Source organism: Miniopterus natalensis, chromosome 9, assembly GCF_054644295.1.
Source record: "Miniopterus natalensis isolate mMinNat1 chromosome 9, mMinNat1.hap1, whole genome shotgun sequence".
Taxonomy (NCBI): Eukaryota; Metazoa; Chordata; class Mammalia; order Chiroptera; family Miniopteridae; genus Miniopterus; species Miniopterus natalensis.
Genome location: NC_142089.1, coordinates 68,796,954 through 68,930,079, shown reverse-complemented (window position 1 = coordinate 68,930,079; position 133,126 = coordinate 68,796,954). Strand labels below are relative to the sequence as shown.

The 133,126-nt window shown below is 46.7% G+C and overlaps 1 protein-coding gene and 1 non-coding gene across 3 annotated transcripts; one reads left to right on the top strand and one right to left on the bottom strand.

Annotated features, from left to right (window-relative positions):
* Positions 1-17,800: 17,800 nt before the first annotated feature.
* Positions 17,801-120,741, bottom strand: GFOD1 (Gfo/Idh/MocA-like oxidoreductase domain containing 1). Of its 2 annotated transcripts, XM_016217117.2 has the most exons (3): positions 99,087-99,209; positions 98,646-98,690; positions 17,801-19,138 (listed from the first exon to the last, which is right to left on the bottom strand). In XM_016217117.2, exon 3 carries the CDS (start codon positions 19,080-19,082, stop codon positions 18,219-18,221), a length of 864 nt encoding a protein of 287 aa, XP_016072603.2. In that variant the 5' UTR covers positions 19,083-19,138; positions 98,646-98,690; positions 99,087-99,209; the 3' UTR covers positions 17,801-18,218. The 2 variants fall into 2 exon arrangements, with proteins under 2 accessions (XP_016072603.2, XP_016072601.2); XM_016217115.2 differs by lacking the exons at positions 98,646-98,690; positions 99,087-99,209 and adding an exon at positions 120,202-120,741.
* Positions 64,846-64,908, top strand: LOC148092502 (U7 small nuclear RNA). The gene has a single exon (XR_015715080.1). It is a non-coding gene; the product is annotated as a U7 small nuclear RNA (small nuclear RNA).
* Positions 120,742-133,126: the final 12,385 nt, after the last annotated feature.

The following is a 133,126-nucleotide window of genomic DNA, read 5'->3' as shown; positions in this document are numbered from 1 at the left end:
TTTTCTGTCATTATTTCTTCAAATAGGTTTTCAATTTCTTGCGCTCTTTCTTCTCCTTTGGCATCCCAATAATACGAATGTTGGGCCTCTTGAAGTTGTCCCAGAGGCTCTTTATACTATCTTTATATTTCTGAATTCTTTTTGCTCTTCTGGTTGGGTGTTTTTTGTTTCCTCATGTTCCAAATTGCTGATTTGATTCTCAGCGTCCTCTACTCTACTGTTGATTCCCTGTAAATTATTCTTCATATCAGTTCATATAGTCTTCAATTCTGATTGGTACTTTATTATGTCATTGATGATCTCAGTAGTTTCCTTAATAGTCTTACTAAGATCCTTGAGCATCCTTATAACCATTGTTCTGAACTCTGTATCTAGTAGCTTAGTTGGTTGTATTTCATTTAGTTCCTTTTCTGGAGATTTCTTTTGTTCTTTCCTTTGTGACATGTTTCTTTGCCTCCACATTTTGGCTGCTTCCAGGTGTTTATTTCTATGTATTAGGTAGAGCTGCTATGTCTTCTGGAATTTGTAGAGTGGCTTTGTGTAGTAGGTGTCCTGTAGTGTCCAGTGGCCCAGCCTCCCCAGTCACCTGAGCTGGGCCTTCTAGGTGCTCCCCTGTGTGGACTGTGTGCTCTGTCCTGTTGTAGTTGAGCCTTGGTTGCTGTTGGCGTCCCTGGGAGGAATTGACCCCCAGGCCAATCGGCTGTGAGGACCAGCTGCAAATGTAGCCAAAGAGCTGCTGTGCTGGAGAAACCCCTATGGAGCGTGATTTACTTCAGTGGAGCTTTGATGTTCACCGAGTGTGTCCCTTGAGTGTCACTCGTGGATGTGGTAGGGTTGTAATTCAGCACTATCTCTGGCGCCTCCCGGGAGGTACAAAGTCAGCCTCTGCCTGTGCCTTGCCCAGGGCCACGCAGCATGAGCTACACAGCAAACCGTAGTTGGCTGCTACCTGTGCTGGGCTTGGAGGTGTCCAGGAGAGGCCAAGCTATGAGCCAATGTAGGCTGCCACTAGTGCCAGGCCTGGGGCACTTATCAAGCTGTATGGGTCCCGCTGCTGTTTGTTTGAGAGATTTTAGGAAAGTCCTAAGCATGAGGCTCGAGAGGCCACTTGCATAGAAAAGCCCCTGGCAATGGCCTGGATGAGCCTGCAGGTGGGGAGGGGCGGGGCCAAAGGTGTGAGTCAGGTGCTGGCGATTCAAATATGGCGCCTCCATGCCTGCTGTGTGCTGCTCGCCGAAGGAGCAGTGGCCTCTGCCAGCTCTTCTGCCTGGAAGGAAGCTGCCCCTCCACCTCTCACCCTGAGTCCAGGCAAGTTAGTTCCTCCCCCAATGTCCCAGGTTCCTTTCAAGCTGCTGCCGGGCACTGGGCTCAGAGGGAGCGTGTCAGAGTCCATGCGCGGGCCTTTTAAGAGGAAAGCCTGGGGTTCCCGCAGCCTCTGCGTCCCTCGGCGACAGTCCACACTGGTTTTCACAGTCCAAAGTTGTGGGGACTTCTCTTCCTGGCCCTGGAACCTTGGGGTGGGGGCCTACTGTTGGGCTGGGACCCCTCACTCCTCCGGGAAATCTCTGCGCCGAGACAACCCTCCAGATCTTAAACCGCAGCACCTGGGTGTGCGACCACAGCAGCCTCCAGGATTCAGCCCCAATCCGCCCTCATCTCCGCCCCTCCTACCGGTCTCCATGCTTTTTCAGTTCCCTGGTTGTAGGACTTCTGTTTGGCTAGATTTCAGGAGGTTCTGAGTGATGGTGGTTCTGTATTTTAGTTGTGATTTTGATGTAGTTGTGGGAGGCAGTGGGTTCCACATTTACCTATGCCGTCATTTTGTTGTCTTCCCTGAGCTCTGTTTTAATTCAGGAGTTACCTGCTCAGCACGATGTCTACCCGCACGATATGATTTGGCAGGAAGTTTTCCCCAGTTCCCCCAAATCTTTCCTCCTCTGCCCTGCTCTGCCTTGTAAAGCCATTTCTTTGGCTTAAGATTCTACTATTAGAAAGCAGGAGCCCTGGAAAAATAATACATTCAGCCAAATTGGTCATTTGTGTCCTGATTTGTGTGAGTTTATCAAATCCTCCCCAGAAAGCGTGATTTGATAGAATTTGATAGAAGTGGCCGCAGGGGGCTGAAAGCATTCATTCTTCTTCAGCATTCTTCTTTATCCTCACCGAGGGTATTGATTTTAGAGAGAGAAAGGGAATGAGAGAGAGAGACATCGATGTGAGAGAAACATCAATTGGTTGCCTCCTGTGTGCACCCGGACCAGGATCAAACCTGCAACCTAGGTATGTGACCTGACCAGGCACCGAACCTGAAAAGTTTTGTTGTATAGGATGACGCTCCAACCAACTGAGCCACCAGTCAGGGCTTCAACAAACATTTTGAGTCCTCGTCATGTGCCAAGTACTGGGAATACTTCTCCCTGCCTTCAAGGGTCTTACAGTCTACTGAAAGAAGCACACATGAATCCAGAAAGCCACGCAGATATCTGATGCTTTAATGTGTATACTAGGTGGTATGTAGGGGTCAGAGGAGAATTCATTCACACTGGGAGGGATCATAAAAAGCGAAGAGATGGGGATTTGTTGTAAGAGCAGTGGGAAGGCATTGAAGGGTAACGCCTAGAGGTGGCACAGTTGGTATAGAAATGGGAGCCTTAGCTGATATTCATCAGTCTTGGGGTAGCGCAGGAGGATGTCAAGTTGTTTTGGTTCCATTGGAGCTTATTAAGACTGATTAAGGGTGGTTTACTTTGGAAAAACTACATTTGACTTCGATCTCTCTATAATTCAGCTCAGAAACAATTTTTAATTCAAGTTCAAGTCAAGTTTAGCCCCCTCCAAATCAGTAATTGTCATTTTCATTGACACAAAGCCTCTGGCAAGAGGACACAGATACATTTTGGCTTCTTGATTTGCTGGTTAGGCAAATAACTTTTCAATGCCTCATTTGTCTCTTCTGTAAAATGGGGATAACGGAACTACTTACTTCATAGGGCTATCATGAGGATTAAAATTAATATGTAAAGTGCTATGATTACTGTAATTACTTATGTGTGACATCACACTCAATAGTTTGGCCAACTGAGTGTCTCTGGAGAGGGACCTCTTCTCTTACTGTGTGTATACGATAGTCCCTGGGTTTGGGAAGGAGGGGGTTGGGAGTAAGGAGTAGTGCGTGGACACCTGAATGAATTCTCAGAGAGGTTGGAACCATTGACAGGGCCAAAGATGTTCCCCAGATTAGAAGCAGGCACTTAAGAAGATACTTTGATACAAGCACAGCTTTTAACAGGAAAAGAAAGTGACTTTCTGCTGGCCATGTGATGAGCTGAAGTGTGGCCACAGGACACAATTTTTGTTGAAGACACACCAGATTTTCAATTTTCTAGTGTTACTGAGTCCCTGCTATGTTCCAGGCACTTTTCTAAGTGCTTAGGATATGTCCTTATACATAAATAGATAAATAATATGTTTTTTTAAAATCCCTACCCTTATAGAGCATACGTTCTAGTGGGGGTAAATGTACAATAAACAATATGTATAATAAGTAAATTTACTTTTTGAATGGAAAGAAACTTAGAGGAGAGTAATGCTGGTTGGGTATTTGGGGTGAGACTGCGTGTCTCTGATTACTTGAAGAATGATAAGTGTGTTTGGAGTGGAGTGACAGTGGGGCAGAGCGGTGGTGGCAAAGATCAGAAAGGTTAGTGGGGAGATGGTGGGATCACGTTGATGACTGTGAGAACTTTGGTCTTTTCTCTAAGTGGAAGGGGGAGTTTTGAGCAGAAGAATGACACCCTCTGACGTGTTGCTCTGTTGACAAGACTTCAGAGGGGCTTGGGTAGAAATCGGGATACCTGTTAAGAGCAATGGCTCTTAACAAGCAGGGGATTGATTGTATTAACCATGTTTCTGGCTTCTGTGAATTTGATGTTTTAACATCTGACCTGCATGTATATGCCAGACACTCCTCATTCTGGACAACCTCAGTATGCCTGAGTCACCATGTGTGTCTCCTGTCTCCCTCATTGCCCCCTCCTCAGAAGGACTCCTCCTTCCAGGGGAGTGCTTTTCAAATACAAACCAACCAATCCAGAGCCCACACCTCCACCACCTCCCTTACTGTGTTCTCACACTCTGGGCCACTGTTGCCTGCCCTTAGTATCCCAGCGCCTGGCACCAGACAACTAGGGATGGCCCCTATGCCCAGATCCCACTGGAACTATTAACACTAGTCAGTCCTATGCCTGCTTACTCTTCCTTGCCTGCTCCTTCCCACAGAAGCACAATAAAGGTGCTTGCCAACAGTCGCCCTCCTCTCCTGCTGCCTCCTGACCCACCTTGGTGCTTCCCCAGGTGGCCTCCTGTAGGGCTAAGTGTGGCTTAACTCCCCCTCTGGAACTATGATTCTAACAAACTGTCTTTTCAGCGGCAGTCATCTCCTGATCCTGTTGGTCTTACTGTACCTCAACTTTTCTATTAATACAATGTATTTTAGAACGGGATGATGATGACTGGGCCATGGAAAGTAACAGTGGATGGGGGACAAGTGGTCAGATTACAGAGATATCTTGAAGGCAGAGCTAAGAATTTTTCCTCACCAACTGTATATGGGGAGTGAGAGAAAATAAGGTAGTGGTGACTTGGAGTGTTGTGCCTGAGCAGCTGGACGAGTGGGCAGAGTGCAGGGAGGGCAGCTTTGGGACATGAGTTCAGTTTGGGACATAGTAAGTTCAAGACGTCTATCAGACATCCTAGTGGAAAGGTCAGATAGGTGGCTGACCACAAGTCTGGAGTTTACCAGTTATCAGTTAATTGCTTTTCAGCTCTAAGTCCACCTTTCGTTACCTGCTCTGTGGAGCAGACCCTATAAACAATCTTACTTTGCCCTGTGGTGTAGTACTAAGTTCCTCAGCACAGTGCACTGGGGCAGCACTGCAGGAGGAGGGGGTCCTTTTCCTGGTTCCAGTGAACCCTTCTTGTCAGGCACCTGCAGTGGGCACAGCCAGTGCCTGGCAGCCAGCAGCATGAGATACCTCCTCATGGATTGCTTCCCTGGTTCCCTCTCATGAACCTTTGCAGCAAGTTCCAAGGTGCAGCCCCAACCAGCAGGCAGCTTCCCCAGAGCCCAAGAGGGCCAGTCCTCAGTGAGTCCTACTGATGCAGCAGCTCAGCATACTTCTGCACCATTCCATGATCCAGAGCTGTACCCTCTCCAACTAGCCTGCATCTCAGCCCTAAGGTGCACATGGGGGTCCCCTCCTCCACATTTATTTCCTCCTTGGGCTCTCTGTCTCAGCCCTAGGGGTGGTGGCTGTTCCCTATAGCTTAGAGTTTTCTTTACTAATTGCTAGCCAATCCTTCATACTCCAGTCCCCTGTTACAATTATATTAAGCTATCTATGATCAAATTACTATGTGGTGTCTGTCTCCTGACTGGGCCCTGATTGATAGATTCGGTTCAGCAGAGAAGTCAAGCAGGAGACAGAAACTTCGGAGTTGTCAGTATATAAAGGCCACTTAGAGTGGGCAGACAGGAGAGGAAAAAAACAGATGACACTCCCATGTTAAAAGGACAAGAGAAAGGGAGGAATTTGCATAAAAGACCAGGAAGGAACAACCACTGAGGTAGAAAGAAAATCAAAGAGATTTTCCTGGAAACCAAGTTTAAAAAGTATAACAAGGAGGAGTGATGAGCTGTGTTAAATATTGCTGATCAAGTTAAAATAAGATCAGGAACCGAGAGGGAAAAGGGGGTATCATTGACGACATCAACAGTATCGGTGAGGGCAAAAACCTGATTGAAGTGGCTCTAGGAGAGAACAGGAGGAAAACGAGAGAGAGCAGCACATCAGCAGCTCTTCTGAGAAGTTTTCTTGCAAAGAGAAGTATAGAGATGGGTGATTTCTGGGGGTGGGGCATAAGGAAGTAACACCAAGATGAAACAGCTTGTTTGAATGGTTTCAGAAATGCTATGGTAGCACAGAAATAATTGCTGGCTTGGCGAGAAGGGGGAGAATTATCCTTGGCAAGCTTCTTAACCCCTCTGAGTTTTGGATATGTAAAAGAGGGTTAACAATAGCTAGGGTGGTTGTAAGGATTAAATGAAGGCACCTTCACACTTCCCTGGTTGAACAGGGCCCTGTCTCATGCCAACTTTCCATGGACAAAGGTCTTGCCCACCTCTCCCCACTCCCTAAAACTACTCTCAAAAGGATGTCATATTGAAAAGGACCCGATAAATCAAATATCATTCAGGTAGAATAAACACTGCTTTCTCCTGGGGTATTTGTACTTCAGGGTATGGAAGTCACTGACCAGTAGGGGAAGTTTCAGGTATAAATAGGATGGAAGAGAAATTTGGGGCCTCAGGCAGTTCCAGAACCCTCACATCATGCAAGCCGGACTGGTTCATTTCACCATATAAACTGGCAGGTTCTATTCATTGTAGAATTGTACAGTGAGCTTGTCGCCTAAGTAACCTTAAAAAGATTATTGTGACACACTTATAAAACCCAAAGGATGGAGAAGTGCTAGAGGTGACTGTCTCATCAGGGTTTAACAACAGAAGTTAAAACATCCCCTCAATTAGAAAAAAATTAATCAAGGACCCAACCAAAAAACTAAATAGTACACAAAAATCCCATTAGTCATAAAGGCTGTAGGGACTCCAAGAATTCATGTGTGGAATCTACATAACACTCACCTACCTCCCTGAGAAACTTCTGGGAGGCATGGTGGGACTGCAGACCTGGGGTCCAGAATACAAGTCTCAGCAGCAAGGGGAACATGCAAAAGAGAATAAGAGGCACTAATCTTGATCAGAACACCCAGTAAAAAGCGTGATGATTACTCTTGGCCAGCTGCACTTGAGTTCCCCAAACCCAAGCTGAGAAGGCGCTAAAGGCTTTAGACCCTGTACAGCTCACTGGCTGTGAAGGGCTTTTCCTGCAGATTTCTGGGAAGGGGAGTTCTCTGGTTAAAAAGGGGGGTACAGAGTGGGCATAAGCATCAAAGGTGGAACACCAGGGTATAGAACACTATACCACTGTCCCCATGGTGACCTGAGCCATAGCTGGGAAGTCCTGGCCGTGTTCTCTGGCCAACTTCCTGGGTTCCTTTTCTAGTTTTTCTTTCTGAAGGATTGCTAGACATTACAGGTTTACTTGGCTATTGACACAGCATGGCAGATACAGTATCATCTAGAACTGGATTACCACCTCCCTGCAGCCTCCTAATCCCATTACTTACTGTTGGGCGATGGAAGGGAGAGGAATGCAGAACTATCAGTGAACCTATTCACTTCCTCCTTCCTGGCCCACCCCACATGTTTCTCATGGGAGTCTGTAGTCAGTATCAGTAGGGTGGGGTGGGTGAGCTCCATGAAGACTCGTCATAGGCTTATTATTATACAGTTTTTTCAGGGCCAGAAAGAAAAGCAAAAGAGTTAGGAGGAAAGGTGGGTAGCTGGGTGGAAGTGGAAGGTGGTGGATGTCCTTGAACGTGGAGGAGTCAGGTTGAACATGGAAGTGGGCTGCTCTCTTGAGGGAGGCTGCTGAGGGCAACATTTTAGGGCGGAGTAAGAGTACAAACCATTGTAAGGGCTTCCTTTCCGGCATTTGTTTGCCTGAGTTCCAATTTCCTTTAGACTCAGCTCATATTTGTAAATAACTGACCAGCTAACAATATTTTTTGCCCACCTTTGAGGGAGTAAAATCAATATTAGCAATTCTGTGCCAAAGACAAGTTCCGACTTTTTAAAAGCTCTGAGAATCTTAAGATTTTATTTTTTGCTAGAAAAGACTTCAAGAGACTACCAACTGTCTCTCTGAGTTGAAGAAAAGAATCATTAATATAATTTCTGTTTTCAAGATGAGGCAACTGAGGCCTAGAAAGATAAGAGAATTTAATTTTTTCCAAATCCTGCAGCCAGTAAGGGGGTGGGGAGATAGAAACCCAGGTCCCCCCCTCTGGCAACTCTCTGTCCTGCTTCCTGTCGTCTCCCTGGCTGATTGATGAGTGGTCATGATGAATTACAAGGAATAAATTACTTCTGTGCTGGGAGGAGGCAGTGGGAACAAACAGGTGGTTACTTATAAGGCTGCCAAAATCTGCAGATGAGAGCCTGAGTGGTTTTGAACCCTGGCAGTCCATCAGAGTCTCCTGAACAGCTGTGATTGGGCCCATGGGCGATGAGTGAAATCGGAACCTCTAGGGGTGGAGCCAGGGTGTCTGTAGTTTGTGAACTCTCCCCAGGTAATTCTAAGATGCTGCCAGGGCTGAGAGCCACTGTTCCAGAACAGTGGTCCTTAAAGGGTGATGGATGGAGGGCAGAGACTCAGCCTAGAACAAGCAACAGTAAGCATGCGGCATCCTCATCTGGATGGCATCCTGGGCGGCCCCCAGAATTTCTGACTTGTTTGGTCTGGGCTGCGAATGAGGATGTGATTTCTAACAAGCTTCCCAGTTGATGCTGACGCTGCGTAGCCTGGACCACACTTTGAGAACTGATCTAGAGGCAACTTTTCAAACACACTATACTTGCCTTGGTCCCCAGCCTGAGTCCATTGACCCTAGAGTGGACTTGGGGTACAAAAGTGGGGAAGAGGGTAGATATGATTAAGAATCCAAACAAAAATGATTGCAGAGCAGGTTACTCCCCTTGTAGTTTGTGTCATCTCTCAGGTGTCCTGGAGCAGGAAAAAGTTGCCAACTAGCAGCTCAGAATATAAAAGCCAGAATTGAAAGTTGATTGTACTTCTTTTATTATCTGAAAGTAAAATCTCTTGAGACATGTACTAGAACTTGTTAATATTTGGAAAACAGCTCTAAAAAGATTATACATGGTCTATTAGGCACATGGCAAGCCAGCAACTGAGAGCAAGAGCTTAATCTCAAGACCAGCTTGCCAGGGATTTGGGGCCTGTCTTGGCCTCCGCAGGGCTTGTCCTGACTGGTCTACTTTACCATATAGGGTAATTGCCAGGATGTCAGTCACAGAACAAGGTCTGAGAACAACCTGATCTCAGAGGAAAGGCAGCAATGAATTCAAAATACAATTGAGCTCAGCCAGCGTGGCTCAGCATTTGAGCATCAACCTATGATCCAGGTGTTTGAGGTTCGATTTCTGGTCAGGGCACATCCCCAGTGGGGGTCATGCAGGAGGCAACCTATCAATGATTCATCATTGATGTTTATATCTATCTACCTCTCCCTTTCTCTGAAATCAATAAAGATATATTTTTTTAAAAAAAGGTCTTTGAAAATACAGTTGGTGTGGCAGCCCCACAGTTCTCTATGTGACACAGATGAATGAAGCATCTGGGGTTGAAGGTTTGACGATGCTGTATTCTCGGCCAGCTTTTGTTCCTTCAGATCTGAACCCCTGCAGAGTCTGTGGATCAATGGAGTACATCAGACCTTACAGACGTACCACATGGCACTGACTTCCATGGCACTTACCTGAGCATGTCCCTGTGAAAAGGCGTTCTCCAAGCCTTCTAGCTGGGTCAAGGACACCAAAACACCAGTTAAAGTACAAGGAACCTTTAGTGTAGATGTTCAGGTTGTTTGTGGCCAGGCTTGAACTGTTTCACAAGCCCTGGCCTAATTTCCACAAAGCTTTCAACACTGGGGATGAAAGGCATTCCTGAGCTGAAAAGGATTCCGTCCCCACCGGTGCTAGGACTGTCAGTGGTAATGCTAGCTGTCTGTTGCCTGCTGACAGGCTGAGGAGAGAACCCTTTTATGCCACTACCACTCTGTTAACAGCCACCCATGGAAAGGAGATCAGTTGTTTCCACAAAGAAATACAAATCGTGATTTTGCTTTCAGATTCCCCAGAATGAGAGGGCTCTGAATGGTGGCAAAGAGGCAAATGAGAGTAGGTGTCCCCTAAATGTCAGGCTGGCTGACCTGAGCAGAAGACAGGGGCTGGGGGTGGGGAACTGCAGCTCAGTTACCTGGGGAGCTTTACAGAAAGAGAAGATCCAGAACCGATCTGACGACTGAGCCAGGAAGTGTAAGGCAGCGAATGCCAGGCTAGATGTAGCTGATGAGCATCCAGTCCTGCTGGGTCGGGCCTGTTCATCGTGGGATTTTTTTTAGAAATGCTCAGGTGAAAGGGGGAGAGGAGACTGCAGTGATGGCCCGGAGAACAGGGTCTCTGGAAGCCAACAAGGTGGTAAGAGATGCTGTGTGTGCAAGAAAAGGCTAAATGGCAGGTTGCTAAGAAGAGTTTGCACAGCGGGCCCCGGGAACAGGCTAATGGACAGGATGAAATAGATGTCGAATCAGTGAGGACTTCGGGTTTGGGGGAATGGCAAATAAGAGAAGCAGCAAAAAAGAAAGATTGGGTCCAGGTGCCCTTGGGGTCCGGTGCTCACTTAACACAGTGGTTGGTATTGAAATTTTCTAGCAAATGCCAACAGTTTGATAGCTTTGAACAGCTTTAGAAGTGAATCAGCCAGACTTTCTGAAGTTCCTGTAAGAATCCCTCCCTCATTCCTTCTCATATGTTCTCCTCCTCCTCACACAACCTGTTCTCAGAGCACAGACTAGGCCTGCCAGCCGCAGCGGAACCATGTTTCAGATATCTTATGTAACATTCACTTATCTTCAGAACCTTCCATATCTTAAATGCATAGTTCTGGCCTTTCATCTATTCCCCCCTCATCTATATTTACCCTTGGCATAAACTGCCACCCTTGCTCCTGCCCTCTATCCCCTTACTGCTCTCCTCCCTTACCCCCAGCTCCTTTTTCTCTTTTCTGTCCCCATCCTTTCCTTTCCTCTTGCTTTCTTGGTGTTGCATATAGTTTTAGCACTTTACAGCCCATGATACACAGCTGTTCTGCTCAGGCAAGCTCCCTTTGGCTCGTGGCGGGAAACAATGTCAAGTCCAGCTCCCTTAGCCTGTCACACTGAAGAGTGATTGGCTTCTCCAGGCTCACCTGTTAGCCCCCACATCTCAACAAGCAGCCTCAGAGGGCCTAAAAAGATGGTGAGGGCTGTGGTCTTGCTCCCTCCCTTTAGTCACACTGGGTATATGGCTCTTGTCTTTGATTTTGAGGAGTCTGGAGTGACTCGTCACTCCAGATCAGCCTCAAGCAGCCCTGGTCTGACTTCGGCCTGATTTAGACCCCTGGGAGTTAGTGACCTGGGGGAGTTCAAGACTAAGTGCTGCCTGAAACCTGTGGGCTTTGTGGACATGGTCTTTACATCCTTTGCAGCCACTCAAGGCCCTCCTAGGGTTCCTTCTTCCTAGGGTGGTGTTCTTCCAAGGCACTAGTGGCCAGTGACAAATGGGGCTTACATACATATGTATTCCAGACTCTAATTCTGGGATTGAGCCCCATCAGTGTACAAATCATTGACCAAGAAATGAATTCATCTATAATTGCCCAAAAAGTGCACCTAAAAAGCATTTGGTCTTTCATTTTCACTCATGGCTAAAGGGAAAGAGTTTGTTTTTATCCAAGGCAATCAGAATCTGTGTAAAATTAGGAGAGAAAGGTGTTTTATAATTAGGATATTTTAGAAGAATTCCAAGAACCAACTTAGATATGATGAGTTCATCTTGCAGAGCTGTGGTTCGACTCCAGCAACGTTACAAAGGCCGTCATAGCTCAAGTCCTCGCAGGAATTTACCCAGCAGATACAGACTCAGAGATAGGATTCAAGAGAAAGTCTCAACTTGAATGAACAAAGCAAAAGAGTTTGAATGTTTTGCATCTGGTTTTTTTGTAGAGGTTTTGGCTCAAGTAAGCTGTAATGCCATTTATCTGGTTGTGACTTGGCCACACTCCATGAACAAGTGTCTTTTTCATTTCTGTTATGTACACTTCTTGGACAGCCTTCCAGTAGGGGGCACTGCTACTGCTGAGTGCATATAGGGGCTGCCTAGGAATACTGGGCACAGGATTCTTTCTGCTTAGGCAAACTGAAGGTGTGGGTTAATAAAGTGGGAGCCTACTACTTTGAGGTGAAATTATATTTTTTTCATGTTTATACAAAATTCTGCATACTCTGTATATGTGTAATTTGTTCTCATAACAATTGAAGCATTTAATTTTGAGATTGAACCACCCTGATGTGTCACAACAGGAGCTACAAATGCACAAGATGACAGAAGCAGGAGATTATCTGTGGTGGGAGTAGGGGGAAGAGGTAGTGGGCATAAGAGAACACACAGATTTTTCTTTGACTTGTAAACAGCAACCTGAATGATTTAATTGCATCTGTTCTTTTTAAGCAACACTTCAGAGACTTATAAAGCAGTGCTCATCAAATCCTGTGATTTAGTAGGAGGCAGTATAATCCCTGGTTTACAAAACAAGAAATGAATTTAACATGAGAGAAACCAGCATCAAAAAGAAATCCCAAATCTGTGCAGGAACAACTAGCTCCTGGATTAAAAATGTACATAAATGCTTAGGAGAGTAGAGTCTCCCATCAGGGGCTGGTTCCCAGGTCACTCTTCTGGGAGAAACTCAAAGGGCTGGGCCCCATTGCAGCTCTATGCCTTGTATTAACACAGATGGCACTTTGGGCTTTGGCAAAGCGCTCTCTCTCTCTCTTCCTTCCTTCTTCAGAACTACTATTAGATTTATGACAGTATCATAAGGTGTTTACACAGTATCATAAGGTGTGAGAATGTTACGTGTGCACTATGATAACTCATGTGAATGCAGGGGCTGGCTGCTGTTTACTGTCTTAATGGATGGGCTGTGCTCTGAATGCATTAACCTCAGAACCTGCTCTTGGAGGAATGAGGAACCAGATCTCAGCTTCTGTGGTATTCTTTCTGATTCTTACCTGTTTTAAATGAGAGAAGGCATGACCAGAACTATTATTTGTGTGCATTCTCAGACAGCAGGGTGGCAAGGAAGGGCCAGCCCATCCGTGAGAGACCTCACGTTATGCAGATTAGAAAATAGGCTGAGCTCAGTTCAAGATGTTTGCCTTTGAACAGTGCTAAGAACAAAGCAAGCAAAGATGCTCTCGTAAATAGTCCACTGAGCCTGTTAGAAAGTGTCTTTCAGGGCTTGGTGTGAGGTATTAGGTTAAGATAGTAAATAGGGAATTCTAAAATTTGCTCCCCAATCTAAAAATCTACATGTCCTCTTCTTGTCTATCTTGACTAGTCTTACACACACACACACTCCCCATGGATGCACCACCATAGCTCCCACCCCCTTTCTTCAGATTCCACAAACTGGCCAGGTACCAAACTCATGAGCCAGAGCACCTGGGTCTAATAAACAAAAACAGCTGGAGTTGTTCTTCTCTTCAATCTTTATTTGCTCCTTTCATTCCTTTATCCCACCAATGCAAGTTGTGGAGGACAGCAGCAGGCCACGTGCGAAGTGGCACGGGCCAGCTGGCTGGGTGATGCTAACCACAGCCTGGGCATCGCAGAGGTAATAGTGGGCATCAGTCCCTGGGCCCAGAGAGCAGGCTGCGTGCCGAGAGCCCCAAGGGGAAGGCCTCCTCCCACCTAGCTGGGTCTTTAAAACATGAAGAACAGTTGCATTCTTTGTCCTTTATTTTCTTTAATAACAAAAGAAAACCAAAACCTATAATTTATAAGCTATTTTTTGCTATCTACATTATATAGAAAATATAGACTCTGTTTACTTTATAACACACATCTTTTTCCCTTGATAAATAACTCTTTAAAATATCTAGTATACATGCCTTGACTTTTTATACATAAGTTTGGTTTTGTACATATACATACATATATACTCAGCTCTTAAAATCAGCTTTCAAAGTTGATTTTCATTGTAGGTGATACAGCAAACCAGAGTTGGGATTTTCAAAATGTCGTTGGCTGATTATTATATATCGCCTTGGAGTTTGCTCTCTGTGGTCTGAGTATAATATAGGAAAACGGCTGCTCAGGGAGTGGGCTTTTTAAGTTCATTTGTTTATGACTCAACATTTCGTGGTGCACTCATTTGTACCTTTGCACCCTCTTAACTCTCTTCATCTTGTCTCATAGCCACAGCTGTTGAATTTGACCTTTGGTTGTAAATTAGGTTTCTGATTCCGTCGCCTTTATTCTGGTGGTGGTGGGGCAGGGGTTGACTCAGCATTGCTAATGACATCCTGCATCCACTTGCATCTGAAGGGACTTCAGAGCCCAGAGAAGTTAAGTGATGACCAAGGTCACACCGATTTTTTGTGGTAGACCCAGGACTAGAAGTCATTTTCTGTCTCTACGTCACATCCTACTCTACACAGCACCTTCATAGCTCTCAGATAGGGAGAGGGAGGCTCAGAGAGGGGAGATGACTTATCTGAGGTCCCATGGCTAGTTAATGGAAGAGTTGCAGTTAGAACTCAGACCTGCAGATGGACTGTATTCCCTGAGTTGTTGCAGCTGAATCCATTTTCTAGAAACTCATTTATGTCTTGAATGTACTCATAAAAGCTAGCTGTTTAAAACTTCCCATTGTGATTGTAATGTGAGCAGTTATCTCTAATTTGTATGGTACTTGGCAAGGATGGGGGCATAAATTCAGATGTGGGCCTTGGGGATTTCCTGAGGCCAGTTCTACCACCCCATGCTGCTTTAAGAGATGATGGACTGAAGTGCTCTCATTGGAGTGTGGAGGTGCAGCCAGTACCATATCTGAGTGACCACATCAGTTAATAGTGGAAAGTGGTAGCCTACAAACCTTTTCTTCCCATCACAGTCCCTAATTTCTGGAGCCCTCAGGAGGACCACTGAAGTGACTGGCTCTCAGGCTACTGAATCTTGAATCTGCACCCTTTTCTGTCTCCATTAGCAGTGAGAAGAGGAAAAGACCATGTCCTGTGCAGTGGCTCTGTGCCTCGTGCAGTAGTCACAGGCTTGCCTGGGCAGTGGGCAGGCCTGACAGAAAATCCTCGGGGTCACGCTGTCTCTGTTTAATAGTTGTGTGACTCTGGGCAAGTTACTCTTCCTTTCAGAGCCTTGACTACCTCAAGTGTAAAATGGGAATAACAATACTGAATACTAAAGGGTTGTTTTTATGGGTTAAATGAGGTAATGTACTTAAAATTTCTGCATGCAATGGATATCAAGAACCATTGGAGCATAGGGAGTACTCCAATGGCTCTGCAGAGGGAGAAAGGCCCTGGGAGAAGTTCATCTTGAGTTGGAGTTGGCCAGGACTGCTGCTGTGGTCCAGATACACCTGACACAAAGGCATTCGCTGCCAGGTAGGCTGAGGAGTTCTTGTGGTTCCTGTGACACCTCTCCCACTTAAGGGAGAAGTTGTGGAGAAGCTGATAGTGGTCATGGGCTCTGTCTCCAGAGGAAAACACAGAATCCAAACAAGCCCAGAGCATGCCACACACTGCAGGCAAGAACGCCTTGCCTGCCCCCTCAGGATTTGGAATTTGGGGCATCTACAGAGGCAACCAATGGCATGAGCCATATTTCCAGTAGCAGAGGCATCCACACAAGTACAGGAACAAAGCAGGCTAAATGTGAAGACCCTAAAGTGGCGCCTTCATTCCACCAGCTCCTTGAAACACACTAAACAGAGCAGAAAGAGCTGGATCATCGCTGGGACTTGCCAGCTGATGGCACCCAGATCCCTGAGGGCACTATAAGTGCTGGACTTTGTTCGGGCAAGCTCTGTTGAAAGCTTGAGATTTGAGCTTCATATTGCAATTAAATCTTTGCAAGTGGTAGGACAGGAGCACTAAATAAGCATCTTAAACCCATTTACTATAAATCTGTATTAAGAAAATGAACTATCTGTCCTTTCTTCCTTTCATTCCTGCATTTACCTACTACATGCATGTCAGTAGATAACATTTGAATACACTAAAACATTTTCATGCTTTTTAAAAGAATATATATTCTTTCTATATACCCTAGCCTCAAAGAAGAATTTTTGTTTTAGACACTGGAAATTTATCACAGCTCAGAAGCCTTTAGGGGAGAAAACTCCCAAGTATTTTGGTTAAGTACAGAAACCCCAGGAAAATCCCTACTTAGATTGTAAACGACTTAGAAAAATGAGACCCATAGAGTCTAGTCATCTTGTTTCCTTTGCTTTCATCCTTAATCACAGCCTTTTAGACTAGCTAGGGAAAAAAAAATTTTCTACTCAATATCCACAAAAGCTATCGAGAGGGCAATTTAGGAGAACCTGAACCAAAACAGTCCATTGCTCAAAAGATTACTGGGACACTTCCATTCGACCCAGTCTCTAGTTTTTGAACTGACAGCTACAAAAGCTTGGCATGTCATTGTGAAGTCTGAAAACGGATCAGGGACTCTGATGTACCACGGAGCATTTCATCCAACTAACCTGACTGTGTTGTAAGATCCCCAAGTTGGGTGATGTTTCCAGGAAGGCAGTCCTTACTCCTCTGTGCTAGAAAACGACCACCATTCCCATGAGGTTTGCACACCCACGGGCAGCCTGGGCGTCACAGCACATTGACCCAGGAGGAGAATGGAAGATGTAATTGACAGTACTGTTTCAGATTCTGCCCACTCAGCCTGGGGATGAACTCAGCCCCTTAAATTCCCTTCTGGTTCTTCAGCCAGTCATGTGAAATGGAGTGTAAGCCTCAGCTGTGTGAGCTGTGAACAAGTTACGTAGATTTACAAGCCCCAGTTTCTACATCCAACCTTGACAAATGTCTTCTGTGGGATGAAGGACTAAGAAAAGATTAAGGGATATTTCCCTGTCTTCAAAATGTATTTGACTTGGCCTTTCTTTCAAGACCAGTCCTGAATTTTTAAGAGCGATTTTAGTGACATTCGGTGGCAGTGAGCATTTACAAACCCGTGTGTGTGTGTGTCAGGTGGTTCCCTTTCGGCTGCCTGCTCTGCGCCTGCAGTTTGCCATCGCCAATAAAAGCAAGCAGAGGGTGACAAGAGAGACAAGAGACCAAGGAGTAGAATAATACGTTTTTTTCAACATCAGCTTCTCAACCCCTCATGAAGATAGACCTGAGAGGGCTGTAAAACCCCATTTTAGAAGCACTGAAACTTATGTTCCTTGTTGTCCTTCTGTTTAACACCTAATAAATTTTTTCAGGTATCAGAATCATGAAAGCAAAGGTCAAAGAGCCTTGCCTTTTTTTTTTTAAGGGCAGAAGATTATGTCTGTGTGGAGCTGAAGACTTCCCTTTTATGTCCATCCACAAAGCTGCATGAAGCTCCTAAAAGCCCTTCCCTAGCTTGGTAGGGGAGAAGGGTGCTGGAGCACAGAGCAAGTCCAGGCCTGGCTCACTTTCCCTTCTGCTGGGAACTCCCACAGCAACACTGGGGCACACAGCTGCCCCCAGCTCCTGAGGGCATTGAAGAACTGCTGTCTCCTTGGCCCCACCTGGGGAGCCAGGTGAAAGGACAGCCTCCACACTGCAGCACCTTACACTCAATTCTACTCCACCAGAAGCAGGGTTATAAGATGGCTTCTTGCAGTTTAATTGCTGACAAATTCAAAGGGCTATGTTATTCGCTGCCTCGCCTGTTTCCATGCAGGGTGTGTTCTCCTTGTCTTTTTGGCTTAAAGGACCCATCCCTCTGCTGGCCATTCCTGGCATTCCCTTACCCCCTTACCCCCCTCACCCCCCTCACCCCCCTCAGGCCCGGTGAAGGGCAGTGGACCAATTAGGAAGACACTCCCTCCTGCTTCCTTTGAGGAAGACCAATCAATCAAGAAAGCTGCACACTTCTCTGCCAAGTACTTTCTCCTTCAGACACTTAAAGTTGCTTCCTGGAATTTTCTCAGCAGCTCATTGGACTCTGACCTTTCCCCTGCCAGTGTTTTTTTTTTGGGGGGGGGGGGGGGCGGTGGGATAGGGAGCTGGGGCCAGCTGAGTTTCACCTCGCAGGAGCATTTGGCTTGCAAAGGAGGCCAAAGTGTGGGGAGTGGATGAGATGAGGCGGAAAGCCACCCCTCCTTGCTCCTCAGTAAAGTGCAGCAGAGGCAGCCAGACCTCCTTTCTCTCATGCAAATACCCAGCAGAGATGATCACAGGAAAGGGAGGCCCTCTGAACACTCCCACGCTATTTACTCAGCATCCTAAAAGACTTATTTGAGGTCCCTCACCTGGGCTGGGGTTCACCTTCCCAGATGCTATTTATTCCCATTGTTCCTCCACCTCCCCGCCCCCACACTCCTGGAAGCCACCTCTCCCCAATGCCTTTCACCACTCTGGGCCCCACGCAGAAGGCCCAAGTCTCCCTAGGTCCCCAGTCTGTGCTAACAGTACAGGGACATCCTGCTTCGGCGCATGGCCTCGCTGATCAGGTAGGCGGGGCTCACGTCCGGCTCCTCCGTCATAATGGCAATGTTCTGCCACTCGCCCGTCTGGCTGGACCTCTTGATGGTGTCTACCACGCACAGGGCGTACAGGCAGTCGTCGAAGGTGGCGGCCATGGTGAGCGGCCGACCGTCCCAAGTACGCCTGTCGTCCTGGTCCTGGAAGGCTTGGCGCACGGCCTGCATCATCTTGATGGTGCCACGCAGGTAGGGCGAGGGGATGTCACTGAAGGCCTTCTCGGGCAGCAGGGAGTTGCTGACGGGCGTGGAGTCCTGCAGAAGCAGCTCCTGCTCCGGGGCGCTATTGCGCTGCCCATACAGGTCCGTGCCCGCCGCCAGCAGGCGCCCGGCGGAGCCCACCACGGTCACGTCCTGCTTGAACTCGCCGGGCACGTTGAAGTTGAGGGTGACCGTGCAGCACACCCCGCCCTCCAGCACCATCTGGAAGGTGCAGAAGTCGTCGCTGGTGATCTGGCGGATGCCCTTGATGTGGTCGGTCTGCTTCACGAAGGTCTTGAGCAGCCCGTGGACCTTGATGGCCTTCTGGCCAGTGAGGAAGGTGAGCAGGTCGATGATGTAGGTGCCCACCGAGTGCAGGCCGCCCCCGCCCATCAGGTCGTCGCAGCTCCAGTTGTACTTCTTGCCCAGCAGGCTGCCGCTGTGCACTTGCACCTCGCACACCAGCAGCTCGCCAACGTAGCCCTCCTCGATGAGCTGCTTCATGCGCACGAAGGCCGGCAGGAAGCGCAGCACGTTGCCCATGATGCTCATGAGCTTGGGGTAGTAGTGGGCGGCGGACATCATGCGGAAGGCGTCCAGGGGCGTGGCTGTGCGGTCGCAGATGACGTTCTTGCCGATGCCTGCGGGTGGGAGGAAAACAGCTGATCAGGGCGCTGGGAGCGGTAGGGGGCGCTGTGGCCCCCAGACGTTAATTCTTGGCATGGGACCCAGACTGGATCGGATATCCTTATTACAATTAAATATTTTATAACACCTTTTATTTATGCAAAAATAATATATTATGTGTACTTCAATATTTTATATATATTCAATTATTAAATAGCTAAGCTGAATTACTTAATTTTAGTACAAACCATTGGCATTGATTTAAATATTGACTTATTTTAATATTTTAAATTGCCTATATTTTAGAAATATTTAAAATGTTTAAGATATAAAATACCTCATTTAATATTTTATGTATGTCTATATTTTATATACAACTATGTTCCTTGTAAAATATATTTAAAATATTAAAATATAAAACATGAGTTCTATTAAATTATGCAATATAATCTTTTTACAAATATGAAATGTTTTACATAAGAAATGCTTTAAGTTTTATTTTATATGTAAAATAAAATTGTTTAAAATGTATTATTAAAAATATCACATGGAGAGAAAAGAATAGTGTCTCTATCTAGACAAAACTAGACTACATAAGCTTAAATCAAGGCCAAGGTCAGTCTGATTAAGTATGAGGAAGAATTTCTTAATGATATCCTTCAAAAGCCTAAGCTTCTAGCTGTCTCCCTCACAACCACCAACAAAGGATTATATTTTGAGTGTTATCTTGCTTGTTTACTTTGCATTATGGATTAAGGCTGGCAGCGTGACAGATGTGTTAGTTTAATGTTTTCTGCCTCCTTACGGGAACAGCAGATATTATCTGAGGGGTGGGCAGTGGCCAGTTGCTCCCCAACTGCCATCTATCTCACTGTGAGGTTTAGTGCTTTTGGCCAATGGAGCTGAAGCCAAATAAGAATTAGGCTTATGTGATAACTGGAATGAGTGCATAAATTACAGGTAGATGCAAGCCCTTGAGGAGACTGTGTGGTTCTGCATGTGGAGAAAACAAAGGGCCAGCGGAAAGGAGAGTGGCAAGGAAGAAGGATTTATGCTGCAGAAGCCAAGAGCCAAGGAAGAAAAACAACTCTGCTGAACCGGGAGAAACAGCCAACCGGAACTCAAAATAACACAACAGTAATAAGAGAATTATACGAATTTCGTTAGCAAGCCAGACTAAAGGATGCTAGGTAAAAGACCTGGGGGCTCCTGGGTCAAGATATGTGGCTGCCTGTAGCAGGGCGCTGTTGTCCAGCCATGCTCTGCGCACAGACCCTAATGGGGACCTGGACACTCCAGCCACAGACACGGAGATACTGCAGGGCAGTGGAGTGATAAGACACATACAACCATCCTGGCTGTCCCAACTGTGAGCACCTGACTTGACAAAATCCATGAAATTTCACCACAAGCTGAGCTGAGATAGGGTTCTTTGGACACCTGGACAGGGCCATGGCCTGGCACATGGCTCTCTCATTTTCCCATTGGAAGAACTAGTCAAACAACAGACTTGGTCAGAACTGAGTGTAGAAAATAAGTACAATTGGCGGCTATCAATTCCCATGTGCACATCTCATGCTGGCCCTGAGTGAAAGGCCTGGAGCCTGCAGAGTGACCAAGCTGATGGCTTTCCTGATGGCCATGAATGAGCAATAAGCATCTTTAACTTTCGGCACCCAGGCTCCAGCAGAGGGATGAGGGAACGCTGGTTTAGATTACCAGAAGTGCCATGCACCTGTATAACCTAATGTTCTGATAACACGATCCTGTAGGCATTAGGCTGGTGTAACACCAGCTTATGCGGGCAGGAGCAGATTTACCTGTAAACGAACTGGTAGGTCACTGCAGGGACAGGTGACAAATGCTGCCAAAATCTGCCTCATACCTGTTGGGTACAGCCTGTGGCCTCTCCTCTACCCTATCTCAAGGTCCCCAAAACCAGGACCCCTGACTGCCATCTTCTTGTTATACTCTATTGGTCATATTAATGGCACATAAAAGTTTATCTTATTTCTGTTATAAAAACTATTAAAAAAAATAGTAAAAGAAAAAACTAAACTGGGAAATTTAATTCATGCTCCCCCAGTACAATCACTGAATGGGGAATTCTTAGCAGTTTTGTAGATGAAGAGTCTGATGAAAGCTAGACTCTCTCTCCAGAAAGTGCAATATAAACAAACACTGAAAAGTCGGCCCCATTCTGAACTCACGCATGGTTCCCCCAAGGTTCCAAGATACAGGCATCTCTTCCTCAGGTTATTTATGCAAGTTGTGGCTTCACACTACACAATAAATTGCTCAAGGATAAAGTCTGGGTCATTCACGGTGCCCACAGCTCCTAGAGGCCCGGCATGCGTTTTGCAGGAATCCAGTGAGCATTGATGCCCGGCCCTACCTTTCTGCCACAGGCTTTTGTGATGTCCACACTTTATAGATAGGTCTCAGCAACATTTTAACTTACGGTATCTTCAAAAGTCAAAAGAGACTTCTAGGAATCTATCATAAATAATATAAAATGTAAGCACAGCATCTTGCCCTGAGATGCTTCTCATGCATTATTTATTAAAGCAAAAAGGGACAAATGCAAATGCCCAGCGCTAGAAGAATGGGTACAGCTGTACATGGAATACTGTGCAGCCATTGAAAATGATGCTTATAAAGACTTTTTAATGGCAGGCAAGATGATTATGATGTAACATTAAGTGAAAAGGGCTCCATTCACAGACATACTATGATCTCAACTCTCTCTTAAAAACACAAAAGAAAAGGGGAAAACCTGGATGGGAAGACCTCGAAATGTTTACAGTGGCTAATTCATTAGTAAGATTATGACCGATTTTCATTTTCTTTACTACATTTTCCTACATTGTCTAAGTTTCTACTTTTATGGTTAGAAAATAAATTTTTTCTTTTGTAAGCCCCAAAGAGACATGGAGACCTTTGAAGGACAGTGTTCATGGAATGGTAGGAGGGCCCTCCAGAGCCTTGGATGGGCAGGCACGTCCCAGAGGTAATGGACCTGTTCCGGCACCTGTGTCTAGCGAGCTGGTGACAGTGATATGGACCCTGAACTTGGGCTGTTTCAGAGGCTCAGATGACGTGGCCAGGACTTCTTGCTCCAATTCCTCAGGACCTCTCTATGATCCCAGTGAAAGCTATGGTCTCTCTCCAGAAGATACAACTCAAACACATACAAAACTTGACCCACATCCTAACCCCATGCACATTTCCCCCCCACCCCCCATGTTCTGAGGAACAGGAATCTCCATCGAAAAGTATGGGTCACTTCTTGAAACCTGATGACATATTGTTAAAAATAAGATAATGCTTCCAGTTTTCAAAGGACTCCAAAAAGCAGAGCTAGGAGACCCTTCTCAGGTGTGTAAAGAAAGGTAGTTTCCTCTCTGTTCTGGACAGTCTTCCTCAACCCTACCTCTTGGTGAGACTTCTGCAAAGCCTACTCTGGAACCCTGAGATCCTTCTATTCTCTTTCCCAGCTTTCACCTCCCAAATGTGCCCTACGCAAATCCCAGGGTTCTCAGCAGCTTCACAAGAATCAAGGGCTAAGGCTAAAGAAACGCAATTCTATTGTCATCATTGTTGTTTCCCCTTTTTTGTTTTATTTTAGATTTATTGAGGTATAACTGGCATAAAATTGTAAGATATATAAAGTGTACACCATGGTGACTTGATATCCACATACATTGTGAAAGGATTCCCACCATCTACTTGATTAACACGTCCATCAGCCTTCATATTTATCTTTTGTGTGCACCTGAGAACATTTAAGTTCTACCCTCTGAGCCAATTTCAATTATATGGTACAGTGTTATCAACTACAATTACCATGTTTTACCACCTCCGACTTTATTCATCTGATAGCTGAAAGTTTATAGTTAAAGGGATACAATCCTACTTGTAGACTTCCAGTCATCAGACACTGTGTGTGTATGCAGGTTGCGTGTGTGCGTGCAGGTGTGTGTGCAAGTGCATTAGTGTGGTACAGAGCATTTCCCTTACCCCTAAAATCACGTGCAATGTAAAGGGAACTCACAGTGTCCAAGCAAAGGGTTGACATACCCCCCAATCCTGGGTGTGTCGGATGCCATTGAATATATGCTGAATTTCTCCCAAAGAAAGCAAATAGATGAAACCTGCCTTCAAATTGCCTTTGTCGGCCTGGGCTTTGGGTTTAGTGCTCCAGGAAGTACTACAAGTCTTTGGTGTCTTCATGATTTTCATGTGTCTTACCACATCGCCTTTCTTGCCACCCCCAGAGAAAGTGCTGGAATGAGCTCCAGCTGGAAAGTGCTAAAGCACTCCCTCTCCATTTTCCACTGGAAAGGAAATAATACATAAGGGCAAAATCTTGCACCCCTCCCCAAGCACGTGGGTCTGACATCCTGGGATGTGAAGGTCAATGCTTTCCCCCACGGAGACAGAAAGGGAGAGAAACTCAGGGAGAGGCAGAAAGCCTTGAGGAGCCTGCCTCTAACCCAGCCACGGCCGGCTCCTCATGGGAAACCACGAGGGAAAGATGCAGCCCCGGTCTCCGCTCTGCACACCCGAGGACGGCCTGTGCTTTCTCACAGCAGGGCCAGCTCTGCCGCCCTGCATTCACGCGTCTTTCAGGGTATCACGCAAAACACACTCCCTGAGGTTTTGGCTTCAGATTCTCTGTGGTAAGATGCCGTGTCCTCCTAAGGCAGAAGATCCAAAACACTGGGACCTCGGACAATCTTAAAGGAAATCATGCCGTGGAGAATCAGGCCAAGGGACGTGAGCCATATGGACTCAATTTTACTCCCAATAAACAGGCAGTTTATGGAAAGCAGGGGGAACATACTGAATGCTTGAGAAAAAGCGTTTTGTGTTCTGCCAAGCCCCAAACATTCCCTGAGCAGCTGGAGAACCTCTTCAAAGCCCACTGGTGCCCACGGTGATGTAAGAGACAGCGGGCACTCTGGGCACTCGGGCTCTGGCGGGTGGCAGCAACCTGCTGCTTCCCCCGCAGACCGTGAGCCAAGGCACCGTCACGCCACATACAGCCCACTCCGCTGAGGGGGCTGTCCCTGTCCCCAGAAACGGATGTCTTAGACTCTCGCCACGTTGGTCAAGGTTGCGCAGTGGGACTGCGGTGGGTGGCAGAGAACATCAGCACCGGCCTGGCATTCTGGGGGAGTCTTCATGACCCACCTCCACAGAGACTTTGCCCCTGTGCATGCGGATAGGACGCTGGGTCTTTTGGGGGGGTCTTTGGGCTGGAACCAACTGTATTTTTCAAAACAAGAACTCCACGTCATCAAATAAGGCAAGAGCCCTCTGCCTATAAAATGGTGGGACTCGAAACCACTTCACCTATGTCATGGGAAGAAAAAGAGATGGATGGGAAATTCTGGGGGTAAAAGTTCAGTGTGTAAGGCAGTCTGCCTGCTCTTTGTCAGAAGCTTTCAGATTAATTTCGGATGGAGCTTTACTGCCCTCCCGAGGGAGGTCCCTCGAGGGGAAATGCAAATGTGGCTTCCTGCAAGGCCTGCCCAGTGTGTTCTCTGTAACTGAGCCAAAGTTCCCACGGCCCTCATGGGGAGATAGTGCTGTAGGAAGGACTTTCCAACCAACAGGCTCCAAAGCCCCCTCATGAGCTGCTCCCCTTACACCCTCCAGACTCTGGGTCTCCAAGCTGTAGCTGAGCACCCATATATTTTTCCAAAGACTAGAGCATTGCTCCATTCGAAGAGGTCCTCCCCCAGGAGCCGGGACAAGGGGCTTCCCATTGACACCTCTAGGGAAAGACTCATGCTCTCTGCTGTCCCACAGAGCAGCTGCCCTTCCCTGTCCTTGACCAGGTAGGTTATCCCTGGGTACCTCAGTGTGGCTGCTACTGGCCACCTAGAGATCAGAGCCGTTCCCTAGCATAACCAGCCTGGAATTTCAGAGCATCCCCCTGCCAGCACATTGCCGATGACACATTCCCTTATCTAATCAATGGTGGAAATCTAGGAGGCCAATGCTACTTCCCACCAGTTCTCCTAGATTATTCCACTTGTGTTGACAGTCCCTTATCTTCTGAAAGCCTAAGTGCATGCCGGTCCTGCAGGCAGGCTTGCAGCTGTCCTGCAGTTTGGCAGAGCCCCGCCAGAAGTGCCATCAGATATGGCTTCCTCCTTTTTCCGCCCATTCACAGAAGGGGGAGAGAGCTTTCTCTGCAATCCAAGAAGGGATCTCCTTATCTTCATTTCTACTCCATTCCTTCAACATTTCTGTGCTCGCCACTGGGGCAAAAACTGAGCAAGAAAGATGACTAGGAGCTCACAGTCTAGTAGAGGAAATGAGCGGTTATGGGAGTTAGTAAGTGATGGGAACTAATAGATTGTGGGATCTAATGGAGGGATGAGCAATGAGAGCGCAAAGGAAGGGCTGCCACACTGACTTGCGCATGGTAGAAAGCTTTGCTGGAGAGGTGACATTTGAGCAGGGTTCTGAAGCATGTGTAAGAGTTTACCTATTCATTCAGAAGCTTCAGGTCCCACTTAAAAAATGGTGTTTAACCCGGGGCCTGAGAAACTGCTGAACTTGGACTATTTACAAAAATTGCATGTATATATCCTGATACGCAGTTTTCTGAGGGAGAGGTTCATTCAAGCCTTAAAAGAGTCTATGATTCAGAACAGATCAAGCAGAGTTAGAGTTGAGAGTGAAGGAGCTCAGTATCTGGACAGGGCTATTTATAACCCTCCTTCCCTGAAATTGGGATGCGGCGCATTTGGTCAGTTTCACTCACTGCAACACTCCACTTAGGCCCGGTCTCTCTCTCTCTCTCTCTTTATCCCTCCCACACCCCTTTTCTATCTCCTCCCTTCCCCCCAGCACACACGTTTTCCTTCAGCTTAGAAAGTGCAAGAGGAGTGACAGCATCAGTAGAGGTGACGTGTCTGAGCCCAACTCTGTACCCCTGGGTCTTTGAACATATAAGCCGGGAGAAAAGACCCTTTGGAGAAACCCCTCGTCCTCAATCCCCTGAGATTTCCTGATGAACAACTTCCCAACTCAAACCATGCATCTGATCTCTTCACAATAACAAGGACATCATTTAAAACAGCCACAACCATATTTTGAACACTCTACTTTGCACAAGAAGAGGCTGCGTATTTTATATACGCTTCCATTTCTTAGTATACACAACCCCATGAGGCAGGTAGAAATATTGTCCCCAACTCACAGATGTGGAAACTGAGCCTCTGAGAAGGTAAGCAACTTGCCCACACTTGAACAACTCAATGAGTGACAGAGCTGGGACTTGAACTGTGGCTCCAGAGCAAGCCTGGTCTTAACTTCTGCACTCCTACTGCCTCTGGCCACCCTTGTCCCGAGGCTGGCTAGGTCATTCTTTGTACCCTTGTCTAAACTGTCTACACCACCCAGAGAAGACACGCACCTCCCTGATTCTGCTATCGTTCTTGCCAGCCACATATCCCTGTGCACACGCACAATGCCTGCCACACATGGCACACGGGGCCTCTGAGGAGAACTGTGCAAGGAACCATGGGGAGCATCAGAAACCGGGGCACTGGGGGCGGGGGTGCCTAATGCTCAGCTGCTGACAGCAGAGTCTCAGAGCAGCCCGGTTAAGGACCATTCTCCTTTCACACCTGAGATGGAAATGGGTCACGGTGACCCATATTCGGCTCCTTTCATCAATGCCCCTGATGCCGGCTCTGAACAAGGGGAACAACCAAAGAAAGGATGTCAGCTCGGCTGATCCAGACTGGACTTGATATTGAACTGAATTAGACTTTCAGTGCTTTTCTATAGCCAACCGCCCTTAAGGCCAGCCCCTATCCAACCAAGCCTTAGGGGCTTTCCCCTGCTACCCAATCAAGCCTGTTGTCTAAGCCCTCGTTTGCACAGAAATCCCTTTCAGGGGTTAAATGTCCTCAGGTGGTTTCATGCGCCTGAGTACATCTAGTCATTGAACTCATAACATCTGTAACAGGGACAGCAGTCTAGAACACTTTTCATTTTCGATTTCCTCATTGGTGTACCCCACACGTCTCCATCACTACGGCTTCCACTTACTGAGAATGAGAATATGACGTTGGAAAGTCACTAGCCAGCTCCTCCCAGCTGGGGCATTCCCAGGAGAGAAAAGAAAGGCCTGCCACTCCTAGCCCAGGGGAGACCAAGAATAGACATTTAGAAACAGCACGTAGGCATGCGGGAGCCAGAGACCTTCCAGACTAATGGCCAGCTTCCCAGGTGGGTGGGCTAAGACAGCCTTACCCTGCCTGTAGGTGGCATATAAATCTAAGTGTGAGGGGCAGGGAGGTGGTGAGCGAGCCCATGGGAGAAGAGAGGCCTGGGGTTGTATGCAGTCACTACAGGGGTCAGGGACTTGGGGACAGAAAAAAATGGCCAGGGCTGTGGGCCTCACCACTTGAGTCCTGCTACAGTGGCTCCAAATAGCCAAATGGCACCTAGTGGTCATTATTCTGGGGAGTAGCCTGAAATAATCCCTCTCAAGCCTGTACCACCATTCCATACTGGACAAGCCAGGATTCAAAGGACACCATCTGGATCCAGGGGACAAAGCCAGTCACATAAGCCACACTTCTCCCATAGAAGCAGCCATATTCTGCAGTGGGAGGGGTGCAAAGGGCAAAATACTGAACAGTTGGACCACCAGAGTCATCTAAAAGAGACTGAGCTACTTAACAGAAAATGTAAATGATTGGCTTGGGTAAAATTACCAGGTTGGACTGTAATTCCATTCCCTACCTGCCCACCTAAAGATGGGGGCCTAGAATGTGATCAGATTGGCTGGAGAGAAAAAAATCTGTACTTTCTCTTTTTAAGTGGAGCGTGAATTCTCATCACACATCTAAAAGGGTGGGAGCCTTGTATTTCTCCCAAAGCCTTCATGTAGTCCCCCCAAAAAACCTCAGCACCTAATTGTTGATTGCAAATCAACACTTTTGGGATAAATACTATCCCCACTCTGCATATAGTATGAAAAAGAATATAATTTAAACTAGGAAACTTCTCAAAAAAAAAAGATAGGAAACTCTCCATTCAAGAGGGGTTATGCTTTGGTGAAGGGAATCACAGGTATATCTACCTGGAAGATGTGTTTTTGTTTGTTTGTTTTAAATATATCTTTATTGATTTCAGAGAGAGAAATGGAGAGGGAGAGAGAGAGGTAGAAACATCAATGATGAGAGAGTCATTGATCGAACCCGCAACCCGGGCATGTGCCCTGACCAGGAATCAAACCCCGATCTGGATCCTAGGTTGACGCTCAACCGCCGAGCCACGCCCGGCCGGGCGGAAGATGTGTTTTTTATGTCAGGATATTTCACACAGTCTAAGTTTTGGCCTCTCTTTTAAAAATGGGGAGATTTAGAAACATTGGGTTTCTTCCCCCAGAGCCTCCACATGACAACTATGGGCTGGAGTTGAATAGTGGCTTCCACAGTTAGGTGGGACGTCCATCTCCAGTGTACCGCAGTCCCCACCAGTCCCTACTGCCTGGCTGTATCAGTTTTCTATTGCTGCCACAACTACCACAAACGTAACAGCATAACACACCTCTCTCTGAGTTCTCTAGGTCAGAGTCCAGGCTCTCCTGGGTCTCTGCTTAGTTTCACGAAGCCACTCTGGGACAGAATGTGCTTCTAAGTTCACAAGGTTGGCGGCTGAATCCAGGTCCTAGGGCTAAGGTCCCCTCTGGCTGTTTAGCTTCCAGGTGCCATTAGATCTTCAGGCCAGGAGCAGCTGTGGAAGTCAGTCCTTCTTGGGCTTGGGATCTCTCTCACTTCCTCTTTTGCTAGAGAAAACTCTATCTTTAAAGGGCTCCTGTGATTAGATTGGGGTCTACCCAGATCATCTCCCCTTTCCCATATAACTAATCAATGGAGTGACATGGGGGGAGAGGGGCATAGGTCATACTAAAATTACTCCAGCCCAGTCCACTCATTTGGGCAAGAGCTCTAGAGAGTCTGCCAGGAGGAAAACCCTTAAGTATTCTTCTAACATAAAGTGCCTCAGACATGTGTAGACATTCCTTTCAAACCTCCCTTTGTTTCTATGTCCTTTCAGTAGTTTTTATTCCATCAAAAAGAAAGAATCAGTGAGGCACTCTAGGCTTTTAAAAACCTATTAAGAGTCTCCTTGTCACCATGGAGATTGTGTCCCCAATTCAGGGCTCCCTGTAGGCCTGGTAATGGAAACAGGGTAGCAGGGTAGGACAGGGCAGGAGCCTTGGTCTCCGGGGGCAGAAACAAGCACAAGGAAAGGCTGAAACATATATCCACAAAGTGCCACCCAGGCTCCCGTCTGTTAGTATCACAGCGGCACCATTATCCCCATTTGTCCAGAATAGGGCACTGAGGCTAAGAGAGATTATGATTGCCCAAGATCATAGCTATGTGGCAGGTCCCGGCTGCCAATTCAGGTCTGTGATCCCAAAGCCCTTTGTTTTCCATTTTCCATCTCGAGAATTGCTACAAGGGGAAGGGTGGGAGCAGGATTCAATGACTGAGCCTCAGCGCTATCAGGCACGTTATTTAAAAGGAGCCGCAAACCGCTTGGGCCCCACTGGCCCCCAGCCCTGAGTTGAGAAGTGATTTGGGGAGGCAGAGGAGGGAGGGCAAGGCCAGTTAGTGCTCGCAAGGGGGGACAGCTGGAGAGCAAGAAGGGCAGAGGGAGTCTCAAGTGGGAGAACCGGAGTAGCAGTTGTCCCTGACAGGCAGGTGTCCAGTCGGCTATGGCAGCAAACCGGCCAGAGCAACTGAAAGAATCTTATCAGGAAAGAGGGTGGCTGGGGAAACGGGCCATTGTGATGGCTGGGCTCCCACAGGTGGACAAAGGAAGCCCTGCACGGCCCGACAGGCTCCAGCCTTCTGCTCGTGGGCACCTGCAGTCTTGGCAAAAGGAGCTGGGTGACCTTGCCACACTTCACCTCTAGGAAGCAGTGTGCCAGCAGCTGAACCACAGCAGGGCCACCGCCCCACCCGCCCACCCTCCTGCAGCCCAGGAAAGCAGATTCGTGGAAGAATAAACACCTCTGTGCAGCCAAAACCTGCCCAGGGAAGGCAAGCAGCCCAATGCTCCATGCTTCCTCACAAAGAAACTATGAAGCCGCCCCTGGTCAGAAGCAGAGGGGAAAGGGCTGTGAGACGGTCTTCAATCCAAAAGCGCAGTGTTCTCGCTGCTGGGGCCAGACAGCAGCAATAAACCACGGCAGCAGGCAGCCAGATCCAGAGTCCTGGCCGAGGAGGGTAATTATTAACCAGCACTTCCCAGAGCACTTTCACCTATACCATCCCCACAGTTCAGACCACGTCAGTGATAAGGCGTGGGGAGTGGTGGGAAGGTGGCGATGGTGAGAAACAGGTAACCTAGAATTGGGTGTCTGTGTGTGTTTGGGGGCGTGTAATGGAGAATGGTAATTTTCAGGGGCTACGCAACACCTGAATCTCCTGGTTCCATCTGGGAAACTCCCCACCGTGTGAGCTTTAGTGACAGGGAGAGCTTGTTCCCACTGTGGGAGCCAAGCCAGGGGCTTGCTTTCCCAGCAGCCTTTGCAAAAACATCTGGTTTTGGCCAACCAGGGATACCACCTGGGCCTGGTACACAAGGAAGGAGGAAGGTGGAGAACCCAGGCTGGCAGTGGGGACAGCAACACCTGGTTTCCCAGGGCTATGGTGCAGCGATGCCAACAATGGCACCTAAAGTCCAGCGTCAGCACCACTGCAAGCAACAGGGTCTGTTTACGTCAGCTAGGTTCCCGGGCGAGGCCTGGGCTGTGTGATTCCAGCTGCTAAACCTTCCTTTGTTCCTCTTTTTTCCAAGTCTATTTCCCCAGCCTGCCTAACATTTCATGATGAACTAATGTCCTTTCAAAAAATTCCAGCCCTGGCTGGTGTGGCTCAGTTGGTTGGGTGTCATCCCTTGCACCGAAAGGTTGCCAGTTCGATTCCCGGTCAGGGCACATGCCCGGGGTTGCTGGCTCAGCCCCCAGTAGGGGGCACACAGGAGGCAGCTAATCAATGTTATGCTCTCACACTGATGTTGCTCTCTCTCTCTCTAAAACTCAATAAACTACTCTTTTAAAAAAAATGCCATTCTGCTAAAATCAGGCAGGCAGTTTCTGTTGTTGGCAATTCAAATGCTTTTCTAGGACAAGAGGTTTACAAGCTCTGGACCCTTTCTGGAAAGACTGACTTGGGCACTGAGGAACAGCTGGGCGCCTATTTATAAAGCAGCCTAAGGTCCGTCAGGACTTGTGGGGAAGGGAAGTGGAAGGAGGCTGGGGGATGTGGACTGAAGTTCTGATTCCGGCACTTGGAACTGTGTGACCCAGGCCATCTGACGTGGAGGAAGTTTAGCTCACGTATCTATAAAATTGGAATAACACCTTCAAAGGCTGCTCTGAGGATGAAATGACATATAGCCACTGTCCTGGCCCATGAAACGTGCTCAGGAGTGTCTGCAGAAGTCAGTAACGGTCAAAATAAAACCTGCTCACGTCAGCCCTCAGAGCTACAGAATTCAAAACAAGTGGGGCGCCAGGGAGGGGGAAGGCAGCATGGCCAGTGGCAAGGTACCAAGACTTGGAGTGGAGACGGGGTCTAAGTCTGCTCTGCCACTGACTCAATGCGCAAAATCCAACGGCGAAACAGGGCTGATCTCTGGCCCTACCCGCTTTATAAGACTGCTGAGGGGATGAAACGAGTAATATATAGAAAGTCTGCTGGGAGGCATAAGCCTATTACAAGAACAAAGGTATTGTGAGATGCAATAAGAAAATAGCAAAAAGAAATAAAGAAATAAACAAACCTAAAAAACCAAAACTACTGCGGTGCTGTCTCCTGAATAAAAACAAAATGCAGAGCCTGCAGAGAGACTGCTCGGGGTGCTGGTTCACAGCACACACACCCCACCCCAGGCAGGGACTGCCACTGGCATTACTGGTTGGATAGAGTGACAACAGGGAGGCCAGGCTGGGCATATGTGAGGCAAAGGCGGCCTGAGAGGTTAGCTGAGAATGTTATCAGCTCTCCTAGTAAATAAATGAAGCTCAGCTAGTGATGGAGGCTGCAAATTAGAACCTCTCCTGAGAGCCAAACCTCACCCTTGGTTGCTGCCAATATTTTGACAGATCTGTGCCACCATCATCACTAGAATGAGGGTCCTGTCACAGAGCTCAGAACCTCAGGAATGGGCGAGACGTGGGGGGCAGGGGAAGGGGGAGCTGTGTGAGCTGGAGGGGGAGCTTACAAAGCACCTAACTGAACACAGAGATCTGCCCTGAACACAGACATCCATGCTTCCCTGAGCAGCCCAGAAGACAGGGATTTCTTCCCTCCTCCAGCCTTTTCTCTTAAAAGGACAGTGCTCAGTTTTCATCTTGGGACCAGGTGACAAAAGCCTGTCCTGAGCTAGGTGAAGGCTTCAGCAAACCCAGCCATCCAGACCAAAAGGCTAGAGAACTGCTCACTGTGGTGCAGACCAGTCATACTGCCCCAGGTTGCCTCAGGCTCTGCCAAGGATGAACCTTGGAGCTTTTTATGTTTGTTTGTTTGTTTGGATGGTTGGTTGGTTGTTGTTTTGGGGGGGCAACAATTGCAAACAATGCACTCTTTTTAAAGGAAGAAACCTAGTTGGCAGGAACTCCCAGAAAACTGGGCACATGGGTCTGTGGCTGCCCCAGCAACACCAGTTGAAAGCCAGTGGCCTGCTTGGTGAGGTCAGGCGCCTGCAGCCCCGGTCGATCCTGAGGGTGCTCCTGCAGGGAAGGGACTCTCCCAGACTCCCAGGAGAGGGCTCTGCGCAGCGCAGCGCTGGAACAAGTCTGGCATGGGCTCCTGAACACCCGGTCACTCAGCAGACTTGCTCAGGACTCGGTAGGGCCTGGGGAGATACCCAATGTCTCAGACTCAGCGGATGCCCTAAAGGTGTACCTGATACGGGCAGACAAGGAGGAGAGCCAGGCGTGGTTTGCTCTCCCACAGTGGGGAGGGCTGTTGGGGCACCTGGGGCAGTGACTGGTCTCCACCCTCAGCGAGCAGTTTTCAGCCTTTCAGGCGCTCAGAGCAGAGAGGCCGGCCCCTGCCAAGGGGCGTCACTGTAGCTTGGCCCTTGCCCTTTGGCAGGGAGCCATCCTCCGCGTTAGCCCTCACCCACCCTTCTGGAATTAATACCCCTCCCTGAGAAAAGCCTGTCGTGCTCCACGACACTGAAGTCTAATGCCCGCCCAGGAGTAAGAGTAACAGCACTGGCACTTACTGACTGAAGCACCTGACAAAGTGCAGTCCTGCTTTTGAACCCTCCCAATACCCTGGGAGGTCACTGTCATTCTCATTTCACAAACCATGAAGCCAGACCCTCAAGAGTCCGTGCCCTATTCAAACTCACATATTCTGGCTCCTTCTATCTGTGCCTCATCTTGAACAATATGTTGCAATTCTAAATGCCATTTGACAGGTAGTAAAACATGGTTGCAGAGGAATCAAGTTGTGATCACAGATGTTCATGTAACCTCTGATCTGTTCCACAAACACTCATCAAGGGACTACTTGAGAAGAAATGGGACGGGGTTCCCCGCCTCCTCCTGATCTTGTATTTTCCACTACTAGTTTCTGTGCATTAGGACCTTGGTCCCAGCCCTGAAGGCTTGGGCACCCAAGGCGTCCAGGGGTCCCACGGCGAACTCAGGGCGCTGCAGTGTTGTGTAGACCCAGTGCTGCTGAGCATCTATCGGGCACTGCAGGAGCTACTAGCTGGAGGAAGTTCAGTTTCTCTATTGGACTGCACTACGTTCCTTTCAATAATTCCCTTTCTCTGTGAAGCTCAGTTTTTGGCAGTTGCTTGTGATCAAAACAAAACCAACAAAAAAGTACCAGACAAAAATCAAGGTGGGATAGGAAATGAGGCTGGCTGTGTTCCATCTGATTCCAAGGTTTGAGAAGCTGTCCAGTGCCCAACAGGCGCACATATCCCATTATAACTCACCCTGATTATTGAAGAAAGAAATATTTATATTCTTTCAATTTATGTGTTATTTTTCTCAAGTATCTGCTGTGTTGTTAGGAGCTAAATACTTACTACTTACTAAATGGAATCGCTAGTTCTTTCTTCTGGCCTAGGAGCACCAGGAAAAAATTACTGAGACTAAGGGACCATAAATAGAGAATACTTGGGAAGCTCTGTTCTAGAACATTCTGTGTACTCTCTTCCATAATTGCAAGTTCTTTAAAGGCAGGAGTCACCTTATATTGGTACTTTGGTTTCCCCTCAGCATGGTACTTGGTTTGCTGTAGATACCTTTTTAGTACTTATTCATAGTTTATAATAAAAGACAGAACCTGTCCACGAGGAGCCCTTGCAGATCCACAGAGGTCCAGTGAGGTGAGTGATTATGGAAACTACCAACTCTGGCTCACAGGTCCCACCAGCTGGGGGTCAGAGGTGAGTATGGCACCTTCTCAACACTAAAGAATGAATACACTTTCTGAGCTCTCTGATGCAAAGTGATATAATTAACTGTTTAAGAGTTTTGTAGGGGAACTCACTAAGATGCAATTTGGCTCCAGCAGCAAAGGCATCTGGGAAATGTTAGACTCTCAACTCTCTACAGCCTCAGGGTTGGCTGACTACCCAGAAAGCCGGAATGCCACCCAAAGATGAACGTCAGGCCCCCAGGAAGGAGGTTAATGAATGTATGGAGTGTGATAACTGCCTGATGGTATCTGCTAACCTAGGAATTGCATTGTTCTTTCTATCCACCACATGTTTTTACTATGAACCCCCCATAAAATAGAAAACCTGTCCTGGGAGGGTGCAGCTTTTTTCCCTGGCCGTCCACCACTGGGAGCAGCTGCCTTGCCCATGTATGTAAGTTTCTCCTATGAAAGTCTTATGAATTTGAATAAGGCTACGTCTCAGTTCTTCAGAATTGATCCTGAATTTAGACTTTTGGGGCTTTCCCCCAGCAGGTTCTGAATTCAAACAAGGATATACAGTTTAGGTATAAATCACTTCAAACTCCTCTGGAATTAGACTTCTTTGACCTATGAGATTGGGATTCTGTTTTATTTAAGATGAATCTACTATTATATCATTGATCTCCATCATTTTTTCCAGTCTCAAAAGGCTGACCCATACCTCCAGGGCTCTCAGCATGCAGGGGGGTCAGAGCTGTGGGCAGCAGCAGAGTTCAAGTTCTAGGTCCTGGGTACCTCCAGCTGGACATCTCCAGGAGGAGTTACAGGCCCGCTTCTGCATCTGCTGACCAGAAGAGCGTTTGATGAACTAGTTGCTTAGTAACAGCTGTCCCCCACTGCCAGGGGAGAGCAGAGGAGGTGTGTGTCAGTGTGAGGTCGACATTCTAATCTCAGGCATGTGACAGTCCTCTGTGTGAGTATCTCAAGACAGGACTGGCAGGAGAGGATCCACCCAGCCACCTGCTCCCACATGGCTCCGGTCCTAATAAACTGTGAATGATATCAGCAATCCCCAAATGCCATTGGAAACCATGTTCATGGAATTGTTTTTTTAAAAAACTGGCCAGTGGTAATGGTGGGAACGTTCTGTAAAGACTAAGAGATCTACAATAAGGAATGGCTGTGCTCCTGCCTGGGGCTGGGGAAAAGGATAGAGATCTGGGGTCCAGAGAAAACTCATATCCTGCATTTCTGCTAGGCCAGGAAAGGAAATGAGAGAATCATGTTTCTCTTCTTTCAGTGCATTAAGATTAAGCAGTCATCATGAGTAGAACTGGTCAAACTGTTCTAATTAGCTCACTGAACAACTGTGCCTTTTGCACACAGGTTAATTTCTGTTGGGGAGGGGAAAGAGAGGTAAGAGTTACATTGAGTAGCTGGGGTAAGGCATAACCCCTAACACCCTCTTCAAGGGCTTAAAGCCTAAAGAATGGACTCAGTAAAAGTTAAAGCACCCACAGAGTAGAAAAACAGTAAATAACAAATTATAACAATAATAAGAATGCATAAGTAAAGTCACTAACTGTTCCCTCAGTCATCTCTCTGCTCCGCAGAAAGACTGAGGTCTGGGCAGCTCGCCCCTCCCTTCTATTTCTTTTCCTACCCATTTCCCCTCAAACACCAGTTTATAGGCTTCTAACCCTCATCTTATCAGTTACCTTCAGCCAGTGAGCCTGAGCGATTACCCTTTCTCAAACAACAGCTCTGGTGTTCACATCCTCTGTTCTCTTGTTCCCAGGCCCTAAACAATCATTACATTGGAGGTCCGGCCCAGGCAATCTCTAGTCTGCCCCGAACCCCCTTCTAAAACCCAGGCAAACACACCTCCCCTGCATTTGTGCTGAACACATGGCAGTGAGTCAGCAGTTGGAGAGCCACTGCCTGCAAAGCTGACTCCTGGTGGTGCCCCTGGCCTAACTGCAGAGGAAGCTTGGTCTCCCCGACATCCAAAGTCGGCAGAAGTGTCATTTCCCTGGCAGAACCTGCTCTCAGCGGCCACCACCCGCTGCTCCACCTGTGAGCATCAGCCCCCACAAAGCACTTCTCTCCAGATGCCCCCCCATTCTGCTGTTCTCTGTGGTGGTTCCCCATGGGCAGCAGTCACCCCCCACACACCCCTCCACTAGCAGAGGTCGGGTAATCAGTATATATGGGCATGAGGAAGGTGGCAAGGATCAAGCCTCTACGTGACTCCTCTTCCCACACCCTAGTCCCAACCCTGCCACTACCCACTTTCTCATCTGGGAAGGGAGGGGACCGGGCGCCTCCCAACGTGCTTCTGAGGAGCACCAGTCCTGCGGAGTATTCGCCGCTGTGCCGGACACCAGGAAAGGATTCCAGCCGGGCCAAGACTTTTGGAAAGTGCTTGTTAAAAACATGAACAAGTTTCAATCCCATGTTCCAACCCATTCCCAACCTAGAGCTCACTCCTCACAGTCCCAGGAGAGACCAGATGTGCCAATGCCCACCCTCATCTCATAGGAGTCTGTGTGTTTCTGTTTTGATGGTTTTTAAAGCTATTTTAAGCACCCAGTTACGTAGGCACACACACACTAAGTTGAATTTGCAAGCGCCCTCTCCATAAGGAAATGGTTTGTCTGATATGGTACCTCCTTGAGCCATTAATGTTTACATGACTCTCCAAGGAATCACGGACGTGGAAAGATCCCCGAATTATTTGACCGTCCCCTTTTAGAGTAAAGCATGTTGAAGGAGAGGGAAAGCCTGTGTTTGGACCTCATGCTCTAGAGGCTGCCTCCAAGTATAACGTCCCGTGATTTATGTTCTTTATATGGTGCCTTGCTAACAAAACAGCAAATAAGCATTTATTTGGGGGATGTAGGAGCAGGGAGGAGATGAGAGGCTCAGAGGGACTCTGATGCTAAGTCAGGGCTCTCTATGGTGCCACCAGTTGGCCCTCCACATGGCCTCAAGAGAGGAGAGCACACTAGCAGTTCTAGAAGCTGCAATTCACGGAAGGTGGGGATGTGAAAGCACTTAGGAACAGGCAGGGGACACATGCCACTTACTCTCCAACGCATGCACATCATCAAGTTGATGAGTAGAAAGAAAGAGGTATGGTGCACTGCTCAGGAAATATCTCAGCAACTAGACAGCTCATTGTGAAATTCAAATAGACGCGCTTTTGCCAACTGATATGTACAGTGGTACCTCGGTTTTCAAACATCTTGGTTGACAAACATTTCGGTTTACGAACGCCGTAAACTTGGAAGGAAATGCTTTGGTTTTCGAACACGCCTCGGAAGTGGAACATGCCACACGGCTTCCGCTGAGTGTAAGATCCTGAGGCCTCGCTGTCGGCTGTGGATCCCTTGGTTTTCGACCGTCTCAGAACTCGGTCTTCCGGAATGGATCACATTTGAAAACCGAGGGACCACTGTAATCAATATTCTAAAGGTCCATACTGTGTCAATACTGAGTCTTTAAAAAATATTGAACACCCCTTTCCAGTTTATCTATTAAACTTTTCCAAGCATGCACACACACGCGCCCCTCCTTTTTGGATACCTAGGGCATTTGAGACTCTCATCCCTTGGCCATGATTTACCTCTCCAAAGGGATTCTCTACTTTCCTTCTGCTAAGTCCTCAAGTTCAAACGGGTTCCGCCTCACTGGGCACTTTCGCACCCTCATACCTTTGCTCCTTCCTCCCCAGTCCTCACTGTGTCAACACCATCTCCAAGGTCCACCTTAGGTCTTCTCTCCTCTGAGACATCTTTCCTGAGAACCCCAAGCCTCAGGCACCTCTCCTTCTCTAATACTTGCTGCCTGAGTCAGTTATAACTTCCTGAGACTTTATTATGTAACATTTGGAATTCTTAGTCATATTTTCATGTGTAATATTGAATCTCCCAACCAACCGTGAGCTCTATAACTATGAACAAGTTCCCCCAAACCTTCTGGGCTTCAGTTTAATTTTGGTTTATATAAAATAGAAATAACAATAGTATCTATGTCAAAAAGTTATGAGAACTAAATGAGGTAATGCACATAAGCTGCTTAGCACAATGCGAGGCATAGTAAGTATAGTAAGTGCTACCTATTATTAACCAGATGGTGAAACGCTTTAGAACAATCAGGAACTATATCTATTTCTCTGATGGCCTAGCACAGTGACCATCTTCAATAAATCTTTGTTGCTTGAAGTTTATCCAAAAAGGGAAAGGGAAAAGAATCAGAGGAGGGAAAGTTGAAAGGATACGTAATTACGGTTTTCAAGGATATAAAGGGTTAATTTTACAAAGGACATAAACATTAGGGTTTTATTTTTTTGTTTCTTTAAAGGCAGAAGACTAGAAATGGACTTAAATTTCAATAATCTTAGCTAGAACTTTCTGATGGTGCCAACGAAGCTGCAGTAGAAACTGTTGACACAGGTAGGGGAGCCAGACCAAGGACAGAGTCGGATCTCAAAGCTCTACCTCTTATTTGGATAAGTAACTTTACCTCTTTAAGCCTCAGTTTCTTTATCTGTAAAATGGGATCATAATCAAATCAACTTCATTGGAGAGCTGTGGGCACCATGTTAGCACAGGGTCTGGAACATAGTGAGCACTCGATATATACTAATGATGGTTGTGATGCTTTTGTACCAGTGGATGGCGTGGAGTTTGTTTAAAATGGTTAATAAACTGTTACCTTTAGTAGATAGTTGGTGAACAGGTCTGCCCCTGGGATGTGGGGGAGTTACTCGAGGTCCTAAAATGTGTTAGACCAGGTACCACTCTGATGACCACGTACGCTGCCACATCGCCTTGCTTCATTAAGAATTGCTTCTTCTGGTTAGTGTGTTTTGCCCGAGGCTTCTTAGATCATTGACTCTTGTCATCTCATACTGGAGAAAGGGGGTGAGCAGATGAGGTGCTCGATAACAACACTGGAATCAGAGCTTTCCAGGGAAGAAAAGAAGTGAGAAGTGACAGAGGCTTTTGTGGTGGCCCTCCCCGGCTCACTATTCTAGCGGAAACGCGCCCGTGGGCCAGTCCAGCGTATGCTGCAGGAGCACAGCTTCCCCGGGGCTCTCCGTCCCAGGTGTCCCAGCGGGGTCCCATAAAAATAGCCTCCTCTCTCTCTCTCATGTATCTGGAATATGGTGACACCAAAGCGCTGTGAACCCAAGAAGGAATATATGTGCCAAGAAAGACTCCTTGTGGTTAACTGGGCTCAAATTCATAATCAGAGTCTAGCAGCCATCGCCGCAGAGGCCTCTCACGCACACTGCATTTTAGGGAAAAGTCATATTAACCTGCCAAGGCTCTTCCGCTGTGTTCCTGCGGCTGAGCCAACCCTATAAAGGTGTTCCTGGAATCATATTTCAACCAATGGGCTGAGACCTGCCCTGTCCAATTGGAGCTGAGCAACTATATTCTCATTTGCATCTTTACCAATTAAAGTGGCTCCATAATAACCAATCAAAAATGTGTGATTCCAACCAATCAGGACAGTGCTATTTGGACCAATCCAACAGTGTAAATTTGGATTCCTCGTTTCCATAAAAATGGACCAATCAGGGACCAGCACCAGTACTTTCTTTACATAAGTGGACCTCCCCTTTGTCTCAGGGTTGCACACTTTCAGTTTCCAAGGGAGAGGTGTTTCCCTGGTTTCCAAACTGTTCACCTAAATAAAGTTTCTCTGTTTACTGCACCTGTTTGGGATCTCCTACTGGCATTGGATTTCTGGCAGCAAACTTACGTTGACAACTTGCTGAAGTAGTTCTTTTTAATAATGCCAATCAGTGCTTGGATTTCAAAATATATTTTTAAAAAATTGATTCAAAATAACTTGTGGTGGGGAGTAACTGCTTTTAATATGGACTCTACAAAATAATACATTTTTTTCCCTTGGTCAATTTCTTTTTTTTTTTTCTTGGATGATTTCTTAAAGAAATAATTTACAGGTATTTTGCTAGCTAGCTAGCTAACTGCTAAATATGTAGCCTGTTTTTAAAAGATTTACTTTGTCATTAAACATGATTTTTTTCATGATTTTATATAAATTTTATATTTCATATAAAAAATGAGAATGTTCTTCACACACAATGGAAAATTAAACAGAAGGGGCAAGATGCAGAATAACATGTATGGTATAGAAAGGAAAGCATAAATGTTCATCTGCTTGTATTTACGTAAAACGTCTCTGGAAGGGAACACTGACAGCCAGTGACATTGGTTGTCTCCGGGAAGGAAAGTGGGTGGATGAAGGTGAGGGACAGGGGAGAGGATTTTCAGTGTATCTGCTTTCCTACTCTTTGAATTGAGAATTGGGCAACTGCATTAACAATTCAAAATGTAGTTTTGATTAAATGCAGAATAGATAAAATGACCATTTTTATTCAAAAAGGACAAAATAACCCTTACAATGTCTTTGGGTGCCTAAGTGTCAGGGGGGAGGGGAGCTTGAACAAGGAATGGGCACATGCAGCAGCAGGACAGCTCTGGCCCTCTGCCCGGAGACACTGGGGAAGTGATAAAGAGCCTATAAATCACTGATAAAACACATATATCATGGCTTTCCTCTGATAGCAGAATCTTGTTTTTCCTTTCTTGTAATATAATAGATTGATGAATTGTCCAGAAATTCAGATATTGCAATCTCACGGGCTGGTTGGCTTAGAAGCTGGACAGATGCCAGAGCTGCCCCTTAGTAGCTGTGCAAACTCAGATAAGAGAGTTAACCTCTCAGGGCTTTAGCTTCCTCATCATGAAAATGTGGACAGTAATATCCTGAAGTGAACAAAGATAACTTATGTAAAGTAACTGTCTGCTAGTACTCACCTCAGCCCTTTCCACTTGAGATAAAGGCCCTAGGAGCCTCCACAGGGGGAGGCTTCATGAGCCCCCTGGTCTTTGCTCCCAGCAAGAGAGAAACTTCCTTGGCATAAACATTGACCGCTCCCAACCCTACCTGAATTAGTTCCCAGCCATGAGCAAAGAAAGCTAGGGACATTCCTGGGGGAGGTCCTACTCAGGCATGTGTTGTCTCCCTGGTCCAGGGGCCTTAGGCAATTCCAAGTCCAGTTTGGGGTTCGTTCATTCCCAGGAGATCTGACCTTGGGACTGAACATACCAGCCACTGAGCCTGGGGTGAGTAAGGGGCATGCAGGACTGTAATCCTAGTATGTCACTATTGACTGCCCTTTCCAAATTTGCAGCCATGAGTTTTAGAATTTGGGAGCTTAGGGAACAGTATTTATATGTTTAATTTGTTTTTCATAACCATAGAAGTGCCCATGAAGTCACCCAACATATAAACCAAGCTAAAGAACAGTCTCAGTCCTTCTTCTGTACAGCTCACTAGAAATTCCCCAAATAATTATAGGCATCATTTATTGAGCACCTACTCTTTGCTGGCCACATGCTAGATGCTTCGATCTTCTCTGCAAAGTTAGAGTACTACCTCCATTTTACAGATGAGGAAACTGAGGCTCAGAAACAATACATTTAACCTGCGAGAGGTCAGAGAGCAAGCAACTGAGTCAGAATTTGAATTCAAGTCTGAGTCCCATGTGCTTTCAAATGCAGCTCTCAAAGTCAGTGCTACATTGAGCATCTGACAGCTACACCAGCACACTGTCACCTACAGGACAGGTAGCTTTCTCAGCAGTTGGTGTGGGAGATTCTGTGTCCCCTGGTGTGATAGGCTTAATGTCAGCATCCTAATTCCCAGAACTGGTGAACGTTCCCTTATATGAAGGCAAAGGGACTTTGCAGATGTGATTAAGTTAAGGATGGGGAGATGATCCTGGATTATCCAGGTAGACCTGATGTAATCACAGGGTCCTTATAAAAAGGAGGCAGGAGATCAGCATGGGTGTCAGGAGATGTGTCTTATAAGCAAGAGGCTGGAGTGATGTAAGAAAATCACCAAGAAATGCAGTCAAGGTGGCCTCTACAAGCTGGAAAGGTAAGGAAATGGATTCTCCCCTATAGCTTCTAGAAGGATAATTCCCTCGTACTAGTTTTGATGAAAAGGCTTCCTTGTACTCAGAAAGGAAGTCACTCAGGATCCCAGGGCCTGTAGGCAGAACATGACTCTGTTGAGCAGTGAGCCCCTCTCAGCTGTCAGCGGCCTGTCCAGCCTCCTCAAGGGGCATTTGGAGGTTCTGAGTCATTTCTGGAAGCCTCTCGATTTTTAAATTCTTTTTTCAATTACAGTTGACATTCAGTATTATTTTATATTAGTTCCAGATGTATACCATAGTGATTAGACAATTATATAATTTATGAAGTGATTTCCCCAATAATTCAAGTACCCACCTAGAAACATACATAGTTATTACAATATTATTGGCTATCATTCCTATGCTATACTTTACATCCCCCTGACTTTTTTTTTAAATCCTCACCCAAGGATATTTTTTCCATTGCTTTTTTCAGAGAGAGTGGAAGGGGGAGAGTGAGAAACATCAATGTGACAGAGACACATCGATTGCTTGCGTCCCACGCTCACTCCGACCCCAACCAGGACCAGAGATAGAGTCTGCAACTGAGGTATGTGCCCTTGACTGGAATCAAACCCAGAAATGCAAGGCATCCAGAACAGCAAAAACAATACTGAAAGATAACAAAGTTGGAAGACTTACACTTTTTTATTTCAAACTTACTACAAACTCCTCTAGTCAAGATGATGTGGTACTGAAACAAGAATAGACAAATAGATGAATGAAACAGAATTGAGAATTCAGAAATAAGTCCTCACACTAATGGTTAATTGATTTTCAACAAGGGTGCCAAGACCATTCAATGGGGAAAGAATAGTTTATTTCAACAAGTGATGATGCTGGGACAACTGGATATCCATATGCAAAAGAATGAAGTTGTAACTTTACCTCATGCCATATGTAAAAACTAACTCAAAAGGGATCAAGGACCTAAATGTAAGAGTTACAACTATAAAACTTCTAGAAGAAAACGGAGTAAAGCTTTGAGACCTTTTGTTGGTAGGATATGACAGTGGCATCCAAAATACATGGGCTTGAACCTTAGTTCTGCACTACCCTTCTTTCTTTTTTTGAAATAAAACATATCCTCAAGATTTTATTGCCGCAGAATAAAACAAAATATGAAGCTTAGAACTGGATCACTTGGCCCTTTCTCCTCTTATCCCCCCCAGTTCAAAATGCCTGCATCTCTTAATGGCCAGCATCTCCTAGACCTGCAGTAGGGCTCAACTCATTTAAGCCTCAGCACAGTCTTCTTTGTAGCTTTCGCCTTTTGGGGAAAATCAGCTTAGTCTGCTCACCATAGCCACGCTGCTTCCTGTCCTAACGCCACTGTCCCTGCGCATCCAGAGGACCCTTGCCCGTCTTGTGCTGGGTTACCTCATGGGGTTGACGCTCGCGACACTTCTTACAGGACAGGAAGTCCGACGGGCCCTAAGAACGTTCACCATGTTGGCCAGAGCACTATCTGCACAGACAGTTCTGCCACTTTCTTGCTATGGTCCAGCGGGTGGCTTACTTGCCCTAATCCCTAAGCCTCAATGGAAAGGAAGATACGTTCAAACTCAGAGGGTTGTTACCAGAGCTACATAAGACAATATTATCTTGGCATCATCTCCCAGAATATGAACTTGTGCGACATGAGTTCGTTGTTAGCCATGTTCTTAGCAAAAGAACATGTAGGCTACAGAGTAGAGCCTATGTGTAAACTTGGGTGCAAAATTTAAAATAATGTCATTTCAAGATTTAAAAAAGAAATTCCAACTTACAAAGCTTGGTTTCAATAGTCTGCAAAGGGTAATTTTCATGGAATCTGTAGTGTAGTTGTTTTAAAGATCTGAAGGTCCCAAAAGTAGCATGCTGGGCCAAATTCCATTGGAAGACACTGCTTATGGAGCAGCCAGCATTTTAAAATTTTAAATTTGGATGCCTTTATATAGGGTACCTCATCCCAGAAAACCACAAGCCCCACCATTCCCTATTGATAACCTCAGGCATATCATATTTGTTTACATCATCGTCTGGTTCCTTAAGGTGATTAAGTTTCTGGACTCTACTGCAAATTCTATGAAATCTCTTTGTTGGCTATCCAACTTTCTTCTTACAAAGGTTTGGAAAGCCTTTTCTCTTAAAGACTTTCCAAGTTGTAGGAGGTTTTTAAAAATCTTTTTAAATATTTCCAATAACTTAAAAAATGCAGCTCTAAAGGACTTTAAGAGATAACACAGACCAGCACTATCTCAACAGAACTAAGCTACAAATGCAAGCCACATGAGCAATTTTAAATTTTCTAATAACCACATGAAAAAAGTAAAAAGAATCAGGTAGAATTACTTTTAATGAGGCATTTTATTTAACTCAATATATCCAAAATATTATCAACATATAGTTAGAATAAGAAATTGAGATATTGCCTGGCCGGCATGGCTCAGAGATTGAGCGTCAACCTAGGATCCAGGAGATCGGGGTTGGATTCCAGGTCAGGACACATGCCCAGGTTGCGGGCTCGATCCCCAGTAGGGGGAATGCAGGAGGCAACCAATCAATGACTCATCATTGATGTTTCTCTCTCTCCCTCTTAAAAAAAAAAAAAAAAGATTATAAGGGGAGATTGAAGTTATATAGGAAAAGAACATCTACACTGAAAAGTACTGAAGTGGCAGGTTCTGAAGCTTTGTTGGCCATGGTGTTGACAATGGTCATTGTGAAGCTGGAGATTAGGTAGAACTGAGATCACATCATACTAGTATATGTGGGGGAGAGCGGATATTCAGGACTTTTATTTCTGCTGTTGTTTCTGCTTCTGTCTTTCCTACGCCACATGTGTTAGGGGTGGAATGGGACAGGGTTGAAGGAAAAGTGAACAAAGAAGAGCAGAAGGTGGGCTGAGAGACTGCCATTCCTAATAATCTCTCTGCTTCAAGCCCTGGCCCCAACGGATCAGTGGCCTGAAGGGTCCCGGGGCCAGGAGGATGCCGGGGATTCTTCCTGCTGCTCCCACCTTCTGAGGCAGCCTTCTCTATCCCCAAAGAACAGGCCTTCTGCCTGTTATTCAGTGAATATTATGTTCTCCTCACTGGCATATTTTGGGTCTTTTTGGCAGGAGGTGGGATGGGCACGGGTGGAATAACTCACAAATGTTCTTTGAACAAGGAACCAGTAAAGTACAGACATCTGGCCCCGAGATTTTGCTGGCTCCAGGGACGTCACTGTAAACCCACTAACACTAATTGCTTTCACGTCTGCTCCCATTTCTAGTGGAAATAAAATGCCTCTCTGGCTAATGGAAAATGAAACGTCCATTTGCTGTCTGTTTACCACATTACATGAGAACTCTCTGTACACCACTCCTCCCCCAACCCCCACCCTGAAACCCTTAAAGGACATTTGCACAAAGCCTGCAGGGGTTCCACACCTTCGGGGTAACAAGGCTCAGCAAGGATGCCTGTGTTCCTACGAGGACTGCAGAACTCCTCAATCCTAGACTAAAAGGTGGGAGAAGGCAGAAAGGAGGGGGGGAGAGAGAGAGAGAAAGAGAAAGAGAGAGATGGAAAAGGTAAGGGATCCTACTTGTTTTCAGTAAATGCTTCCAGGATATTTTGGATCTCTCTACTTGACATTAAGTACAAAGATCTGAACCTCAATTTCTGAATTCAGTTTGACTGCCAAAGAAGGGAAAATACAGTTCCAGCTGAAACTGGGGTTTCAGAAAATGGACTTTCAACCCATTGGGCCTAATATGGTTGTTCTTTAAAATGATTTAGGGTAGCTCACTGGGAAGGCTTCTTCAACAGTGCTGTTCTGGCTTGGCTGCCTGTGTTTACCCCAGTATTAGGACTTACTGCACAATGTGGGGAGTAAGTACCCTAGCTCCCCATTGACCACTGGCAGGAGTACATCTGACAAATCATGCTATCTCCAGTGACCAGATGGGTCTCAGCAAATCATAAGTATAGCAAAGAACCCCTGGCTGTCCCTTTCCTCACCCCAGTGGTTCTAGTCACAGAACCATTCATTTTTAGCTGAAACCATGGTTGCTAAGAGTAAAAACTACATTTCCCAGTATCCCTTGCAGTTAAATTTGGCCATGTGGCTAAGTTCTGGACCATAGGATATGATGGAAGTGAGATATAAACTTTCCATGGTGCAGTTTTCCATTTTTCCCCTTCTTGTGTGAATTCTGATGGGGTGAGGCCATGTAGGCAAGGGTAACACCCTAGGGATGGTAGAGCAACAAGACAGGGGTTCCTGGATCCTAGACACTGGAGCTGCCAGACTGCTTTCAGAGCGACTATTATGTGAGAAAGAAATTCTTATTTTGGATCTGGGTTATAGTAGCTAAAATTATGTGCTTAGGATTTATTTGTTGAAGAGAAGACAGGAGGACACCCTTAAAATAGATAACCCCACTGTGATGGTTATTTTATGTGTCAACTTGACTGGGCCACAGGGTACCCAGAAATTAGGTCAAACATTATTCTGGGTGTATCTGGAGGGTGTTCCTGGAAGAGAGTAACATTAGGTAGACCGAGTAAATCAGATTGATCTCCCTAAAATGCGTGAGCCTCACCCAATCAATTGAAGACCTAAAGAACCACCAAAAAAGCTGAGTAAGAGGGAACTCCTCCTGTCTGACTGTTGAGCTGGGAAATCAGTCTTTCCTTGCCTTTGGACTCAAACTAAAATATCAGCACTTCTTGAGTCTCAAGTCTGCTGGCTTTCAGACTAAACTATACCGTTGGCTCTCCTGGGCTTCCAACTTGCCAACTGAAAATCTTGGGACTTCTCAGCTTCCATAATTATGTGACCCAATTCCTTATAATAACTCTCCTCCTTTATTCTTGGCAACTATAGGTCCAGCTAAAAGTTAATGGTTCTCTTACTAGCAAAGAAGGGGAGAGCTCATTAGGGGGAGAAACAGCTAGGAATCTGTACTCCACCTATGATTTGCCAAAACCTGTGCTAGGCACTGGAGACAGATGGTATGCAAGATGCAGCCCCTGCCAACAGTCAGTGAGGAGACAGGCAAGGCATTGTGTAATTACACCATATATATGTGGTATTTTAGATAGATAGATAGATAGATAGATAGATAGATAGATAGATAGATAGATAGATAGATAGAGATAGATGATAGATGATTAGATAGATAGATAGATAGATAGATAGATAGATAGATAGATAGATAGATAGATAGATGATAGATAGATAGATAGATAGATAGATAGATAGATAGATAGATAGATAGATAGATGATGGATGGATAGATAGATATTGATAGGTAGATGATAGATGATAGGTAGATGATAGATTGATAGATGATAGATGATAGATAGATAGATGATAGATAGATAGATAGATAGATAGATAGATAGATAGATAGATAGATAGATAGATAGATAGATAGATGATAGATAATTGGTTCTGTTTCTCTGGAGAACCCTAACACAATTCTGGAGAGCCAGACTCCGACTCTTCCTGCCTCTCTTACTGAAAAAGAACTTACATCCCTAACTAGACACATGCTCCTAGGCTGCAGAGGTTCATGTCCTTCATCATCTTTCATCTCCACCTCCCTCTACATGCCGCCTACTCCAAGGCTGGACACAGAGCATCACTCCTTGACCAGACTGACTTAGACACTTGAATAAAGGATCATATTAAAAACAAAGCCTTTTGTCCTGTCTCTTTAGAGCGCCTTTGAAACACCTTGTTATAATGGCTGAGAAAACTGTCCAAGATGGCCAAGTTTAAAGGGCCCATCTTAGAATCAAAACCTTCTTCAAAGCAGACATTGGTCTTTGTGTAAATACCTTCTGCGTGGCCATGAGGTTCTAGGTAGCAAACTTTGTGGCAAGTTAAGATCCAATGGGGCTCCGAGGATCAGCTATTACAACAGGATTTAGTCAGATGGTTTTTCCTGAGTCACTCAATTTCACCAGGAGAGAATTGTAAATGCATACCCTCTGTCTAACATAGATGGGGGTGAAATAAATAGGGTGACAACAATTCCACCACCTCCCTACGCATACCCGCCCAACCAACTCTCCAAGATTGCCCAACCAAAGAGCAGAAGTTCTCAGAATCTCTCTCTTCTTGGGTCAGCTCCCAAAGGTTGGGAGCATTTGGCTGTGCTCCCAGAAAAACTGTGATCTGGCAAAGGTATGTGAGCAATGTGCCCTTCCCTACAAACACTGCGGAAGAGAGCAGCCAAGAGCACTTGTCCTCCACGCAGAAGTGTTTATGAACTGACACATGCTCTACCCAGTTCAGGAAACAGCAGCCTGATCAGAACACAATTGAACATGAACTTGGGCCCCGGCTGTGGCAGGCAGAGGTTAATTTCCTTTCCTCCTTAGGGCAGGACCCAGTTCCAATTGTCTCATTTTGCCTAATTACATTTTCTGCACAATATAGCAAGGCCTTATCTTGAGCAGTGAGGCAAAAGCTTCCCCCTTGTTTCTCCCTGTGGTCTGAAGTGGAAGTTTGATAAGGGGCACATTTTGCTTTAAAAAACAGCATTAATTGGGAACAGAAAGTACTTTTTCTACTGATGGCTGCTATTCCAGTAAAAATTTGTATTTGCCTGTGAGGACCTCCCCAAGTGACCTGGCAGGGGGAAAAAGATAAAGCAGGCATGTAAAGGAGCTCAGGCGAACAACTGAGGACTTAAAGGAAAGTAGGCCAGTGGGTCGAAATAAAACCCAGCCACAAGGGAACAAAGGTTTAATAAATAGGAGATAATCTGATGTTGCACAGTCCCTGGGCCCTCTGCCCTCAGTGTTTCCGTGGCCAGTGGTGCTCAAGTCTCACGTAGTTAGCAGCTCTGTTAAGGAAATAGTTGGGCGGATATATTTGTTTACTTATATAGTCATTATTTTTGAATGACTTTATTGCTTTTTGGAGAAATTACATGCATTAGTTTTTTTAAAATTAAGCAACTCAGAAAAATCTGAAGAGGAAATGAAACTAAATCCTACCGCCCATCAAGCATCATCAAGTTAGGTGACTGTAACCCAGTTAAGTTTTTATGCATAGATATAGCTGGGACAATGGATAGATTTATAGGTAGAAATAATTTCAAAGAAAGTTTGCCACATACTATTTTTAATAAAGAGGATTCCATTATTTGAAATTAACAGAGAAGAAACTGAAATGAAATGAACCTGCTGAATTTCTGAAAAGACACAGAGTTTTCGTCTGGCAGGATTCTGAAGGCAGGATGACAGTTAATGACACTGCAAAGCAGGTAACATAGGGAAATAAAACCCCAAACCCTAAGTGACCTGAAACTGTTTTCCTTGGCTCTCTGGAGAGATGCCGTAGTCTAGATAAGGGTAGCAAGCTACTCTGGACTCGGTGTCCTGGGAGCCCCGGGCCCTGCCTCTGACAATGGGCCGGCTGGCCCTGTGTTTGAACAGATTATCCACCGTCTTAAAAAGGGAACATCCAGTGACGGGCAAATCTGATGACAACAACGAGGGTGGAAAGGGTGTTAATCACCTAATTAATATGGTGGGAGGAGGAAAGTGGGGAATACTTTGAAAGCTCGGATTTAGTATCAGGGATGCCCCGGAAAAACCAATGGAGGTCTGACCAGTTTGGATCAAAGAAGAAAAAGAGAAGAGAAAGGAAGGGGAAGAAGGAGGAAAGTAGGAGAAAAACATAGGCCTCCCAAGTCTCGACACTGAGAATTCAAACCTTTACCTAGCCCCAAAACCACCCCGCACCCTCCGCCAGGCAACTACAGCCACATAGTTATTTACACAACAAAGCAGTTTAACTGCAAGAAGTCAGTGGGAAACGCTTTCAAAGGAGCCAGGACCTCCTACATAATTGTAGGGTTAAGCCTTGAGCTCTCATTAGGAATGGGCGCAGGGCCCTACAGCCAGTGAAGCATATAGGCAGTCCTATAAACAGGCGGTCACTGCGCCACAGCAGGGTCAGGAGGGAGGGAGGGCAGCAGGAGAGAGGCTCCAGGCAAAGGGACACCTCGGATCAGGGAAGCCAGTTGTGAAAACAGCGACTCCAAGCACTGACAGAATGAGGCCCGTGGCTACTGGGCCTGTAGGACATCAGCTGTCCACTTCCATCTAGTTTTCACTTGTGGCCTGTTTTCTCAGATGCAGTAAAGAATGTCACCTGGAGCACCTCCTTCCCACACAGAAGGGTGGCCACGCGGGTGGAGGCCCGTCATCCTAGTATGTAATAGGAACTGTCGTGAATGTGAAAGAGCACCTCAGTATTTCCTTTTCAATGAATTGAAACTGGACCCTTCCCCAAGCTGCTCAGTGACATGATTTCCAAAGAAAAACTTGGAGAAAGCCGTTGCTCCAGTGGCTGCAGAAGCTCAACACATGGGCTCAGACTGCCCAGTGTAAGTTCTAACCCCGCCGCTTCCTGGCTGCTGGAGTCAAAGTCCTCAAGTCCTCTGTGCCTCTGTTTCCTCTCCTGTATAGCGAGGGAAATACAGTAACTCTCTTAGAGGCAGCACACAGATCAGAGGAGAGGGTCCGCACACAGGGCCGAGAGCAGTTCCAGTACACAGTAAGGGCCACGGTGACCATCACCACCAAGCACACAGGAAGTGTTTGGGCTAAACTGTGTCCCTGAAAATTCATGTGTCAAAGCCCTAACCTCCAGTACCTCAGAACGTGACTAGGTTTGGAGACAGGGTCTTTAAACAGGTAATTAAGCCGAAAGGAGTCATGAGACTGGACCTGAATCCACTATAACTGGTGACCTTGTAAGAAGAGATTAGTACACAGACATGCACAGAGGCAAGATCATGTGATGACACAGGGAGAAGACAGTCATCTATAAGCCAAGGAGAGAGGCCTTGGAAGAGACCAATCCTGCTGAAGCCTTGACCTCAGACCACCAGCGTCTAGAACTGTGATGAAATAAATTCTGTTATTTAAGCCCTTGGAGTCTGTGGCACTTTGTTATGGCAGCAATAACCATATAGCAGTATGAACCAGTGTGAAAACAGAGCCTGTGTCACATCTGATTAGTAATATCAGTTATAAATTATTTCAAATATTTTCAATATCTGTCCCCTCCCTATACTTACTAGTCTTGTCCCAGTGGTGCTAACCCTTGGGTCAGAGAATCAGCCTTTGGCTACAGAAATCAGCGAGAATATGTCTGCTCTCTGCCCCTCTCATCTTGCTTTCCCTTCTGGGCTCACAAAGGCCAGTCCTCTGTGTGCTCTGAGCACCTCTTCCTCTTCCCTTTGAAGCATGAAACTGCGGCAACCAAATACAGTGAAGGGGGGAAGGGGCTCCTCTGAGCAAAGCCATCCCCATCCTCATCTGAGAAGCCCTTTGGGACCCCGTCTGCTTGGAGAGTGTGCGTCTAAGGAAGGAATATGACAGGCTGCTCTGACAAGGAGCGTGCTTACTCTTGGCCCGGCACATCTCAGTCTTTCACGTGCTCTCAGCAGCATCCACTGTACACATCAGAGGCTCAGAGAAATCTGAACTGAGAAAGAAGTTGTACCAGAACCTCGAGGAGACCCAGGCCAATGGCCCACCCCTTTGCCCTGCCACTGAGTTAGCCTTTGCCAGCATGCTCCCCTGGAATGTCTGAACCCGAAACTACGTGCCACTTTTACCCGACATTCTTTCTCTTTTGCAAGTTTGTTAGCCACACAATTTGGTGCAGCGTGTGCCCACGGTGCCCTGACAGTTTTACACTCTCTTGGGTAGCAGGAAAAAGGATCCGAGGTGACCTGTCAGTCTTAAAAATCTGCTGGGGGACCATGGCACCATGGGGATTAGGTCATTGCTTGCTAAGGGTTGTTTACCTGCCACTGGCTTCCATTCTCTCTCCTGCCAAACGGTACCTTAGCACAGCCAGCGTCGGCATGTAATAAGCATGCATTCCTTGTCCAAAGGGGTCAGATCCAAGAAAAACCCATAAAACCCTTTCTAATGGAAGGGATCCACAGTGGCATTCAGCTCCAGAAAGGCAGGGAGCTCTCAGATGGCTGTAATTTAGCTCTTTACTCTCCTCACCCAAGGTAAGCCAAGGGTGAGGTAAGCTGAAAAGAATGTCTGCGCATTCTTTGGCCAAAATGGGAAAGGAAATTAAAAAAAAACCCTCTGAAGCATGCACTGCCCCCCTTCTGTCCAAGGCTGCACCAGGCCAGCAACCACCTCTGACCTGTCACACAGCCTATGCTCCTTCTCAAACAAGCACGTGTGCAAATCAACTCACAGCAAAACCAAACAAAATAACCTGGCAGATCAGCCCCCAAAGCTCTGCCGAGCAAAACAGGTCCAATCTCAGAGCTCAGTATGGTTCTGCATTTGAAAGGATTACTGAAAACAGCAGTCACCTCAGGAATGATAGAGCACAAAGAGCCCAGTATGGAATGCACAAGGTGGCCGGCCAGGCATGGCTCAGCGGTTGAGCATGGACCTAGGATCCAGGAGACTGAGGTTTGCTTTCTGATCAGGGCACATGCCTGGGTTCCGGGCTCGAACCCCAGTCAGGAGAATGCAGGAGGCAGCCGATCACTGACTCTCATCACTGATGTTTCTGTCTATCTCCCCTCTCCCTTCCTCTCTCTGAAATCAATACAGTTAAAAAAAAAAAAAAAAAATTGCACAAAGTGGCCAAGCCCCAGAAACATGACCAGAAAGCAGGTTCTGGAGTCTACAGGTGATGTTTTCCTCTGCTTGACAGTTGCCAAAGCAAACCACAGTTGTTCTAAAGATAAGATCTTATTAATACCAGGCCACTGCAAGTTTTATCCACCTGTAGGAGGCTGCCACTTAAGAGGAGGCTACTCTGTCCCTTAGTCATGCTAAGTGGCATTAAACCACTTATTTCTAAGCACCTACTAACATGTCAGGTGCTCTGAGGGAAACTGGAAAAAAACAAAGCATAAGCCCTATTCATAAACATCTTACAATCCCGGTGGGGAGAAAAGATGTGTATATTTGGAAGTGACTCGAGATGGCAGTAGGGTCACACTGGATGGAGTGCCAGATGTGTGACACAGGCATCTCCGGTAAGAATTCGAAGAGTGCCAATCAGCCAGACCCACTGTGAATCCCATCCACTGAGCAAAACTAGCCAACAAAAATGGAAGAGGCCAAGAGCTGAGCTTCTTGTCCTAAGTAGGGAGGATGGTGCATTTGGGAGCCCGGGCTCTCACAGCTGACTCTGGCAGCACCCACTGTCTAGCACAGAGTTGAAGACAGCAAGTCCAAGAACTGCTCTTCTTGGTTTCAATTCCTGGCACCACCACTTGCTAGGTGTGTGACCTTGGGCCCCTCACATGATCTCTCTGGGCCCCACAGCCCCAACTATAAAACAGAGATCAATAAACAGTACTGACATCATTGGGTTGTTGTGGAAAGAGCTTCGGCACAGTGCCTGGCAGATAGTAAGGAGTGATGAATGTTAGCTGTTATTATCACAGGCCTGACCTTCTAAAGGGGTGCCCCTCAGTTACCAGCAGGAATCAAGAAGCTCAGTCTAAGTCCAAAGACAGAGTAGGTAGCAGAAAGTAATTTTAATTTTAAGCAAGATTTCCTTGTGTGAAGGCAGGGAAGACGCTAGATTCCCGTGAGTATGGTGTTAGTCAGGAGAGGCTGTAACTCAAAGCAAATGCCATGGTAACCCCAGCTACTGCAGCGGCCAGACACAGACAAGGCCAGCTGCTCCTGCTGGTGATCGGCGGCTGCAGCGTCCAAGCAGGGAGCAGTTGGCACTGAAGAGAAAGCCCATCGGTGATGCCGTCCCAGAGCACCCAGCACAGGGAATGAGCCCAAATACCTGCTGCAGGGACTCCCTCTTCACCCTTCACTGTGTAGGTTCAGATCACTCCTCCACGGTTGCCCAGACACCCAACTTCTCTCACATCCTCTCTCTTTTTTAAAAAATATTTTTTATTGATTTCAGAGAGAGGAAGGGAGAGGGAGAGAGAGATAGAAACATCAATGATGAGTTACTGAATGGTAGCCTCATGCACGCCCCCTACTGGGGATCAAGCCCTCAACCCAGACATGTTCCCTGACCAGGAATCGAACCATGACCTTCTGGTTCACAGGTCAATGCTCAAACACTGAGCCACGCCGGCCGGGCTCTCACATCCTTTTATCAAGTTGGTCCCCTCCCTCTTCCACCCTTTCCAGGACTTGAACATACAGGTCTTCTAATGAGACATTTCTAGAAGATGCTTGACTATGGGAAGCATGACCTTTCTTTGCCAGCCAGTTTGCCCTGCCCTTCCCCCTCTGAGTCACTTCCACACTGACATCCCTTTGAGGAAGGGCATTATCTTTATTTTAATGAACTCAGTATTGCAGTATGGTTGAGTCACCCCTTGTTCTCTACCCACCCTGACTTGGCCACTCAAACTCAGAGCACAAAACCAAGTTCTCAGGAAGTGGAGGGTACTGGGCACGGTACAGGCCCGAGGGCAGCTGTGCACGCTGGATGCCTTCCACCCCTCATCTTTCCACGGGGGGGGGGGGGGGGCACCTGTCCATGTCCTGGATCTGAGGGGGATTTTACTTAATCTCCACAGGGCATCAAGCACCAGCCCAGCCCTCTGTGGGCTTGGGTGCAATCGCCAGTCGGCCTATTTGATGGCTCATTTCCTGATCAGAGGAGTATCTGTCTGGACTGTGGAGATGGCTAAATGAGATAATGAACACAAAGTACAAATTTAGATTCTGGCACAGGATGGCCATTCTCCTAACCAGTCATTAGCATTATTATTTATATGGCTACTATGATTAGCACGCAGTTTTCTATTCATTCATTCAACAAACACTGACCATGTTTTTCCAGCATCAACCATGTGCCAAGCACACAGTGGGAAAAGATGGCCATGGTCCCAGGCCTCACGAAATCTCGGGTCCAGTGGGAGGACAGACAATAAAAAGTAAGCGAAGAGACATCATTTCAGGTCATGGAGGCTATGAAGGAATCAAGAGGAGTTAGTGACAGAATAACAAGAGGGGAGTTACTAGAGTGGCCAGGGACTGCCTCACTGAAGTGGCATTTAAGCTAACAAGCCAGCCAGGTGGAGACAAGGAGCTGGAAACTCTGAGCAGAGAGAGGAGCATGTGTGAAGGCCCTGGGGCTTGGGGAGAAGCTTCTTGGGTCCAGAAATGAGAGAAAGTCAGCATGGCTGGTGTGCCATTGCAAACGGCAAAATGTCATTGGGTGAGCTGGGAGAGTTGCACAGGGGCCAGAGCTGCAGGTCTGGGAAGGAAGTTGGTTTTTATCCTAAAGGCGATAGGGGGATCTCAGGAATGTTTCAATCAAGAAATACTATTTCATAGAAATGTCACACTTTCTTCAACTCATGATAAACACCTTACCTCTACCCTTCACTGAGCCCTCACTATGTGCCAGGCTCTGTGCTGAGAATTTTCCACGCAATGTTCCGGCGCGGGTGCAGCAGCGATGGGCGAGGGTGACGGCGGTGGGTCAGAGAAAAGCGGGCAGACTCAAGAAGTATATACGAGATAAGAGGGTGATCAGGCTTTGCTGACAGAATGAATGGGGCCAAGGGAAGAACCCAGCTCAGACACTGCCACTGGCTTCTCAAACTATTCCATCATCATCATCATCATCACTCCCAAGTTAAAAATGATCACCTCACCAAAGAGGAAGATTAAACCAAGTAGTCAACTTCTTTATAGGGCGCCTACTGTACACATGTACTTTGAAAGACACTGTGCTCTCCCTGGCCGGAGTGGCGCAGTGGCTAAACACTGGCCCATGCACTGAAGGATTGCAGGTTCGGTTCCTGGTCAAGGGCATGTACCTGGGTTGCGGGTTCGATCCCCGGCCCCAGTGGCCCTGGTCTGGGCGTATGTGGGAGGCAACCAATCAATGTGTCTCTCACATGGGTGTTTCTCTCTCTTTCTCACCCCGCCTCCTTCCCTTCCTCCTGCTCTCTAAAAATCAATGGAAAAAATACCCTCAGGTGAGGGTTAACAAAAAAAAGACATCGTACCCAACAAGAAACACATAGTAGGTTGCTCTGTACCCTAGAGCATCCTAGTACTCCATACTTGGGTACTCTGTCATTACCTACTTCCAATGGCTGACTCTAGAAATAGTTCCCAAAAGAACCTGAAAATTGCTGACTGGCCCAGTTGATTTAGGTCAGCTCCAAGAACAAAGCCAGAGAACTAACCCGAAAACACAAAGTACTAGTTCTGTTCACCAGCGCAGCAGTGCTGCCAGCGCGGACGGTGCAGACCGCGTCACCTAGCACCGAAGGGCTCCCATTGCATCACGCAGCCCGTCACACAAAGACCCAGAACAATGTCAGGCTCAAAACAGCAACAAAGCCCCGAGCCCAGGGACGGCTTCTCATAAACGCAGCAGGAAAAGAATTGCTGGGACATGGGTTCTTTCAACCACAGCATGAATAATGCTATCAGTCACCACATAGTGACTGAAACAATAATGCATGTCTGGATTGGAAACCTGCTGGGAAATGATTAAGTTGAAATAGTATAATCCCCTCAGTGTAGAGCACACCCTCGAGTTCTAGTAAGAATGCATTCTGGAAAACTTGGGCCACTTTCATCAACATACAAATGAATTTCACAACAATATGCAACGGGAGCACTTCGGACAGGAAAACAAAGCAAGAGCAGGAAGGGACTTTCTAGAGGTGAATCCCTGGCTCTCCCTCCTCCTATGCCTGGGAGAACATGTTAACTTGTAGGTAAGAAGAGAGAAAGGTATCGGGCTTACCTGACCTGGCTTCAGCCTGGACTCAGACTGTCTTGTCACCTTTGGAAGCCAGCCACTCGCTTACTCAGTAAAACCTTACACCAAGGCCACTGCAGGGACAGGCAAGACGATAAATCATAACAACACAGGGAATGGAGAAAGGAAAAAAGAAGGCTGGAACTGGAGAAAACAGCCATCTCGTGGGTGGGTAATTGTCCTTTTCTCATTAATTTCTCTTCTGAGTTTCAAAAATCCAAGCCAGGCACACAGTCTGGTTGACACACGGCTGATCAAATTAGACCCTGTGTAGAATACGCAGCCATCAGAGATGAGTCTCCTTGCATGGAAGATTTATGTGCTTGTCACTGCCTACAGCTTGCTCCCCTTTACAGAATGAGACAAGTCATACAGCTTCTGATATCTTGCAAATAATGAATGTGGAAGCCATGAAGGGTGGCACCCAGGAGCTGGCCCTAAATTCAGACGTGGGCCACCATTTGAAAGAATCTCTCCCCAAAGCCCAGAGTATTGGTTTCATCAGCACCTCTGCTCCTTATTTCTCATTCATACCCTTACTTAGAATCGGAAGATGTTAGAACTGAGAGGCATCTTAGGATCAAGCTGTCTAGGGCTCGTGTTAAAGCTTAAGAAGCAGTTCCAGCAAGGATGAATGTTCGGAGGCACACATCTGGCAGGTGGAACAAAAACTATGGTCCCTGAGCACTGGCCAGTTTCCTGTTACTCTGGGAAATGTTTCCAGCCCTTTTTTCTAATATTATCAATAATGCAAAGCCCTAGAAGGAAGTCAAACAGGTGCTGAAACTGAGGGACACTGAAAGGCATTCTGACGATTGTCTCTTTAGTGTTTCCTGGTTGGACAGCGTAGTTGGGGAACTCCAGCAGGTGGTTCCTGGTTTTGTGTTTTTTACTTAAGTTCCCACCCAGCAGCAGGATTGGCATGGAGGAAAAGAAACTGACGGTTGTCACGTTGGACTACCACCGCACTTTCTGCTAAAGAAAGAACTTGAAAGGAAAGATTCGTGCCCATGTGAGAGGTGGTCATCTTTCCAAAAGGAGATGGATGCAGGGATCATTAAAAACTGTGATTGATACCTGGAGGTCAGGATTCCAAAGAGCAACAGGCTACTTTAGAAGTTCCCACTCTTCCCTGGGGAACGGAAGGATGCCAAAGAGCTGTCTGGGCCTCTATTGGCCAGAGCTCTGCTCCCAAGGGACAGATTGAAGGTAAATGGCATCTGACCTCCATACAGTGTGAACTCCCAAATCGGCCACTCCTCACTCCCACAGCTACCACCATCCTCTCCCAACTGGTCTCCAGGCTTCCACCCCTGCCAACTGCTAAACCAGAGCCAGAGCCAGCCTCTGAAACAGGACATCAGATCACACCGCCCCCTGCTGTCAGTCCTCCAAGGGCTCTGCAGTACATCTGGCACAGAATCCTGGTCCTTACTGTGACATATGGGGCCATCCCTGTGCCTCCTGCTCCACAGCCCCAAGTCACCCTCCTGTAACTACTCCCCCTTACTCATGCCTTCCTGCCCACAACCTCCTTGCTGTCGCAGAACATGCCAAACACACTCCCACTCCTCTGGGCTTGCTGTGGCCTCCACCTGGAACATTCATCCGGGACTGCCCCAAACATTCCCATATCACTCCCTCGCTTCCTTCAAATCTCTACTGAAATGACCAGAGCCCTTCTCTGACCACACCAGGGAAGCCAGCACCTCCCTCACCCCACCACCCATCCCTGCTCCATTCCCGGACACAGCACCTATGGCCAGCTGAGGGGCTGCAGTCATTCCCTTAGTGTTTCTTTCCTGGCTGGAAGGTGTGTGAGCTCCATGTGGCAGGACTTGGTGTGTCTGCTGTCCTCTCTCCAGTGACTGGGACAATGGCTGGCAGAGAAGGCACTCAATATATACCTGTAGGCTAGCATGGAACTGAGCCCATGCATTTAAACTAGGTCTGGATGGAGAAAACACGATTTCCACTAGGAAAACCAAAGGCCAGTTGGGCCTCCGGTTTCTTCGTATACACAGATTTGTTTCCAAGTATATATCTTCCCATCTATCCATACAGCCCATCTAAAAGGTGACAACAAGCTTAAGGGCATGCCACAGGGAGGCCTGGCAGGGAGACCGAGGGAGAGGGAACCACAGTCAACCTGTCGAGGGAGAGGGCCTCCTACTGCTCAGATCCCAAGCATGGCCCAGGCTCTCAGGCATCTCTCAGGGGAAGACCCCACCCTACCTCCTTCCAGATCACAACCAGCTTGAGTGGATTGCCAAGGAAGCCCCGAAGTTGAGAAGAGTGGAGGAAAGAAGAGCTGTTGTGAACCGAGACAGGCCCCAGAGCCCTCCTGAAAACATCCCAGCTCCATAAGAAGAAAGACATGGTCTCCCTTTCTAATACAATGCCTCCAACTTACAACAGATGGAAACCCAGTAAAAGAGCTGCTGTTCTTTCTCCTAAGTCTCTGGAATAAACTTTGTCAGGTGTTTATCTTAACTTCTGGGACTTCTGTTGATGCAGCTGTCTGGTGCCTCTACTTCAACAAAGGACTGATTTTTTGGAGTCTTTAGGAGGAAGTAGGCATAGGCAGGCATGCGTCTCCTTTGTGTGGGAGTCTAATGTGGCACAAAAGCAATGCTGCAATGTGTTTCAAGACTGTTTGTTTTAATTCCATGCCCAGTAATTGTGCTTAGAGGAATCCACTCTAAACAGGATGTCATAAATCAGACTAAAGTTATGTGCAAAGATATTCATCTAAGCACTATTTAGAATAAAGAAAAAGCTGGATACAACCTAAATATCTAAAAATAAGAATGACAGTCCTGGCTGGAGTGGCTCAGTTGGTGAGAGCATCGTCCCATGCACCAAAGGGTCATGGGTTCGATTCTCAGTCAGGACACATACTCAGGTTGTGGGTTCGATCCCCAGTCGGGGCACATATGGGAGGCAACCAATCAATGTTTCTCTCACATCGATGTTTCTCTCTCTCCCTTCCTCTCTCTCTTTCCCTCTCTCTAGAATCAATGAAAAAACATCCTCACGAGCATTTTAAAAAGAGAATGATAATGCATGTAACATTCTTAGCCCAGTGCCTGACACACAGTGAATGTTCAATAAGGGTAGAGAGAAAATTTTTATTTTGAATAATTAGAGAAAGTGTGGTACATCTATACAATGGATCGTTTTTGAAGCTTTTTTCTCCTATTGGTGTTGTCACATGCATATAAAATCTGAATAAAAGAAACACTTAGATGATTACCTTTCAGCAGGAGGCTGTGTATCCACCCGTATTTTCAGAAAAGCCCCATCAATCTTTTTCTGACACCCCAACCCTATATTTGCCAATTGCACAAAAGGTGTATGTCACCCATGAGATGAGTTCTCTCCACCCAAACTATTGCTTTATTAGTCTTCTCTTTGAGAGGCAAGTAAAAAGAAAACAATCATTCTGTGACTCGATCAGCATGTTTTAGTGTCTGTCATGATCCGAGCCCTGGCTAGGAGGAATGCCACAGGAGGGACTGCTCAGACATGGGCTGGAAGCCTCTGCCTAAGGAGAATCTCTAGTGAGAGTCCAAAAGGGTTTGCTGGGCAGGTGTGGCCTTACTCCAGGGCTGTCAATCACAGAGACACAGTAACCTGTGATGGACGGATCACTAACTGGTCTCTTCCTCTGGGAATCACCAAGTGGCAAAAATCTGAAATTATGACCTATAATTCCTTTGAGGAGAAATATATCCAAGAAAGGAGCAAAATAAATAAACAGGCTTTCAGAATACTAGGGATTGGCTGGGATCCCTCCCCCTTTTCACCTCTATACACACATGTTCAGACACATACACTCACACACAGACCTACTGACATACATACAAAACACATGCATGTGCAAACACACAAGACACGTGTAAATGCATAAGGCACAAACACGCATGCACATACAAACACATGCACAAATATAATGCACAGACAGGTACAAACACACATAAACACATGTCCACAAACACTTGCAAACATACAGGATCTGCCTTTCCTCCAGTCATCCCCTGCTCCAATCAGGGTTGCAATTCAATCCTGAATTCGGGCAACAACAGAAATAACAAGCTCACTTTTATGGTCTGTGATGCTGTGAAAACCCCAAGTGGAAGCAGAGGCCCGTGGAGCACAGGCTGCCCAGCTAGGTTCTCAGGGGGAAAAAAGGACTTTATGTGACCTGCATGGCTGTAAGGGACTTGCGAGAGCACCCAGCCCGCAGAGGGGGACTCTGAGGTTTACCGGGTGATGCTTAGTGTCCCGAGGGTGCTAACAGTGAGTCTCCATTCCCTCCATAGCTCCCCAATACATCCCCCTTTCAACCTCCCACTTCCCCACTTACTCTGCATTTATTTTAAATAATGCCTCCCCAAGACAGAAGTAGACACCTCCCCAAGAGCAGAGATGCCCACATGTCTACACTTTGACCCATTGCAAGTAAGTCACTAGCTGTTTCTTGTGCAGAGAAGTAAAAAAAGAGAAAGGAAAAAGAAACCCACTGTCCCTTTGATTGGGATCATTTCCATCTCCGAAGGAAGCCTGTGTTCGCCCAGATACCAGTGGGCTGGTTCCTTTGTTTAAACAAAAAAGGCTTTCCTGGAAGCCACAGAGAACCAGAGGGCAGGGATTCCCAGCATGAATTTTCTCCCAGGGAGAGCAGGAGGCGCTCCAGCGGGATGCCTTACCATGGTTGGATAATTCCAGAAACTCAGCCAACAGGGTAGGCTATGTGAATGTGTGTGACTAGGGATTTCACACCAGAAACTGTTTTAAACCCAGAGTGCTTTAATTGGCTGTTTCTTCTGCGTCCCATGCCGTTTTAAATACACAGCCTCTAGGAGGAAGAGTGTGCATGAGAATGAACTTGGCAGGGTGCCACGATACCCCTTTACAGCTGATTTACAAATAACTATCTTGAACACCAACCAAGTGACTGCCTTGAAAAGGCTGTTTCACTTCCAATAGGAAATAATGGAATGACACTGCAGACAGCATTACCCTTGAGAATAAAGCTAAGGTGCCCAGCAGAGTTCCTGGCAGACAGAAACCAACATAAATACCAGACCCCTCACCCCAGCTTCCAGTTGAGACCAGACTCCCAATGACAGCCGAAGTTAATACACAGCTACAGAGACGTGGACACTCCTGAGACAGGATAGGTCGGCTTACTGAGCACCTGCTATGTGGAAAGCACCAGGCTAGCCGCTCTCATAATGTCACGGTCAGACCCACTGTACCACACACAGGAGGGTGCTGAGGGTGCCCAGGGTAATGAGCGGAGGTCATTCAGCGAGTAAGGAGCAGAGTTGGAACTGAACCACTCTGATCAAGAATGAAGGCCCTTCCCACTACATTACACCGTATCACATGAAGGAGCTTATCTAAGTATCTCAGAGATGGGTCCTTCCTAGAGATCCTTTCAACCTGCTGCCCACCCAAAGCAGGGCTGTCCCCAGCAGACGGTCATTCACCCTTTGTTTAAATAAGTATAGTGATGATGGGCTCAGAGAGTTGCCACTCAAAGGTTGAGCTGTGATCCAATGGTCAAAAGTTCTGTCTCTACACTGGCCTGACAGCTGCCCTTGAATAATTTTGAACTGTTGGTCTTTGGTGTGCTCAATTCCATAACAGACTTGCAAACATAAAGAAGGTGATGTTGACAACGATGACAACAATGGCGACATCAGTGTTCACCTTAAATCCTCTTTACCCAGAGAAGCCAGATGTCAAGGGATTCCCTTCAAACCTAACACCCCACCAAGTATATATCGAATATATTTGGATGTGAACAAAAGAGAACACTTACAACATTATGTCATCCGAATGATGGGACATCATGAAACTATTAAAATTAGGTTTCGAAGGCTACTCCGTACCATAAGAAAATGCCCACTACATACTGTTCACGAGAACATTGTAAAAGCAGTAAAATAAAAAGGTGTATAGAAGGAAATACAATAATAATAACAATAACAATAATAAAAATTACCTGTGATTGACACAGAGGGTTTTAAAAAATGTCCTCCTGCCCGGCCGGGCGTGGCTCAGCGGTTGAGTGTTGACCTAGGATCCAGGCGATCGGGGTTCGATTCCCAGTCAGGGCACATGCCCGGGTTGTGGGCTCGATCAATGACTCTCTCATCATTGATGTTTCTATCTCTCCCTCTCCCTCTCCTTTCCTCAATCTGAAATCAATAAAGATATATTTAAAAAAAAAAAAAAAAGAATGTTTTAAAAAATGTCCTCCTTTTACATTTCTGCATCATTAAAAAAATATATCTTTATTGATTTCAGAGAGAGGAAGGGAGAGGGAGAGAGAAATAGAAACATCAACGATGAGAGAGTCATTGATCGGCTGCCTTCTGCATGCCCCCCACCAGGGATCGAGCCCACAACCCGGGCATGTGCCCTGACTGGGAATCAAACCAAGATCTCCTGGATCCTAGGTCGATGCGTAACTGCTGAGCCACGCTGGTAGGGCCATTTCTGCATCATTTTAAAATTTTACAAAGATTCTTTTTAAAAAATTTTTTTGAACTTATCTGTTCAATCTAGAGAACTGTCTGAGTACATCTCATCTAAAGATTATTATGCCAATAATAATAATCATAATAGTAACTGTAGCAGCTCTGAACCTCATGCTGCACGCACCATACCCCATGCAGTGTTCGTAGGGCTTTATATAGAACACACTCCTCACCACAATCCTCTGAGGCAGGTACTATCGTTGTCCCCATTTTACAGATGAGAAAACTGAGGTCAGAAAAATTAAGTCACTGGTCTAAGGTCCTAGAACTTGTAAGAGCGACCGCTAGGACTTAAATCAGGCAGTCGCTCTAGGCGCCATGCTCTTGGCCGCTACTTCAGACCTGACTAAGATAGTCAGGATTTGGAAAAGCAGAAAATGGTTTAAAACACAACTGATCCCCCTCTGAGTATTTACCCAAAAGAACTGGAAGCAGGATCTTGAGAAGATATTTGCACACCCATGTTCATTGCAGGATTATTCACCACAGCCAAGAGACGGAAACAACCTAAATACCCATCAACAGATAAATAGATAAAACAAAGTAAGAGATACATAAAACATTATTCAGCCTTAAAAAGAAATGAAATTCTGATACATGCTACAACAGGGGTTGTCCTCATGGACGAACCTTGGGGATCTTTTGTGAAATAAGGCAGTCACGAGAGGACAAATATGTTATTCCATTTATATGAGGTACATAGAGTAGTCAAGATTATAGAGAAAGTAGAATGGTGGCCACCGGGTGCTGGAGGGAGGGGGAAATGGGGACTTACTGTTTCTGGTTAGAGTTCCAGTTTTATCAGATGAAAAGAGTTCCAGAGGTGGACGGTGGTGATGGTTGCACATTAAGGAGGTATTTAGTACCATTGAACTGTACAATTTTAAAAGTTAGATGATAACTTTTATATTATGTGCATTTCACTGCAATTAAAATTTGGGGGTAAGAAGTGCTTATGGCTCTTTTTGAATTTGTCTAGTAGGTCTTCTCGTTCTCACTGGAAGACACTCTGCCACTTAAAAAGAAATTTTGGAAAAAAAATTTTAAATGAAAAAAAAAAAAAAATAGGAAGATTGTGAGCTTGTTTAAAGTCCCTTGTGGGGTTGCACAGAAAGGTAAACCAAAGTCACAGTCCTTGTTCAGGTCTAAAAGCTTCAAGGTCTCTACTCCATGCATCTTTTTTTTTTTCATATATTAAATATAGACCTTTATTTTTTTACTTAAGTCATAAATAAGCTTCCTGACTTTTACAGAAATATGCACGGCACAGTGAGAAGCATTTTTATTCAGGAAAAAATATAGGAGCTGAATATTCTTGAGCCATGACTAAAAATATTAGATCAAATAAATGTTGAAATCTGCATCTGAATAGTAAAATGGTTTGTATTTAAAGGGTTAATACCACCTAAAACTGTTGAAGCTGGTATCTAACTGGTAAAATTTCATTTTCCTGACCAGGGCACCTGCCCTGAGCTCTCCCACCTTGGCCCCTGTAAAATCCCACCAGAAAGCCAACTGGAAGGAGTCTATGTGGGGCTCTTCTAGAAATAAAAATGACAGCCACCTTCATGAGTCCTTTCCAGAAAGAGAAAAGGGCCTGGGCCATTCTGCTCCCACAGCTGAGGCACAGGCACACGTCGGCAAGTCTGATGGGAGCCACCCAATGTGGGAAGCAGGTGAGTGGGCCGAGACTGGGTCTCCAGCTCTCTCCCCTCCTGCCTGGCTCCACTGTGCCTCCAGAAGAGCTCTGAGCCAAGAAGGCCACATAGCAGGCAGGCCACAGGCCCAGCCTGCCTGGTCCTACACTGCAGAAGACATGAGTGCCAGGAAGCCACAGAAACAGCCATCCCTGGTTTATCCCACCCCAGCCCTTACTGTGTCATCTGGGTCACACGGTGAAGTAGAAGCTCTAACTGGGGTGAGACACAGACCTGCCCATCTTCCAGAAAATGGCCACAACCTCTCCCCTGACCTCCTGAAGCCTGCTGAGGACCCCAGATACATTGCCTGCCCCTTCGAAGGCTGGGAAGCTGCCGTGGGTTCCCCGGATGCTGAATGAATACCCACTGGTGCTCTGCATGTCACAAGAGCCTGGGGTAAGCAGAAGCAACAGCTCCACTGGGGGCAGAAGCAGAGGTTGGGGTGGATTGATGAGGCAGATCCCGAGCAAGGAACAACTCAGGACCTAACAAGCAGGGTGGGGACAGAGAGCCTGCTGCCAAAAACTGCAAGTTCCCCACAGCTTTCTCCTGCTCTGGGAATGGCTGGCAGCATCTGTTGGGGACCGAACTCGGCCCCAGTGCCAGAGGGCTGGGGTTCGAGTCTCAGCTTCTCTTATTACCTGTGTCTTGTGACAGGTTATTTAACATCTCAAGGCCTCAGTTTTTTTCCTCTGCAAAGCAGGAATATAAGTGTTTATCTTATGCGGTTGCTGTGATGAGCAAAGTATGGGAAAGCATTTTTGAAAACCACGAGGAGGTTGGAAACGGTCCCGATGTCACGTGTTGTGGGTGGGAGGCCACGGAACAAGCTCGAGGTAATGGCTCACAGCACACTGAATTTTTCCAGTTTGAGTGAATCATCTTGAAATTACATTTTCAAGGTCATACAGTCTGCCCAGAACCCAGGGGCCATGTGTCTTCTGTACACCTCAAGCTTCTGAATAGAGAATGTGCTTAAAGGAGAACTTGACTTTCAGAAAATCCAATAACTGTGAAACTCCAAGGGAGATAATGGACATGAGCGAGCTGTGAAGAGTTAAAAACTGGATTCTATAAAGTACTGCTTATAGCAAATTTCTCTGATGTCTTTGGAACATTCAATTTCCAAAAGTCTAAAATACCCACATTTCACAAACGTCCCCATCATATTGGGTAATAAAGGAAGGTCTCTGTCTCCATCTGTATCTCCCTTGGACTGTGCACATGTTGGATGACTGGGGCCCCTAATGGGCACCTCTCCATCGTTAGCAGGTCCCCAGGCCCCAAACTGAGCCTCGTGACATCATGGCCCCCAAGTGGGAAGGTCAGCAATGCTAAAGAGAAAAATGGCCAGTCCCTGAGGGCTCTTTCAAATGACTCCCAGCCAGGCAGCACACAGAGCCCCGACAGTGCTCACAATTAACATTCAAGGACACACAGGCCTGGGAGTCCTGGACACCACAGAGATAGAAGAGTCCAGGTGGAAACAGGCTGCCTTTCCCAGCGGCCACATTTCAATGCTGAATTCCCTTTCCTTCCTAGAAAAGGAAGGAAACAGCCCCCTTCCAGTATCTATAGACGGCAGGTCCTTTCCATGGCTCCCCAGCCCATATGAAACTTCCCTGGCTCTGGTCCTAGCACCTTTTGAAAAATGTGAGCCTTATGCAGCCCAGGGTGACACTAGTCACTGATCAGTGTGAAAGCTGGGGGCTGGGGAGGAAGTGGGGAGGTTGTGTGAACAGAGGGGAGGAGGTGCCACTGAAGCCCTGCGGCCAGCAGTGGAAACACAAACTCAATGTTTTCATTTTCCTGTCGCCTTCTCATCTCAGGCACCCAAGGTGACTGCGCCAGCATTTCATTTCCACTCCTGTTCACACCCAACACATTAAAGCTCACCTCAAAAAAAATAAAAATCAAAAGGCTCAACATTTGATATCACGAAGCCTGAGGACATCCAGCAGAGAGTTTCTGTAGATCTTCCCAGGGCAGGGGACAGGGAGCACTGCTAAGTACCTGCACCTCTGCAGGGCACTTTCCTCTCTCAACACCTCGGCCTCGCTATAAGCTGACAGGGTTCCCACTGGCCACCCTCAGAAGCAGAGCACTTTCTGATTATTCGGTTTTTCTAATAACAAGGTCTCATGGCCTGACTAAAAAGTACCATGTTGGACAAGAAGATTCTTGACCACCCAAAAAGTGGGAATAAATATCTTGATTTGTACCAAAGTCTCTGAACATGGGAAGCTAGCTTGCTAGAAACTCAGACAAGCCCCTAAGAATGGGAGTCCAGAATGTAGCCACAAAGATGTGCTCACAAGAGAAATCAAGGTGGGTGGGGATCCGTCAATTCCATGAAAGAAAGAAAACCAGGGGTATCGACCTGCTGAACCAGAGGCCCTGGCTGGCCACAGAACACCTCCCAGACACAGGCCTCCAGTTCTTGCCAGGAAGCGACACAAGGGGTCCCAGGGAGGAGCTGGGTCCCTGTGTGACAGGCACTGGCACTGTCAAACAGCTATAGGACCCCAGCACTCAGGCATTGGTTCCTTTGCATACCATTAACCAGGACAATCTGCCACTTGCTGCTGTCTCATGGACTGCCAACTCCCTGGTTAATGCAAAGGAAGAGGGTGTCTGAGACTGTGAGGGGGTGAGCTCCAGGGATCTCAGGCGGAAAGGTTTGAGTTTCCCCTGGCCAGGAACTAGGAGTCACCCAGGTACTCCTGATAGAAAAAGCTTGGCCAGAAACTTAGCCAGTTGGGCCCTGGCCTCTGGGCGTGGCTCAGACACTGGGTTCTTAGAAACAGCTCTTGGCCCAGGGCTTTCAGACCAGGGTACAACACAACAGTGTGCCATGAGATTGATCGGGGGGGCTGAAGAGGAGCATCTTTCCTTAAATAGAACAGAAAATAGAATATATCACATGTAATAAGAGTAGTAGTATCTTGTAAAACACTTATCTGTTTTATATATTCACTTATCAGTGTGGCAAACTGTTTTTCAAGCGTGATCACAGCATTTCCAGCCTCACCTATTCTTCCAGAGCCTTGACACTTCCCGATGAAGAAGTGGAATCTATGGCCTGCCCCTTGAATTTGGGTGGGTCCTTGTAACTGATGCAGTGAAAAAAAGTGCAGGAGGAATTGTGCTGTGACTTCCAAGGGTCAGTTATAAATGGTCATACAGCTTTCAGATGGCTCATGCTTACGTGCTCTCCCACTCTCTCTCTCTGCTTGTTTTTGGAATCCAGCCACCATGTGAGGAAGCCGAGTCACGTGCCAGTGTTTCTGCTGACAGCCCCAGCTGAGGTCCCAGTGAAGAGCCGTGTCAACCACCAGCCAGATGAGTGAGCATTGAGGTGGCTCCAGCCTCTCGCCATCTCCACAGCCACCCAGCCAATGTACTGTGGAGCAGAGATGAGCTGTCCCCACCAACCTTGCCCGAATTCCAGGTTCAAGAGCCAAATATATGATTGGCACTATTTCAAGCCACTAAGTATTGTGGTGAGTCATTATATAGCAACGGAGCAGCATAATCCATATAAAATGATCTCTTACTGAAGGTCATGTCAAAAGAGTTTGGGAAACAGTGAACTATTCCATCTGTATGAGCAAGATTTAAGTATCTTCACTCATTTTCTACTCATTCATTCACTTATTTACTCCATAAAGAAGTACTGAGCCTGGTCCTATGCGTGGCATATTACATACTATTCACTCTCCCCAGCCCCCCTGAAGGAGCCTGTCTCATTCCCATTCCTACTTCACGGAGGAGAGTGCGCGTGATCCCCCAACCCTGGGTAACAGGTAAATTCTTGGCCTGCTCAGAGCAGCAGGAAAGCAAAGGGCTTGGGGAGGAGCGGACCTTTATATGAGGCGCTGCGAGAGAGAAGGGCTGCTCCCGCAGCAGCTTTTCCATAAAGGCAAGCTTTCGAGGACCGATGCAACTTAAGGCTTAGGTAGGCCCTGAAAATCATCTAACCCAAACCCTCCATCTACAGATGAGAAATCAGATACCAGAAAACACAAATGACCTGCCTGCCAAGTTTACGGAGCTAATACATAGCAGAGTTGGGGCCCAAATCCCAACACCCCGGTCTTGCTACCTAGTTCTTGCTACCACACCACACCGTCCCAGCACTGTCTCTGACTTAGTCACAGACCGAAACAATCTTGTTCTAAAAAGAATGGCAAGCCAGGCTGGCGTGGCTCAGAGGTTGAGCATCGACCTATGATCCAGGAGATAGTGGTTCAATTCCCAGTCAGGGCACATGCCCAGGTTGTGTGGGGGGCGTGCAGGGGGCAGCCGATCAATGACTCACTCATCATGGATGTTTCTGTCTCTCTCTCCCTCTCCCTTCTTCTCTCTGAAATCAATAAAAACATATTTAAAAAAAAAAAAAAGGAATGGCAAGCGCAGTATGGAATGGTGACCATCAAGAATAAGTAGAGGACAGGGACTTGCCATGTTGCTATCAATATTCCAAATGCTCCTGTTACGGGGCCCCCATGGAGACCCAAAACTTGCGTACAATGGGGAGGACACCAGGGAAAAAGGACATGAAAGAAGCCCTTGGAGCCCACCCACTGTAGGATTAGTGGAGGGAGTATTCTTGTGCTCACTGGCCTTGCAGCCCCCAGCATGACCTCCAGCCAATGGAGACCGGGGCACTTGTGTGCATGGGGAGTGCTGGCCCCACCTTCACCTCCTCCTCCAGGATGGCTACCAAACTCCACCACCCCACCTTCTCCCAACCCTTCAAGCAGGACCCCTCCCTCCCATCAGGACATTCACCCTGAGGATTCTCAACTGCAAACTTTTCAAGGATCCCTTACTTGGCCCTTTCTATTACCCAGTCATTGTGCTGAAACCTTGTATGTGCTTTACCTTGTTTAATATTCAGGAACCTGAAGCAAAGAGAAAGAAGTTAAGACATTTACCGAAGGTCAAACAGCTAATAGGTGCTGGGCCACAGTGGGACTGAATCAGGGTCGCTGGGTTTTGCACTGCTTGTTTTGAATCACTGTGCTATGTTCCAGGGAGAATGGTGAGTTGGAGAAGGGCAACTACAATCTGTGGTGCCCGAGGGTGGAGACGATGGTGGCAGGACCTGCTCTGCCATGGTCTGTGCTGGGTGCTAATGGGTCATGGTTTCTAATCTTCACCAGTCTAGCCAAGGAAGGATTATTATTATTGCCCATTTTGCAGATGAGGAAACTGAGGCTCAAAAACACTAAACAATTGTTCCAAGGTCGCTTAGCCAGAGCCAGGATTGAACCCAGACGTCCTAGTCTTTGTGCTCTGCCTCTCATATCCTCTCATCATCAGGAGACTACATCGTCCAACCCCCCTCGCTAGCTACACTTTCACGTTACTTGTTCAGACTTTCATTTTCTCTGTGCTCTTCCTTTAAAGTCACATGTCCTAATCCCTCTGTCCTGCCTTCATCTAGGCTTCAATGAGAAATATATATATAGGTTTCTTCCCCCCATTCCTGGCACAGAGACCCTTGTAATCTCCTGGGTGATAGTAGTGTCCTTTGTTGTAACAAGGTGACTCTGGGTGGGCTCTGGGATGATGGCTGGTCATAGGAAAGATCAGGCCACAGTGAGAAGCTTGGAATTTTCAGCCCTGCCTCCACTATCTCGAGGAGGGGGAAGGGCTGAAGATGAAATTATCAATCATGCCTACATGATAAAGCCTCCACAAAAATCCCACAAGTATGGATTCAGATGGGCAAACACATCTGCACTGGGAGCACGACACAGCCCAACTCCACAAAGACAACAGCTCCTGCCCTTGGCTGCTCACCTCTATCCTTTATCATATCCGTTAATAAACCAGTAAACCTACGTAAGCATTCCCTGCGCTCTGGGCCACTCTAGCGAAATAACTGAACCCAAGGAGGGGGTCACTGGAACCTCCACTCTGTAGCCTGTTGGTCAGAAGCACAGGTGACCGCTGGTGACTGGCACCTAAGGTCTGTGAGGGGTAGGGGAAGGGGAGGGAGAGTCTTGTGGGACTAAACCCTTAACCTGTGGGGTCTGACGTTATCTCCAGGAAGATAGAGTTAATTGTATGACGCCCGGATGATATCGCACAGAATTGCTTGGTGGGAGAGGAAAAACCTCCACACATTTGGTGACCAGAGTGTCAGAAGTAGTGTTCGGTATGAGTAGTAAAGGAGACTCACAGGGAAGAAACACGTGGGAGGCATGGACTGGGTTTTTCCCCAATTAGGAAGGAAACGTTAGGAAAAGCAGGGTCAAAAAATAATGTTTCCCAGTCCAGTCCTTTCACCATCTGTCTCATCCGTTCAGGCTGCTATAACAGATACCACAGACTGAGTGGCTTAACCAACACTTATAACTGTTCTGGAGGCTGGAAGTCTGACACCGGCACGGTCATGTTCTTGGTGAGGGCCCTCTTCCTGGTTTGCAGACGGCCACCTGCTCCCTATACACTCATATGGTGGAGAGAGTGTCTCTCTCTGGTGTCACCTCTTAGAATGACACTAATCCCATCATGGGGGTCTCCCTCTCCTCACCTCATAAACCTAATCACCTCCAAACACCATTACAAAGGGAATGAAGACTTCAACATAAGAATTTGAGAGAGACACAGCACTCAGTCCCTAGCACCTTCCTCTTACATGGACCCCTTCCTACATGGTTTTCCTGTGGTTCCACGCCTGTCAAAGGCCTGTGCACGATGGCACTGTGCCACTGTGGCCGCTCTGGGAATGGGAACACAGAGGATTTTGCAGCCTCTACCTCCTGAGTATCACTCTGTCCTGCACCCTGACCGTATATCCCACCCATCCTGGGTCCAACGCAGTGAGAGAAGGCAAAAGGCTTTGATGAACATAGTAGCAATCTGCCCACAAACCCACTTCCTCTCAGGCTCTCTAGTCATAAAATAGCCTGTAGAATGTCAGCAGTCATATGTCCAAGTTAATTAGAAAGATTCATCATTGATTCATCCAGCCCTAGTCTATGTAATCAGCATGTGGCTGGGCCAAGGTCCACTGTGCAGGATGCTTCCCTGTCCTGGGGCTGACAGCCCTGTGCACTGTAGGGTATTCAGCCTCATACCTAGCCTCTACTCACTAGATCCTGGTAGTACCTCCCCAGTTGAGGTGACCAAAAATGTCTCCAGGCCTTGTCAAATGTTCCCTCAAGGGCAAAATCTCCCAGGTGAGGACCACCGAGTTGACCTGCAAGAGGGCTGCAGGGGAGCTTTCGGGGAAGGGGGACATCCTCCCTTTCTCTCCACCTCCACTTCACCCCACATCACCTTCTCTCTCTCTTCAGTGTTTCTACCACCGTGACCCAGACACCTATGGCCTCCTGCCCACTCTCTCATGAGGGTCAGCAGAGAATAGACCCTCCATTAAAGCTCTCTGGGTTCTTCCAGTCCACACAGCATCGCCTACTCTGGTTCCTAAGGGTGCTTGTCTGTGGCCCTTTCATTCAGGAAACATTTTCTGAGCCTTCTTGTACAGCTGTGCCAGTCCTTGAACACCCAGAGGAAAGCCAGCACAGACCTGAGAAGCACCATGTCCTAGGAGAGCATGGAAGCCACAGGCAGACAGTGTCACCACAAGGTGCTGGCAATTATAAGGCACTGTGGACACTAGGAGGACACTAGGAGGGTCAAGTGCAAGACTCTGAGCCTGGGGGGAGACAAGGAAGAAGTAGATGACCCCCAGAGGTGATTTTCAACTACATCTTAAAAGACCAATAGGAATCAGCAAGACAGATGGAGCAGGGAGAGTGTTCCTTGAAGACTGGGTGGAGGGAAGTCCAGTGTTCGCAGAAAAGTGGCTACTGGGCAGCAGAAGCAGCAGAAACGAACAGCAAGGCAAGTAATTGGAAAGCCAGAGGCCTAAAGGATTCACCACATGCTCTGCTGGCATCTGACTCATTTCAGCAGCCCACTCATAGCAGCAAAAGGTCACTGCACCAGCTCACACATCCTGAGGGGCACATGTCTCCCACCAACATCCCCCTTTCTAGAGCTTTCTCATTTGGACACCTCAGACCTGCCCCTTTCTAGGGTTTTCTCATTTGTGCACCTCCAAGCATGTGCTGTGCTGCACTCATGACCAACCAACCCCCTGCCCTTGGTGTAAGGGGCTGGGGCCTGTAGCCTAGGCTATAACTGCTACCTCTAGTTACCTACCTGGGAGGAGAGTGCTCCTAAAGAGAAACCAAGCAACTAAACTCAAACACGGAGGAAGAGAGAGCCCCTGAAGAATGTACCTTTGATTTGTAAAGTGATGGTTGTGGTAGGGGTGCTCAAATCCTCTGCTTGCATCATGAGAAACCTACCGTGTGAAGCCTTTGCACATGCTGTTCCCTCTGCCTGGCATGCTGTTTGCTCCCCCTCCTACCTCTGCCCTTGCTGCTTCTCCAAGTTGATTCCCTCCTCATTGCCTCCTCTAAAGGCTTCCTTTACTGATGACCTACTCCAGGCCGCTGGTAGATGCTCTTGCTTTTCCTTCAGCTCTCTTACTATAATTGTAATTAAATAATCAATTGTGCGCTTTTCTCCACTAGATTGTCATCTCCAAACAAACAAGCCTACAGCAGTCTTGGGCACCACATCTCCAGGTGGGTCTGCCCAGGAATGACCCCCGGTACAACCAAGCCAGTTATGAAACTGTTGAGATACTTCTGTACTGGTTGGTAAACAGCTACTGTGCCAAACCCACTGCATGCCTTCCCCAGGACCTAGTCGCAGTCCAGACTTGGCAATGACTTTTCATAAAAGGGTTTCATTATACTTTCTGCGGACACAGTGCAGGCCCTAAGTAATGGGCTAACCTGGGATATTGAGCTGTTGTGTTTTATCCATGGCTAGCAGACTTGGAAAAGTTGGGTTTCTTCTCCAACTAGCTTTCTTTTAAAAAATCTAATATAATAAATACAGAAAGGGGGTGGGGAGGAAGGGGAGCAATGGTAAGAGGGGATTTTAGCATGCATTCATGTTTACTTATGTAATTAGTAAATTACTTTAAAAATCTTTTTTTTGTAGACTAGATCTGTAAGAATATACACAATACAGGTAAGAGTGGGTGCTCCAAGAAATGAAGTTGGATGACCAAGGGGTGGAGAAAGGGGGAGAGTAGAATTTTATAGTTTACTCTTTTGTACCTCTGAACTTTGAATGACATGCATAAGTATTCCCTGTGCAAAAAATGTACAAACAAGTCTTTAGAACTTAAATTTTGAAAGTATGTATATAAAATTTAACTGTAAAATGAGAGCAAAATATGGACATGTTCTTTTTTAAAAGTCTAACACTACAGTAGGATATAAAGTAAAAATAAGTTTTTCCCTCCCCAACCCCTATCCATTCCCTAAATAAATTCATTGTGAACAGTTTCTTGTATATCTTCTGGGAATACTTATCTTTTTAAAATAATTGACCCAAATGGGGTCGTGCTATATATTTTATTTCACATCTACACTTTTCACTTAATATATCTCGGATATATTTCCATATCAGCATAGGCAAATCTAAATTATGGTTTATAGGCTGCATAAGATCACATTGTGTTATCATGGCACAATTCACACACGCACTCCCCTGTACATAGACATTTAGGGTGTTTCCATTTATTCAATATCATAACTAATGCTACAATAAACAGTTGTGCCACTATAGCTAAATAAATCCCCAGGTGTGAGCTGCAAGGGTGATGGGTGGTTGTGATTTTCATTTTAATTGCTATTGCTGAATTGCTGGGCACATACTCAACCATCCTGGCTTTATTTTCTCCATTTGTAAATCAGGAAATATTGATGGGCTATCAGGTTACTTTTGTAAAAGGCTTGGCTAGCCTGAGAAATACAACGCAGGATCATTTTAAGTGACATCCGGTCAAAGGCATTGTGTTCATGCAAAGTTCCAACCCAGAACTGTGCCCGAGGCCAGAAACCAGGCCGGGCTGCTGGTCCAACAGCCGTGTAGCTGGCCTGCAGTGTCCAGGGGGATCTTATATTTTCCCCCTAAAACCACTTTCAGAGTAAAAAGCATGTTGTCACAAGTAGGCTATGAGAGAAAGAAGGCCAACTCAAAGGCAACGGGACTCTGTGAAGGCAGTGATGAAAAGTAGAAGAAAGTTCCAGCTCCAATGGCCGGAGCTTTGGAAAAATTCCAGAAAATCCAAGAAAGCTGGGATTTCTGCCACTCTTCCCATTACCTAGCTCTGTCATGAGTTCCCATGGTAACATGCCAAGCCTCAATGAAGCTGTATCTTTGAAAACTTCCTTCTTCTAACCAAGGCAAATGCAAGGGACAGGCTCGAAGAGGACCTTCTCACCCCTAAAAGTCATTTTAGAAATCGCTTAGCACCCATCCTCTATCACAACCTTGGCCAACAGAACTCTCTGCAATGAGAGTACTGCTCTCTCTGTGCTGTCCAATATGGAGACACAGGCCACCTGTGACCACCAAGCACTGGAAATGTGGCTAGCACCACTGAGGGACTGAATTTTTCATTTTCTTTTCTTTTAAGTAATGCAAACGTAAATAGTCACGTGTGGCTGGTGTCTACTGTCTTAGGTAGGACAGCTGTAATGGTTTTGAAGTACAGATGCCCCTTTAGTCCAGATCCCTCTCAATCAGTCCATTTAAAAAGATAAATGAGGGTGGTACATCTGTAATACTTTCAACAATAGAGATAAATTTTTAAAATAATAAATTTAAAAAAATAAAAAGACAAACATCACATCATGGATGGATGCACAGCAATGAATATACCAGGGGCCAAAATACTGATGCTGACCTTCAAGAGTCACCGCTCAGGTCTAGTTGCACATTGCTACACTCTGGACACCAGACAGGAGCGCCCCAGACGCCAGACAGGAGGAGCCCAGACGCCAGACAGGAGCGCGCCACTGTGTGCTGGAGTTTGGGAAGAAGGGGCTCGCTCTCCTCCTTCACTCAGCAAGCATCTGTTCTGTCTGCTGGGCCGGGCTCTGGGTGACAAACGCGTGAGATGCGGAGGGAGTGCATGCGGGGAGGAGGGAGGAAGAAATATATATATACACACACATGCAGAGAGCAAGAGACAAGCAAACCACGTGCTGAGCATTCTGAGGGCGCTTTTCCACATGTCGTCTCATCTATTTAGCTTACTGGAGGAGACATGGAAATGACAAATGACAATGTGATGGGATACAGGGGTTGGCAGTCTGTGCGCAGAGAAGTCAGGGAGCCTCCTGGGCACGCAGCGAGTTGCGCCTCTGCCTCATTCCAAAGCCTGGTCCTGTAGGTTTAGTACTGATGGCCCCAGCACTGGCCCCCCCCCCCCCCCCCCCCCCCCCCCCCCCGCCCACAGTCGTGCTGGCTCTATTAAAACCTAGAATCAGGAATCAGGACACATAGTGGTTACATACGAAGGAGCAGAAAGTAAGTTAAAAATGTTGAGGAACTGAGGACGCAATTACCTTCTTTACAAAGACAGCTGCTTGCAATCCCACATGGACTTTTATCATATCTTGCAACCCCCCGAGGCCAGTTCCCAAGCCTCAGAGAAAATTCAGTACCATCTATGAATATAAAATTATTCCGTCTCAAAAATAAAGAGAAAATAAATTTGAATTGTAAAACATGAATGACTTGTCTCTTAACTATAACATATTAATAATATATAGCATTGTATATGAAATATATTATGCACATTATATATAATATTAACATATTAATCTACACTGAGCACTTATCATGGACAAGACATACATTGTTTATATTATTTTCATCTTTACCACATACCATCCTGGAAAATGGGCACCACTGTTTCCATTTTACAAATGAAGAAACTGAGGCTCAGTGCGAAGCACTGACCTAGGATCCTAATCAAGGCTTCCTGAGGTCTGAAGACCATGCTCTCCACTCTTTCTCAGGGCCTCGTGGAGGTGCTGTAAACTATTTCACTCCGGGAGTGAGCCACCATCATTGCAGTGTCCCATACACACCCCACACAGTGGGGAACATCTGGCACCAGGCAGGTGTCAGCATAACCCCCCAGCATAATGTGGTTTCACATTGGTGAATGAGATCAGAATCACAGAAGCAGAGGCCAGTTTGCATTCTTGACTTCTAGAGACATATCCCAGGAATCACTTGGGAATGAACTATTCTGGATGTGCCAGGTAGAAGATCAGAGATATATTACCCTGACTTTACTCACATATGATTTTCTAGAGACTGTCAAACACTAAAATAAAATCGATTTAAGCAGCTATCGCAATACCTAGGTAAAGGAGAGGGGGGATCAGAGATTTAAAAAGCTGAAAAAAGGTCCTGCATCTCTGTGGTTGCAAATGGACGTGGGTGTGTCTGCGTCTGAGAAAGTCAGACAACAGCACCACGGCTGCCCTGAGCAGGCCTAACCCAGAAGGGGCTCTGACCCTGAGCCCTCCTCAGCAACACCACGGCAGGGAAGAGGACGCCAGTGTCTGTCTGTTTGTCACCAAAAAATGCACAACTGCCATCCAGAGCCTTTTTTCATGGATGTAAGAAATATCACATTTGCATTTCAGGAGTTTTCTTTGCTTATAGTGAAGCTGGGCTACTGATGAGGGTGCTGTTTCTGGAGCACTTACTCTGTGCTGGGCACTGGACTGAGCACCCGGCACTCAGTATCACTTTTTGCCTTCACAGGAACCATGTATGTTAGATACTATTTCCTCACTTAACAGATGAGGGAGCACAGCTACAGAGCTAGTAAACTTCTCCATGGTCTCACTTGACCAGTAGTTCTCAATATGGTTATCCATTATTCGGGAAGAAAGGAGGGTGCTTTAAAAAATACCCACATCACCTGGTAGGGCGTGGCTCGGCGGTTGAGCGTCAACCTAGGATCCAGGTGATCGGGGTTCGATTCCCGGTCAGGGCACATGCCCGGGTTGTGGGCTCGATCCCCAGTTGGAGGTGTGCAGGAGGCAGCCGATCAATGACTCTCTCATCATTGATGTTTCTATCTCTCTCTCTCCCTTTCCTTTCCTCTCTCTGAAATCAATAACGATATATTTTTTAAAAAATTTTTTTAAAAATTAAAAATACACACACCTGTGTTCCACTCCCAGCAATTTTATCCACTTGCTCAGGGGAGCATCCTGGGCATGCAGAGCTTCTAAGGGCTCCCTGGGTGATTCTAACAAACAGTCAAGATCGAGAACCTCTGCACTAAGGCAAGGGGGGGACATAGGATCTAAACTCAGGTCTCTCTAATTCCGAGGCTGTGATCTCAACTGCTTACCTACAGTGCCCTCGGTGCTGAAGAACATTAGGTGCTAGCAAGCAATGATAATTATTATAGGAGACCCATGCTAGGCCAATCCTTCCATCCCAGGCTGCCCAGGTCTTACACGCAGTTCCAGGTCTTTCGACTTAAGGGTTAACCTGAGTTCCCTGTGAACCACGCCCACCTCCTGGACTTTAAGGATCAATCCTCAGAGGACTGCTCTCAGAGGCCTGCCCTTGGGCAGCACCCCTCATTTCTAGAAAACCAAGAGCTCCGACTTCCTCGCATTCCAGGACTGGCTCGGTCTCCTGGCAGCAATTTTGCTAACAAATGTTTTCAGAAATCAAAACCAGATATGTTTCCCATTAAATCCAAGAACAGCTTTCAATATAAACAGAACTCGGGTTATTACCCAAACATCCCTAGTTCATTTTAAGAAACGCAGAGCTCTTTAAACACTTTAACATAAGTGCTTATGCTGTTACCCTTCAATGCTTCGTATAGCTTTGCCAAAACGGCCCTGGAGTGCCTCTGTCCTGCTCTCAATGCGTGCTCTGCTCTCTCTCCCCGCGACTGCCTCCCCAGTGACAGAGGGCGGCCACTGCCAGTTACTGGGGTACTCAGACCGACAGGAATCAAAAGAACAGGGTGTGGCCAGTTACACTGACTGCTTCATCTGCTAACCAAAGAGTAACCAGGCCATTTCAAAGACATCATTCCACAATCCACATCTGCCAGGTTGATAGAGTTTCATTATATTACAAGCATTTAACATTAAGTTCTGTTCTGCCCCAGCCCTCCCTACAGAGCCTAGGACAACGCTGTGCCCAGTGGCACCCTCAACAATAAGAGTGAAATAGGCTACGGTCATATTTGCTGCAAGCTCATAGGACAGGTCAGTGAAAGGGATGGACCTGTAGCCCAGAGCAGATACCGCTGGCCCCGGGTTCAAATGGTTTGCCCCTGCTCATGGAGAACTGGCCAAGTCCGTGGTGTCACAGAGACCCCTGAGCTGAGAAACTAACAGGCTTATCTCACTAACTACAGTTGGCCCCTGAACAACACAGGTTTTGAACTGTGTAGACCCACTTATATGCAGATTTTTTCAATAAATACTGCAAATATATTTTCTCTTCCTTACGATTTACTTACCATTTTCTTCTCTTTATCTTACTTTATTGTAAGAATACAGTAAATAACATACAAAATATGTGTTAATCAACTGCTAATGTTACCGGTAAGGCTTCTAGTCAAAGGTAGACTATTAGCAGTTAAGTTTTTTGAGGAGTCAAAAGTTATATGATGCCTTTTGACTGTATGGGGGTTTGGTGCCCCAACTCCTGTGTTGTTCAAGGGTCAACTGTCTTTCCGTTTCTAACTACCTGTGACCTCAGGCAAGCAACCTGGGCCTCAGGCTCGCCTGAGGTCTCAGCTCTGCAGGTCCTTACTCGCCAGCACAGATGTCCACTCTCATCCTCTGTCTTCTGCCAGCCACACTGCCACCACAGCCATACGGGTTTTGGCCCCACTGGTTTCTGGTGGAGCTTTTGGTAAAAAGCTTCCCGGAAAACCACAGATCAGAGATCATTACAAAGGACAGATCTCTTTAAAATGAGACGCAGCACATGTAGCTGACACATCCCACGGACAGACACTATCTACAAGTCAAGGAGAAAGTATTTGAATTTAGAGTTCTCTCCAATTTCATACTTTGTGCAAAGCATTTATCTTGTAATCTTCTCAGCTCCACTATAAAAATCAGCCTCCTCCAATTATTCAGTGCATTCCCCAAAGGTAACCTGATTAATAATACAAACACCAGTCCTCCTGTAACTGCACATTTATCGTAACAGTGACGTATGGGCTTGTGCTCGCAGCGGATGGCGGCTAAACATGCCAAAGAAACAGTCCAGCTGGCAGAGGGCAAGAGGAGGAGGGCGAGGAGGGAGCAGTGAGCCTCCTGGTAAAGGTGCTGGCTGGCAGCTCCGTGTCTGCAGCTTCTCCACAACCTTGCCTCCATAAAGGACCAGACTTCCTGGTGTCTGCCGAGCACCACTTCTCACACTCACATATGAATATTCAGGAATTAATGTGCATCTCCAGAGATCTAGAGGCGGCTGTGGCCATCATCTGTTTGGTCACTGTAATCATGTTTGCACTTGTCCTGGGCCCTTCATCTAAGGAGACCAAGACCCATCCCCATTTTCCCCTATCAGAACAGCCACAGAATTCCAATGATTTGGGGAAACAAGCTCTCGTTTCACATCTTCCAGAGCCAAAGGCAAACAGAGCTTGTCCTCTGGCGATGCCTGGCTTCATCTCAGGGCTAAGATGGGAGAGAGGATTCCTCCTGGCAAAGAAGCAGAGGAAATGACAGCTGGGTCTGGCATCACTGCTCTTCCTAACAAGCTCCCTTTCAAAGCAGGGGTAACATTTCTCCCTCATTCCTACAGAATCAAGAGATGAACTCTATAAGATGACAGCTTAATGCTGCAGCTTAGAGCAGTGTGCAAACATAATAAAGTGCAGGTCTGATCTTGAAGAGGCCAGTAGCCTTAGGCTGCGTGTCACACAGCTCACCCTGCTGGGTTGCACAGTCCATGCATCCAACCTTTGGTCGTCCTAAGCCTCTCGGGCTGGACCCCTCAGTGCAGGTCTGATCTCTTAATAGAGTGTCACACTAAGGAAACAGGCAAGTGTGGCAGCCTTGATTAGAAGACAGGCAAAGGGTAGCAGAAGGAAGGTTGGAGAATGTCTGTTCAACAGCAAAAAGGGGAAAGCAATGCTGGCAGGGACCAAAATAGACTCGCAGAGGGAGAAGGGACCACAAAGCCACCACGCTGGAGTTTGGACCTACCACTCTGTCCACGTTGCCCCATTCCTAGCATCATAACGAGGCCAAGAACTGCAAGTTATCAAAGCTATAACCCTGGGGTCCATCGCACAACAGGGGACAGGCTTTTGAAATACCCATATCACTAAATGAAATTCATTCCAAATCACCTTTAAAACCCCCAGACACAGGTCTATTCCCCTGCAAGTCCCAAAATCAAATCCTAAGAACCAGCGCTCCTGAATCAACGTAACAACAACCTACTGATGGGCCTCTCTGCCTCTCTTCTTGCCTATCCACCCCAATCTATTCAGATGTGGTTCTGATTGTCACCTCCATGCATAAATGCTTCCAGTGGCTCCCCCTCACCCTCAGGATAAAGTTAAGCCCTCCTTAGCCTTCTGTGCCTCTTCGTCTTCACCTCCTACCCCGCTTGTCTTGCTCTCTGTGATCTAGCAGTACCTGTGATGCTGCTTCAGATGTGTGCTGTGTCATACCTCAGTCCGCCTTACTTTCTTGATTAGAATGCTTGTCCTTCAATGGCCTTGACTGGCTACGTCCTATGCATTCCTTAAAACCCAGCTACTTTCCCCCTCCAGGAAGCCTTCTCTTATACCTTCCCCTTCTCCAAGGCTAAGGCAAGTTTCTCTCTTCTGGGCTCCCAGTGATCTGCCATAGCACTTAATGACATTTACAGTTTTGTACCCTTCTCTTCACTTCAAAAACCCTAGTTCCTCAGCAGCAACCGGGTTTTATTTATTTTTGGAGTCTCAGAGCTGAGCTCAGTGCTTGACATAGAGGAGGAGCTTCATAAATTTGTGTTGTAATAACGAATCTCCAGGATAGAGTGGGAGTTTCTCAAACGGATTGGACCAAAGGATATTCTTTCTTTCTTTTACTTTATACATCTTTTATTTTTTAAAAACCACTCTATTGAGGGATGCTTGACATGTAAAAAGCTCTATGTCTTTAATGTGTACAACTTGGTGAGTTTGGGGATAAGTATATACCTTTGTGCAGAGCATTTTTAAAAGCTGGTGTTCTAGAAAACAACAGTTTGAAAGTCCCTGGATCTCTAAGATACATTCTGTTGAATTGTGTCTCTACCACCACAAAAAAGATGTTAGGGTCCTAACCCCAGTAGCTGAGAATGTGACCTTATTTGGAAATAGGGTCATCAAGTTAAAAGGAGGTCAATGAGTGGACCCTAGTCCAGGATGACTGGCATCCTTATAAAGAGGGGAAATGTGGAGACAGACATGTACACAGGAAGAATGCCATGTGAATGTAAAGGCAGAGATTGGGGTGACGCATCTACAAGCTAAGAAACACCAAAGATGGCCCGCAAACCACCAGAAGCAGGAGGGAAGCCTGAAACAGATTCTCCATCACAGCCTCAGGAGGAACCAACCCTGCCGACACCTTGACCTCAGACTTCCAACCTCCAGGACTGAGACAGTACATCTCCGTTGAGCTACCCTGTCTCTGGTGCTTTGTTACGGCCGCCTGAGTGAATACACCTTCTAATTTGAATCTTCGCTTTTTGTAATGATGGGGAAATAGGGATTAGTTCACTTTAATATCTAGGAGGGCACATGGGCTCCAAAAATATCCCTTAAACATTCCCTTTCAGATTAGCAAGTTTTTGCTAAAAAACTTTGACACCGAGAGCAGGTAGGCCTAGAATTTGGAAAGCCACCTCTGCTTTTGGGCCCCTCGGAGGTGGCCGGAGAAGGTCCGGTGAGGATAACGGACATATTGCTGCTGGGTGGTAAAAGGAGGGGAGGCTCAAACCCATGCTTCCAGCCTCTAAAGCACTTTCCACCCTCGGCAGTATGGGTTAGTGGGATTCTGTTGGCCTCACTCTCTTTCTTAGGACCCCATTTCCTTGCAGGGCTTCCCTTGCTGTAACTGGCTGCCACCTGCATAGATGTGCTTGGGGAGTAGATGCAGCCCACACATGTGATTTGCTGCCAGTCTTGGGGAGGAGTGCATCTCCTGACACTACGTGAGAACGTCACTGGGATTAGCAGGTGGTCGCAGCACCACTTGGTCTAACTCAGGACATCAGCCAGATTCTCCTGGCCTCACCCTCCTCTCCTGGAGCTGCATACCCAGGCTCTCTCTGGGCTAAGAGGATTTTCCAGAAGGATAGTCCTCCCCATGCAGCAGCTTCCAGCTTAGCGATGGAGGCAACCAGGTGACACAAGTAATCACCCCACCATGGTTCCAGAGTTCTAACATGTACAGGTCTCTACTTTGATGTTTTGGCTTCGTCCAAAAATTATGGTAAGACTGAAGTTGGAAAAATCATAATTTTGCACCATCATAATAAAGACTAAATGAGGTACACACCATCGATGGCTGTGAATCTAGGGAGAAATTTTGAAGGTGAGCCAAAGAGTCTTAAAAGAGCCTCCCCACAGATTGCTTATTAGTTGTAATGGAAAAAAATAGTAATACCCAAAGGCTAAACTGGGCATGCCTTGACTGGTGTCCAAAATTGGAGATCAAAATTAACAACACTAACCTGGCCAGGCATGGCTCAGCGGTTCAGCATCGACCTAGGATCCAGGAGATCCCAGTTCGATTCCCAGTCAGGGCACATGCCCGAGTTGCAGGCTCAATCCCTAGTCAGGGGCGTGCAGGAGGCAGCCGATCAATGACTCTCTCATCATTGATGTTTCTATTTCTCCCTCTCCCTCTTCCTTCCTCTCTATGAAATCAATAAAGATATATTTAAAAAAAAAAAAAAATTAACACCAGAGGGGTGGAAGGTGGGTAAAGGAGGTCAGAAGGTACAAACTTCCAGTTATAAAATAAACAAGTCATGGGGATGTAATGTACAGCATGGCAACAGTTAATACTGTACTGCATATATATTCTTTTTTAAATCCTCACCCAAGGATATTTTTTCCATTGTCTCAGATAGAGTGGAAGGGGAGAGAGAGAGAGAGAGAGAGAGAGAGGGAAAGAGGAAAAGAGAGAGAAAGAGAAGGGGGGAAGAGCGAGAGAGAAAAACTTCGATGTGAGAGAGACACCTTGATTGGTTGCCTTCCCCATGTGCTCCAACTGGGGCTGGGGTTCAAGCCTGCAACCGAGGTAGGTGCCCTTGGCCAGAACCAAACTGGGACCCTTTGGTCTGCGAGCCAATCCTGTAACCACTGAGCCAAACCGGCTAGGGCTGTTCTGCACATTTGAACATTGCTAAGCAGCAGAGAGATCTTAAAAGTCCTCATCATAAGAAAAAAAAATTGTAACTATTAATAGGGATAGATGTTAACTAGACTTATAAATAATCACTTATAGGTAATCATTTTGCAATATATACAAATATCAAATCATTACATTATACACCTGAAGCTAATATAATGTTATATAAATTTTAAAAATTAACACCACCAATACTGGGCGGATGGACATGGTGTACCTCCAGATGTGCTCCTACTGGGAATGTATAACCTGAATTTCACCAGGAGGAAAACCAGACAAACCCAAAATGAGGGACATTCTATTTCTAAAAAAGAGAAAGTAACTATATTTGTCTAAAATGATATATCATAAAAGACAAAGAAAGATTCGCCAATGTTCCAGACATTGGACTGATATTCACTAAAGAGACATGACAACTAAATGCACTGTGTGGCCCTGGACTGGATTCTGTTTAGAGGGGAAATGTTATAGATGATGTTATTAGGTCAACTGACAAACTTGGGATATGGGAGGCAGTCTGGAGAAAAGTATTGCATCAATGGTTAGATTCACTGCAGTTGACAACTGTATTGTGGTTACGTAAGAGAACATCCCAGTTCTTAGGAAACAGCACAGCCAAGTACTTAGGAGTTAAGGGCCATGAGGTAGGCAACTTACTCTCAAACAGTGAAGAAGATTAGAGGGGGATGTGTGTGTATGTGTGCGCGCAGAGTGAGAGCGCACAACAGGAACACAATATTAACAAGAGGGGAACTGGGGTAAAGAGCAGAGGGTGTTCTTCGCACTATTCTTATTCTTGCAACTTATCTGTAACCTTGAAATTAATTCCAAATAAAAAGTTGGGGGGATGCTGAGGGCCTGAATCGAGGCAGCTTTGGCAGCAGTGGGGAGTACAGGGAGTAAAGTCTGGAATGACTGGCAGGATTTGGGGGCATGAGGGAAGGGGACATCTGGAAGAACTTCCAAGTGTCTGGTGTGTGTGCCGGGTGGGGTGGAGCTCGTGGTGCCTGCACGGAGGCAGGGAAGAAAGGAGAGGGGGGTGACCTCTGGGGAAGAGGAGGTGATTATGAATAAACGCTGGCTTTGATGATGCGAGCCAAGTTGGCCACACTTGGCTCTGGCTACGATCCACCCTACACGGGGATGCTCACGTGTGCAGGTATTTTCCATTAATTTACATTTTCGCTTTGCAAGTGCCCATCAGACTTTTCTCCCAGGTGACGGTAGAGACTGCAATGTTGCCCTCTCGCCCAGGCCAGAGGGAAGTTCTAGAAGAGAGAATAAAAGCCTCTTCTCCCAAGTGTCTATCTTCCAGCCACAGCACAGGGAGTTCTCTGCGCAAAGGAAGTGCTCAGCCAAAGCAGCTGGCCAACAGTTTCCTTTTTGTCACTTTAGTCCCAAGGAAAGGATGCACTCTTATTGGTCTCCTACCAAATAGGGATCTTGTGAAGAATTTTGAAAAGAAAATGAATGCTTCCAAATGCCATGGCAACACTCAGGCCTCTTCACAAATGCCAACAAGCAGAATATCTGCCTACTCCTTGCACACCACTGGCAGCGGCTTCCTGCGTGACTCAGTGCCTCAGCCCCACTCTTCCAAGGATAAAGGCGAATGTGCTTAAGCCACATATAGATAAAGGCACTGACAGCCGTGGAATGCACAGGCTCTCCAAACAGCCTCAGGGGTCATGCTCCTCACAGCCCGGTGGGCGGAGGAGTGGAGCAGCTCCTGAGATGCTCTGTACTTAACGCTGTTGACTTCCAACTCTGGCTCTAGAGACAGAGCCAAAGCCTCTCTACAGTAGGGACTAATTTTAAATGCTGGAACAGGAAGTGTGATAGAGTGATCCTTCTGTCCTTGGAGAGCCAAATACTCAGCCACCGGGGCAACCCAGGCCAGTTGCAAACAGAAAAGGGAGCTGCTTAGAGAATCAAATACTGTGACTAGGGTTCTCATGGTCCATAAAAGATATGACAGCCAAACACAATAGTTCACGCTCTCCTCTCCTTACTTATAGACACACAGTTCTCACCAATAAGGGTGCAAGTTTCTACCTCCCAGTGAGAGCTCTGTTCCAAAGAGAAAGCTTTCCTAATGCATTCAGAAGAAGGTATGTGTTTCTATTCCAAGTTCACAGAAACAGATTAAACAGGCTAAACAGGCTAAGGTTATGACCTTGCATTTCCTCTCCAATGATCTTTCCTCCAGTGGTTTTTTTCCTCACTTATATAAGACTAACTGGCTTTCCTGGCATGGCTCTGGAGAATCTAGAACCTCATTTAATGAAGCTGCTGCCAGAGTTGTCCTGAGGAGAAGGCATGCCAGCCAGTTTCAGAACGTTCCCCCCAAGTTCTGGCACATCACACTGAGCTGAATAGTCCTTGCTGCTTTTTAAACATGGACCACGAGTGATCCGGCCTCTCAGGACAGTGCAACATCTGGATTTCACAGGGCTGGTGGGGACGTTAGTGCTCAGGACGCAACGTTCAACAACAGTCACAAATTATAACTAAGCTGCAGCTCTTCCTAGAATAGGCAAAGGAACCGAGCCTGTGTCATGAATTAGCTGGGGACACTGGCAAGGGTGTGAGGCTTATCTTTATTTACTCTCAGTCACTTTAAAATCCGTGAGTGGAGAGGGGGGGCAGACTAGTCCCAGGCTTGGTAGGAGGTGGACTGATAGGATTCAGAGGATGCAGCACATAGTCATACCCACATGGGGCTACAACTGACGTCAGCAAAGAAAACAAAGCAAAACCAGCAAAGGGACGGGCGAAGTCTGGGGGAACCAGTTTCCGAGACTCCTCTCCCAGTGGAGCCACAAAGGACACACTTTATTCCTCTAGCATCAACTGTGACCCCAGGTGTGAGTGCTGTCCACCAGAGAAGTCCATTAGAGACTTAGCGTCCAGGTTTTTATTAGAGGCTGGTCACACAGGCACCCTCTGCCTGGCATGTACCAAAATGCCAGACTCCCAGAAGGCAGGCAGGTGCTCAGTAAACCATACTGTTTGCACAAACAGCGTGGGCACAGTGAGCCATGCTGGTCACTTAGGGAAGGGTTTATATCAGTATAGGGAACATTGAACGCCTCGACGTTAGCATGGCTCTCACCCAGAGGCTGGCCCAGCTCAACATGCCTTCAATTTACCAGCTGCGACGCTCATTCTCTGTACACCCTTGGCAACTTCTGTGAAAGTCCTTAGTGGACAGCACAGAATTTCTCGGAACCAGAGGGCCCTGGAAGAACATCTGGTCCATTCCCCTCAAGATGCAGATGAAGAAAGAGACCCACAGGGAGGTTAAGCGACTTGCCCAGAGTGAGTGGATTTGAAAGCCTTTTGTCCTGTACCAGACTCCCCTGGCCTCTGACACGGACCAGGCCCTAATCCATGGCCCTCAGCCATGACCCACAGGCCTGAGGAGACCAGCCACGTGGAAGCCTGAGCAGCCTGGCTGTGTGACCACTCAGTCATGACAGACGAAGTCAGGGAGCATGCAGGGTCAAGCCCAGGCTATCTCAGTAAAAACAGTCACTCTGTAGGCATGCCGAGATCTCAGAGCAAAGCCCTCCTGGTAGCGGTGACGCAGGTGGCGGAACGGTGGCTCCAGGGGGCCCGAAATTTGAAGCCAGTAGCTTGAGGGACAAGGACAGTCAGAGGCCAAGCAGCTTGTCGTGGCCCCAAGCACACAGGCTGCACTGTCATCCCAGGGCAGCAGGAAGTTCAATCAGCAAAGGGAACAGAAGGCATCAGACCCGAGCAGTAAGAACCAAGGTCCCGGGAACATTTACCCAAAGACGCAGTGTATGCTTGGTTAAGGTCAGAAAGACTGGACATCCTGAGTCAAATCCAGCTCCGGAGGGAGGGCAACTACACGGCATGTTTTCTTTAACCAGCGCCCCGCACACACCCCAATTCTTCATTCTCACGCAGAGAAGGGAAGTAGACCTGTGGGATCTGGATTGGACTGAAGACTCCAGCTCAGTCTGGCTACTACCTTCAGTTGAGGAGGTGAAAGCTGGGTTTTGGTGGTAGTTGCCGTTTTCTACCATGTGGACTGGGAAGCAGGAAAAGTCAGCGGTCAAAGAAAGAAGTCGAGATGGTAAACGAAGGGAGAGCACTCCCTGGTTCCCTGTGCCCAAGGCCGGGCCACAGCTCGGTCGGGGCTCCAGGAGACCCTGTGCTCTAGTCATACCCACTCACCCACCCCTAGCCCCTTATGCCGCCTCCTGGAGCTGGTTTCTGTGACTTGGAAGCAAAACAGGTTCAGTGAATACCAGCAGAAGTGGCCGACCCCAGCGTGCAGTTAGCCTCTTCACTCTTTGTGACAAAAAGGCTGTGGAAATGTTCCAGATCAAAGGCATCTAAAGAGACAAGGGCCAGGGGTGGAAGGGTCCAACAGGCAAGGTGTCTGCCCTCAGCACGTCCCCAGTCCTGACCCTGGGAATCATGCAGTGACAAAGCTGGGCCTTCAGAGCTTTGACACCTGGGCGCACGGTTGAACTCCTCTGGACTTCAGTGATCCTCGTCTGTAAAATACCTAATTATGCAGGCCCATCATCCCCTTTCCAAAATCTCTAGGCCAGATGCAAGTCAGAACTCCCAGATTTTAGAAAGGTAATATGGTACATTTACTCCCAGCATTCTACTGCAGAGAAATGTGTGAGCAGCCACATGATGTAAGGAAAACAAAAACAAGCAAACAATAAATTGCCTCACATCAGCTCAGCTCAGGTTCTGTAATAAAGTGAGTTTGCCCGGAACCAAAGAAAAATTTCCATTTTAAGAGTTCGATTTCTGTGTTTGTTGGGGGGAGGGAGGGGAGGGGCGTCAGAAGTAAGGATTAGGGAGTGTGGTCCTATCTCTCTCCTCAGATTATTGTGAGGATTACATGGGTTGATCCTGGTGCAGCACTGTGCACAATGCCGTTTATCGCCTGCGATTATATCACTTTGTGTCTGTCTCTCACCAGGCTGCAAGCTCCTTACATCCCAGAGACGTTATCTTAGTTGGGTTTTTTTTTTAACCCATCTTAGCACCTAGGGCAGTGTTTTGTGCACAGCCAGGCTTGAATAAACGTTTGTTAAATGAATAAATCTAGTTTCAAAGATACATTTTTTTCACCACTCAAAACATAATGATCCTTGCCCATTCCCCAGAGGGGGTAATTATTTAGTCATTTGGAGACGTATACATCTAGAAACCTGATAACACCATGTTCCCCTAACTTTAATCAAGTGAGAGATATACAGTATAGGTCGTAATGGCAGCGACATGCATTCAGCGAGAACTACAATATGCCAAGTGTTGTTTAAAGAACTTTATATGTGTTAACTTATTTGACCCTGTCAGCCTTTTTTAAAATTTATTTTTGCCCATTTTACTTGATATGGAAGTGAGGCAGGTAACTTGCCCAAGACACACAGCTAGTAAGTGGCAGCTTTCACTCCCAGGCCATGGGACCCCATAACCTATGCTCCCATGGCCTCTCACACAAGGTGAGCACAAAAAACCCTTGTACCTCCTTATAGGTTGAATTGTGTACCCCTTCCCCATACAAGATGTTAAGTCCCAACCCCTAGTGCCTGTGAGTGTGACTTTATTTCGAAATGAGGCCTTTGCAGATAATCGAGTTAAAATGAGGTAACTGGGTGGGCCCTAATCCAATATGATTTGCACCCTTATGAAAAGGGGACAGTTAGACCCAGAGACAGACATGCACACCAGTAGACTGCTATCGAGCATGAAAGCAGAAATGGAGCGACCAAAGTGGCCAGCAAACCGCCAGAAGCAGGAGAGAGGCCTGGGACACCATTATCACTCACAGCCTCAGGAGGAGCAGCCCTCTGATTCCTTGATCTCAGCCTCTGGTTTCCAGAACTGGGACAAAATTAATTTCTGTTGTTAAGCCCTGCAGGGGCACACGTCCACTAATACAGTAACACACCCTCGCTGGACTGAGGAGTGAGAGAGACAGGACACTAATGGGGCTTCTTGCTCACTGCCAAGTCCCCAAATCCTACTCCCTGGCCTTTCAGTGGCCGCTTCTTTTAAAACCAGCCAAAAAGAAAGAAGAGAAGACACACTTCCACACACTAGCTCTTCAGAATGAGCGATAGCACAACTCCTGTCCATGAGCACACGCGCCCTCACTCACATGTCACCACAAGCAGAAACTTTCCTCTTCACTGCATGAGCCCACTGCTGGCATCCTCCACCTCCCACCGACCAACGGAGGCCCATTCATGAATCAGAGATGACAGCTGACAGCCAGAGACAGATGCCAGCGCCTGCTGTGGGCTGCAAGAGGGGGACAGAGGTGGCCCCACACAGGAGACCAGAGCAGGAGTCAAGGAGGTGGTTGTGGGGGCTTGTCCAGGGCACAGGGCCTTGGCTTCATCCAATGGCTTTCACTCAGAGCAAACTTCTGGCTGCTGAGAAATGAAAAACCACAAATAGATTATAAACGCATTTGGATGAGATTTTATACCATCGGATACTGTGGCTCCTGCTAGAGTTTAGGGTTTAGTCATCTGAGGCCCTTTGATCTAAATCTCTCTGCATGTGTGCCTGTCACATTGGAGCCCTGTGCGCGTGTACACACACACACACACACACACACGCCCGCCACCCGAGGCTCTTGTCCCTGCAAGCATCTAAGTAGAAGCACACACCTCCTTAAAAATTCTGCAAGCTTGGCAGCGAGCAGATACACCCAGAGAAGTGTGCAGGGGTCAGGTTTCTGACCCGATCCAAACTGAGTTTTACGCTCCGGGTTAGTTCTCTTAGAAGTCCCTATCACTAAATCACCGTGGTAATTCCAGACGCCCATCTGGGCCTTGTTTCCTGAGGGAGGCCAGCCCCAGCTCGCAGGAGCTGTGGGGAGCCGTCTGAACAGGGAGGCTACCGTGAGTGAGAAAGATCTGGTCTCTGCTCTGAAACACCAGAGATGTGAACACATTATTTTTTTTTTTTTAAACATTTTATGAAGTATCTCCTTTTTAAAAAAAAAAATGTTTTTATTGATTTGAGAGAGAGAGGGAGAAGGATATAGAGATAGAAACATCAATGAGAGGGAAACATCAATTGGCTGCCTCCAGGGATCAACTCCGCAACCTGGGCATGTGCCCTAACCTGGAATCAAACCAGTGACCTCTTGGTTCATGGGTGAATGCTCAACCACTGAGCAACACCGGCCAGGCTGAACACGTGCTATTCTAAGGAGAAAATCCTCATAATATCTCACCAGAGACTGACAGGTTGATGGGAAATGTCCAAAACTGCTGCAGGGTAGTATCATTGAACCAAGACAGGAGCAAACCAGAAGTCCTGCATCGGCCATCTGACATTCTACTTGAACCGAGGAAGCCCAGGCAGAAGAACAGTAAATGCCTAAGCCAAACTGCACGGACCCCCACACAAAGAGCCACAGTAGATCAGCAAGAGCACAAATGGTCAAGTTGCCTAAATCCTTCCTGCATGTTTGTATTCACACACCCACCAGCTGGCACCTGGTAAGGGAAGGAGATTGACCTACACACCCTCACCTGAACGCCCAGTTGTAGTTTAACATCTGCCTGCTCAGGCCTTTGGGACAGCACTTTCAAACAGGAACTTTAGTAGAACCATCCCTCTAGTTTGACTACTGCTAATTACTCTTAAAATACTACCAGGCGTGGTTGTGATACAGCAATCCTGACAGGCTGGGGACTCCCCTGCTGGGCCCAGCTCAGTCCCGAGGAAGCTCTCATCCCACGATGGACCTGGCTTTCAGAGGTGACCCCAAGCACAACCAGCCTACCTCACAGCAAGGCCCCAAATGGCCAAGAGGAAGTGGGGCTTCTTATAAATAGTTTTAACTTGTTAAAACTTTTAATAAATATTGTCTTTTGCTCATTTAAATACAGGTTAATTTTAAACTACCCATGGTAGCCACCTCTAATACTTTCTAGAATAAAGCTAGAATCTAAATAAATATACGGATGGATCTTGATGGCTCTCTTGCTGCAGATGATCAATCCTGAACAGGAGCTTAGGCCCAAACGTCTAACCCTCTGGAACTATGTTTCATAGACTGGGCACCGCACCCCTCCCCACGCACACCAGGCAGGATGGCAGCCTCCTAGGAATAAACACGTTCATATTCAGACAATCACGGGACATTGCTGAGTAGAATAAAGTTCACATGAATTTTTAAAATATGAACAAGAGATCTCATTGAGACTTTATTGTCCTGCAGGAGGGGTTATGCTATGCTCCTCCCCCACTCTGGGGTACCTGAACAGAGGAGTCTGGGGGACCCTTTGCAAGGGCACTCATTCTGCTGACATATGAGGAAACATTCCCACTCCTTTTTGCTCCCTTGATGAATGGGTGACTTTAGTGGCCCACACAGGAAAGCAAAGATGGGGCTTTCTATGATAAACATGAGGCAAAGGGGCCACACTGCATAGCTGTGCAGATCAAAGCCCTATCTGCACAGTACGGAACGTGCAAGACTGCAAGGGGACCCTACCCTTCCCAGACAGGCTCCCCGCTGTGGATCCTGAGTCAGAATTGCCAGAAGCAAATGGGCACCTGCCAGGGATTTGAGAGGTGACCTGGACTTGCTGTAATTTTCCAGAGTCTAAAATGAAGGAATGGTCTAAAACTGTGCCCTACAGATAGCAGGTACTCAGTAAATGTTTGGAGCTGAGGATTAATAAGCCTGCTAACAGCAGAGAGCCAACCAAGGAGCTCGGCTCTCCCATCCACCAGTAGCACTGACATTGCAGAGTATTGCCCAGGAGTCTCCATTTTTAACAGGTCCCTTATCCACCCCCAACCCAGGGGCCTCAGCAACTCTTCGAGAAGCTGATGCAGAGAAAATGGCCAGGCAATGATGGAGCTGGGACCAGAGCCTGGGTCTGGATAATGCCACACTTGACACTCCTGTGCTAGAAGCATTACTGACTATTGATGGAGTTCGGATATTTCCCTGTAAGTGTTAGCATCCATCTAGAACAAGTTCCTACAGCTGCACATGATTCAGAGTAAGCAAGACATCCTCAGTGTAGTTTTAAACTAGATTCTAACTTATGTTCTTTGGAAGTGGCTGTCAGCCTGTTCTGGCAGGAATAAATAAACATGGAGCTTTCACTGGCTCAGTTTTCAGAGCTCTTAAATCTTTCGCTTGGACTACTCCAGCGACAACCTTCAGTTGAAACCAAGCAGCGTTTTCCATCCGGCAATAGCAGAGCTTCCAGATATGATTCCTGGAGCTCAGGCAGGGGGTCAGATGATTTCACTCCTCCCATCTGCCCACCCCATCCTACAGCCTAGAGGTCCTCAGCTCACCCCTTAGGATGTCTGAACTCAGGATAACTAAAATCCAAATCTAATTGATTATTCCCTAGAAGGCTCTTGGCCCTGTTTGCCTCATCCATATATTAAAAACCCTCTCTGTATTATGTATCATCTTATAAACCATTTCCAAGCTCCTTTGAAATAGAGATGTAACCGATAATGTTCCCCACTGAACTTGCAAGGTGATCTGGCAAGATGGAGAAGTCAGGCTGATCCTGACTTCAGTCCCAGACCCTCCTGATTAGCTGTATGACCCTCAGCAAGTGACCTGAACCCTCTGAGCCCCTTTTCCACCTCTGTAGAATGGTGCTGATACCTGCATTACACGAAACTGCTGTGCGGGGGTGGGGTGGCTCTGGTAGTTACTAAGGCAGCCAGAATAGGCTCTCACTGCCCCTCAGGCAAAAGAACTGAATTGAGAGGGAGATGAGGGAGTGTTTCTGGCACAATTTCTTGTAAAAAGTGGTATGGAGTAATGAGAAGAAAAACCAGAGAGACACCATGATAGTAACCAGTGGGCCAAACCAGTGTTTGGTTCATCAAAGGCAAGGAGGAAGAAAGGACATGCAAGACAGACCCAGGATTTTCTACCATCTCTACCAATTGTCATGGGTTGAATTGTGTGCCCCCAAAAGATGTTGAGGTCCGAACCCCTAGTACCTCAGAATATAACCTTATTTGAAAGTAGGGTCTCTGCTGCTGATCAACTTAAGATAAGGTCCTTAGGTTTGAGCCCTAATCCAATGTGACCAGTATCCTAATACAAAGGGGAAATCTGGAGACAGACATATGCACAGGGAGAAGGTCATGAGGGGATGAAGACAGAGATCTGAGCGATGCATCTACAAGCCAAAGGGCACCAAGACGGCCAGCAACAACCAGAGCAGGAGAGAGACAGACGCTCCTCACAGCCGCAGAGGGACACCTTGATCTTGGACAAAACAGCCACTTGGACTGTGAGACAACAGATTTCTGTTTTTTAAGCCACCCACTTTGTGGTACTTTGTTACAGCAGCCCAGGAAACTAAGACACCAATCGAGAGGAGGCTTTTATTATTATATTCTATATTATTATTGTTATATTTTAACACTTCTGGGCACCAGAGCAATGCTGAGAAATGATGGCCTTAGCTCTGGCCTTCGTCACTGCCATGCTGACTGCTGTTGTCTCGATTTCTATAGCTCTCCTCTATCAGTGCCCTGCCCCCACACTGAAGCGCACGCCTAGTACCAAGTTAACAGACCTGAACACGTCCTCACCAGTCACAAAACCAATTCTGAAACACTCCTCCACTCCACTCTACGCTCAACTCTCTGAAGCACTGGCTGGTCTGTTTTGCCTCCCTCAGGGCCCCAGGACAGTCCCATCCTGGTGCCACCACTGTCAGCGATGTCCCACAGGTTCTGTTCACTCTGAACTCCAACATGGAGTCCAGATAATATGCTCCTTTGAAGGGGAAAATCAAGTTCATATAACAACGGACTCTGGTAGTGACCCTCGTATCTGAAGAGCATGCCCTACACCTCTGATTGAGAGGTCCTCTCTCCACCTCCTTCTGTGGCAAACAAGGATCCAGTCCACTATTTTATTTCCTCAAAAAAAATGCCACAGTAAATTTAATTATATACTTGGGAGGAAGGTTGAAAACATATCCGCCAATTCCTTGATGTTCCTCTCATCAAGAGGTACTATATATTCTCCTCTCCCTGAGCCTGGGGGCCTTGATAATCACACCGATGCATAAAATAAAATGAGGTGGGGTGACTGCACAACTTCAGAGTCTGTTACAAAAAAACCACACAGCAGCAGCTGAAGGTTTGTTTGGGGACACTCACTCTGGGAACCTCCAGACACTGTGTGAAAAGTTCAGCTACCCTTAAAATCCCTTGTGGAGAGATGAGAGAGAAGGTGGTGGGAGCCGAGGAGCCCCAGCTGTTCCAGCCCCCAGTGGATCTCGTCTTCCCAACCCAGTTACCAGACAGATGTGTGAGGAACCTTCGAGAAAATACCAGGCCCAGCCACCATCTGACTGTACCAGCTGAGCCTCATCAAGCTCCAGGTTGGTGAGCAAAATTAATGGGTGGCACTGTTTTGGAGAGTGTGTCAGCAGCTCTAGATCATCAGAACCACTCCGGTGACTATTTCTTGTCCACAGTGACACACAGCGGTCCCCACTGGAAGGAAGCTCATTCCTGCTTCAGCCTCTCCTCTCCTCTCCCTCACCTTCCCAGTGCTGCCATCCGCATGCCCACTTTTCCATTGCCTGTGTTTATTACATCACATTCTGCTCAGGGGCCACAGTGAGTCCTACCACCTCCGCTGGCCTCCCTGCTTGGTGCCCACCACATCCAGGCCCTTCTGCACTGCCCCCCAAGGGGTCTTCTAAACACACGGCTGGTCGGGTCACTCCTCGCTGCCCAGAGGAGAACATTCTGCTCCTTGGGGTGGTGGTAAAGCCCCTTGCTGTTCTGTGCCTCCCACTTCATTCCCAACCAATCATTCCAACAACAGCCTGAACTCAGCACCCGGGCCCTTCCCTTCCCTGAACACAGCATGCCCCATCCTACTGCTGCCCATTGGCTCTGCTTCCTTGCCAGGAAAGCTCTCCCGCTAAAGCTCCGCTGAAACATCACCGTTTCTGTAAAGGCCCCCTCTGTGCCTGCATACCTGTCCCCTCCCCTGAGGCCCCATGGCAGTTATCCCAGGCTAGGAAAGCCCCGTCACTCTATCACAGCATCTCCCCAAGGAACTGTAACTCCTTGAGGTCAGGGACCCCAAGTCACTCTGCTTCTAACAGACTCAAAATAAACATCTGCTGAATCACCGCTGAGCCCAACTTCAGGATCCCAGTGGGCCTCCCAGGGGCCACCGATTAGTGGTGTTGGATGGGGAGTTTTGAAAGCAGAAAAAAACAGGAGTTGGATCAATCCTCTGGCTGGCACTAGAATCTGCCTTAGTTTTCATTTCCCACCCCTCTCGGTGACGGGCACCAACGACGCCCATGAAGGGCATCAGTGGCACACAAATCACAAATGCCCTGGGGCACAGAGGTCACCTTAGCTGGCCATGCCTGAGGTCCAGGGCTGCACAGCAGAGCTGTGTGAGAGGCCAACGGCACGTTCACACTGTGACTCTGACAGTCTTTGTTCTGTTTGTTTTTATATAATTTCCACTTTGATCTCCTAACTGAGCCTTTGGAAGCAGGAATTCCAGCTCATCATGTTTGGAGTCCCCTTTACAGCCCTGGCTTGTTCGCGGTGGGCCCTCCAACAGCGCTGCTCTCGTGGTCACCATGGGCAGCCCTCAGCCCCGGGCTTGCCGAGGGCCTCTGCCCTCCCCACTCAGCCTCGCACAGACCTTTGCCACCCCGGGTCTCCTGAGTCAGCGGCGACAGCTGTGATCCCTCAGGTGGCTAATGAGCCCCAGCAGCCTTCCCCCTTGTTTTCCCATCCACGGCGCTCCCGCCTCCACCCTCCAAGCAGGCGGTACCACTCTGCCCTCACGTTGCCATTCCCCCTTGGCAGCTGTTTCCCATCAGCTGAATCTGCAAATGGAGTGCTGCTGGGTTTTCCCTTTAGATGGTCTGTATGGGGTACACCCTCTCCCTCACCATGAATTCCTCCCTCTGACTTCAGACAAGGAGGCTCCTTCTCCATCATTCCACCTCACTCCAGCCTCAGCTCTTCCCAGAAATCACATGACCTCCACCAAGAAAGCCAGCAAGCAGAGGACCCGCATCCCACCTCTGGGAGTAATGGGTACTGAGGATGCCAACGTGTGCCTCACGTACCCTCTACGGGTACCGAGGATGGTGTATTGTAGTGAGTCACAAAACCTCGGGGCACCGCAGGCCACCGTCTGCTCGTCAGGCCTGAAGTTGAGAAGCAACACAGCAGTTTAATGGTCCGAATGGCAGGTTCAGGTTCTGATGCTGCCAGTAGCTAGCTGTGTGACACTAGGTGAGTACCTTAACCTCTGGGTTTCTCCATCTGTAAATGAAGCTAATCACTTCCTCAGAGTGTGGTGGTAAGAATTAGTGAGATGCCTGGTGCATGACTCATATTGCACTTTAACAAAGGGGGTTGCCTTTATGTGCAGGGGAGCTGACACAGCTCACCTTGAACGCTGTCATTGCTACATTTTTAAACTCCCCTCATTATCTAGTCACAGAGAAAACCAAAAGTGAACAAGATAAATTCTCCTAGCAGCCTGGAGCCATTTAATTCCAATGGGAGCTGGTGATCTTGCTCCCGGTTTCTGAATGTCATGAATTAGGTCTCTTCCCAGAATTTCTGTCCTTCTTACCCCTCCCATCAGAGCCAAAATGAATTGGCAGAACACCTCAGGTCACTTCCCCACTCAGCACAAATCAGAGGGCTTCCTACCCAGCTCACCTTCAGTCTGCTCAACGGTGAGGGCCTGGGAGAAGAAATCATTTTCTGAAAAGCAAAATAAGCTGAGTTACATACCCTGCCAAAGCCCCTCAGTCAAGGCTGACTCTGATTACCTGAACTTTCTGACGCGTGAGAAAGAAATCACCCCACCACCACCCCATCCTTTCCTGGGCCCCTTAATTTTTCCATCAGGGCCTTGAGGTCAGTGAAATAATGGGTCTTTCCCAATTCCAACTCCTAGAATTTAAACAAAGTCTGTCCTCCAAACCTCAAACATACTCACTAGCTTTGCAAACCACAAACAATAAAAACAAAACAAACCCACCCCGATGGTAACCTATGCGCCCAAATTCGCACTGTCGCCTTCCTTTTGGTCACGACACCTGCCTAGAGAGAGGTTTCTTTTACTCAAGAAGAAAGCCACTGATGAAAGCAAAGCACCTCACGTTCAGGTTGCAAATGCCGTCCAAGGAGCTCAGCACGTCCCTGAAGATGGGCTGCTAAGATTTCATTAAGCAGAAAGCATCTCTCTTTTCAACTGTCAAGTCACACAGGTGAGCAATTAAGCCGCTGAAAGGGAAGAAGGGGGAAAGGTTTCCTAAGGACCATTTAAAAATGCAAAGCACCGTATCTGTCACACCGCCCAGGGCACTTAATTAACTATATGCCCCAGGTAAGCATTAAGCCTGGTTTTCCCAACCGCCAGGACCCAGAAAGGTGGAGGAGGGGCGTCCAGCCTCCCAATCACAGAGGCTGCACTGGAGACCTGGGGGTATGGTGAGGGTGGGGGCTCACTGCCACACAGTTAGAGGCAGAAGGGCAGTACCCCAGGTCTATGCAGTTAACCAAAGGAGCCACTAGCCACATGCAGCTACTTACATTTAAATTAATGAAAACAGAACACAATTTAAAATTCAGCTCCTCATTGGCCACACATGGCTATTTAAATTTAAATGAATTAAACTGGAATCAAGCTCAGGTGTTCACCAGCACCAGCCACATCTCACGTGCTCAAAGGCCACGTGGGGCCAGCAGCTCCCACGTTGGACGATGCAGAACAGAGCGTTTCCGCCACCACAGTAAGTTCAGCTGGACGAGCTGCTCCAGATCCCAAGACCCTCCAAGTTCTTTCCTCTCTACCAGGATTTGGGTCTCATTTTTACTGCAGTTACCTGTCTATTAAGCATTGTGTGAAATCAGTTCAGAGGGACAGGACCAGCTTTTCTTCTTAATGAGACAGAAGAGAAACTACCATAGTGCATCATGTGCCGATGAAATAAAAGTTTCAGGTCATAAAACTGTTTCAATTTTATGCAATTTTATTTATACACACACACACCTATATGTTATCTATATCTGTACATTTCTATATCTACTGGGCCACGATGTACAATGCATTTCTTCCTGTGGCTCAGAGTCAGATAGTTAGACCCCCTGCACTGCAGCAAGCTCCTTGTCTACAGATATTTGGGTGCTTTTGCCCCCCACTCATCTTCCCCTTTTCGGGATGACTCAGGTCATGAGGGAGTGAGGCAGAGTGGCTGCTGCACAGCACGGCACACGGCTTTTCCTCCAGACCTGATTTTCCCTGTGTGTTCTGCCCTGTTAATCCACTTCCCCGGGCACAGAGCCAGGCAACTGGAAGGCTCCAGACACTTGTCGGCTCCAGTGCCCACACGGGCAGGGGCAGAGGAGGGGTTGGCAGAAAGACCCACAGCTAAGCTCACACAACTCTGTGGCTTGTGTTGTCTGGACCTTCTACCTTTACAGCAGAACAAAGACTTGTCGGAACATCCCCGGTGAAGATTAAGAAGAGCCCAGAAGTCATCCTTGCTCCGTTGGCCCACAGCTTATCCTTTCCAACTATAGTGCTATAGCTCACAAAGGCCAAAAGAAACTGGAAAACCACTTCCCTCGTTGCAATGGTTAATTTTATGTGTCAACTCGTCTAGGCCATGGCACCCCGATATTTGGTCAAATGAATATCCTAGATGTTTCCGTGAAAGCATTTTTTTTAACATTTAAATCGGTGGACTCCGAGTAAAGCAGATTATTCTCCATAATCGAGGGTGGGCCTCATCCAATCAGTTGAAGATCTTAATAGAAAAAGAGTGATCCCCCCTAAAGAAGAGGGAATTCTGTCAACAGACTGCCTTCAGGCTTGAACTGCAACAGCGGCCCTTCCCTGGGGCTCCAGCCTGCTCTCCTGCCCTGCAAATCTCAGAATTACCAGTGTTCACAATGGCATAAACCAATTTCTTAAAATTAATATCTATATACACACACACATCCTATTGGTTGTGCTTCTCTGGAGAACCAGAAGTTTCCCTGACTAATACACAATTAGATTGTACCCAAAGAAAGCCTCCTCATTGTTCAAGGGTCTCTCCAAGGCTGCCTCCTCTGGGCAGCAACCCCTGATTTACTCTGCCAAAATACCTCCTGCAGCTTTTGTGCTCATTTCCGTAGTACAGTGCTTGTGCGACATTTTTGCAAACATAATTATTCTGCCTTTTACCACAGCTCCTATTTTGATTCTAAACCTTGTTACTCAGAGCTTGGCCTGTGAACCAGCAGCATCAGCACCCCTGGAAACTTGTCAGAAATGCAGCATCTGGGGCCCTACCCAGACCTATGGACTCCGAGTCTGCATTTTAACAAGATGTTCAGGTGAGTCAGACCACATTAAAGTTTGAGAAGCACTCTTTTAAACAAAGCTCCTTAACCTTGAGGAGCTTTTTAAAATACTAATGCCTCGTTCCTACCCTCAGAGAGTCCTCTGTAATTGCCCTGGGGTGCAGCCTTCCCATCAGCACGTTCGAAACCTTCCTGGGGTTCCTGATGTGCAGTCGAGCTGAACCATGTAAATGAACCCCTCGTTTTTAAAGAGGAATTAGGGTCGGCGACATTAAGAGACTGTCAGGCCACTAAAGTTAGCATCAAGAACAGGACGCCACCAAGGCTTCCCATCTCCCTAAAAATGCCAAGGAGAGAGAAAAAGATCCACATGCACTATCAGCAGATGTAAAATGAAACCTGGGTCATCCAACACCCATCTGATGCAGGGCACTGTCCTCACACCAAGTGTCTCCTCTGTAAAGAACCTACAGGACTCTATGAACACAAAGAACCCCTGAGTTTAGACTGGATCTCAGGAACCCTTTCCATTTAGAATGACCACCAAACACTGAAACCGGGTGTAAATTAGTGTGGGAAAGACAGGAGACACCCAGGTCTATGGAGACCCAAAAATGTCCCCCATCGACACAGATACTGCCTGGATTGGTCTCTTCACTCTCTGTTGGTCCCTGAGTCTCTGCTCATGTAACTCTGTGGAAGGTACAGATGATATTATTATGCCTTCTTAGTGGGTTTTCCATCTGAGTTAGGAGATAGCAGGGAGAAGAGATGGGGGAAGTAAACAATTATTTTCAAGACCATCTCTGGGTTTTGTCTTCATGCCAACCTGTGAGGTCCACTCCCTCCTCTGCCAGGGGAATGATCAATAACAACAGATTCCCACCCGCAGTGTGTTCACATCGCATGCTCTACCTTTTAGGAAGGGTGACGACGTGCAGAGGGGTCTGTCTTGGGCAGACACTGGCACATAAATTGGCTGCACCCAGCCAGTGACTCAAGTGTGACAGGGTGATATTCTCTACGGTCTCCCGCCCTCTGCTCTCCTGTAAACTGTCCCCACTACAATTTCTGGCCTGGAGTGGCATGGACTGAATATCCCTTTGATCTTCTGCTGACAGTGCAGTAGTTCTTCTTGGGCAAAACTACATCTTTCCTCAGTGCAGGAGCACCATCTGCTTAATCGGGCACCTAAGGAAAAAGCTAACCCCCAATGCCCACCATGCTGATAAATTCACGCCCAGGAATTACAGCAAGTACCACTGAATTCCTAGCTTGACAGCTGGTAGTAGCAGCTACCCATACGGATGTATTCTCAGCAGTGACATTAAAGGGGAAAAAGCCCATAGCATCAAGGGCACAACACATGTAGGCAGGCACACCCACCCATAAACACACATTCACACACACGCGCGCTCGCACACACACACACTCTGTCGGCAAGAAGCTTTCCACCAAGCCACACCATCCGTGCCACTTTGTCCCCAGAACGGATGCATCGCCTCCCTTGAAGGTAAAGGAAAGACTCCTTCGTGCTATAAAGGAGAGCTGTGTGTGTTTGTGCAACAGATTTTTAAAAATACAAAAAACAAGGCTGATCATCCAGTTGACAGCAATGGTATTAAAAGAGCATTTAAAAATATTTACCAAACCAAATTATTTTGCCCAGTCAGTGCCAAGCTTTTAAAGTGAGTTACTGGAGAGAGACCAAGGGTGTACATACGCAGAGAAAGGACCACGTGAGATCACAGGGAAAAGATGTCCATCCGCAAGCCAAGGAGAGAGGCCTCAGAAGAATCCAAATCTGCCAACGCCTTGACCTTAGACTCCTAGCTGCAGAACTGTGAGAAAATAATTTTCTGTTGTTTAAATTAAAAGTATAAAAAAATAAAGTGAGTTACTGGAGTAGACAGACAAGGTGAGAACTGGCAGGGACTCATAAACCCACTCTGGCGCCTGCGTTTTACGGGTAAGGAAGCAAAAGTCTAGAGAGGTGAGGTCACTTGCCTAAGGCCACACAGCTAATTAGTTGTGGTGTCAGGACAAGAACTGCCTGTCCAGGCTCCCAGGCCAGCACGCTATGGCGGCCCCATATCACCATCCCCACAGCCCAGAAAGCAATTCCGGCAGACGGTAAAGAACTTTCTCAGAACAAGGCTTCTGAGGCCACCCACCATCTGCACCAGCACAGGTCTGGCTAAAAAGAAAAGTCCCTGCAAAGAAAAGGGGAAATGAACACTGGAAATGCTGCAGATGCACCTTGTTTCTTTGGAAGGCTGGAGCCAACAAGAGCTTCTCCCCCCACCGCCCCCCGAGCACGTTCAGGAGGCAGGGGGAAGGATGGGACCTTGTCAGCCCTTTCCAGCAGCGGTTGGGTTCTGGCTACCCAGGGTTATCATTACAAGTAAATTACCCTACAACCGAAAGCCTACAGCTTGGCCCCAAATTCTGAGTCACATCCAATTATCCCCCTGAACAACAGCACAGCTCCTGGACCTTCATCCACCCACTTCCACTTTCTGGAGGACGCCTTTTCCAGTGCTGGGCTAACTTCTGCTTTTCCAGAAATGTCTGCACGTGCCTGGGGACCACTGTGCGAGATTCAAGCATCACAGAATGTAAGAACTGGAGAGTCACCCCAACCTAACCCTTTCCCCCACGTTACTGTCTCTTTCTTTTGAAAAATACATTTTTTCCCCATTAAGGTAATATTTTAAAAAATTGAAAATGTAGAGAAGAAAAAGATCCAAATCCCACAACCCCATAATAACTGTAATTAGTATTTTACCTATTAGATTTTAGTTTTCTGGGCATGTGTTTTAAACAAGGCTACCATAATGTACAAATATTTCTTATCATTTTTCTTTACCTGTAATTATATCATTTAAAAATCCCTATGTTGCTACAGTCTTCCTATACATAATTTGATGGCTATTTAGTATTTAATCACTGTATTTATCGTGTTTCCCTAACCATCTCCCTATTGTGGACCATTTGTGTTTGTTTCTAGTACTTCAGAAATATAAATAAGGTTTCACTGACACTCTTGTTTACACAGGTATTTTCACAGTTATTGTTTGGGGTTATTTCCATAGGAGAGCTTCCCAGAAGCCAACCTCTCCATTTTCCTCACTGTTGGAGAAACACAGGCCCCGAGTGATTAAATAGCTGAGACAGGAAAAAGGAATACTCTCTAGAGTCCAGAGTCCAGTCCAGACTTAGCTCTCACAGATCAGCTGTATGAACACCAAAAAGCCACTCAACTCCTCTGAGACTCGGTTTCCCTTGGGCATTAGGGACAGGTCCCTCCAGGGCCTGTTTTAATGTTCTGATCACCAGGAGCATTCTCTTTCCGCTAGTCACACACCCTTCCATGAGATGCCCAATCATTAACCTTCTACTTCTCTGTTTTTCACATCAGCTGCTTGGCAGCTCAGGAAGATGACTTAGTCAAGGCCTGTTGTGGGACAAGATTAGTTTAAGCACATGGGGGCTGTGTAGATCAAGCCCAGGGTGTGCAAACCCTGGTGGCAGTCTCTAGTCCTGGGCACTGCTTTCTGAATCCAGGTCAGCCGTGGAATTCAACAGACCTTGCCTCATACCTGGGAGTGTTGACCATAGCACATTGTGACTATGATAAACACACACAGGCCTGCACTTGGGGACTTCCCAGAATTCAGTCATTAGGGGAGGGAGCTGGCCTGTCTCCTATCATGGTTTCCAGGACAATAAAGAGGCCACTGTCACATCCTTAACAGGTCCCTGCAGGTACAAACACTGCAGTCAGCCCAGAGGACACCAGAACAAATGAAGGAATGCAGCATTACTCTCGTTTTTATCTTAACCGTACCAGTTTGCCTTTAAAAAATAAGTTAGCCCTGGCTGGGTGGCTCAGTTGGTTGGAGTGTCGTCCTGTATGCCAAAAGGCTGTAGGTCCGATTCCCCTGCATACCTAGGTTGCAGGTTTGACCCCCATTGGGGAAATACCAGAGGCAACGGATGGATGTTTCTCTCTCTTTCATTCCCTTCCTCGCTCTCAAATCAATAAACATCCTCAGGTGAGGATTTTTTAAAAAGTTATAATCCACAGAGATGGGAAGATAATTAAGTAACACTTTCTCAATCTTTCAACATCCAGTTTGACACGTGCAGTTCCCTGTGCTACTGGCCCCTCGGTTACGGAATTAGATGTGGCTCCAGTTCTGCCATTTCCCCCTTTTCATACATCATCTGTGAAAATCACACGGCCTCTACACAGTTATTAAGGAGAGCCAACCTGGGCCATGGACTCTGCAGCATGTTGTGGGGGCAAACACACAGCTTTAGTCAGGCAAACCTTTGTCGAATTCTGATTCCACTTCTTTTCGGCTTGGTGACCCTGACAAAATACCTGATTTTGCAGAATCGAAGACACCACTGCAAAGACCTATGATTATTTTACTAACTACTAAGAAAGAAAAGTCTCTACCAATTAAACTATGACATGACATTGACTGTAAGACATAGCCCTATTTTAGATTATAGAGTGTGAAAAAAATGTCTTAGAATCAATGATATGTGATATTTAACCTCTCCACAGTTAAATCTCTCAGTAGTAAGATGACATGCTAAATGCCCACCTTGAAGGTTGGTTGCAAGGTGGGAATGAGATGACACAACACGCGTGACTTGACCTGGCACACAGTAAGTAGTTGTAAAATGTTAGTTCTGCTCATTTCCAAAGTGACGGGTAGGCTCTGGATAGATTACAAGGTCTTTCAGAGCAGATGCCAGATTTTATACATCTTTGACCTCTTCTCACCTCCCATGACCTAGAATATTGCCACACACATTCTAAGCACTCAGTAAATGAATGATGAATATAAATGGACTAGTTGAAAACTGACAAACACCCAGCAGGGACGCCCATTGGAGAGTGTGGCCCATGCAATCCCACTGGCTCCCCAGCCCTGGAAGGGATGAGCGCAGCTATGAGTGGGGTCGTGGGGCCTGCAAAGGAGAAAAGCAAGTGTCAGCTGCTCACTGCACGTCCCCCCGGGGAATCCCCGGGGCACGCAGGCTGTGGACCGCGGCCCACCGCACTTGGGTAAGCGCAAGTAGCTCCGTCTCAGTGTCAGTTCCACAGACAAACGCAGCATTGTGCTGTCCCCGGGCCTCCCGGGAAAGCCAGGCTGCCTCTGTGCCCTAGATGCGAACGGCTGCGCATATCAAGTCAGACGGGCTCCGTCCCCACGGGCCCTAAACCTGTCCCCCAGGACTCTCTGAGAGCGTTATTGTATGACACAAACAAATGTCCCACGTGGGTGGTGCTGGAAGGCGCAGAAGTTCAGACAAACAGAACCAGGAGGCATTTCTCCCCGTCAGTGCTCACACCTGGCTGTGCTCCCCCCTGGCGCCCTAGCTCTCCTGGAAAAGGGGAAGAGACGGAGCGGGAAAGAATCTCATTTCCCACCACCCGCTTTTGAATATGCATTTTCATGTAGAGGAGAGGACCTACCAATGACACATTTTTTTCCTTCAGCTAAGACAGAACCGATGATTTATTGTACACGTGTTACATTCAGCCACAGCTGAGATCAGAACCAGTCCAGAACAACACAGGTCCAGGGCAAAAGACCAAAGGGGACTGTTTTCGTAAGAGCAGGTGGGTCTCTCAAAAGGTGGTCGCAGCGATCAGATAACATGTGTGTTCTAGATCCATCGAGAAGTTCTAGTCAGCAGGCATGCAGTCCAACAACTGGCACCCATGTCCCTGGCCCCTGGCTTCCCCTATTCTGCCCCTGTGGCTACCACGGGTGCACCAGCTAGTGGTTTACTTGGACCTCTGCCTCACCCCTCTTCTTTTTCACTTCAGCCTGCGAATTCCTTCTTCCTCTACGTGGCTCTCATGGCACAGAGGTTTCTAAGAAGATGACCCTAATGCCAAGAGACCAATGACAAACTTAAATAACAAGTAATCTAAGATCCTTCCTTTGGCTTTGACATAAGTCAAGAGACACACTCGGCTGTGTATGACACACCCTCACAAACATACCCTTGCCTCTCTCTCCAAGCTCCCACTAGCTGGAACTTCAGTCCCAGTTCCCTAAGGAAGGCTCCCACAAATGGATATTGCTTTCGTACAGTGAATGGACTTGAAGGGGGGGAGCAATGGTGATTAGGAAAGTAGTAATTACCTATTTGTTGAGCCTTTCCCCTTGGAAAAAGGGAAGGACAGGGGGAGTGGAGAGAGGAGGAATTCAGTAGGAAACCTCCTTCCCCAGGGTCACACAGTGTTGGCAGAGGGGCAAAAGGCGACCCTCCTATGAAGGCGGTCTGCCCTCAGGAACTGGCTGGTGAGTGTTCTCTGGGTTCTCAAGGGATTCAAAGGCCTGCATCTAGTCCCCTCCCACCGCTGCTCCCCTTTGCTTCTCTGTGCTTTAGACAAAAGGAAGGAAAGCTTCCCAGCTTTGCTGAGAGGGCTGAGGAAACGTCTCCTAGGGGCCAAGGCTGCATTCCTGACCTGATCACTCAGCCTCATCCGTGCCATCTGCCACCTGAAGTACCCGTGATGACCCCAAGGTGGGCAGGGGTGTCATTTATTCCCAACATTTAATGGGGATTTTAGGAAACTTCCCACAGCACATCTTCTTGTTAATAATAAAATAATGATCACCCCTCATTAAACCTGTACTAATTACTTATGACACGCCAGTAACCCACTGGGTAGATGCCCTATCATCCTATACCTGGGAGAAAACAAAACAAAACATACCCACAAGTTTGAAATTCTCAAAAGTCCATGTTCAGATTAAGCATAAAAATAACCACTATGCTCACTGCTGAGTCTCCAGCCTTAAGATTAGTGCCTTTGGGCACTTGAAATGTGACTAGAGCAACTGAGAAACTGGATTCTTTATTTTATTTTGTTTTAGTTCATGCAAATTTAAAGAGCCACGTATGGCTAATGGCTAGTGTCAAGCACAGATCTACAGGGTGCCTGGCATATAGCTGGTTCTCCATAAATATTTGCTCAAGGAAAGAATGAATGGATGGATAGTAGCTGCTCACCATAATAAATTCTGATTAAGCAGGACTCTCATGTTCGTTGAGCACTCACTTTAAACAAATCCTGTCTAAGTCAACAGCCTTCTGAGCTAGGTATTTTAATTATCTCTCTTTTAAAGATGAAGAAACAAGGCTCAGAAGAGTTAAGCAGAGAACCCACAGCCACACAGAACATGGCAAAGCCAGGATTCAACCCCAGACAGTGTGATGGGGCAGCCTCTTAAAACTGGTCAACGTTTCCACCGATGAAAAAAATGCCTCGCTTTATTTTCTGCAGGGTGATACCAAGTTCAAAAGGGAACTTTTCCTTTTGAAATAGAGCAATAAAGATACACAGTGTCTTGGCTGGGAGCTTTTAGAAGCCTAGCCAGTGCACTTACTCACCTAGTAAGGCAAGAAATAGCTGTTTATCCCACCACTGTGGCCTTTCATCTCCCAGGACAGCACAGTACTCAGGAGCAGCCTCGCCATCTCTACAAGCTGTCACCTCCTCCTATTGACAAGCATGTCTACATGTCATACACTACGTGTCCTTGTCCAAGGAGAGTCTTTCATCCAGCATTGACCCTTGGACCATTAGGGACTCAACCATATAACAAAAGGACATGAGTTTCTACCACCATCCGGCACAAACAAAACCAGGAACTGAGCAAGGCCAGCTCAGCCTCTCCTCAGCTGACCCTCCCCTCCACCATAGCCTGCCCCCATCCATCCCACAGGGAGCTTTCATCTTGACAATGTGTCTTGCTAACTTGATTTTTGCAGCTCTCTTCTCACCCTTTAAGGAAGCCATTTGTGCTCCTGTCAGAGGGGTTCTTTGCAACAGTCCTGCAAACTTTCTCCTTTGCCTGCCCCAGAGCTGTGTCATCTGTGACAGTCACCACTGGGATCTGGAGGGGAGAGAAAGGTGCAAGTAGAACTATGGCTGATGAAGGGGGTGGGGGGATGGAGAGGGATTGCTTGGAAAATAATTTTTTTAATTCTCAGTAAAAAAACAATAACTCTTGGACATTTTTAAACCACTTTAACTTTGTCCTAGGTGGTCGACCGTAGGAAACACAGTTTTCCTGTGTTGCTACAGAACCAGGTGGTTCCCTAAAGAGGATTTTGTATTATAGATCCTGCTACGTCTTCTTTCTCAATTATTAAATTCTACCCCCTCTTGATCCAGTCTGAGCCCCGCCGCCTCCAAAATGTCCTCCTGGGCCACTCGGGCTCTCAGGCATCCTCTGTCCTCAGCTTTCTGGCAGCACCATTACCTGCAGGGCTACCTCCACAGGAACCCATGCAGCCTTTCCTCACAGGTCCGGCACATTTTATCTCTAACCTCAGACTCAAGTTCCCCACTCAGCAAGACAGTAGCTCAGCAGTGAACTGGATCCAGCCCATCTGGAAGACAACTTAGCAAGAGCTCACCACCTATCAGAGGCAGCCTTTCAGGCCTCGCTCTGCTGCAAGGCCCCCATTCACGCCCAGCACTTGTATGCCAGGAGTTCTGTTCAAACCGTTTCTCTGGTTTCCGCTTTGTTTTAGTAACCTTTGTAGACTGGCACTGAGCAGTTACCCAGGTGGTTGACCCTTAATCCAATACTGATATTTTTGGGTTACTCAATTGTCTTAAGCAAACACTTCCTGGCATTGCAGTGTAACGATCTATTCCGTAGTTAATCGTGTGTTTTGTTGCATTGTTGTTGTGTTTGTGAATGTGTATCTTTTCTCAGGCACAAAGATCAGATCTTACTTTGTGGGGTATTTCCCACCACAGCGAATACAGTGCTACAAGCATTTAAAGGCCTTTATTAAAGAAAAATAAATTTAAAAAAAGAGAAACACTCTCCAGACACCAGGCAAAATAAATGACTGAAAGATCCTGGAGCATGTCCAATAACCTTCTAATTCGAAATGTCCCTCAAAGAATGGTCAGTGCATTGTCAGACCCCAGAGCAACGCTGGAGCCCCATCAGGAGCATCCACTCACGTGGCTGTCTCCTCTTCTAAATAATGAACCATTTCAATGAATATCTGGCAAAGCTAATTTCACTTGGCTTGGGGAATTATTTCAACTGTATCTTATTCCAAAATAAAAAATAAAGGGAAGCATTTTAAAACCAAAAACGTCTACCCCTAATTTAACAACAGAACAAAATCACAAACCAATTCTTACAACTCAATAAGATGACAAAAAACCTAACTTAAAAATGGCCAAGAGATTTGAATAGACATCTCACCAAAGATATACAACTGACTAATAAGTACCTGAAAAGGTGCCTCGACATCATTAGTCATTAGAGGAATGCAAATCAAAATCAGAATGAGATACTACACACTAATGGCTCTAAGAAAAAAAGACTAACAACACTACATGTTGGTCACAATGTAGAGAAATTAGAATTCTCCTACATAAATGGTAGGAATATAAAATGGGCAGCTGCTTTGAAAAACAGTCTGGCAGTTTCTTAAACAGTTAAATATATATATACCTTATAACCCAGCAACTTTAGTCCTAGATTTCTATTCAAGAGAAATAAAAATATGGGTCTACAAAAAAACTTGTATGCAAATGTCCATAGCAGCATTATTCATAATAGTAAAAACCTGGAAATAATACAAACATCCATCAAATGGTAAATGGATAAACAAAATATGGAATATCCATACAATGGAATATTACTCAGCAATAAAAAAGGAATAAACTTCTGATACATGAAACAACATGGATAAACATCAAAAACATGCTAAGTGGCCCGGCCGGGCATGGCTCAGTGGTTGAGCATCGACCTAGGATCCAGGAGCTCGAGGTTCGATTCCGGGACAAGGCACATGCCCGGGTAGCAGGCTTGATCCCTAGTGGGAGGCATGCAGGAGGCAGCTGATCAATGATGACTCCCTCATTATTGATGTTTCTATCTCTCTCTCCCTCTTCCTTCCTCTCTCTGAAATCAATAAAGATATATATTTTTTAAAAAATGCTAAGTAAAGGACTCCAGACACGAAAGATTACATATTATGATTCCATTTACGTAAAATTTCTAGGAAAGGCAGAGACAGAAAACAGATCAGTAGTTGCCTGGGGCTAGGGATAGGAATGGGGATTGGCTGCAAACAGGCATGAAGAAACTTTTTGGTACATTGGAAGTGCTCTAAAACTTTCTATATAGATAGTTGCACCACTATATAAATTTCCTAAAAAATTACTGAATCACTTGATAAATTTGATGATATATAAAGCATATCTTAATAAATCTATTTTTTTAAAAGCAATGATAAAGCTGCAAATGAACTTAATTTGGGGCTTCAAAACTCTGTAGCTTCAGTTTCTGGTATGGTGCTAACTAAAAGAGCATCTCAATACCAGAGGTCTATTACATTTGGAAAGTGGAAATTTAAAAATTAATTCATATAATTATAATGTAAAGGGTTTTTTCCTGCATTTTTAATGCTCTACAGGTCATCAACAATTCTCAAAAAAAGTCTAAACCCCAAGGCATCCCAGACTTACCTTGGCTTGAGTGTAAACCAGAAAGAACTTTTGCCTTCAAGGTCTTCCTGCTTAGAGGGCAATACTCAGAGATGCTCTCCTAGGGGCCCACACCCACCAGCTGAACTCACTGGAGCAGCTTCTCCACCAACAAGTCTTACCAGCCCTACACTTGCATGACTCATCTGCCAGGTGTCTCATCACCCAGCTTGCCTAGCCAGGTGGCCTTGATCCAGCCAAAATCTGTATTCATCAGGGTTCTCCAGAGGAACAGAGCACACACACACACACACGCACATGTACACACAGAGAGACATTAATTTTTAAGGAATTGGCTCGTATAATTATGGAAATTGGCAAGTCCAAAATTTGCAGGGAAGGATAGCAGGCTCTTGCAGTTTCCAGTGCAAAGGCCATCTGAAGGCTGAAATCCTTCCTCCTCCAGGGAGCTCTGCCTTTTTCGTGGTTGCTTACTCCTTACAGGCCTTATGCTGATACTTGAGCACAAATCGCAGTCCTCTGCTGGCACAAGGTACTCAGAAAGCCTTATAAAACCAACAGATAACCATAAAACTCCATGTTTCTCTACTTTCTCATCACATGTTTTAGATATATATATATCCTAAATTTAATAATAAAAACAATGACAAAAAAGGTTGGCATCATTCAATCATCACATATATTCTTTTCTTTCCACTTTTTTACTGTGGTCATTACAAAAGCAGCAAAATGCCAAATGTGTATTTCATAAAGTGGATAAAGAACCTACATAATCAAGAAATGTCTACGTTTGTAAAATCTTCAACCAAGTCTGTATTCCTATAATCAGCACCTTTGTGGAGTGTGGCCCAGCTGGGGATGACCACTCTTAATCCCTCTACCCCACTACTCTGCATTAGAGTGGTCACCGTAGCATTTTGTGATGAATCCCCTAAATTATGAGATAACCTCCAAAAAGACTCAGCCAGGAGAAAGCATCAGGCACACACAGGGACAGCTGGGATTGGGGAGCACTTTCAGATAGTTGAACAGGCATGTATTTGGGAGCTGTGTGTGGACAGTGTTCTGTCCGCCACATGGGCCCCTGGCTCAGGGAAGGCTGGTCTCAGAAGAGCAATGATGATGAAGTGGACACATGAAGAAGAGCAGACACAAGGCGGTCACATTCCCCAAGTTCATGGTTTCCACGTACCTGCTGAGGCCCAGCTACACCCCTGCCCCTGAGCTCCCAGACAGCCCTGCATCTTTTCACAGTAATAAGAAATCTTCATAGGAACACAGTGAGCTCCTGGTAATCCATCAGCACCTTCTAGAAAACATATCTATGAAGCACGTACTGGTTCTGACACTTGGCTTATGCACATTCCCTTTTAAATATAAGAAAACTCACCCTAGCTGGTTTGGCTCAGTGGTTAGAGTGTCTGCCCACGGACCAAAGGGTCCCAGGTTCGATTCTGACCAAGGGCACGTACCTCGGATGCAGCCTCGATCCTGAACCTGGTTGGGGCTCTTGCAGGAGGCAACCAATTGATGTGTCTCTCTCACATCGATGTTTCTCTCCCTCTCTCTCTCTCCCTTCTACTCTCTCTGAAAAGCAATGGAAAAAATATCCTTGGGTGAGGGTTAAAAAATAAGAAGAATAAAACTTAACTGTATTTTCTGAATCTAGCAGAAGGGATTCATCTCTTCTGAAAATAAGAAAAAAAAAATCTTCAAAAGCACTAGTTGGAGTAGGCTAAAGTCTGATCACATTGGGGAGAAGTAAAACTAACTTTTACTGAGCCTATGCAGATAACTAAGGGGAACATGGTCTAGGTCTCTAAATACCCTCACCCATTTTAATTGTCACAACAACCCTATAAATAGGGTCTTTAATTCAATTTTATCGATGAGAAAACTGAGGCTCAGGAAAACTGAGGCACAGGTTACAAGTGTGTAACATTGGTTACCTCTCCCAATGTCACACCATTGTAACCTGCCAACCTCTCCTGTCATCGGTTAGTTTTATGATTCACGACACCTTATACAAGGATTCTCTTTGCCAGGCCATGATTGTCCTGAATCAAAATACATAACTAATTGCCTGTGTATTTCTTTCTTAGTGAAACCCTAAAAACATGCTATTTACTTCCACTTTTTTATTTTGGTTCTTCCCCAGTTTCAGGTATCAAAATGCCCAACTTCTTCACTTGGCTTCTTCTCACTCCAATTTAAACTTCTGCACAATTGCACATTTTCAAAGCCAGATATCATCAACAAAATTATCGTTCAACTGCACCTAATTTCAATTAGATGCAATGAGGTTGGTGAAGCTTGACTTTTCCTAACAGTAAATAGAGTCATTTCTTGCACTGACACAATGCTTCAGGGCTTCCTTAATTCTACACCAAATCAATAGACCAAAATCACTTCACTCATTGCTGAGGGCAGAAACACAATCACCTTGCCCACACTGTCTCCAGATAGAAAGAGCTCAAGAAGAGACTTCAAGGAAGAACTAGAAACGCTGGGTTTGCTGGGATTTCCGAATGGTTACTCTCAAGTCCAAATGCACCATTTCAGTATCTGCAGCTGTATCTGTGCTAGTGTGGCAACCATAGCCAGAGGGGCCCTGTCTCAATCCGGTTTCCTCCCAACTCTCACCCCTGTTCCAGCGGCCCTCTCAGTCTTGAGCAATTACTGACACTGTGAAGTAGGGCGCACTGCTCCAGGACCTCAACTAACGATGCCAGACAAGTTGGGGCAACATCAATGTGCGGCCAGATCAAAGCACCACAAAACCCTCAGCCTTAGTGTCCCTCCCAAAGGAACCTTCCATCCCATGGAGAGGCTTCCCCAAGAGCATCTGCATTACTGTCTCCAAAACTCAAGGCAGGGACCATGAAAACAGATGTCACCACATTACACACCAAGGCAACGGGTATTTTAACACGGTTCCCCTGCCAGGTTAATTACTCATGGCAAAGGACTTCCTCTTTTCCCAAAGGCAGAGAGCCATCACACCTCTGTCTGGCTGCTGCAGCCTCCACATCACCTGGGAGCCGGAGAGAAATTCAGAACCTCAGGTCCCACCTGGAATCTGCGTTTTGATAAGATCTCCAGGCCCTGTGACTGCACATTAATGTTTGAGAGGCACCAGGCTATTGCATTCAGGACAAAAATGTTATGTACTGACTGACACATCCTGTTTATAAGCTTTTGCCTTCCCAAGCATTCACTCATTCAATGAAAAGGCATTCACCTCTCATTCAGCAAATATTTATGGAGTGCCTACGAGGTGACTGACTCAGTGCCCAGCTCTGTCTAGGGGAGAGAAGGCCTCCCGGGTGAGCAAAGCAGGCAAAGGCTCTACCTCACAGTACTTACTTACGTTCTAGTTGGGGAGGCAAAGAGCAAATGAGAGAACAAGAAAACAAATGCAAGAGATCATCACAAACTGTGACAGTGTCACCAAGATCAAGAGAATTACAAAAGTATAACTGACAGGTGAGGGGGACAGATTTTTGATTGAAAGGGCAGGATCCAGAAGAGCCTCTCTCCCAATAGAACATTAGAGCTGAAACTTGAAAGTGAGAATATGTGGAGAACCTTCAAAGGAGTGAGGGAGAACCTCCCAGACATGGGGACGAGCCCACCTGTAAAGGCCCAGGACTGGGAAAGCAGTTGGTGTGTTCCAGGAACAAAAAGAAGACCAAGTACCTGGAGGGTAGCGAGCCTGGGAGACTGCAGAGTTGCTGAAAAGGTGGGAAATATTACTAGGCAGGGCCATTTCAGACCAAGTAAGTCCAACAAAGAACTTGAAGGTTGTTACAAGTGCCATAGGAGCAACTGAAAGGTTCTGAGCAGGGAATAACACTGTGTCCTACATATGCATGCGTTTAGCTGTGGTATAGAGAATAAACTGATTAAGAAAAGAGTGAATGTAAGGAGGCAGTCAGATGGAGTGGCCTGCTGCAGGACAAACCGAGACAGACATGTTTTGACTGACCGCAAACGCTGCCTGGGGACTAGTGCTGGGCCCTGCATGCCACGCAGCTCTGGCTACAAAGGTGAGGCGGCTGACAGTCGGGGGCTTGAGGAGAGAGGCACACACGGAAATCAACAGATGGCTGTGTCATCTCAGTTGCCACTTAATTTAGCACTGTCTTTGTTAAATGCAATGAGCACACTTTTTGACCAGCAGTTCACGTGTTTATCCTACAAGCGGATTGGCGCTTGTTTCATTAAGATTATTCATCAGGATGTTTGTACAAGTAGAAGACTGGAAACAACCTAAACGCTGAGTAGCAGGGAACTGGTTAAGTAAACGTTGATTCGGCCATACAATAAAATATTATGCAGCCAAAAATGGAAACAAGGATAGTTTCACATTCTGAGTTTTTATTTACATATATTTGTATATGTGTGTGTATATAATCTGTATATATAATGGAATGTTACCAATTGTGTAAAAACAATTTTAAAATTCCCAAGCACATATTTGCCAGTGCATCCTTGAAAACCTTCAAAAGGAGACATAAAAACTGCCTCTAGTTGAGGACAGGGACTGGGGGACACATACTTCTCACTGTATATTTTCACAGCATCTGAAATTTGTATTATGTGAATATATAACCTATTTATAATAACTAAATAAAATTGAAAATTTAAACAATGCATTAAAATAGATGCAAGAAAAGATGGGGGCCCATGGTGCTGAGACCACAGAAGAATAGTAGGGGATGGGACTGAGGAGGGGGTAGAATTCTGGAGCAGGTAACACTGGGCTGAGTCTTGAAGAATGAACAGGCATCTATCACCAACATAAGGTGAAACCATATTCCTGACAAAGGCATGGACATGTAATCCAACAGGGTCGATTCAAGGGAAGTACAGTATTTTGGCTTAGCTATAAGTTCACAGGGTTCCAGAAAAACCAGCAGTTCTTGCCTGTTATGTCAAGAAGTTGGGGCTTTTCCCAGAAGTAATAAAAGGGGGAGCAGTGACATGATCGGGTCCACAGTTCCTTTTTAATTTTTACTTATTAATTTTGAAAGAGAGGGAAGGAGAGAGAGAGAGAGAGACATCAATTTGTTGTTCCACTTATTTATGCATTCATTGGACAATTCTTGTATGTGCCCTGACCGAGGATTGAACCCGCAACCTTGGCGTATTGGGATGACACTCTAACCAACTGAGCTACCTGGCCAGGCCAGGTCCACATTTATTCAAGATAATTCTGGCAGGAGGGTGGAAAGTGGAGAGACAGGGGTGGGGAGGAGATGACTAGAACCTAACTCAGAAGCTAGTTAAGGACCTAGTTCCTTTTACAGAAGAAGCAATGATGCAGAAGAGGGAACAGAGACAAGAGGGATTAAGGACTTGGCATCAAGGATTTGGGAACTGATTCCATGGTGGGGGTAGGGGGTTGTAGGGACGGGGGGCGGTAAACAGGAATAAAGGATGACTCCAACAATCTCACCTGGGCTGCCATTATCTGAGAGAAGAAACTGAGGCAATGAAGCAAGTACAGGGGCAGGAGAGGAACAAATAGTTACAGGGGAAGCAGAATGATGGGTTCAGCTCTCTAGGTGTATGTACTTGAGCCGTTTGACTCAAATCTCTGTATTTTAGTTGTTTCATTTGAAAAAAATGGAGCTAAGATCTATCTGAGAGGATTATTTTAGTCATGAAATGAAACCTTTTATATACAGGACCTACTACATTGCCTGGCCCATAGTAGGCACTTAACAAGAGGCAGCCCTGGACAGGATAGAAATTATACATTATGAAAACGCTCTACAACAGAGAAATGCCTACTTCGCTAAGGTAGGGATTTCAAGGAAATTTTTAAAAAGTAAAGAATGTTGTTATTCAATTGATTCCAAACTTCATTCCTCTAGGGTCCCTAGACCAACCCCTTTCCTTGACAGTTACAACTATGGATCTGGGACCACAGATCTCTCACCATTGCTGGGAAAGCAACTCACAACCCTGACTTTTGCTAAACGGGACAATTCATCAGAACTAGTCAAGATTAGCTTGTTTCAATTCCAGGCAAACACTAGCATCTACAAACCCCCAACGGCCAGACCATCCCAATAACTTTTTGGGGTTTTTCACTTCCTCTGTTGCGTGTGTCAAGCCTCTCACCGTGACCACCCGGCCGTGTATTCACACGCACAACTCGAAGGAGAGTGACCGCCAGGGAATTTCCAGTGAAGATGAAGTCTGGAACGAGATTAAACTCCAGCCCCCTCTAAATGCAATGCCCCCATGTTTTCTATAATCACAGACGACTTCAAATTATCTGCAAAATCAGGAATTAAAAAAAAAAGGCCCAAGACCTACCATGAAGACATGAACAAAACCCTATTCCTTAAGTTGTGAGTATTAAACTAAGTCTATTTCATATGCTCTTATGCTCAGTTTTGAAGAGGTACCTCACATTGGTCTTGTCAAATGAAAAAAAAAAAAAAATCATAGGAATTTTTGAAAATAAGAAGTATCCAGAAATATATAATTTGTGCTTCTCTTGAAGCCAGTGCCCCCAAATACTTTCATGACTAAAGTACCAGTGATGGCAGAAAACAGGAACATCCTTGTTCCCCAAATCGCCTCTCCTGGAGACATGCTCGAGGGTTGCTCTAAGGGTCTGACCTGCAGGCCTGTGCTGCCCCAGAGGGAGAAGTGATGTCAAAAGAGATCTTCCTGATGTGACCAGTCATATGCCCTCTAGTAGGCATGGGGCTCAACATGGACCCGGTTTATACAAATTGCCCTAATAGATTTATATCATAGGATGGCTATAATCTACTTAATATGCACGGATCCACTGTAAACACATAAGTTAACTACCCAACCCATATGTTATATGAAACAGAAAAGAAATATTAGCCAGAATCCAGTGACATTCAATTCAAGGTCAAAGAAACCAGGCAACAAAGGTCAGGAGCTTAATAAAATTAACCTGAAAACTGACAGCCTTGGGCAGCCTATTATATCAGATGTCCCGTCTGAGTCAATAGCAGAATGGCCTGATAAGAATGGTTTTTTAGGGAGGGTTCTACATTCTGGTCATAAGTCTCCGAAGATAAAATTAAAATATATATACATTTCACCTACCCGAAATTCACACCTGTTTTTAAAAATAAAACATTCTGTCCAAGAGTACATAAATTACCATTATTAGTTTCTACCCAACCCATATGTTATATTAGTTTCTGGGTGCCATCCCTGTTCCTTCCCAAATCTTCCCTTGGTATTTTTCTCTAATGTGGCATCCTTTGCTTTGTCTCTTTCCTTGCCAATAAAATTCCAACAGTTTTTCTTGGGAGAGTAAGGAGCGAGCAATCTTCCTGGGATTGTTTTAGGTATTCGCGAGAATTGCTGATGGGCAAAACACGCAGTTCTTCCTCTGGGCATGGCAGACATGCTGGTACCCTACTCTGAGACTGCTCAGACTGCCTAGGTAGGTGGAGGGACCTGATGGTGAGGGGTGGTGAGCCCACTTGTCAACACCAGGCCTGAGAACTAGTCCTGACGGGAATTCAGCAGGAACTATTGCTTGCTTCCAAGTGAAACCGGCAGCGGCGTTGGGCCTTTTCCCACACAAAGCATCTGTGCCCCTGGAACTACTGCGCCCATGCCCTAAAAATTGAAGATCTGTGACTCACAATCTGCGCAGAAGACTATTCCTGGGCTGCTGCACTCGAATAGAGTTAATCAGAGTTAAAACTCTCTGGTTTTCTCCAACCAGTCTTTACTAACCTAGGAACCTCCCTGAAACCTGAAGGCGTCCGAATAGATCCCCCCAACCCCGAGCATCCAACCACTCCAGCTAGCCTTGATTTCAGCGAACACGAGATAATTAGAGCTGATTGTCACAAGTCTCATTTCACACTAAGCTAACTCATAGCGGAAAGTAACGCAGTACTCTAGCAGGGCGCCACGGCTGCTAAACGGCAGGTCTGCAGCCTCCAGGAAAACCTGAGCCGCGCGCGGAGCCCTTTATTCAGGCGCTTCTGAGCGCGCACTCGCCTCTGAGACGCGCGCACGCACACGCTTGGGCACTACACGGAGAGCTGGGCACTTAGTTTTCTCTCGCTCAGCCATCCATAGTCCTCAACGCCTGACCCGCCTCACCGCATCCCCGGAACACACGCCTCCTCCAACCTCCGCGCCGCGCACGTGGTGAAGCGCGTCCAGGTGGAGCCAGAAGGGAGGAGGGAAGCGCAGAAGGAGGGAGGGCCAGGGACGAGGGAAGAGTGCGCTCCGGGTGGAATGTGGGATCTCGGGTCCCCGGGTCAGTGTACATGCCATGGAAGCTTCTGGGAGGAAGAGAGGGAAAGGCGAATGGCAGCGGGAAAGGCAAGGAGAGGAGGCTGGAGAGGAGGTGGGGGAGGGGACGCTCACCCAGGGTTTTGACGGCGATCTGCCTGGTGAGGGGCGGTGGCAGGTTGATGCACACTAAGTCCACATCCTGATGCAGCAGCACCTCGTCAATGCGACTCGTGTAGAAGGGAACGCTCATCTCCTTGGCCAGCTCCTCCGCTTCCTCCTGCGTGCGGCCCCACAGCGCCTTCACCGCGAAGCCCTCGTCTTTCAGCAGTGGGATGATGACTCGGGCGGTGAGGCTGGTGCCGAACACGCCCACCCCGGGAAGCATGGCTGCTCAGGTCCACCTGGTTCTGCTTTAGCTCGGCTCTCCAGTCCAACACGCGCGAACACACCCCTCTAGCCAGTCCTGCACCCGGCTCGCCGCGGTGCGCCAGCCGCTGTGCCCTGGGCAAGACGCCCGGGTGCCGAGAGCGCACCCAGCTGCAGGCAGAAGTCTCCCGGCGCCTCAGCACAGTGACTGCTGCAGTGTCCACCACGCGGGGCTCCCGTCCTCCCCGGAGGCGGAGGCAGAGACCCCCCCAGGGCGCCCGAGGCGCCGAAGCCCCGCGGAACCTCGGCTCAGGCAGCACCCCCGCCGCAGCGCCAGCCGGCTCCGTGCGCCCCACGGAGGCCGCTCCATGGTGGGCTCATCACCGCACCCGCGCCGCTGCAGCCCGGGACCGGCTCTCTCCCGCGTCTTTTCCGCAGCCGGCGAGTGTCGCACGCACGAGCCTCTACACGCTGCCAGAGCCCGGAACGGCTGGGCTGCGGGGTCCCCTTTCTCCCCCGCCCTCCGCCTAGAATGAAATAATTCAGCGGCCACCAGGAGGCCGGCTAAGCACGAGGCTCCGAGGGCGCCAGGCGCGGATCTTAAACTGCAGCGCGGCGGCGGCGACGACAGAGGCCACGACCCAGCGCCAGCCGTCTCATTCTGCTGCCATGTTCGCTCGGAGCTCGGTTCGGGCGGCCTCGGCCCTGGCCGGCTCGGCTCCGGGATCCCGCGGGGACGAGGGCGGAGTTGGGGAGTTTGGCTGTCAGCGGCCGGGTGTTCCTGCACCGCCCCCGCCGCAGCGCCGCGCGCCATTGGCCGCGGCGCGCCGCCCCCGCCCCGCCGCGGCCGCGGGCCCGGGAGCGCGCAGCGCGGGGCGCGGGGACCCGGCGCGCTCCTCCCCGGCCCCGCCTCGCTCGCCGCCTGCTCCTCAGTTTCTTCCCTTTCTTCCCCCTCCACCACCTCCTTCCCCTCCTCGCCTCTTTCCAAACCCCGCCCCAAGCAAGCTAATAAATATATCAAGGCCGGGCGCGCCCTCTCCAACGTGCTGTTGGTCCCTGGGAGGACAGCCGCGGGTGCCTGGCCCCGAGGCCAGGGGACCCAGCGAGGTGTGAGCAGCGGGTAATTACAGCCTCTGTTCGGGGAGCTTTTTCCGCGTGCGGGGAACCGAGCTAGGAAAGCTTTCCAGACATTTAATCCTCTTACCATTTTAACCGATGATGTAACTGAGCCCTAGGGAGGTTTAGTGACTTGGGCAAGGTCACACAACAGGTAAGCAACTGGCCTGGGGTTAGAATAGAGGCTCCAGAGGACTGGAGAGTTCTCTCTCCTTCTAATAAAGCTTGCTCCAGGCGTGCGCCACCGCTCGGCTCGCGCACTCGTGGCCCAGCCTCCTTCCTCCCGGACAGTCTCGTCTGGACAAGCTCTGCTCTCCCCGCGAGGCCGGCGCCCTGTGGGCGCTGCTGCACTCGGTGGCCGCAGCGAGGCAGGGGTCCAGGAAGCGGTTGCCGCAGTTGTGTGTCCGCGTCTTGGTTTAGAGACAGAGGAGTCAGTCTGCTCAGATGCCACGCTAGCCTCTTGGCCTGGCGCTGTAAATCCTTTCGCCGCCGCTTCCCGCAGCCGCCGCTTGGGGGCGGGGGGGGGGGGCGGGGGAGGCTAGGCTCGAGTTGTGGGGACCCTGTGCGGGTCTGGTTTCCCGCCATTTCCTCAGCCCCTATCTCCCTGCCTGCCTGGCATGTAGTAGGCACTCAGTAAACATTTGCTAAATAAGTGAATGAATATTCTTTGAGTGCCTGCTTTGTGCCCACTTGGTGCTGGGAGGGGGGCCCAAAACTGAAAGGCACCGGACCTGGGGTCCTGTCATGTTTATCTCTTCATCATTCAGCTCAATATGGCACATGCTCTGTTTCTAATCATCTGTGGAAAACGTGATAAGTACTTGCAAGCCTGTAAAACAACTTGTAACAACTTGCAATGAGGCAGGGCATGTGGAGATAGCAGGACACCAAAAAACCTTGTGTGTGGCGATGTGGGGAGGAGGCTGACCTCAGGGCATTAGAAGAAAGGCACAGAGGACACTTGAGTGCTCCTGATGGCTGCCAGCAGCTTGGGAAGGTCTGAGACAAAAGGAGGTGTTGCCACCAACACTGACAGGCTTTTTTTGAGCAGTTTGCAAAAACCAAGGCAGAAATACCACATGGGGCAGTGGTGTAGGCCAACAGTGTTCGACACAGGCACCTTCTCAGCACAGCTCACATGTCAGAGATGAGGCTGCTCACAGGGAGCAGCAGATGTGGAGCTTGGTATTGAGGCTAAAAGCAGAGCCAGAGCACCAGCAGCTGACTCCTGGCACTGCCATTTATTAGCTCTGGGACCTTTAGCAAGTTACTTCACCTCTCCATGCCACAGTTTCATCTGTAAAATCAGGTAATAATGGTGTACACCCCAAAGGATTTTAGAGAATTATGTGGGTTAATTTTTATAAAGTCCTTAGAAGAGTGTCTAGCACATAGTCAGCTCTATATAAATGTTAAATAAGCATGGAGAGTAGGTCTATTACCAACATCATTTTTTGATATGAGGACAGTTGTATAAGTGCAGCAATATCTAGTCAATAAGAGGGATTTTTGTGTTCTTGTAAAGAGAGCTCTACTCCTAGCTTCAGTGTGAACAAATAAAATAAACCTTCCATCTATACAGTATCAAAAGACAATGATCATGTTTGATTCTCTTTAGAAATGTATAAAACAAACATTATCCCTATTTCATAGAAGACAAAACTGAATCCTGGTAGCGACTCAAACGTATGGGTCCAAAACAGAACACTTCATCTCCAACCCTGCCCCCTAACTGCTTCTCAGTCATCCCCATCTCAACAAATGCCACTGCCAGCCCACCAACTAACCAAAACCTTGGAGACACTCAGGGCTTCTCCCTGTCATAACTCGATAGCCAAGCACCAACAGATCCTGTCTGCTCTGCTTTTAGAGTGTGTCCAGAGTCCATGGTGGGGATTCTGAGTCACCATCATCACTTTTGGGACCACAGCATTCACCTTTTCGCTGGTCTACCTGCTCCTATTCGTTCCCTGTAGCCTGTGTTCTCCACACAGCACTCAATGATCCTTTAAAAGATAGTTCAGGGGTTCACCAGCACTACCTGACATTACATTATATACCTATTTACTTACCATCTATTTGCCTCAATAGATAACAAACTCACTGACATCAAAGTTTATGTGTCTTGTTCACTTCTGAATCCCCAGTGCTTAAAACTGTATCCAGCACATGCTGGATGCTCAATCTGCATGTGTTCTTCTAATAACCATGCATTACTATGAGAATTGTATGAGTTAATATTTATAAATTCCTTAAAACTCTGCCAAGTGCCATGTACAAGAAAAGTTTAGGCCCTGGAAGAACAAGGCTGAGTATGACAGGGCCCCTGACCTCAGGTTGCTTATGCCTGGTGGCCTGTTGCTTGGGGACATGAATTGACAATGGCAATACAGAGTGACAAATGCCATGGTGGAGGGCCTACAGGGGATGATTTGGGGGCAGAGGAAGGCTTTGAAACCAGAATCGGGAGCCTTTAAAGACTTGCAGAGAGGAGTGAGCTGGACCCAGCTTTTGAAAGGCTTGCTGAAGTTAGCTAGAAGAAAGAGGAGCGAGCCCGGCCGGGCGTGGCTCAGCGGTTGAGTGTCGACCTAGGATCCAGGCGATCGGGGTTCGATTCCCGGTCAGGGCACATGCCCAGGTTTCGGGCTTGATCAATGACTCTCTCATCATTGATGTTTCTGTCTCTCTCTCTCCCTCTCCTTTCCTCTCTCTGAAATCAATAAAGATATATTTTTTAAAAAAAAGAAAGAGGGGAGAATATTCTAGAGAGAGGGAAGATAGAAACAGGCTAACCCAAGGCAGAGGGGTGTAGGAGAGGAGGCCAAGACGTGATGGGGAATCCCTGAAAGACTTAAAGCAGGCAGTGAACAATGAAAACCATGACTGAGGCTGCATTATGGAGGGTGGATTGCAAGGGCGCACCCAGCCCAGCTAAATAAAGGAGGCCACTGCAGTAACCTAGGAGCAAAGGAAGGAGAACTGAACCGAGGCAGCAGGCGCGGGAATGACGATGCGAGGCCAGGTACTTGAGATAACACAGGGCACTTGGTGCTAGAACAAGGAGGTAGAATCTCCCTGGCCTCCTAGTTCATTGGACGTGCTCGTTTCCCCTCCATCCAACCTCTTCTGTTTGCATTTGGGTGAAGTCTTTAGGCCTGTTTTAATGTCACTGAAGATAATTTTCATGTGATTCCAAAAAGAACGTTCTAAACCTTCTTTTAGAAATAAAAATAGAAAGGATTCATTTCTTATTCATAGCTTTAGGTTGATAGTAGAATGGAATTACTTCTCATAATAATTTAGTTTAATGATAATTTAAAATATTTTTTATTGTGTTACAGAAATTTCAGAAAATAATATGACTTCTACTTTCATCTCTCTATCCTTATATAGGCACTGTAAATAATTTGGCTTATTTGCAGTCACAATTTTGGAAATATTTTAATGAAAAATAAAAGGGAAATTCTTTTTATTTAGTTAGATTTTGTTTATTGGTCTTTTTAATACAGGGTAGAAACAGGCTTTAGTTATTTTTAGCTGAGTATCTATAAATACCCAGTATCCTTATAAATCTTAATATTTGTGGAATGAAATATTCTTGCTCTTTGTAGAAATACAGTTTTGCCAAGTTGAAAACCTTGAATTGTTATGACTGCTAAAGATCCTAGAGCAGCTCTACTAAACAATTCTAATATGCATAATGTTGAAATTTATTCCCAAACTGGTTTTCATTAGCAGAGTTTTAAAAAGTACCCATTCATCATTATACTTTCAACACTTCGGGTTTTCTTGTTGTTAATAATAGCTACCATGTCTTGAGTGCTTGCTATAGATGAGGCACTAAGCTAAGCATTTTGTATGCATTTACTCCACAGCTCTTTCAGATACCTGCAGTTATCCCCATTATTACAAACAACGAAACAGGCAAGCATTTGAGTGAAATCACCTGACTCCAAAATTGCAGTATGTAACCACTGAGCCTTCTGCCCTTGAAGTTATGTTAGATCCCACAGCCCTGATTGGCCTCTGACAACTGGACTCATGGCCCTCGAGAGAAGAAAATCACTCTTGGTTTCTCTGCTATGTCCTCCCCCACCCCCCACCCCAACAAAGGTCAACTGACTCCCTGGGGAGGGTTCCCCAGCGCTGCCATCTGGGTCAGGAAAAGCGGCCAGCCTGCTGCTCCTGGGGGACTGGGGCATGGGTGGGACAGTACTGGCCACCACTCTCTCTCCCTGGACACCTACAGGAGCCTCCTAACAGAACTCAGCGAGAGCTTTTAAAAGCATTGGGCAGGGTGGGTGGGAAGGGGGGAGAGATTAACCAAAGAATTTACATGTATAAATGCATAACCCATGGACACAAACAATAGTGTGGTGAAGGCCTGGGGCGGAGGGTGGGTGCAGGGTAGAAGGGGCCAAAGGTGGGGGAAGGGGACATCTCTAATTCTTTCAACAATAAAGATAAATTTTTTAAAATAAGAAAAGAAAAGAGAGAAGAGAAAAGAAGAGAAGAGAAAAAAGAAAAGAAGAAAAGAAAAGAAAAGAAAAAAGAAAAGAAAAGAAAAGAGAAAAGAAAAGCATTGGCCAGGTCACTGACTTGTTTAAAACCCTCCACTGCTGTCCTCCTGCACTTGTCATGCAATCTAAACCCCTCCATAAGACCCAGGAGGCTCTGCTGTGTCCCCCACTCCTTTGTCTCATGCACTCACTCTTGAGCCGGCTGTCAGTCCTTCTGTGTCAGTCACACTCGCCTCCTCTTGATTCTGTGGTCTTGTCTGGTTCTCTCGAGACCTTTGCCCTTTGTGTTCCCTCTGCCAGGAATGCTGTTCCTCAGCCCTTCATTCACCTGTCAGCTTGTTCTCAGCCTTTCGGGTTCAACCGACAAGTCTCATCCTTCCTACCCTCTAATGGTAGCTGTGCTTTCCAAACCCCCTTCCAACACCACCCTGTTAGTTCCACTCGCAGCACTCACACAATCTTCTTAAGTTTGCTTCCTTGACCATTACCTGCCTCCCTGGCTGGAATACAAGCTCCTTAGGTGTAGGGGTCTTGGTCTCATTCATTGCTACCTCCCCACAGGCTAAAACACAGTAAGTCCTTGCTGAATGAATTAACCACGTAAGCATTAAAACATTTTCTAATACCATGCAATGGCATGGGAAAATGCTTATAGCATAATGTTATCTTTAAAAAACCAAAACAATATTACATATACAGTGTGCGGCAAAAGTAGGTTTATAGTTGTGAGTATGCAAAACACAGAGGGTTTTTTTGTTTTATTATTTTCCATGTGAACAACTGTAAACCTACTTTTGCCCAGCCCTTATAATATTATTGCAACTACATATTTTTGTCTTTTTATTGGGATAAAATATGCATAATATAAAATTTATCATTTTGACTATTTTTAAGTGTGCAATTCAATGCCATTAAGTACAGTCACATTGTACATCCAACCATATATTTTAAAAGAATAACCTATGAAATGAAAAGAAAACTACTTCTTCCTACATTTCTGTGTTTTCCCTACATCTAAAATAAAGAAAAACAAGTTTAAGCATTTCAATGAACTAACAGTTCTGGTCACATGCTCGGATATCTCTTTCTTCTCCAATACAAACGAGTAAATGAACTCATCGAGGGAGGGAGCCTAAATGCATCTAGCTAGTTACAAGTCCTCTGAAACACCGAGAATAATGGTTGACTCAACTAGGTTGTAGAGCAACATGTTTCGTGAATGTGTCACTCACCAAGACAAGAGAAACCCGACTGTCTTTAAAGCACCACCACGATAAAGCTTACAAGCATATAGGAACAGCCCATGGACACAGACAATAGATGGGGAAGAACTGGGGAGGGGAAAGATGGGGGGAGGGGGGTAAAGGGAAGAAAATGGGGGACATCTGTAATACTTTCAACAGTAAAATAAAATTTAAAAATCCCCACCACTACATCTGTGGTTCTTAGAGGGTAATAAGAATGGGCTTAAAGTGCACACACAGGACCTTGGGCATCACGAGCTGGTGTAGAAAATACAGAACTTTCCTTCTTGGTGTGTGAAAACCTCAGGGCACTTGGCCACAGTTTCTCTGAGAGAATACTATTCTGTGTGACTTCCTGCTGCCTCAATCAGTGTGTTAAGGCATGGGGGGGCGGGGGATAATATAATTGCTCTATAAATAAAGTACAGATCAATAAGTACATAGGAAAACTATTTAACATCCCAAATTATCAACACACTGCTTACATACACAGATTAGCACACCAGAAAAAATAACCCTTGTAACACTCTGGTGGAAAACAAATACTATTTAAATTTTTAACTTGCAGTAGAGAGAGAAAATGACATCCAATTCAAATTAAGAGCATTATCCTACTCCCTCAATTACCAGTTTAAAGGTTAGGCACATAAAACAAAATATGCTCCATTTTAAACAAGCCTCTACTATTTATTAATTGAGGCAACGTACAGAGGACAAAATCAATCACTTGCACCCTAAGCAGGGCTGCAGTCTAAACGAAGGCTGCCCGATGGCTGAGAGATTCAGGACCTGTTCTCAAGTGGGGTAACCAGGGGCAATGTGTGGCCTGGGAGAATGATGGCAGAGAGAACGTGTTACGCAGCTCAGCACAGTGAGAGTAGAGGAAGCCAAGGCCATTCATTCATTCATTCATTCATTCATTCATTCATTCATTCAACCAGGGATGATTATAAAAAAAACATTTAACATCCGGCTTTGCGTAGGCAACAACCAATCCAAGCGAACACCAACACCCCTGGGGCTGCCTTGGAGGCCCCCTGCTAGATCCAGCAGGTTAGTTGCTGGGTCATTTGTTTGTGGTCCAGCCTGGGGGACGTGAAGGAGAGGTCTGGGCAGTGGGGTGGCAAAGCGGCACTCAAAGCCCAGAGCAGCTGCTGAACATTTTCACGAGCAGTGCAACCATGCTGGGTACGTGTGTGTGCCAGACAACCAGCAGCCCTACATTCAGTTTACATTCATCACTGCCTGCTCTGTCTAGGTTCCTGAGATGCTCACTGGAAATGAGCAGAGCTAACAGACTCCACCGTGCCCCTTAGGGAGCTCATGGCCTAGTAAATCAGACAGACAAGCAAATGGGACTTGCAGTGTAGTGCGTGAGAAGCATCATCATGAGATAAACTAGGGTTGTTGGACGGGAGCTCCACATGCAGACCACATGGGAGGGGAGGGGGGCAGAGGAGGGGCTGGTGGGCAAGGCAGAGAAAGGAGTAGGAAATGCTCCTTGCCTCGACCAAATGACATTGAGATCTTCTAGAGTAAGCCGTGGAGGGACAGTCCACACACAAGCGGCAGCCCCAATTCTCTGGGATGATTCTTCCTTGGTATTCATCCTTGGATGATTCTCTGCAGCTATTGCTACCACCATCGTAACTGCCTGCTCTCTCCACCTTTCCCAACCCTACCCCTTAGCCCTACCTCCCCTTCCCCTTGCCCCTCTCCCCCATGCATATACCTTTTTTCTCTCTCTTCACACAGCCAAAACATGGCTAAGACTTTTAAACAAATATTGCAGAGGGCTAGGAGCTAATGTCAGGGAAATTATATCAGGTGTAACAGGAAACGAGAATGTGGCTTACAAATGAAAGCATATTTATCTTCACTTTCAGAACCCTTCCCAGAGCTCCCTACCTTTACCTTGCCATGGCACACAGTATTGGCCAGCACACTGGGGTAAACTGAGGAAGGTTTCAGGCATCTGAAGGTGACCTGCCAACGAGCCCTCGGGTGCCCTAAGAGAAGACAGACCATATCTCAAGCAGGTCTCTAACTCAATGGAAGATGCTGGGCCCACTGGCCATGGGCTGGAAAGCTTTCATTTGTAAGTCACATTCTCATTTCCTGTCATACCTGATATAATTACCCAACTAGAAGAATGTCATCTAGCAGTGGAGTGGCATTCGTGCATGTGCAAAGTCACAGCCAAAGAAATAAAAGAAGACAAGCAAATGAGCCCCTGCCCGCTGAAGAGCGTAGCAACAACGCTTAAAGAGGAAAGCCTTCTCTGTGAGAGTCCAAACTAAGAAAAGTAGAGAGAAGTCAACAAAAAGTTCCTGCCCCAGTGAATTCCTTGTGACAATTCTCTTAGCTAAAGGAAAGAACGAGCCAAACAAGGATTCAATGGAACTGAAGGAAGGACTGGTTATAGGACTGAGAACTTCCCTAGCCATCCTTAAGTATAATACCCACCTTCTGCCAAGCTAACTGAATATTCAATTCACTTTAATTCACTTCAATCCAATCTGATATAATCACATAATATCCCAAGTTAAAGAATCCAATCAGTGGTTGGCAAAGGAGAAATATTCAAACCAGGCAGGGCCCAATTAGCCAGTGGGACATACTATGCTGGCAGGGCAGATAGTACTTCTGCATTGCCTGCCTAGTCACTGGGGGCACAGAGACAGGGGCACAGCTGACAGTCACACTACAAACTGCTTTGGCATTTCCAAGGAAGGGCAGGAGGGTTACATTAGACCCTCTGCAGCCTGGAGGTCAGCGAGGGGACTGGTTTTCCAGGGCGAGGTAAATGCTGAGGGCCACCATTCCCCAGGATCTTGCTCAGGTCCTGCTGCTGGAATCCTTCTTTTCCCTGTAAGAGGAGGTTTCCTGAAAGATTCTTTTTCTCTCCTCTTTCCCAAACAATGAAAATATTTACGTATTCTGGAAAACAATACATGATTTTTATGTATAATAATAGAGATTTAGAAAGACTCTTCACACAGTCCAGATCCTTTATAAGCCCACCCAGGACATTTACACACTGGACCATTTATTTGATCACAAAGAAAATCACAACAAATTCCAAAAGAATGATGTCATACCACCGTTTATATTTTTTTCATCACGATGCACTGAAAATAGAAACCAAGAGTAACATTGTATTCTCCTAGTCCATAGATTTGGCAATAAAAAAATATTCTAAATAACCTCCAGATTAAAAAATCATGAAGATAAAAAATACTTAGAAATGAAACACAATGAAAGCATGCTTATAAAAGCATACAAGTTACAACGAAAATTGTACTCAAGGGGGAATTTGGAGCTTAAATGCATCTTTTTAAAAAATATATATTTATATTGATTTCAGAGAGAGGAAGGGAGAGGGAGAGAGAGAGAAACCCCAGTGATGAGAGAGTCATTGATCGGCTGCCTCCTGCACACCCCCGACTGGGGATCAAGCCCGCAACCCGGGCATGTGCCCTGACCTGGAATCAAACCTTGATCTCCTGGATCATAGGTCCATGTTCAACCGCTTAGCCACACTGGCCAGGGTTAAATACATCTTTTTAAACAAAAGAGATCTGAAAATTAATGGATCAAGCATGCAATGTAATGATCTAGAAAGAGAAAAATCTAGAAAGAAAAACCTAGGAGAAATTAATATAGAGCAAATAATAGAATTTAAAATGAAGAATATAAAAATTATCAAAGAAACCAAAAGATTATTAATTTAAACATAATAAAATAGGTCAGTCTCTGGAAAGACTGATTAGAAAAAAGAGAAAAATGAATAAACAGTATTAGGGACAAAAATACTATAAGCCAATTTTTGCATATAATTTTGAAAACTTTCATGAAATGGACAACTTTATAGAAACATATCAATTAGAAAAGTGACACCAAGAGAAATAAAAAATCAGAATATGCCTATAGCTATTAAAATGAGTGAATGGCTAGTCAAATATCTCTCCTCAAGGAAAGCACCAGGCTCAGACAACTTTACAGGCAAGTTTAACCAAATTTTCAAGGAACAGAAAATTCCTGTTTTAGCCAAATAGTTCCAAACACCAGAAAAAAAGGGAAAAACTGCCGAATTTATTTTACGAGGCTAATATAAGTGGAAATTTTGCAGTTGAAATGGGGTTCTTCCAAGGAATCACAAGAAGAGCGCTTTGGGGACCCACACATAGGAGGCTGAGATGTAGTGGTGAAGATTTATTAGAGCTGGAGCAAACACAAAGGACTGTCCCCACTGCCCAGTGGTCATCCAAGACCAGATGTGGAACAAGTCCAGCCTTGTCTTCACCACGCCCAGAAGAAGGGCCAGAGTCCAGAGATGTTGTGCCAGAGCTTAGTCCAGCTTAGCCTCTGTCCCCGGCCGCACACTTGCTGGCACTGTGCTGCTGCGCAGGAGCCCACGCCTGGGCCCATGTGGCTGTCAGGCCTGCAAGGCTGCTACGGAGAAAGACTGCGCAAAGGGGTGACCACAGGGACAAATGCATGCTACTCAGAGGGGCCTTTGCTAAGCTTTGATTTAAACTACCTCAGGCTTGGGAAGGCCTAAGCTTTCTTTCAAACTAACCAATCTCTTTCCTGGCTCTTTGAGAGCTTGTACTGGGTCCTCCCCCTGTCCAATCTCTTTCCTAAATCTTCTGAGGTTTCACACCCTCATCCCATCGAAAGCTTTCCCAGGCTAGACACCTCCCCTTATAGCTGCCACCTTGGCTCCTACTGCACATATGCTTGCCTCCCCCTGGGCCAGCTTGGCTTCTACTGGGCATGTGCCCAATAGAGGAATCTCCCCTTTATTGTCCCATCCCTCACCCCCATAGTCCAGGCAAGTGGACCAGTTGAATCCCTGCCCAGGGAGACTGGAAAGCTGATCCTTCCTCCCTACACAAGGTGGGGAAGGGGGGAGAAAGGGGTGTTAATCCCCTTGGCAGGGATTCTGCTGGCCCCTGGTGTGTCTGAAGCTGTAACTTGCAGACTTAAGCCTGAGAACCTGTAAGTGTAACTTCCAGACTCAGTCGGGCCTAGCCAGTCTAGTTCCCTTCTCTTTTGTTAAGTCCTACCTGCCTATGCTAACAGAAATGAATAAGGGTTTTTTTAGAAGCAACAAAAGAAAAGTTTAGTTCATTATTATTTATAAATATAAGTTCAAGAATTCCAAATAAAAAACTAGCAAATCTAATTTAGCAGCATACTACTAAGTAAAATTTATCCTGTAAAATATATATATGACTCAACATGAGAAAAATATATCAAGTTACTATAAAATAAGATGTTAAAGTGAAGGAAACCATATGAGTATCTCAACAAATATGGGGAAATTCAATACTAATTCATTTTAAAAAATAAAACTTTAAGCAAACAGGATAGACAGAAACTTCTTTAACTTGATAAAAATATTTCTTCCAAAAACCCTATAATAATATCATACTTAGTAACAGAACTTTAAACACATACCTATTATGTTTAGGTACAAGTCAAGGTGCCCACTATCACCCTACTACCCAGCGCTGGAATGCAGGTCCTTCCTTACCAAGGAAAAGGGATTAAGATGAAAAGAAGAGACAAGAGAATCAGGGAGAAAGAGATTAAATGCTCACTGTCTGCAAATTGTCTTCTTTGAAAATCCAAGAGCCTCTTCAGACAAGCTATTAGAGTAAATAAGAGAGTTCAGCAAAGCTACTGCATACAAGGCCAACATAACAATCATTAGCGTTCCTTTATATCATCAATAACCAACCAGAAAATGAAGTAGAAGAAAAATCTCTTTTTCAATGGCAACAGGAATTATATTGAACCTAA

What these genes read in the sequence shown, in the direction of transcription:
- GFOD1 (XM_016217115.2), bottom strand. Translation starts at nt 120,454, where the DNA reads ATGCTTCCCGGGGTGGGCGTGTTCGGCACCAGCCTCACCGCCCGAGTC. An exon ending in GATCGCCGTCAAAACCCTGG is followed by an intron (nt 19,139 to 120,201) that starts GTGAGCGTCCCC and finishes TCCCACCCGCAG; the next exon opens with GCATCGGCAAGAACGTCATC.